This window comes from Rhinoderma darwinii, chromosome 2 (genome assembly GCF_050947455.1).
Source record: "Rhinoderma darwinii isolate aRhiDar2 chromosome 2, aRhiDar2.hap1, whole genome shotgun sequence".
Taxonomy (NCBI): Eukaryota; Metazoa; Chordata; class Amphibia; order Anura; family Rhinodermatidae; genus Rhinoderma; species Rhinoderma darwinii.
Window position 1 is genome coordinate 90,346,414 of NC_134688.1, and position 144,179 is coordinate 90,490,592.

General features: G+C 42.2%; 2 protein-coding genes across 3 annotated transcripts; both read left to right on the forward strand.

The window, feature by feature from the left end:
- The first annotated feature begins 32,564 nt into the window (after positions 1-32,564).
- Positions 32,565-110,913, forward strand: ENDOU (endonuclease, poly(U) specific). The gene is made up of 12 exons (XM_075851065.1): positions 32,565-32,640; positions 44,579-44,698; positions 51,697-51,741; positions 51,825-51,856; positions 54,013-54,029; positions 58,945-59,099; positions 73,230-73,374; positions 80,044-80,243; positions 81,788-81,901; positions 102,170-102,276; positions 110,000-110,142; positions 110,771-110,913. The coding sequence occupies exons 1-12, from the start codon at positions 32,565-32,567 to the stop codon at positions 110,880-110,882; spliced, it is 1,266 nt and encodes a 421-aa protein (XP_075707180.1). The 3' UTR covers positions 110,883-110,913.
- Positions 110,914-132,933: 22,020 nt separating this feature from the next.
- Positions 132,934-139,098, forward strand: NEUROD4 (neuronal differentiation 4). Of its 2 annotated transcripts, none has more exons than XM_075850120.1 (2): positions 132,934-133,060; positions 135,846-139,098. In XM_075850120.1, the coding sequence occupies exon 2, from the start codon at positions 135,867-135,869 to the stop codon at positions 136,815-136,817; it is 951 nt and encodes a 316-aa protein (XP_075706235.1). In that variant the 5' UTR covers positions 132,934-133,060; positions 135,846-135,866; the 3' UTR covers positions 136,818-139,098. The 2 variants fall into 2 exon arrangements, with proteins under 2 accessions (XP_075706235.1, XP_075706234.1); XM_075850119.1 differs by having other exon boundaries at positions 132,981-133,065.
- The last annotated feature ends 5,081 nt before the right edge of the window (positions 139,099-144,179 follow it).

Below are 144,179 nucleotides of genomic sequence, written 5' to 3' on the forward strand. Positions count from 1 at the left end.
ATGTCCTTTTTTTTTTTTTTTTTCTGGTTCGTGCTCCTATACTTTATGATAGGAGCATGGCCTGCAAATGCGGACGACTGTCCGCGGGCGCTGCCCGTAGCCGTAATCACAGACCGGGATTACGGCTACGGCCATGTGCAGGGGGCCTTACTGTCCCCTAAATAATCCATAAATCTTAAAGGTGGCACATTGCCTAGGGTAAGTCAATTATAAAAACAGTAAAGCTCTCAAGATGAAGCAAACATGAGTCTAGTTTGGGTGTAATCTAGTTAACCTGGCAACCATCATGGGTTCGCTTCAGTATATTACTGAGCTCATAAACAATTATAAGTTGCCCTGGTTTCTATAAGAAGAGTACAATATATGTAGATCAGGTATGTCCATCATACGTCACTATAACTTCATTTGACACCAGTGATGTAGCAGCAGAAACTTTTGAGTAAGACTCTGCAAATTCGCAGGTCAGGTAAAATGTAGAATACAATTGAACAGTTCATTAGTGTAATACAGCAGTAAAGGGATTTTCATAATTAAGGACATGTATCACCTATCCACAGATGTTGTTTAAAATGCTTTAATGTACAATGAAACCACTCCAGAAGACCACCTCCTTGAGAAGACCACCCCTTTATTTAGACCAGATTTTGAGTTCCATCACATACTATGTAAACTGGCCAACTTCTTTGAGAGGACCACTCCTCTAGAAGATCATTTTACAATGCAATTTTGGGTAGTCGCCTCAAAGAAGTTTCACTGTATATACATTGGTGCAAATTATTTAAGAAAATATTCCATGATTGAACTTACCGCATGTTTTTGTGTCCTGCTTACAGATATATGACAGGCACATCAGTTGAAGAACACATACAGGAAGCTCAGTATGACAATCTTGATATCTTGCTACAAAGTTAAGTTTTTAGTAACCACATGTTATGGCACTCCCAGAGCACATTCTTTATTTATATCACTTGTAGCTTAGCAGACAGTATCGAAGCAAATTAGTATATCTGCATGTGCAGCAAGCATCATGGTTACCATAGGAGACTCAGCAAAAATTGTATTTGTGGGTTTTGTTTATTTTAAACGTTAGTTTTTTATTTAACCCATTCCCGACATCCGCTGTATATATACTGCACTGTCAGGCAGGGCTTCCCGCAAAGCGCAGTACCATTACATTGCGGTGATAGTTCGGGCTCAGGAGCTGAGCCCACACCATCACCGCTGGGTGCCAGCTGTATGTTACAGCTGGCACCCTGAGATAATGGCCAGGACCAGAGCTAGCCTCCGATCTGGCCGATTAACCCCTCAGATGCTGTGTTCAATAAAGATCACAGCAAGTGAGGAGTTTTTAGCCACCGGCACCCCAGCAACATGATCGCTGGGTTTCCGGTGGCTGCAATGGCAACCGGAGGGCTAATACTGGCCTCCCGGTCAGCCAGCAACAGAAGCCTTGCCGACGGGGCCTAAAAGGCTTCCAGTACAATCTTCAAGATGGCGCCGGCTCAGCTTCCGGCTCAGAAGCTGAGCCGGCGTCATCAGCAGAGGGTGTCCGTTGTATATTACAACATACACCCCCGCTATAGCAGCAGGAACCGGAGCTAGCTCCAATTCCTGCCATTAACCCCTTAGATGCAGCAATCCACAGCGATCACTGCATCTTATTGGTTTGTAGCAAATCGGCAGCCTGCCATGCGATGGCAAGGATGCCGAGTGCTACTATGGCAGCAGGAGACCTAACAATGGCCTCCTGTCTGCCATTATGGAAGCCGATTAGGCCCCAACCGGAGCCGGAGCCTGATCGGCTTGCTGCCAGTGAACAACTGACAGTTCTAATACATTGCACTACATAGGTAGTGCAATGTATTAGAACATCAATCAAACAGTTGGATCTTCAAGTCCCCTAGTGGGACTAAAGAAAAGTGTAAAAAAAAAAGTGTAAGAAAAGTAAAAATAAAAGTTGTAAAAAGAAAATATAACTTTCAAGTAATAACATAAAACACTATCGCCATTTTTCCCTTATCAAGTCATTTATTATTGAAAAAAATAATAAAGCCATACATGTTTGGTATCGCCGCAACCGTAACGACCTGAACTATAAAACCACTACATCTATGAAAAAATAAAATAAGTTAAGGCTCCAATAAGTCAGGAAAGGAAAATATGCGGGTGTGAAGGCCCGAGGGGAGCATTTCTTCTGTTCCAAGTTGCGATTTATCAAGGCCCTAAAATTAGCCATTTAGAACCACATGTGGGGTATTGTTTTAATCAGGAGGAATTGCTTTACAAATGTGGTGGTCCTTTTTCTCCTTTAGTCCTTGTGGAAATTAGATAAAATTAGCTAAACCTACATTTTCTTTGAAAGAATGTAGATTTTAATTTTCACGACCTAATTCCAATAATTTCTGCAAAAAAAACCTGTGGGGTGAAAATGTTCACTATACCCCTAGATAATTTCCTTGAGGTCTCTAGTTTCCCAAATGTTGTCACTTTTGGGGGATTTCCACTGTTTAGGCACCGCAGGAGCCCTTCAAACCCGACATGGTGCCTAAAATATTTTCTAATAAAAAGGAGGCCCCAAAATGCACTATGTACTCCTTTGCTTCTGAGGCCGGTGCTTCAGTCCATTAGCACACTAGGGCCACATGTGGGATATTTCTAAAAACTGCAGACTCTGGGAAAAAATATTGAGTTGCATTTGTCTGGTAAAACCTTCTGTGTTACAAAAAAAATGGATTAAAAATGAATTTCTGCAACAAAAAAAGCGAAATATGTAATTTTCACCTCTAATTTGCTTTAATTCCTATGAAACGTCTAAAGGGTTAAGAAACTTACTAAATGCTGTTTTGAATACTTTGAGGGGTGAAGTTTTTTAAATGGGGTTACTTACTGGGGGTTTCTAATATATAAGGCCCTCAAAGCCACTTCACAACTGAACTGGCCCATGTAAAAATAGCCTTCTGAAATTTTCTTAAAACGTGAGAAATTGCAGCTAAAGTTCTAAGCCTTGTACCTTCCTAGAAAAATAAAATGATATTCAAAATACGATGCCAATCTAAAGTAGATCTATGGGGGTTGTTAATTAGCAACTATTTTCGTGTGGTATAACTGCCTGTCTTACAAGCAGATACGTTTACATTTAGAAAAATGAAAATTTTTGCAATTTTTCACAACATTTTGGTGTTTTTCGCAAATAAATACTGAATGTATCGAGCAAATTTTGCCAGTAACATAAAGTCTAATGTGTCACAAGAAAACCATCTCAGAATCGCTTGGATATAATTAAAGCCTTCCGAAGTTATTACCACATAAAGTGAAACATGTCAGATTTGAAAAATGAGGCTCTGTCAGGAAGGTCAAAAGTGGCTAAAGCAGGAAGGGGTTAAGAAAAAACTAATTATAAATGACAACTTTCAAATGAACATAGTAAATAAGAATCAATAACATAGTAAATAAAACAAAACAGTACAGTTTGTTGAGGTAAATTGTCATATTCTCACCGAAACGTTACATTATTGTGGATTGTGAAATAAAAAAAATATTGCAAACAGAAAAAGGAGTGCTGTGTCTTACTTTTAGGTTGTTTGAGGTAGTTCTAAAATCAGAAGTTGATTATACATATGTGTAGGAATAGAATTATATTTATAATTAATATATACTTTCCATTTAAGAACACTCTGTTGCAAGAATTAAGAGCTCTGCTAAACACATATTCTTACCAATTGCTGTCATTTACCCTTCATGATTTCAGTGATAGAAAAACAATGTGTATCACTACAAAATTAGGCTACCTTCCTTCTGGTGACAATCAATGTATGAAGGACCCAAGTTTGGTGGACCTTTGGAAAACGCTCGAGGTCAATAAAAAGTAATTCTGGTTTAGAGTTGATTCGGAAACCACATATAGCGTATAAAATTTGGAATACCTGTTTCCAAAGAATAAGGTCTACACTGGTGAAAAAAAAGGAGCATTCTGAAGATTTGCATCTCCAACGTTGGGAAGTGTGGGGAAAGATTTTGCTTAATTGTGAAGAAGGTAAATACTATTTGTAAAGAATCTTACGAGCATTTTTCCAAATGGATTATATTTTTACAATGTTTTAACACACACAAAAATACTAAATACCATTGTTCTACAGTAAAAGATATGTCTAAAAAAAAATTCCAGCAAGATTTGATATTTTCTTTGGGGTCAAGGTTAGGCTTTTTAAGAAGTGTGTAGCACTTATATACCCCGCTATTTACAATTTGTGAAAAGGAAAATACGTCAAATTTGGATGGAGTATGGGAAATATTAGAACGAGAAAATGTTCTCAGAAGATTTCTAATTTGCAGTTACTTGAAGAAATAGTATTGAGGGTTGTTGAATTTTTCTCTTAATTCAGAGAATAAGATAAATATATTTTTGCACCAGAATTGTTAAAGCTTAATTACACCAAATTTTTTCCAGTTGGAGATTGAAAAGTTTTGAATAGCCACGTCAAGCATACTAACAAAGGAATTGACTTGGTTTAAGTGAATTTGTTTTTCTTATTAGACACAGTAGACTAAATTCGAGCAATAGCTTGCAGGGTAAGTAGTTTGGGTGAGAAGTTGGTTTTAAAATAAAAAACGGATGCTTTAAGTTGATCCACTATTGAATGGTTGCCTAAAAAGCATTTTTAAATGTTGACCCAGAATTTGGAGGTGTCATTGATCCACAATGATCTTAGTTGTTCTAATATTGTAGCGGGGTAGTACTGAAGAATAGAGGGAGGATTAAAGGGGTTGTCCGGGCATGGGGCGGTTTTTCATACTGATGACCTATCGACAGGATAAGTCATCAGTATATGATCAGTGGGGTTCGACATCCGGACCCTGCACCGATTAGCTGTTTTGGCTGCGTCCGGGCACCAGATGTCTGTGCCGGAAGCACATGGCTTCGGTCACAGTATTGCAGCCATGCTGCAGCTCTGCTCTTATTCAAGAGAATAGGAGCAGAGCTGCAGTACTGCAGCACGGCCGCTATACAGTGTAAGGAGCCATCTTCTTCCGACACTGACCACTGCATAACATACACTGCCTGGAGGCAGCCAGAACAGCTGATCGGTGCGTTGTCCGTGTGTTGGACCCCCACGATCATATACTGATGACCTATCCTCTGGATAGGTCTTCAGTATGAAAAAACCGCCGCGTGGCCCGACAAGCCCTCTAAAAGGGGTTTAATTAACAACCTTTCGACACCAGTTTTGTGTGCGTAGAAAATTCGCAAAAGGGCCCATACGTCACAATTTTCACCAGGCAGTGTCTAAACGTTGTATGCTATGCTGCACTAATGACGTTGAAGTGCTGTGTCGCATATAAAAGCCCTGAAGCTGCTCGCAATCAGGTCCTTGTACGAGCGGCGCTGAGTGATGAGCGAGCTGAAGGAGAGAAGAGGAGCAGGGAAGGTGAGCATTTGTTGCTTTTTTTAAATTTGGCCGAAGGGGGGAATATATAGCGCATGACCGAGGTCGTTGCCTGGCCGAAAGATGCAAAACATTTATTAAGAGGCTTCTGGCTTTTGCCTCTGAATAAATTTGTCCTAGTTTACTCCAAATTTTCAGTCTATTAAGACTGGTGTATGAAACACCAATGATTTTCTTACTCCATAAAATGGTGCAGAATTGTTTGGGTTTTCTTAAGGTAAGAAACGAGAATAAAATAATATTCCAAAAACAATATAGAAATTTAGTTGAAATAATAATTTTACCCACCCAGTAGATGCATTAAGTTTCTAGCTTTATAATATCAGATTTGATAGTGTATAGTAAAGGGGTGAAGGTAATTTTGAATAACTTGGAGAGGGTTTTTGTGAGCTTTATTCCTAAGTAGAAAAGAGCATCCTGTATACACCTGGAGTTATAAAATATAGATGATTGCATCTCTATAGAGGGTTTAAGGCCAAGAATAAGTATTTGTGTTTTAGTGGTGTTAACTTTATAGTAAGAAGCTTATCCAAATGTTTTAATTTCTGTGGCCGTGGGGAGAGATATCATGGGATTAGACATAGCAATTATAACATTTGCAAATAACTCAATGCAATGGTCTTGATCTCTTAGTTTAACATGGGGCAAAGGGAACTCTTGCCTTGTGCCATTGCTTATTGAAAATGGACTATACAGTTTCAATATAAATATATAAAATAACTGGTTTCAACAATTGGATATACCCTGTAATCAGGACTAGCTGTGTAAAAAAAATATATCGGGCACTAGGCAACAAGCAAACTAAGTCCCCCCTCTCACCATTTTACAACAGTTGTTCTTGTAATTTTAAGACACACATGCCCAAAGCTCAAAAAAAAAAACGGCATTTAGTGTACAAATAATATAATGTCTACATAGTGAAAGTATTAATAATGAAGTCCCTGGTGGTCAAGGGCAATGAAGGGTTATATGCTCTAGTCTCAGGGTGCTCTTGGGGGGTCTATTCCTTGGGTGCCCCCTAGTAAACAGAGGTCCTATGCAATTGCCCAGTTTGCCACCCCCCTCGCTGTAATTAATAATTACTGCATACTTCTTGCCCAAAAAAAATGTAATTCCATTTTATTTTTTAACATATGTGGACATATTTTAATATTTAGTATTATGATTATTGTTTTATTTTATTTTATAGAACCATTAGATTCCAGGGCACTGTTTATATAAAATACAGAAGGATTTAAATACATAACATATGACCACACAATAAAAACAAGCAAGCACAATATATAACATGAGTAACAGGCTGGCACAGAAGGGGGGAGCACTGCCCACGAGAGATTACCGTACTATTTATATCAGTTATATACTTATAGATAGATAAATATTATATATTGTGCTTTTTTTATAGTCCAAAAAAGCATCATCCATGTCTTGAAAAGTTAATTATAATATTAACATAGTAGTGAGTCCTCTACTTCCACTTGTTGAGTTGTCCTGGCGTGGGCAAGTTTGTTTTTGTTATAAAATGGCTATTTTATTTTATTTATTTTTTTGGCTCAAAAGAATGTATTGCCTTTTTTCTGAAAGGCTGAGAGAGCTCTTTGAACAAGAAATGCATTTCTACTAGAAAGATTAAACCAAACCTCGCTAAGGGCTATTGCACACAGCCATATTACGGCTCCATCTTGTACAGATCCATAATAGGGTTTCCCTAGAGGTGCATGAGCTCACTACTGTACCTCCGTATACCACAGATTTCATACGGAGGCATATAGAGCCATTGTTTGTCGGACTATGTACGAATCCGACAGAAAAAAAAACATGACATGATCCTTTGGCTGCTTTGTGTATGGAGGTATTCTTTCCTAGAAGCACTGGTTCTAAAGCTGGAATATCTCCATACAAACAGAGTCCAACAGAGCTTGTATACGGATCTGTGCACTACCATACATGCTTCGTGCATAGGGATCTGCCATGTGCATGAGCCATAAATGTCTGAGGTGTAATCAAGTCAAGTTCCTCCAAGACTCACTCTAAGAGTTCCTGTACACATATCCGTAGTGTGCCAGTAACATACCACATGGACAGGAATCGACTTGTACTGGTGATGCTCATGCATTGCAAAAAATTGGCTATTTCTGCCCATATGGCACTCTACCAGCAGACAGTTGATACGTATATAGGCTCAACCTGAGGGTGTTCTAATCATGTGTACCTGATCTGGGGCACCTTATTCTAATTTTAGAACTTTAAGATTATTTATAAATGTGTACTTACTTATTCCACGGAAATGGGAATGGCATATCTGTAAAGTTTTTGTTTAAATAATTGCAAAGCAGATTTATCTCTATATTGTAAAGGATCTGCCAGACACAGCTTCTGTGTCGACGCCCGTGGTTAGTCAGTCTGCACCTGCTCCTAAGTCTGATCGAGTGACCCCTCCTTCTACCAATCAGGCTGGGAGGCTGAGGAGTGGGAGAGCCTATCACAGCCTGGCCAGACGGAGCTAGCTCCCGCCCTCTGTCTATTTAGACCTTCACTTCCTGCTCCTCCTTTGCCTGTGATTCTGTCTGTTTCCTGGCTCTGCTGCTGCTGCTTGTACTTTGTCCTCTGCTCCATATAGACCCTGGCTTACTGACTACTCTCCTGCTCTGCGTTTGGTACCTCGTACACTCCTGGTTTGACTCGGCTCGTTCACTACTCTCCTGCTCTGCGTTTGGTACCTCGTACACTCCTGGTTTGACTCGGCTCGTTCACTACACTTGTTGCTCACGGTGTTGCCGTGGGCAACTGCCTCGTTCCCCTAGCTTCTGTGTACCCTTGTCTGTTTGTTGGTCGTGCACTTAGTGAGCGTAGGGACCGTCGCCCAGTTGTACGCCGTCGCCTAGGACGGGCCGTTGCAAGTAGGCAGGGACTGAGTGGCAGGTAGATTAGGGCTCACCTGTCTGTCTCCCTACCCCGGCATTACATATATACTGTGTGAAGGAAGATCAAATATCGATATGTCCACATATGTTAAAAAATAAAAGGCCGGAACTGGAGTGTCTTACTTTTTCAAATGACTGTAATTGTAAGTAGTTTTTCTCTTATAAGCTTAACCATGTGTGCGCCAGATTTCTTCAGGCTTCAGTTTCTGGGGCAAGAAGCATCAGACAACTACCTCTGCAACCATATTTGATTTTATAAGAGCTAATTTCTTTGTCACCAGGTCACTCAGATCTTGTTAGCAGTGTTATTTTTAGCTTTAACCCGTTAGTGACCGGCCCATAGTCTTTTTACGTCGGTCACTAACGGGCCTTATTCCGATGCCATAGACTTTTTACGTTGCGGCATCGGAATAAATAAACAGAGCAGGGAGCTGTCAAATCCCCCTGCTCTCAGCTGCCAGAGGCAGCTGAGGGCTGGGAGCGTCCCTGCTCTGCCGGGTGAGATCGATATTAGTATCGATCTCACCCGTTTAACCCCTCAGATGCGGTTCTCAATAGCGAGCACCGCATCTGAGTGGTTTTGGAGAGTGTCTGTGTCTCCCATGGCAGCCGGGGGCCTAATAAAGGCCCCCAGGTCTGCCTCTAATAAATGCCTGCTAGATCATACCACAGGCATGACCTAGCAGATGCCTGTCCGTTTTAAACGGACAGGCAGTAATACACTGCAATACAAAAGTATTGCAGTGTATTATAATAGCGATCGGAGGATCGCATAGTGAAGTCCCCTAGTGGGACTAGTAAAAAAGTTTTAAAAAAAAAGTGTAATAAAGTTAATTTTAAAAAAATGTGAAAAAAAAAAGAAAAACCCACTTTTACCCCTTACAAACTGCTTTACTATTAAAAAAACAAAATAAAGTTAAAAAATTACACATATTTGTTATCGCCGCGTCCGTAACTACCCCGACTATAAAGCTATTACATTACTTAACCCGCACGGTGAACGTTATATCTCTTGGAATGCGACGATGGAAAAACGTAAAAAATAGCTTGGTCATTAAGGTCTAAAATAGGCTGGTCATTAAGGGGTAAAAGCTGTAAGATTACAAATTGACTATGTTAATTGTTGTAGATGTTGCTAAGTATAAGTAAAGTGAGAAAACCTTTTCTGCCTATGTTCCCACAATAACACTCCCTGTCCTCCTCTTCTTTCATTTTCTTACAGTATTCTATTTCTATTCAATCTGTATTCTGATTTGCTGCTCTAAGGCACCGTGTCACAATGATAACAATGCCAGTGCACAGGGACAGGAAGTTTTGACATATGGTCCACAGGCATCTTTTTTCACAGGAGGCTTATAACTAAAAAATCTGATAACTTGGCACAGCGATAAGTACGGTAATTTAAATACATTTTTATCATCATGTCTTGTCATATTTGAAGTTTGAGCCACAATATCAGTCATGTAAGTAAACCTAGACAAATGTGGTTACAATCATCGTAAGTTATTTAATCTAGTTGATGTAATAAAAAAAATAAAAGCAAAGTTAATATCTAAATAATAGAACCTTATACATAATAATTGGCTTATCTCCAAAGATAGTTACAGCAGCATGCATGCTGTTATTTGACAATCTATCAACCATGTTACATACTCGCCCTATGTGACGCAGTCATTCTTCTGTCATTTGTTCACAGTTTCAAAATGTAATTGAAGGGATTGGCTTTACGTACTCTGACAATAAAACCTATAGAGGAAAAAGTGGGTGGAATGTCTTAGTAGGAAGTTGATTTACTTCAATTATAATTATGTTTCTATGTAGTTGTTAATACAAACAGATTTTTGGCTGTCATTTTCACATATCAGGTAAAACGTGAAAAACAATTTGTGGTTGCCAAAATTAAATACCCAGAAGCTGATTCTCTATAGACCTGTCATATACTGTATAATCTATGATCTAAATACATCTAATTACTACCTACTTCTGTTAGTCACATCTTATGACTTGATATGTAAATATTAGTGTTCACATTAGTCCTGCACAGTTCTGCACTGGAACGCGAAGACGAAAAATCTCAGATTCCATAGAGCACTGTGACCTCTGAATATTTAAGAACAAAAACATACAAATAGGTTTTGTTGCAATTCTATGAAATTGGCCCTAGTTGACAACCCCCATATGTTGTACAAATAACGAAATACATTTTTTGAAATTCACTCCTCTCTTCTTATTAACAATGCTTCACTGTAGCACTACTAACATACACTGCAAAAATAATATACTGAAACCCTCGTATGTTGTACTGTCATATGTTGTACAAATAACTATACCAAATAGTGATAATTATAAGCATCATACGGTATGGTGCCTAACAGCGCCTTACATTGGCCAAATAAAAATTCCATACGGTTGCCTTTTTAAGAGTAATGAGCGAATTGATTCTGCGCAAATCGAATTCGGTCTGAATTTCCCAACAGTTTTGGATGCGGCAAATTCCGAATCTTTTGGGGTTCGAGAAATGTCGGCTGCCATTTTACAAATAAGAAAAAGCATCACATGACTTTTGGTGAGCTTCCCTATAATGCCTTGAAAGCAGCCTTCCCAAAATACACTGCGGTTATCCCTTCCTCTACCCATATTTCTTGCTCTCACTTTCACATTATTAATGCTGGCTTGGCGTTAGAAAAGAGTTGGATTTAACTTGTATACAGTCTTAGAAGAAATCAAAGAGTCAGACATGAGTTTTCAGAGCAATTGGAATACTTTGTATCTGCTGCAATTTTTTTCAGACCAAGTCACATCGTATGACCAATTTGAGCAAATCAGACCTGTAACAAATTTTGGGATATTCACTCATCTCTTCTTATTAACAATACTTCACAGTAGCACTACTAAAAAAAACACTTCAAAAATAATATACTGTACAGTGTCTAAGTAACAGTGTCACACAATGCCAAGTATATAACACCAAACACTGCTAAAATAATACCAACATACAGTGAATGAATAGCCCTGTACATAAAGCAATCTGATGATAGTGCTATACAATCTCTAAATATGACTACTATATAATTAATGTTAGCAAGCTTTAGGTGTCGGCCATCTAGACCGTCCTCTTCAGTAGGGAAAGCTGATGTGTCCTGTGCGACCACACAGGTCGCACACTTTTGAGGCTGGCCTAATTGTGTATGTGATTGAGACAGGGAATTTAGATTGTGGACAAGGACTGGCGTGAGTGATAACAATCTCAGTGCAGAATAGTTGGAGCTATATAAGAAATCATGAATAAATAAATAAAATTACATATTGATAGATTTAAACGGTGTGCTCTAATTGTTACATTTTAAGGTAATTTTCTGAAAGTTTTTACTTATAATGTGTGTTTGAAAATTGAAACAAGATGTTAAGGCCTCGTTCACATCTGCGTTGGAGGCCTCCGTAGAAGATCTGGCTCAGAATACCATAAACAATGGCGCAACATGGGCACCTCGAAGGAAACCCAGACAGAACTCATTAAAGTCAATTGATTCTGTCGGCCACTGGTGGTGCCACGAAACCAGTGATTCCGGTTATTTCCTTGTTCTGATTGGGAGTGTAGATTGTGAGTGTAGATGTGAACGAGGCTATCACTTTTTGGTTTGTCCATAAATATGTATGAGCTCTAGATGTCTGTCATGCTTGTTCGAGATATGTTTCATAGTCACTTTTTTTTCAGTGTTTCTAGTCACTTTTTTTTACAAGGGTTTTAGGTAGCATTTTTTATTATGAAACATTTTTAAACATACATTTTTTCAGGCTTTTTTCAAGTCCTATGGAGAAGCCTATGGGAAAAACGGCAGAATAAAAAACACCATAACCACAGCATGGTACGTTTAAAAAAAAATACCAATTACCCCAGAAATGGCAGAAACAAAATTGTTTGTATGTAGCCTTTTCGATAATTCCCTTTATACTTTATGGTAACATCTGGCTGCAGCATTTATTACATAAAAAAAGTTTGTCTGTTTGTGAATCCAGTCATATGTATATATCCAGCCATATTTTTCTATAATATACCTTTAATTTTAAGATTTAACAAACCTGCTGGCATAACAACTGCTTTAATAGCACCAATAGGCATCAATAAATCACTGTGTTCAATGATTAGTTGGTCAGTAAGTAGGCATGAATCCTCTGCCCACATGACCACAGAGCATTCCAGAGATATTCACTGACATGTGCAAGGTGAAGCAGCAGATTACTTTGGGAATCTGATTGAGCAACCCAAGAAGAAATGCTTTGAGTATTCTGACCGCACATGCCCAGCAGGTTCCACCAGATTATCTGGTCGTTTCCACTGGCAATAACATTTGAGAGACATGGAGGGAGAGAAGTGGGGAAAAAATGTACACTTCTCTCAAGACTTTTATAGAATGTAATTTGCACATGTGCTAAAAGGGGTATCCTAGTCATAAGAAAAAATATCCTGAGGATAGCCAATCAATATCTGATCGGAGGGGGTCTGACGCACCCACGCCCTTCAGCTGTTTTGAATAGGCCGCTGCGCTCATGCTTGTACTGTGAATCGCCGACATACTTCAATGGGAGAAGGCTGTAAGGCTTTATTCAGACGAACGTAAAATACGCGCGTGCAACGCGCGTGATTTTCACGTGCGTTGCCCGTAGCTATATTTGTCAATGGGGCCGTGCAGACATGGCAGCGTTTTTTGCGCAGCATTGCTCCGTTGCCAAAAACTCACGACATGTCCGTTGATTCAGCGTTTTCAACGCATCACGCACCCATTGAAGTCAATGGGTGCGTGAAAACCACGCATGTCGCACGGAAGCACTTCCGTGCGAACTGCATGTTTGCGCAACAGCTGTCAAAAGGATGAATGTAAACAGAAAAGCACCACGTGCTTTTCTGTTTCCGAACATCCAAACGGAGTGTCTTTGCGATTAGCGAACCCCGACAACCGAAGCTAACTTCACCGGGTTCGGCCAAACTCGTTTTGGCCGAACCCGGCAAAAAAAATTCCGGTCCGCGACGTCGGGAGACATTCACTGTGCATGGTGCTGAAAGAGTTAAACTGTTTCAGCACCATGGACAGTGACTTGCGATCCCAAAATACATGAACCTGTAAATAAAACGAAGTTCTAACTTACCGATTACTCCTGTCTCCTTCCTGCAGTCCGACCTCCCGGGATGACACTTCAGTTCAAGTGACAGCTCCAGCCAATCACAGGCCAAGCACAGGCTGCAGCCAATCACAGGCTGCAGCGGTCACTTGGACTGCCGCGTCATCCAGGGAGGTGGGGCCCGATGTCAAGAGAGGCGCGTCACCAAGGACGCGTCACCAAGGCAACGGCCGGGAAGTTCTCGGTAAGTAGGAACTTTATCTTTTTTTTTACAGGTTTTTCGCTGTTGTGTTCGGCATTCACTGTCGAGGGTGCTGAAAGATTTAGCTCTTTCAGCACCTTGGACAGTGACGGGCGTCGACAAGCCTCATCTCTATGATGCCGGCTGCGCGAAAATCACGCAGCCGCGCATCAGACACGGATGACACACGCAGCTGTCAAATGGTTTTTGCGCGCGCAAAACGCCGCGTTGTTTGCGCGCGCAAAAACGCAACGCTCGTGTGAATCCAGCCTAATAGTGTGAACCGCTGCTACAACTGTTTCGGCGATACACAGTACGAGCAGCGACAATAATAAAGGGGAAGCAGCTCTCTTATGAGCGCCGCAACCCCTATGAAAAGGCAAAATAGTGGGGGAACTGGGAGTCTGACCCCCACCAATTAGAAATTAATAGTCTACTCTGAGAATAGGCTATTCATTTCTTAAAACTGGACAACCCCTTTAATTTCCCATTAGGATTCAATACATATACAATTTATGTTGGTGGAATCATCCTGAAGTAGTTATCTCCTTAACACTGTATAATGTAGTGGGGGCCACATACAGTATGCAGACCTCAGTCCCCCTAAACACAGACCCCAGACCCCTTAAACTAACACAGACCCCTAAATATACAGACCCTAAACCCCTAAAACTGATACAAACTCCAGACCCCTTAAACTAATACAAACACCAAATTCCCTAAATACAGACCAGACCCTCTACATACAGTCCCCAAACCAGACCAGACCACACATGATCGCACGGCCCCCCTCATGCCGGGTGTGGCGTCGCTAGCACCGGAGGGGGCCCCGATGCTAGTGGCAGCCACATTCACACATCAATAAAAAGTTACTATAGTAACTGGGGCCTATGTAATAAACTACACGGGCCACTGTTACTATAGTAACGGACAGTACTTACCCCTCCTCTTCCTGGAGCGCATCACAGGTCCTGACGTCACAGCGCTGTGTGCAGCGCATTACGTCACGATGCTATGTGCCACGCACAGCATCCCGACACTTCATGGAGTGAGGACCTGCGGCCAAAGAGGAGGTACGTTTATTGTTGGTGTCTTGCTGATGGGTTGTGGTCAGACACCCGGGACCCCCGCCAATCAGCTTTTTTGAAGGGGTTGCAGCCGCTCATACGAGCGCTACTTCCCCTTCATTCCGGTCACTTTCTCACACTGAATCGCCGACACGGACATGTCAGCGATTCACAGTGTCAGCAAGTGAGAGAAATGGAGGGGAAGCAGCACTATTACGAGTGGCTGCAACTCCTTCAAAACAGCTGATTGGCGGGGGTACCGGGTGTCTTACCCCATCCCATCAGCTATTGATGGCCTATACTGTGGATAGGCCATCAATGTTTAGGGACTGGACAGCCTTTAAAGCCTACCGTGTGTTAGGCTTAGATACAGGGCCCCAGCTTATACTGCATAAGAATACTGTCTGCTGGACCCTGTATCTAAGCCTATATTAGGCTTAGATGCAGGGTCCAACAAACAGTATCACACATGCAAATGGGCCCTGTATCTAGGGCCCTGTATCTAAGGCCCTGTTCACATCACCACTGCCCTTCCGTTGAGGGGTTCTGTCTGGTTAACCCCTCAACGGAAAGGCAAATGGAAACCTTAGCTTCCGTTTGCATCACCATTGATCTCAATGGTGATGGAAACTTTGCTAAAGATTTCCGTTTTGGGGGATATTCATTTGTATCTATAGGAGACTGTGTGTAACCCTCTCTACGGGGGGGGGGGGGGGTGATATCTACAGGGGGCTGTGTGTGGCACTATCTATGCGTGGGGGTTTAATATCCACAGGGGCCGTGTGTGGCACTATGTACAGGGGGCTGTGTGTGGCACTATCTATGGGGGTGTGTAATATCTACAGGGGCTGTGTGGCACTATGTACAGGGGACTGTGTGTGGTGCTATCTATGGGGGGTGTAATATCTACATGGGGCTGTGTGTGGCACTATGTACAGGGGGCTGTGTGTGGCGCTATCTATGGGGGGGTGTAATATGTACAAGGGGCTGTGTGTGGTACTATGTACAGGGGGCTGTGAGTGGCACTATGTACAGGGGGCTGTGTGTGGCTCTATATACAGGGGGCTGTGTGTGGCACTATGTACAGGGGGCTGTGTGTGGCGCTATCTATAGGGGGTGTGTAATATCTACAGGGGCTGTGTGTGGCACTATGTACAGGGGGCTGTGTGTGGCACTATGTACAGGGGGCTGTGTGTGGCATTATGTACAGGGGCTGTGTGTGGCACTATGTACAGGGGGCTGTGTGTATGTGGTGTTTTACAGTGTGTGGTATTATTATATTCAGGTGCACAGTGTTTGGTGCTATTATATTTAGGGGCACAGTATGTGGCACCATGATAACTTTATTTTCATTTATAGGGGTGGAAATGTTGGAAAAGTGAGGAGTCGAAGACATCTGAGTGGCAAATTCTGCAGAAATGGGTCATGACCGGGAGAAGTCGTCATGAGCTCTGGACTGGATGGAGAAGAAAAGAGGAAAAAAACTACTAGAATCTGAGACGTCGTCACATGTGAGTCACTAGATTTATAGAGAATCTGTCACCTCTCCTGACATGTTTATTATAGGAAATCCTTGTATTTTGTATACAAAAAGTATTTCTGCAGTCCAGGACTGATAGACAATTCCCCTTGTCAGGAGGATGTGTCCCTGCACAGTGTGATACTGTCAGTTGTAGGGACACAGCCTTGTGACAAGGGGAATCGTAACACCCATTTGTTAATGCTTGCCGAAAAAGGTAGTGTTAAAAATATTTACGGCGCGGCGGGGCGTCGGTGCAGCAAGGGGGGCCCAAGTTTGGGTAACAGCCCAGGGCCCATCATCTACTTAATCCGCCACTGCATGTCTGTTGTAGGAAATCCTTGTATTCTACATAACTTTGTGTACCCAGGACTAATAGACAAATGTGTGTTACCATTCCCATTGTCAAGATGAAGTGTGATACTGTCAGCGATGGTTGGAGACTGTCAGTATGTAGGTACACAGCCCTTTGACAAAAGGAATCGTAACACCCATTTGTCAATGCTCGCACAAAAAGGTGGTGTTCACTATAGACAGCGGCGGTGGGGAAGGGGGGCCCAAGTTTGGGGAACAACCCAGGGCCTATGGTCTACTTAATCCGCCACTGCTGCCATAGCTGTAATTTCTCTTTATGAACGTAAGCTATGATGTTAGTTTTATCCTGTTCTATGGCCTGAAATGCCTCCTAAAATAAATAAGTAAAATTCAGCTTTATGTTGACTACATTATGTTAGCATATTCTCAGAGTTATGCTTAGAGCTGCAGCCATACAATACATATTTTGTAATATTCCTAAATAATTTGCTGCCAGATGTCATTTGGTCATCCGTAAATATCACAGCCTCTTTATTGAATTAGCATTATGCATCCCACTGCAAATTTACAAGGGAAATTAAGGATTAAGATACAGGCCGTGCACCACACACAGAAGTTGTCATAATCCCCTGTCACATAAATTGGGTTCATTAAACACTGTTATATAATTGCGCCCAGGTGACAGAGACGTGTATGTAAACTGCAGAGCAGAGCGACATATGCCAAGGAGAGATGGGAAAAGATAACATAGCACATTTGGCTGTACAACCTGAGCCAGTACATAAAAGACAATTGGTACCCCACAAACCCTTTTAAACAACATAGCTGCTGTTTTTTTTTCCCAATCAAAGCCAACAATTTATTGAAGGATAATTGGACTTATGAGTAGAGTAAGACGGGTCATATAGACAAATTTTAATAACTCTCCTCCATGCACCAGACAATGCACCAGACACCTAATTCACTTACTATAGCATTATACGGGCATATTCCATCGAAATATACATAGGACATGAAAGAAACAATTTAATGACGCTATGACATAGCATATAAAAACATCCGGCTGTGACAACAGCAACAGCAATGCAGAAATTATTTTATTTCTGGAGATGGCTGTATCCTGTTCTGTATGTGAAAACTTGTCATGAGCACTGTGTAATATTTTTATTCTGGAAATAACACTAGTGGTATTCCTCGAGCAGTGTTCGATCGGAGACTAACATTCTTTATGCCAGCTCTTGAATACACGCTTTTAGGCACCATGCACATGGTAGAGCGATACGCTGCATTGAGCCTTGTATAACAGAGGTATTATCTCCTAGAAGCAATGCTCGAAGATGAAAATTTGCTTACCTGAAATGTTCTTTTTCTTGAGTCCGAGGCAGCACCCATGGGTTATGTGTGCCAAGTTGAAATAAAGGACAGAATCTACTAAAAAGCAGCAACAAAGAGTTAATCCCAAACCCCTGCCTTAGACAATAAGGGCTTCAGTTACCCTTAGGTGTGTGAAATAATGACAAGCAAACTAAGTGCAATTACATTTATTGGGTGGGCTACTGCTGCCTCAGACTCAAGGAAAAGAAAATTTCAGCTAAGCAAATTTTCATCTTCCTAATCGTCCTCGGCAGCACCCATGGGACTTAGATAACTTAGGACAATATGGGTGGGTTTTTAATAGCTTTACTTATTACTCTGGTGCCAAAGGCTGAACACTCAGAGGAAGGGATGTCCAGCAAGTAGTGCTTTAGGAAATTATAAGCTGACGTCCAGGATGCTGTTTTGCAGATGAACTGAAGAGGAACTTCTCAAATTTCTGCCCAGGAGGCTGCGGTGGATCTAGTTGAATAGGCATGAAAACCTTCAGGCACTGAAATGCCTTCCAGGGAATAACACAAGGAGATGGTAGACTTTAGCCACCAAGCAAGAGAAGCCTTACTGGCTGCTTGACCTTTTCTTGCACCAAAGAATTGCAGAAAAAACTTCTCTGATTGTCTGAAGTCAGAGGTTCTCTGGAGGTAAATGGAAACTGCTCTCTTAACATCAAGGACTAGTAATGGCTGATCTGCAACCTCACTGTTAGACAGGCAGAAAGCAGGTAAGTAAATCTCATGGTTAGATTAGCTTCAGAATAGACCTTTGGGAGAAAGGACGGCACAGTTCTTAGATTAATACTGTCCGGGAGGATCTTCAGATAGGGTTCACGAGCGGAGAGTGCTTGTAACTCGCCCACTCTCTTGGCAGATGTGACTGCCACTAACAACATTACTTTCCAGGATATAAACTTTAGGTTCATCCTAAGGGGTCACTCTGAAGGTTAAGCGCCAAAAAGTTCCTTTTGAAATTTCCAATAAGGCCTGAAACCATGCCCTCCTGGGCCAAAATGGGATAAATCAGAAGAACTTTGGCCTTGTCCTACCCAATCTTCACTAGACACGTCTGGATTAGTGGAATAGGGGGAAATAGGCAGAGGAATCTCTCCTCGCAGGACAGGGAAAATAAGTCCAGAACCACTGGATTTTCAAGCCTGCTCAAGGCGCAGAACTGTGGGAGTTTCTTGTTGGCAGGTGTGGCCATCAGATCTAGTTGTTGCAATCCGCACTTTTGCACCAATAGTTTAAAGACTTCTGGGTTCAACTCCCGCTCCTTGGGTTTGAGCTTTTGTCTGCTCTTGACATGTGACAATGCCACCCTCACTGCCTTCATCTTCCTGAAGTTGGAGGATTTTCTCATGTCTTGGAAACTTGGAATGCCCTGAGTCCAGTGCTCCCGGAGGTGGGCCCCACAACCTTTGATGGATGCATGCATAGTTATCAGGACTTGGTCCTGTGTTACAAGGGACTTCCCCTTCTGAAGATTCTTCCTGCCTATCCACAACTTTAGAAGAAGCTTTGTCTGTGGAGTGATGGAGAATCTGCGGGCTAAGCCTGCCGGGTGTTTGTCCCAACTCCTCAGGGTAGCTGACTATAAAGGTCTCAAGTGGGCTTTGGCCCATGGATCTGCTTCTATATCTGCTGTTAAAAGGCCCATTATTCTCATGACATCTCTCTGATGAAAATAGTCCGGCTGCTGAGAACAGACAGGATTCTTTCTGTGATAGCCTTTAACTTCTCCCAATTTATGTCAAACCCATTGTCTTCTAGACAACTTATGGCTAGCTGAATCTGGCTTTGAAGAAGTTCCAGGGATGACACCTTTAACTATCAATCGTCCAGGTACAGAACTATACATACAACACCACCGAGGTCTTGGTGGGGACAGGAAACACAAGAGAGTAGAAACCCTTTGAAAACTCGGCAGGAGGAACAGGTTCTAAGGTTTTGTTTTTTTTTTACAAATTCCTTCAACAAGGAGGTGACCTGAGGACGATTTCCTGGGTTGAGGAGAAATATGGTTGGTGGAGGACAGGCAAGTTCTAGAGAATAACCTTCCTTTATTATTTTTGCCACCCCGGTGTCTGTGGTGGTAGCTTGCCAGATGTAGTAGCAATGTTTCAGCCTGCCACCTACCAGGGGTGGCAGACTTCTAGCATCAAAAATCAGTCTTGCAGGGAGGAGCTGAAGGATTCTTACAGTTTTTGTCAGAATCCGTTCTTTTTTGTCCTGACTGTTGCCTATTAAGGGGCTGAAAGGGTCTTCCTGCCCTAGAAGGGGATGATCTATAGGTTTGGATTGGACAAAATCTCCTTCTTGCTGAGGAACCTGGGAAAAAATTACCTTTTTCTTCATTAAGATTCTTTAAAATCTTATTGAGTTGGAAAGGCAATGAGCAAAAATTATTCTTTGAGGCCATATCACCAGACCAGGGTTTAAGCCAAACCGCACATGTGGCAGTATTAGAATGCGCCATCTCCGTGGATGACAGGCACAAAACATCTAGGGGAAAATCACAGAGGAAGTCTGAGGAGGCTTTCATCATAGGGATCATATGCAGAATCTGGCCACCAGGTTTTCCTGCTTCTATATCATTAAACAGCTGGATTATCCAGACCCTGAGTGCTTAGTTTTCACTTCGTAATTATGAGGTATTGAGTGCAGAATGATGGGGGAAAACTTGATGTTTTTTTTATTTTAGCACAAGGCCTCAACATAACAAGATGTGAAACAACTGAAAGGGTCTGGAGACTTTCCGAATGCATTGTATACAAACTCAATTAAATACTGTACATACATTACAATATATATATATATATATATATATATATATATATATATATATATATATATGTATTGTAAGCCGGCGTCCCGCTTGGGCTGCTGTCTGCTGTATTGGGCAGTACCGCACACGAAAATGGAGTAAACATAAGCAGTGGGTACTTTTTATTTGCACCAAATAAACAGATCCTTCAGCACAAGACTTGTTTCCACCGGGCAAAGCAAAACAAAAACGAAACAATATAACTTAAGGAAAAACAATATGGAAAGTCACACCCTGTAGCAGCCACCACCTGACCGTGCAAGTGTCCTTTGTTAGGAGTTCATTGGAAGCAGAATCTCCCTGGAGTAAAACCACTCTCCTTCCTCCTTAGGCCCTGTTCACACAAAGTTTTATGACACGTTTTTTTTACCACATAAAACGGCTAAAAATGTCTCCCATCGATTTCCATGGGAGGCGGACGCGTTTTTTTACCACATTTTTTTTCGAGAAAAAAGACAGGGCGCTCCCCTAAGGTGATAACGTCAATCCACAAACAGATAGCATACGCATAGGTGAACAAAGAGGTTTTTTTTTTATATACTCACCTTCTACAGTTGTGCATAATAGTCGGCACAACACAAACTTGTGGAGTACGTAGACTCCATGGGTTGGCAGACTTCTGGCCTTCGGAGTGGGCACCGGTAGCTGAGGGAGATCAGCGTGATCAGATGAAAGAGACAGCTCCAAAGATACTAGAAAAAGGATTCACTTCTTGCTGAAAGCGCTCCTGCGCAGGATAAGGTTATCAGCTAGGATCACAATTAAGGAACACCCTCTCAGTAGGTGACATTAAAAAACTTATTTTATTTCTAAAAACAACATGTAGTCTATTTTATTCTATAAGCTACGCGTTTCGACCCAGTACTTGGGTCTACATCATTAAATTATTTAAACACAACACATGTAACTATATTGACAAAAACGCCAATATATAAACAATTTAACAATAGATCTATTCAACCTGAATGCCAGCCTGTCTTCCGAATGGGCATATGGGTAAGACTGAATTAAATTTAACACCCGCCACTAGGAGGTGTGTACTTCTTATTACATGATCCACCGCGACCCAGTTAACAGAAACAAAGACTTTTCCACCACATCTGTAATTCCAGACAGGATTATATCCAAACCAATGTCCGTGAGATGAACACCATCAGACAAAAGCAAACAGCGAGTCATTCTCCAACTGGCTGCGTCTCACCACTAACCCCCCCACAGAACCTGACAAAGTAGGATATTAGTATTCAGGAGCCTCCGCTGCCGCTGCTCTATAGCATTAATGTCCTGTGCTCCCTGCCAAACCACACGGGGAATGAACGATCAGACCAAAACTAATTTGGGAAAGAATGAAGCAAACCTTTCGAAGTAAGATTTAATCAATGCAATCAGTTCCCCAAGGCGCATCTTGCTTAAATCATTGCCCCCCAACGTGAATAACTAACACCGTAGGCACCAGCCAGTGCCTACTAATATCAACCACTTCGGGCGAAGCTTGAACCAGCGCAGTTTCCGGAGTCCACACCAGTAAATTTCTGCATCCAAGAAACTCAAAGTTTAACCTCCTGGCCTGATGGCAGCCCTGTTTTTAGCCCAAAACACATAAGAATGTCCAAGTATCCAGACCAAAGGGCGCAAACTTGAAACAAACAGAAGTTGGTGCAGGAGTGGATAAGTTCAAATATTACAAGCAAAACATTGGGACCATCAGACTGTCGGAGGCACAAATTTCCAGAAATCGTCTCTACTCGATAACCCCAGTATTGGGGCGGAGTGAAACCGAGCAACTTTTGTCAAAATCGTTTGTCTTTGAGTGACAAATTCTAGACAACAACACATCAGTATAAAGAAGCCTGCCAGGATGAGCTGCGCTCATGGGGACAAGTTAAATAAAAAACGCAGAGTGCTGCAACGTCATTGAATAGCTCAAGGAGGGTCAAATTACTGCATCAACTGTGAGAATGCCAGGAATCAGGCCAGGGGCCAGCGCACCAAGAAGGCCCTCACAAAGCTCCAAACCCCAGGGAACCAACAACATCAGTAAATAACTCAACCTCATGACTGGAAACAGTGGAGCTTCTCCAGCTGGTATGCCGATTATAATCATCTAAAAATGTTTTCCAAAAGCATAAATCTCTCTAAAAGACCCATGTAATCTGCACATAATGGGAAAGGACAATTACACCCGCAGTGGTCAATGATAAATGCCTGTATAATACATTCCCCATCGGAATAACGCCACATGCAAAAACTAGCAGACCAACCAACGACTGCACCTAATGACACTGCATTATTTTTGAGGACAAGGCAGAATCCAAAATGCACCTTAATTTGATTATCTTATCTTCTGATAAACGGAAATCCATGGCTAACAAATTCATTTCAATACAAAGAAGAAAGAGAACTGGCGCCTGCCAGGTACCGAAAGGAGTCCAACAAATATTGACATTGGGAGGATGCCCAACGTCCAACAAGCAAAAAAATCAATCATATAATGAGTGACAGCTCGTCTCTTCACGAAATACCCAATCAAGAAAGGAGCTAAACACTTCAATATAAAAGCAGGAAATAGAATAACTCATCAGCAAAAACATATCATAATATAATTTGCTATCTATTTGACAACCTAACAAATGAAAGCAATCAGAATGAACAGGTACCAAAAGAAATGTGTATTATATGTCTCATTGTGCCATAAGGGCACCAGGACAAGCCTAACAAACCAACTCAACAGCTACTCCAACGATACGTATGATACTGCTGCCAAATCTTTGCTGATACTGTCATTAACTGAGTTTCCTTTAGGATGGGAAATGTTATGGATAAGTTGGAATTTCTCTGGGTTCTTCTTAGGACAAGGGGAGATACCCAGAGTTTGTGGAATGGTAATTCCCAGAATGGCTCAGCCACGTGGAATAAAACCACCGGTTTTTTTTACTTTTTCCTGGACTATCATAGGGAATTATGATTTTTAATTCCTAGAGAAACTTGAGTCAGGTCTGTACACGAACGGGATGAAAAAACTATATCTAAAACCCGTACTAAGTAAGGCGCCCTCCCCAAACTTGGGCATCGGTCTAGCCATGTTAACATCTCTGGTACGTGTGCTGGTGTCCTCTGAGAGACAAGTATTCTGAGAGCAGGAGGGTCGCATGACAAGAGCACCTGAGAGTGGAATAAGCCCCTCTGAAAGAAGCATTCACACTAGAATTTACAGGTGCTGTAACACTTGCAATGGCCGTCGTTGAAGTGCCAGCAACTCATCATCGCATCGTCACAAGGCGGTGCCACCATGAATCTTGAATGCACTGATAATAGTATACAAATACATAAACAACTGATGAGAGCGCTATGGAAATTTTTGCCACAAGTCACACCGCAAAAGGCTGAATCCAGTTATTAAAAATCTTTGCAACTTTAAGCTTTCTTTGCACCCCTCTGTCAAACGCTGCTCCTTATCGATGATCACTGAATCCGAGGATACCAGGGAACAGATGTCAAGATGATTTTTCTTAAAAATGTTTTTCTGAATATCCTCCGACAGATGAGCACTGAGAAATGTGATTCCACAAAAATAAGTATCCCTGAAGGTGGGGGCATTGACGTGGAAGCTTTGACAAAGGATTTCCTAACCACAGATGGTGCCTAACCTGACAGCAGAGAACTGCTATTAAATCTGCAATACTAGTGGCTTTCCATGCCCGAAGGCAATCAGACTCACCCAAATAGGATGACTTCACTAGAACCGCTGAAGGTGGTTGGGATGGAGGAACATTTGCTATGGGTGGTGCATCTGGAGACTTGATAGGCGAAGCCCTCCGGGACCTTTAGCTGGACCGTCCATGATGACGACTCTGGCCGTGACCCCACAGTGGACTGCCATGACTGAAGGTGCCAGTGCAGGAACTCCACAACGACGAGATTGACGAACCAGAGGATAATGATGAACCGTGGGTGAGGTGGGACTTCTTTCTCTTTGAACGCCTTGACGTTGTCCATCTGTGCAAAAAGCAGGATCAACGTCTGCTAGTGCTTGCTCGTGAGTTTAGGGATGGAGAGTGACTGGTGGTCGGTTAGAACATTGCCCTGTCACATGGCTACAGGTATTACTGCGGGCCTTAAAAGGGCAGGCTGGGCCGGGGGCCTGCTGAGGGATACCCTCTGTTCACAGGGTATTAATACGTCCTCACTGTCCCCAGTTGAAAACATCCCATCATCCATGGGTGGGCCTAACTCATGCCAGGCGCCACTCAGTGAGGCCTGCTGGCTCTTAAGCCCAACAGCTGTCAACTGGTCCCCATTGCCCTGCACGAACACTTGGCGGGGCCGGGCACGACCCAGAACGTAGGGGGCAGCCATAATTGGAGATGGAGAATTGAGGGGAGAACTGAGCGACTACGGCTTCTGGCGCCGCAGATGCAGAGGATGCCGGAGTCGGTGCTGTACTGCAGGCCAGTGTAGGAAGGCTCACCTGGGATGAGATCTTAGGCCTGGATGTTGATGATCTCAGGCCCATGGATTGAGAATTTAAGAGGCTGGGGGTCGGGATTGCTGTGCGGAGCCCAATTCAGTCAAGCTGGGTGCAGAGGAAGGACACGGCACTGAAGTCTCGTGAATCAGAGACTATAACCAGGCAGTGCCTTACTTTTGCATCAGCAGTTATATCTCATGTATGACCTCTTGCCGCTCCATGGTGTGCAGGGAAAATTTGCCATAAAAAAAAAAGTACTTCTCCTGTCCCACCCCCTTAGAGAGAGCCTGGACTTTCAGACCGTATGCATGAGCCCAGGCATGGTGTACAAACCTCCCTAGCCTCCTAAACCCTCCCCCTACTTAAACCCCTAATTCTACATTCCCAGGTCCTGTGGCTATACACCTATGGGCCTACAAGACACATTTTTTTTTCTGTGGAATTTATAAGAATATGACAGAAATATCCTCCATACACCTTTCTTTGCAATGGAAGGCATACAGAGGTACAATAGAGCCCTAATTAACCTCTATTGAAGCATCTGTAATACGGCCATGTGCATGAGCCCTTAAGAAGGGATTATAGCACCTGTGCATTAAGGGGTTGTTCAGTGACATAAAATGGATGGCCTATCCTCAGGATAGGCCATCAAGATCTGAACGTGGGGGTCCAATCAGATATTTAAAGGGGCTGCGGCACTTGAATGGGAGGAAGTGGTAATATTGTGCACCGCCACTACAAATGTGATGACATTGTGAAGTATAGAGCTTTGTAAAAAAAGAAAGGGGAAGCAGCACTCGCTGGAGCGCCATGGCACCTTCAAATATTTGATTGGTGGAGGTGGCGATAATCAGAACCCACAAGTTAGATATTCATGGTCTATCCAGAGGATAGGCCATACATTTTATTTTGCTGGACTCGCCATTATTAAGAGTGGATTTATATGTGGGGTTTATGGTGTGTTCTGGAAAATTAGCTGAAAATCTAAGCAAAATCGCAACATTTCTGGTAAGATTTTTACCACATGTAATTATACTATAGCTGTCCAGTTGTAGTAAACTTAACGTACTGCGTCATAGGGAAGTGCTGTAGGTCGCTGTAAATTCAGTTCTAACAGAACTGTCAAGGTTTAGGCCCCCTGCATACGGTCGAAGCCGTGTGCACAGCCCTTGATTCCGGGCATGGACAGCCACAGACAGTCACCCGCATTTGCAGGCCGTGCTCCCATTATAAAGGATGGGAGTACTTTCCGTAATATAAAAAAATAGGACATCCTATTTTTTACGGATGCATTTTACGGCCCGGACACTTCCCGTAGATATACGGGAAGTTGTCTGTTGGCCATAGAAATGAATGGATCAGTATTTTAATCCGCAATTATGGTCTGTAATTGCGGATCAAAAGTATAGTTGTGTGCATGGGGCCTTAGTTGTTACATTTGGAATATAAACAGTTAAAAATGGATACAGTATGCCGCCTGAATGAGGCCATACTTTAAAAAAGTTACAATGTATAAATAGAACAGTCACTCATATACATTCATTAGGTAGTGTTGTAAAATATTGTATGTGGTAAGTAAGCTAGTATTATATGGATCAATGCTTCAGAACTTCAAACAATATCTTTAGGATGTGACTATTTCATGTATCAGGATTATGACAACTGTCCATAAGTATCTGGTAAGATCAACAGTGTCACAGACAAACCTCAAGAGAATGGAAGCTTTTTATTGGCATTTTCATTTTAGTGCTGTGGGGGAGATAAAACAATGTATATGTCAGACACACTGTTAAACGCTATGTACACCTTTGAAATCATTTTTTTATTTTTATTTTTTAATCAGTGTGATTGGTGCATCTTTCCAAATACTTTTTATTAAAAAATAGTTTTACTTTTTGAGATACAGCTGCTCTGTATCCTGTATACAGAGCAGTTGTGTCTAGCTCTCAAACCTGTATCTGTCAGGTCTGCGGCACTGACAGGATTAGTGTCAGCCGGTCTCTGACACAGAGGATCGAGCTGCTATCGATCACATCTAAGTTCATAACTACAACAGGTGGATCCTGCGTGGACCCGCTTTCACTGAACCCATCAGTCCCGCAGACCTGATGGATTCAGGTCTTAGCACACGATACACAATACAAAGCAGCTGTATCTCAAAAAGCTACATTTTTCAATAAAAAGTATTTTGAAAGTTGCCCCAATCACACTAATTCACATTTGTGTTTAAAAAATAAATAAATAATGATTTCAATGGTGTACATAGCCTTTAAGTAGTTGATAATAGATGAGTGCAGTAAAGGGACTCAGGAATTTGTGAATAAGCAGGAGTGTCTGACAGAGGTGCAATACTTGTGGCATCAATACAATAAATAAGTCATGTTTTGGGTGTGGATAAAACTGACTATGTCAACATCATTAACCAGGGCTAAGGCAATAATAGTTCCATGCATTAAAAGGGTTAAACTCAAGACTCATGTTTAATGCAAAGCATTGCAGATAGAACCCAGCGGAAAAAAAATGCAACACAAGCTGGGCAATGTGGGGCATGAGGAAACTTACAATGGTGACACAAGTAATAGCAGCATGGTTTTTATTACATTTTACTGCTGCTATCATTTATTGAGATTATCGTAAAAATTACAGTGAAGTATTTTACTGCATTTTAAAGAGGACCTGTCAGCTCTTCTGACCGGTCAGCTCTCCTGACGTGTCTGTTTTACTGGTTGAGGGTATGTTCACACGAGGGCGTCCGTAACGGCTGAAATTACGGGGATGTTTCAGCCTGAAAACATCCCCGTAATTTCAGCCATAACAGCATGTGCAGGCGCTTGAACGCCGCGTCCATTACGGACGTAATTGGCGCTGCTATTCATTGGAGTCAATGAATAAGGCTCCAATTACGGCCAAAGAAGTGACAGGTCACTTCTTTGACGCGTGCGTCTATCTACGCGCCGTCATTTGACAGCGGCGCGTAAATTACGCCGCGTGTGAACAGACAAACGTCTGCCCATTGCTTTCAATGGGCAGATGTTTGTCAGCGCTATTGAGGCGCTATTTTCGGACGTAATTCGGGGCAAAAACACCCGAATTACGTCCGTAAATAGGCCGTGTGAACATACCCTAATTGTAGTACCGAGTTCTGGAGCGTCTTTTCTTAGAACTCTGCATTGTGCCGTTCCTCTTTTATTCCTCCTAGAAATGTAAGAAAACAATGACAACTGGGTGTTATCAGTTGGAGGTATCCCTACACAGACTGACACAACAATGTAGCAATGCAAAATCTCTGAAGCGGCACCTCAACTAACCTGTGCAATTTATAATACTGGTGGCAGAAGGCCACATAATAACTAGGGTCCGGGTCAATGGAACAACGGTACAGGTGAGACTGCTACCTCTGCACCCACTATAGCTACGAACCCTGCTCATGCTGTGAGAGCAGAGGGGAAGCAGCAGGGGGAGACGTCTGATTGGCTCAGGGCACATTGCAAAGTTATTACATCACCCCAAGAAGTGCCCACAAGTAATGAAGCATGAAGAGAGGAAATATACATCTGCAATAAGCAGCAGAGGAAAAGAAAAATTGTCAAATTAGCACGGCACTTGTAATACTCAAGGGCATTGACATCTGCAAATAGAATTCATTTATGTTTCCATATGATGATCGTACTAACAATGGTAAACCTACTACCACCATAACCACAGGCATTGCACAGAAGTTAAAAGCTATGTACACCTTTAAAAGGATTTTTAAAAAAAAAGTTATGTTTTATGTGTTTTAAAAAAAACGTTCAAATTGTTGTTTGTTTTTTTCCGTTTTTACGCTACAGCTTCTTTGTATCCTGTATACATAGAAGCTATATCGTTCACTCTCAGCCGATTCCGTCAGTTCAGCTGAACTGACGGCTTGGATGAAAGCGGTTCCTGCGTGTCTCTGATAAATAGGATACAGCTAATATCGATTAAATCTAAGTTCATAACTTAGATGTGATCAATATTAGCTGGATCCTGTGTGTCAGAGACACGCAGGACTCGATCTCAGCCAAGCCATCAGCTTAGCTGAACTGACGGAATTGGCTGATATAGCTTCTATGTATACAGGATACAAAGAAGCTGTAGCGTAAAAAGTAAAAAAAAAATAACAACAATTTGAAAGTTATTTTAACCCCTTAATGACCAGCCTATTTTAAACCTTAATGACCAAGCCATTTTTTAAGTTTTTCCATCGTCGCATTCCAAGAGCTATAACCTTTTTATTTTTGCGTCGACATAGCTGTATAAGGTCTTGTTTTTTGCGGGACAATTTGTATTTTTTAATAGCACCATTTTGGGGGACATATTATTTATTGATTAACTTTTATTAACTTTTATTTGGGGGGAAATAGAAAAAAACCTGAAATTTCGCCACTCTTTTTCACGTCTTAAATCTACGCCGTTTACCGTGTGATATAAATAACACAATAACTTTATTCAGCGGGTTGTTACGATTGCAACGATACCAAATTTGTATAGTTTTTGTATGTTTTACTACTTTTACACAGTAAAAACGCTTTTTTTTCAAAATTATTTGTTTTTGTGTCTCCATATTTGAAGAGCCGTAACGTTTTTAATTTTTCGCCGATGCGGTTGTGTGAGGGCTTTTTTTTTGCGGGAAGACTTGTAGTTTTTATTGGTACCATTTTGGAGTAGAGGCGACTTTTTGATCACTTTTTATTACATTTTTTTAAAGTCAGTATTCACAGAAAGCAGCAATTTTTCCATAGTTTTTTATTAACTTTTTTACGGCGTTCACCGTGCGGGTTAAATAATGTCATAGATTTATAGTCGGGGTCGTTACGGATGCGGCGATACCAAATATATGTAACTTTTTAACTTTATTTTATTTTTTTAATAGTAAAGCATTTTGTAAGGGGAAAAGCTGGGTTTTTCATTTTTTCTCACATTTTTTTTTTAATTAACTTTATTAAACTTTTTTTTCACTTTTTTACTAGTCCCACTAGGGGACTATAATATGCGATTCTGCGATCGCATTTATAATACACTGCAATGCTTTTGTATTGCAGTGTATTACTGCCTGTCCGTTTAACACGGACAGGCATCTGCTGGGTCATGCCTGCGGCATTATCTAGCAGGCATTCACTCCAGGCAGACCTGGGGGCCTTTATTAGACCCCCGGCTGCCATTAGAGACACAGACACTCGGCGATCTTATCGCCGGGTGTCGGTGGGAGAGAGAGGGAGCTCCCTCCCTCTCTCCAAAACCACTCAGATGCGGTGCTCGCTATTGTGCACCGCATCTGAGGGGTTAAACAGGTGAGATCGATACTAATATCGATCTCACCCGGCAGAGCAGGGATGCTCCCAGCCCTCAGCTGCCTCTAGCAGCTGAGAGCAGGGAGATTTGCCAGCTCCCTGCTCTGTTTACTTATTCCGATGCCGCGACGTAAAAAGTCTATGGCATCGGAATAAGGCCCGTTAGTGACCGACGTAGAAACACGATGGGCCGGTCACTAACGGGTTAAAACACATAAAACAATATTTAAAAAAAAATAATTACTTTCAAATTTGTAAATAGCTTTTAAGTAAAAAACAATCAATTTATTCATCACATTACCTGTATTATAAAGTTATTCTTAGGGGGATCTAATAGTGCAAAAGATAAATTTATATACTTTCTTTAATTTTTTCCCCCAATCAAACTGATGTTTTGTGCATTATTGGTGTGATCATTTAAATTGTTCTTTTTGCATACAGATATATTCAAAGAGAGAAACCCAAACACTATTATTCTCCATGACAAGGGACTTCTCTGTGATCACCATTTACATGTGTTCTACAATTGTAGCAATACCTTTTACACAGCATTAAAGTGTAGCTAAACGTTTGGCAAACTTCTAACATGTCATAGTGACATGTCAGAAGTTTTGATTGGTGGGGGTCCGAGCACTGAGACACCCACCAATCGCTAGAACGAAGCAGCTGAAGCGCTCAGCCGCTTCGTGTCTATTTGGCTCTTTCCGGAAAGCCGATGTATCGGAGTACGGGCTCATAGACTTTCTATTGTGTCCGTACATCTATACATTATTTCCGGAAAAAGCCGAACAGATACGAAGCGGCTGAGCGCTCACACGAGCGCTTCAGCTGCTTCATTCTAGCGATTGGCACCAATCCGAACTTCTGACATGTCACTATGACATGTCAGAAGTTTGTCAAACGTTTAGCTACACTTTATGTAATTCTATAGAGCATTCTGCACAAAAATAATGAAGCGGTGTTCGCAAAGCTGAAAAACTGTTAGTGAAGTCGGTTACCAGGGGAATGTTTTCCTGTTAGGCTTTGTTCACATCTGCGTTGGGACTCCGTTCATGGGGTCCGTCAAAGCTTTCCGTCAGGGGAAGACCTGAATGGAATCCAAACTGAAACAAACGGAAATCATAGGTTTCCATTTGCATCACCATTAATTTTAACTTTAACAGATCGGGTGCAAATTATTTCCGTTTGTCACCGTTGTGTAAGGGTTCCGTTGTTATGACAGAGTCAATACCGTAGTCGACTGCGTTACTGATTCCGTCAAAACAATGTAACCCTTAAACAACGGTGACAAACGGAAATAATTTGCGCCGGATCCGTCACCATTGAAATCAATAGTGATGCACCTATGGTTTCCATTTGTTTCAGTTTGGATTCCGTTCATGGGTTTCCCTGACTGAAAGGTCCAACGGAACCCATGAACGGAACCCCGACACAGATGTGAACGAAGACTTACTGCTTTGTTACTACAAGGTAAAAAAAAAAAAACAACTACTAACTTATAGATTGCTCTGTACAATCACAAAAACTTATCTATAAGGTGAACCTACATTTACATTTACCATTATATATATAACATTTAACCAGAGTACCCAGAGGAAAATATGGAGGAACATATGATTGCTACAACTAGTCATTTTTGGTCAGATTATAGATAAAATCACTGTTAACACATAATGGTATACACTGGGCACAGCGATCAGCCATCTGAAATCTTTAGGATTATGGAGAAAAATTACACCATACTTGTTCTTAGTAATAATTTAAGGAAACTATATTCTCAATATAGAAGAAGAAATGCAGAGAGGAAGAAATCCTATCAGGTACAGGTCGCATCTTGATTATTACCTTTAGAGCGTCTACTCCTTAATAAATTAGCATAGAAGAAGACACACCTTACTTTATAATGAGCATTTCACTATAACGTGGAATCAAAAGAGGACTGGTACAGTCTTGTCATCCACTATGAAGACGCTGCTTGTTATTCTTTTGTTGTCTGGCAATGCAGTCATTTGGGCCTTTGAGACCTGCTCTAATGATGGTAAGTTGATGGGTTTCCATCATTTCTACCCATAACAAGCGGAGACTGATGATATAACAAGTAGATCGGCGCTTGTTAACAGTTTATTTTACTCGGGGTGATTCTTTCTGTATGGGGATGAACAATCATTAATATGATCATTCGCTCCCCATCAATTGGCATTATTGTCGGCAGCTACCAACAGCAATGATTTTATAGGCTGCATAAATGATTTCATCAGTTGCCGAATGAGCGTTTGCTTGTTTGTTGGCTGATCGCTGCCCTGTTTACACAGGCCAATAATCGGAAAGGAGTGTTTATAAGAATGCTCTTTCGGCCGATTATTGGCATGTGTAAATTGGCAATAAGATTAGGGCTAGACCTAGACTTTTTGTAGTGCTACTGATTGATTTTAACTATTGAGCTACAACTGCAGTCCAAATGAATACATTGAGTTGCCTGCAATCTTTTGGACTGCAGCTGTCACTAGAGAGTTACAAATCAATCAGTACAAAGAGACTAAGGCCAGAGTTACAAAAAGTCTAGATGTAGCCCTGGCCCTATTTTGTAATGTATTGTGGTTGCTTCGTATTGCAAACTATTGTGTCCAGGTGTAAACACTAAGTTTGTATGTAAGCTATGTTGTATGATAAACGCTATGTGCATTTGATGCATCATACAAAGAATAACTTTTGACTATTGAAAATAAAATTCATTTTTTTTACAGAAATAAAAGTCTCAAGAGAAATCAATATTATTATTATTATTATTATTATTATTATTATTATTATTATTGTTATTATTATTATATTCATCAATGGCTGGACTTATTATGATTAATTTTTATTACTACTACATTTTGTATAAACTTTTTACCATTTGCCACATTTCATAAGAATGATTCGGTTAGCTGACTAGACAGAGGCTTAGCTATACAGGGTACAGAGGTAGCAGTCACATCTGCGTCCTGGTGCAAATATTATTAGTGGCAAATGGTACGTAGATTCTCAGATTTTGCAATGGGGCACAGGAGCTTCAACATACGCCTCTGTGAGTGGGAATGTTTGTCCTTTTAATTTCAAAACAATATTAAAAATATTCTCTTTTATATATCACCAACATGTTACTTATTACATGAGAGATTTAGCCCCTTAGTCTCATGGGCTGGATTGCCCTTTCCAACTTTCAATTTGTACTGTCCATGGTTATCACATATGTGTATATATGTACCAATATTTTGTATTAAAAAAAATACAAATTTGGTGCTTTCTTCTCATAGCCAAACTTTCTGAACTGTGGAGATAGGCATGTTATGTGCCATGTACTCTATTTTACTGAATGTCTTCTATAATATAATGATCCTTTCAATCTTTGTTGGAAGTATTCTCTCTAGTATCAGTGTTCTTGGTTAGTACATAAATAATAATCAAATCATATTCAGCAAAGTATGTTGCCTAAAAACTCAAAAATCCTGGTCATTATCTGATCTGAATCATCTGATAAGTGCATTTTATATATGACATAAACTATATTTTACTAAATAAGCCAAGCGTATATGTTTATTTCAATAAAGGGAGGTGGTGGGGATGTGGGGGAGAGGGGAATGAGAAGTGTCTGGCAGCTGCTTATCTCCCACAGCAACAAAGGATCAGCCATGTTGAAATCCAACATGCCCAATCATCATTTCCTCCAACATATGCCATAGGGGGAAGAGTCGGTAAGGGCCCATAGACATTCGATTGTTGACTTTAGACCGTACTATCAGATTTGGCCGACACTGATCTAATATGAATGGTCATAAGCAAATAATTATTATTTTTTGTATAATAACTTTTAAAATAATTTTCCAATGTACTTTCTGTATTCATTTCTTATGGTTTTCTAGATCTCTGCTTGTTATTATTTAGTAGGAACATTCATTGTTTACTTCCGGTGAATACAATTCTGTCCATGGTCATGTGATGGACACACAGGTGCACAGCTCGTTACAGTTACAGTACGTGTGTCAGAGCCTTGTCTTCTAACGATCCCAGCACCTGTGGGTCCATCACATGACCATGTAACGATCCCAGCACCTGTGTGTACATCACATGATCATGTAATAATCCAGTACCTGTGGGTCCATCACATGACCATGTAACGATCCCAGCACCTGTGTGTACATCACATGATCATGTAATAATCCAGTACCTGTGTGTCCATCACTTGACCATGTAATGACCCCAGCACCTGTGTGACCATCACATGACCATATAATGACCCCAGCACCTAACAACAAGCAGAGATCTTGAATACCATGAGGAATTAATACAGAAAGTATATTGAGAGAATTGTATAACTTTTAATTTGACAAAAAACAACATTTATTTTTTTAAAAACCGGACAAACCCTTTAATCAAGGATTGTCAACTTTCAAGGAGTTGTATTTACTAAGTGGCGCTGTACACAATATAATTTACAGTGTAGCAATATTGGAAGACCGGACAATGAAATATACTTTGCTGCTCATTTTTAAAACTAGGGGGAGATGTATTAAGACTGTACCAGTCTTAATAAAAAACAAGCTAGATTAAGATGCGACAAATTTATTTAGAGGCATCTCTTAATAGATTTGTCGCATTTTTGGCTGTAAGTGCGACATAAAATAAAATCTATACCAGGCGCTAGAATTTACACCAGTTTCTGCTTTAAATTATAGTAAATGCCGCTGGTAGCCAGGCCCCCTTCTGCTAAGCTCCACCCACTTTTTTAAAGTGCCAAGATTGAGGAAAATTAAATTTTTTGCAACGTTTTTATGCCAGAAAACTGGCGTAGAAACATTGATAACTTCCCCCAAAGAATTTGTACTATCTAGACAACCAGCCCTGATAATGTTGATTGCTTAATCTCTTAATATATTAGGGGTTTTCAACAATATAACTTGTCAAACTATATTATATCAACAATAGGGATTTAAAGGGTGTTGTCATTGACCTTTGATTGTCAAATCTGTCTCAATAGTAAAACATTTTGGCTCATGTTTTAACAAAGCTACAAGTGGGAAGATAAAAGGATTACGTGACATATATATATTATAAATTCTACATATTTATGGCTAGATTCATCCTTATGCAGTTAGCTGACATGTAAGAGAAGGATTATATTACTCAGTTTCCAAGACTGAGTCAGAGGATATAAACTATAAATTCATTATGTTATCAGATAGCATCAAAACTATGATGTATATACTCACAGACTAGTCAAAAGAATACATTTCTTAAAGATTGTTACCCAGAAACTCTGATTGACCAGTCCTTGTTTCCAGCACACAAGTGGAGAAGGAAAATATTTTCTTTTAAAATGTTAATAGAATAATTTATGATACTATTTTGTTTGGAGTTGTTTATTTTTTTATTTATATTTATTAGTAAGCTTAAGCTACGTAACAACTTTAAAGTGCAATTAATATGAAAAAAAACCTGCCCCATACTTACTAAATAACCAATTATTCATGATGATTAGACTTCCTCTTGTCTTCAATAGTTGCGATTTTTGCAGCGTAATCACTGCGAATACGCTGCAAAAGTCGCAACACTTGGCTTTCTGTTGCAGGATTTGCATCTCCATTGAATTCAATGGGGAAAACCCGCAACGGAAAATCGACTAAAACGCAGTGTAAATTGACATGCTGCTGAATTAAATTCCGCACCGCAGGTCAATTTATTAACGTTTACGCTCCGTTTTATTCCGTAGCGTGGGCATGAGATTTTCTAAATCTCATCCACTTTGTTGCTACTGTAAATGCTGCAGAATTTCCGCACAGAATTCCATTGCGTAAATTCTGCAGCGTTTACACTACGTGGGAACCCGGATTTAGTAATCTTAACATGGCACCTTAAAGGCATAAAGCAAGAGTTTTTTCTCAGTTGTTCTGATCTATACTTGTTTATGGCCTGAATACAAAAAGAACACAGGAACTATAATTATATCTGTAATATGGCAAAGAGCAATAGGGGAATGTAGCTGCATGTTCATGAACTAATTGTGTTTCCTTAGAGAAAATGTACTGGGAAACAGAAATCTGTAGCGCACGCAGGCTCCGCTGCCAATCCCAGGTAGAGATTCAGAATGTCTTATGTAAGGGCTCACAGCCAAATACTGAGCTGTGCCCTGAGAGGACTCACTTACTCCGCTCTGCCCTACATTGCCTCACAGCACAGATCCCCAGAAGTGTCCGTCCAGCTGTTCCAGCAGATGGGGCCTGAGGTCTCAAAGAAGACTATTTTCCCCTTGGTTTATGCAGCAGTGGCAGCAGTCTGTACCATCCCCCGTCTACACTGAGGATTATATACTTGGTGATCTTCACTGTCATAATAGACTGCACTGGGCATTGCCCTGACTTTTCTAAGTATATTAAAACGTCTTATCATCTGTCCTGATACTATAATGGCTTTAAAATCAGATTAAATGTATAGTCTATAAACTAAACTATATAAGCTTTTTAAGTTCACACCTGTGTTGGTTCTTTTACATTAGGTTTCCATTGCCTTTTTCCATTCAAAAAAGGGTAGCATGATGCGCTATTCTGTAAAATAAACTGATATCTGTCGGTAAACTGACAAACCAATTACAATTATAAGGTAATGTGGGTAAAAAACAGATGGATCATAATGGATCATGAGCGATAAGCGGAGTGGGGGGAACCTTAAATTGGTTCCTTATTGTCCAAGAAGTGGGACAGTAAAGGTGAATATATATAGCCAAGATTTAGGTTTTTATCATGTATCCAGGATTTTTATGATGTAATGGTTTGTTTTGCCACAATTTTAGCCTTATTTTGTTTCCTTAGGAAAAAAAAAGTAAGTTTGCCAGAAACACCCAATTATTATGTTTCCTATACTAGAAATGTAAATATTAGAGGAAATTTATAAGGCTTGGGTGAACCTCAGTTTACATTTTATTTTTTGTAGAATTTCCCTGTAAATCATTATTGTCTGTTTAGGGTGGATCATCTTTGGGTGAATAACATCTTAATCAGCCAATTTAGTAAAGAAAGTGATATCTCACAGATGCTGAATTTCTTAATATTGTTGACATGGTAAAACAACCCGTAATAACCCTGAGATTCCCTTAGGCCACGTTCAGACGTGGCAGAATTTTTCAGCTGCAAATGTTGGTGCAGATTTTGGGCAATTACGCAACAAATCTACATCAACATTTGCATATCTGACAGGTAATTCAGACGTTGCAGATATCACAGCGGACTTGCCACAGATTTCAGTTTTTGCATTGCAAAGGCTGAAATCCTCAGTGAAATTCCGCTGCTTCTCCGCAACATAATGAGCATGCTGCGGAGGGAAAATTCTGCACCGCAGCCTAAATTCCACACAGTTATTTTCTGAAAAACATGTATAGAAACAAAAGTAAAAAACATCTGCTGCAGAATTCCACTGCGGACTGTCTGCAGCGGAATTCAACAGCAATTCCACCATGTCTGAGGTTGCCTTATTGAGGGACCCTAGGTAAGGAATTGGTGTGTGAGCGTTTGGCCCATCTTGGTAGAGATGGTCGTTATCAGTATTATCAGTATAGTATTTACTATAGTAACTCAGTAGAACAAACTAGCAAGATTAAGTTTTATATAATAATATACATATTAATTCTAGGTAGAAAACACGGTAATCCGAGCTCATGGAAAGCAGAATGGTTAAGGCAAATTTTCCGTCCGGATTTGTGGGTGGAAAATACATAGCGGAAGACTGTTGTAGACTTAAAAATTCTCATCCACATGCTGCTGAAAATTGTATGCACGCAAAACAGAGCATGCTCATTCTATTCTGGATGTTCACTGCAGACTTTTACTCTTTTCAATGTAGAAGGGGTGTGTTAGGAACAGCGGGTTGTGGATCGACTGTGCTACTAAACATATATATATAAAATTAATTTCTGTGTGTCTGTTCTTTATGCATGGCCAAACGACTGGACCAATGTGCACCAAATTTGGCACATAAGTAAATCACGCACTTTCGAAGGTTTAGACCGGGTTTCAGCTCTCTAGGACCTACCGTTCCTGACACTACTGGTTTCCTCATCAAGGACCTTCCTCCATATCACATCAGATGACCTGTATTAGCCAATAGAAGTTCGCAGGTTCATTCTTAGCCTCACTCACATACACACAGTTTTAGACCAGGTTTCCATAACAACAAAGCCATTTTTCTTTACTCAACGTGTTACTGTAAGTGAACTGTACCTATACTGGATTTGAGCATTCTCATGAATTGAAACCCTTTCATACCAGTCATGCCTCCAAAAAGAAACCAGCGCTTAGACGAAAGACTCCTGTGGCAAAGCGCATGGCTACTGCCCAAGCTGCTGAAATCTCTCAACAGAACCAAGCCCGTGGATATTGGCATTCTCATAAATTTAACCCCTTTCAGACCAGTCATGCCTCCAAAAAGGAACCTGCACTTGGACTTTATTGGAGATGTCTGCTTCATATCAGTAGGAAATGAAGTTTTTAACCACATACACAAACATCAAACAAATGGACCAATGTGGAGCCGGCTAACTCTGCTATTCTATATTATAAAAGTCAACCTGTCTGTCCTCTATAGGCATCCAAACGCCTGAACTATTTGACGCCAAATTAGGCACATAGGTACATCGGGTGTCCAGGAAAGTTTTAGTAAATGTCCCAACCTAGCCATTGTTCTCTGTTATCAGCCATCATAGCGAATGTCTGTTTGTCATCCTCTATAGGCATCCAAACACCTGAACTATTTGACCCCACATATGGCACATAGGTACATCGGGTGTCCAGGAAAGTTTTAGTAAATGTCCCAACCTAGCCATTGTTCTCTGTTATCAGCCATCATAGCGAATGTCTGTTTGTCATCCTCTATAGGCATCCAAACACCTGAACTATTTGACCCCACATATGGCACATAGGTACGTCAGGTGTTCAGGAAGGTTTTTGTAAAGGTCCCGACATTGCTGTTGTTCTCTGTTATCAGCCATTATCACATGATCACGATCCAATACTATAAATGCGAATACAGACATTCGCTTTTATAGTAAAGATGTTTTTATCTGGCAGTAGCAGGTAGTGCACTTTACAAGATAATCCTAGATGGGAAGGTACAGGGGAGCTTTTACCGATAGCAACCAATCAACTTGCCGATGGCCAAGAGGAAAGCTGCATTACTAGCTGCAGAGACTCCTCTTGACCAACTGCAAGCTGATCAAATGTATCATACTGCTGCTCGAGCTGCTGAAACTCCTCAGCAAACTCGGACTTTCTTAGCAGCAGATCAGACAGGTGGCTCTCAGAAGTGCTAATGAGTGAGTTTTCATGCATGATGCTGTTTTCAGTTATGATCCAACCATAGTCTATGATGACCAACTGGTAATAAAACTGCCAATGTTGTTAATCAACAGGCTCTGTCACAATCTTATGACTCCATTTCCTACCAGTTTAGCTGTTAGGTATTTAGGAAGTTAAAATTGAAATAGTGTGTAACTCTTGAGGTATATAGGACTCCTAGCGATTTCCCCGTAAACAAACAAAAAACGAGGGCATGGATTGGAATCCTAGGCACCCTTTGAACAAATCCAATGAACACACAAACAGACAGACCGACATGTTATACCCGGGCAGCGCCGGGTACTTTTTCTAGTACTATATATATTATATATATATATATATATATATGTACGTGTGTGTGTATATATATACACACATATATATATATATATATATATATATATATGTGTGTGTGTGTGTGTGTGTACATGCACACACATTCAATCTCATGAGATTGATTCTTATGTATTTCTATATGGATTGGTGTATTTATTATTTATATATATATATATATATATATATATATATATATATATATATATATATATATATATATAGTTCCAGTCTATACTACACTAGGTTGTTTGATGCTTTAGTGGTAACTGCCCATTATGGCAGGCAGTGAGTTAGTCACTCTTTCCACCCTACTCAGGACTGTGAATGTCGGCTGGCAGGGCAGCACCAAGTGAGTTCTCTCAACTCTCCACATAGATCGGCACAGTACCCCCCATGCATATTCACAGCCACAGGACGTCTATAACTTGATGTTGAATCGCTGGGTCGCTTAAGTGACCCATCGATGTCTTGATAGCATCCCAGCATCAGAGAGGTGAAGTGGTACTGTGGTCCCGTAATGCTTTGTGGCCTGGTCGCAATTGCGACCGCTGTGACCCATATAGCTACGCCACTGCTCCCTAATCTTTACCCTTTAACCCCCATACAGGAATCTGGACTTCAAAAGTTTACACAGTAAAGTCCCCCAGTGGGACTAAAAATAAAGTAATTTTTTTTAAATAAAGTTTGATATAAATAAATGTCCTAAGTAAAAAAAACAAAATACTTTATTATGAAAAAAAGTTAAAAGTTACTCATATTTGGTATCGCCGCGTCCGTAACGAATCCAACTATAAAGCTATTATATTATTTAACCCGCACAGTGAACGGCGTAAAAAATATAATAAAAAAGAACGCCAGAATTGCTGATTTCTGTTCATCCTGCCTTCAAAAGAATTTGATAAAAAGTGATCAAACAGTCGCATCTACTCCAAAATGGTACCAATAAAAACGAAAAGTCGTCCTGCAAAAAAAAAGCTCTCATACAGCAGCATCGGTCAAAAAATAAAAAAGTTATGGCTCTTAAAATATGGCGACACAAAAGCAAATAATTTTGAAAAAAAATTGGTTTTAGTGTGTAAAAGTAGGAAAACATAAACAAATCCATATAAATTTGGTATCGCCGCAATCGTAACGACCCGCTGAATAAAGTTATTATGTTATTTATACCAATTTCAGGTTTTTTTCCAGTACCCCACTAAAAAGTTAATCAATAAATGATATGCACCCCAAAATGGTGCTATTAGAAAATACAACTTGTCCCGCAAAAAAAAGTCCTTATACAGCTATGTCGACGCAAAAATAAAAAAGTTATAGATCTTTGTATGCGACGATGGAAAAACTTAAAAAATAGCTTGGTCATTAAGGTTTAGTGAATGGCCAGACGTGGCGGAATTGCTGTGGAATTCTGCTGCGGACAGTCGGCAGTGGAATTCTCCTGCGGCCATTTTTACAGTTGTTTCAATACATTTTGAGGCGTTAGTTCAGATGTTGCGGAAAACTCTGCTGCGGACAATAGGCTGCGGTGCAGAATTTTCCCTCCGCAGCATGCACTGACTGTTGCGGAGAAGCTGAATTTCACTGAAATCTATGGCAAGTCCGCTGTCTTTTCTGCAATGTCTGAATTACCTGTCAAATTTGCAAATGCTGGTGCAGATTTGTTGTGTAAATGCCCCAAATCTGCACCAACATTTGCAGAGGAAAATCTCTGCCACGTCTGGCCGTGCCCTATAAATACCTTCGGTATTAAGGGGTTAATAAAAGCTAGTTGACAGTTCTGTTGTTGAACTGGAGTACATTGGTCCCAGCCAAGTAAATTCTAAGTATTCTCAGAGACCTTCCCCAGTTAAACAGATATGGGGTACTTTTAGTTGTATTGTATTCTTTAGTGTTTTAATTGCTGTATGAAAGAAGTTAATCTTTGTTGGTTCTACCACTTCGAGCTAATGTTGTTGATAAGATGTACTGGGGTAGTACCACAGCACGAGGACGTTATCAATTCATAAGAGTAGGAGCTGAGCATGCGCAAGAATGTAAATTAAGTCTTGAAACTTCTGGAATCTGAGGATTTGCCATGGGTTGTGTATGGGGAAACTATAAACTGTCAGGGTAATAAGAAACATTGGATAAACAACTAAAGCAAAGCTCACTTCGAACTGTAGTGTCCAGGCCCCCCTGCGCTACTCTCATTGCAGTGCTGGGGTCCTGGGTTCAAATCCAACCAAGGACGACATCTGCATGTTGTTTGTATTTTCTTCACGGGTTTCCTCCCACACCCCAAAAACATAACGATAGGGAATTTAGATTGTGAGCCCCAATGTGGACAGTAAGTGAGGACCTCTGTACAGCGCTGTGGAATATATTGGCGCTATATATATGTAACAGAAATAAATAAATAATTCTGGGTGTTAAAATAAGCAGCAGGCTCTCGCCAGATGAATGCTGTTTTTATATGTTTTGTTACTTGTTTCTTTCTTTTAATTTGTACCTTTTGCATTTTTGTAAACTATCTCTATTCACTTAGCGATTGTGTGTGGACCTATTTAGGCTTCGTTCACATCTGCTCTAGGGTACTGTTCCGACGTTTTTATTCAGGAACGTCTGAACGGGACCCTAGCACAGATGTGAATGAAGCCTTATTCACACATTATTTGAATTTGTTGTAAAACAATTGCAAACACAGATCATATCAAGTGTTGTGGTCTACGATACAGGTCATACATAATCTCTTGTGGCTTGGATTGTGTCCAAAGCTAGACCCACCATAGGATCAGTTTGACCTTGAATGATATGAATGTTAGGGTATGTGCACACGCTAGCTGGCTTTTACGTCTGAAATTACAGACTGTTTTCAAGAGAAAACAGCTGTGTCGTTTCAGACGTAAAAGCTCCTCCTCGCATTTTGCGAGGCGTCTTTGACGCCCGTAATCTTGAGCTGTTCTTCATTGACTTCAATGAAAAACGGTTCAAATTACGTTTCAAAGAAGTGTCCTGCACTTCTTTGACGAGGCAGTCATTTTACGCTTCGTCGTTTGACAGCTGTCAAACGACAACGCGTAAATTACTGGTCGTCGGCATGGTACGTTGGCAAACCCATTCAAATGAATGGGCAGATGTTTGCCGACGTATTGTAGCCGTATTTTCAGGCGTATATCGAGGCATAATACGCCTCGTTTACGCCTGAAAATAGGTCGTGTGAACCCAGCCTGAAAGGGGTTGCCTGGGCACGTGGCAGTTTTTCTTACTGATGACCTATCAGTAAGGCTGGGTTCACACGAGCATGTTACGTCCGTAATGGACGGAACGTATTTCGGCCGCAAGTCCCGGACCAAACACACTGTAGAGAGCCAGGCTCCTAGCATCATAGTTATGTACGACGCTAGGAGTCCCTGCCTCGCTGCAGGACAACTGTCCCGTACTGTAATCATGTTTTCAGTACGGGACAGTAGTTCCACGGAGAGGCAGGGACTCCTAGCGTCGTACATAACTATGATGCTAGGACTGAAAAGAAAAAAGTGGATCCAGCGTGGATGCGTTTAAAATGGAAACTTGTTCCAAGTTTAATTGGTCAAATTTTTTTTCAAAAGTCAGGACTTGGTTGAAAGTGTAGAATCCTGAGGTGTAAGGAGAGATATCCGATGTTGGAGAAGCCTACGTGTTTCTGACGCTTTTTTCTTCTTGTCAATATGATGCTAGGAGCCCGGCTCCCTGCAGTGTGTTCGGTCCGGGACTTGCGGCCGAAATACGTTCCGTCCATTACGGACGTAACATGCTCGTGTGAACCCAACCTTAGAAAGCTCACCTGGAAATGATCAGTGGTGGTCCGATACCCGGATACTGCACCGATCAGCTATTTCAGCTACCTCCGAGCATCGGATATCCGTGCCGGAAAATGATGGCTCCAGTCACAGTATAGCTCCGTACACAGTATAGCTCCGTACATTGCAGTACTGCATCTCTGCTTCTATTCAAGTGAATAGGAGCAGAGTTGTAGAACTGCAGCACAGCCGCTATACAATGTACGGAGCCATCTGCTTCTGACACCGGCCACTGCACAACATCCGGTGCTCGGAAGCAGACAGAAAAGCAGATCGGTGCGGGTGTCGGAAACCCCACGATCATATACTGATGAGCTATCTTTTCTGTAAAAAAAACCTGCCCTGTGCCCGGACCACCCCTGTAGCAGTCAGAACAAGTTCTTTCCCACTGCTCTTTATAGAAAAGGTAATATGTGATTCTGAACTGCAAACCAAACGTTTTTCTTTTATTTCCCTTTTGTAGATTGTAAGAATTCGTGTAATAATCGCTGTGGAGACAAGCTAGACAAGTCATACAGCTGTCAGTGCAATGTTCACTGTGAAAGGTTTGGAGATTGCTGCAACGATTATTCCATCTGCTCCTGTAAGAGAATTTTTTTTTATAATAAATATTGTAATAATTGTAATACATAGAATAACTCATGTAATATCTATATCTGCAATTATATTGAAGCTTTGAATATACTACTTTATAAACTACTCTGGTTTCATCTATATCTATCACTGAGACATGGGAGAAGAAAGCATTTGTAGGATGAACCTTCTTAAAGGCTATGCACGCCTTTGAAATCATTGTTTTTTGGGGTTTATTTGTATGACAGACAAACCTCATGAGAATGGAAGCTTTATTGGCATTTCAAGTTAAAGAGGCTCTGTCACCAGATTTGGCAACCCCTATCTGCTATTGCAGCAGATCGGCGCTGCAATGTAGATTACAGTAACGTTTTTATTTTTAAAAAACGAGCATTTTTGGCCAAGTTATGGCCATTTTTGTATTTATGCAAATGAGGCTTGCAAAAGTACAACTGGGCGTGTTTAAAAGTAAAAGTACAACTGGGCGTGTATTATGTGCGTACATCGGGGCGTTTTTACTACTTTTACTAGCTGGGCGTTCTGATGAGAAGTATCATCCACTTCTCTTCATAACGCCCAGCTTCTGGCAGTGCAGATCTGTGACGTCACTCACAGGTCCTGCATCGTGTCGGCACCAGAGGCTACAGTTGATTCTGCAGCAGCATCAGCGTTTGCAGGTAAGTAGCTACATCGATTTACCTGCAAACGCCGATGCTGCTGCAGAATCAACTGTAGCCTCTGGTGCCGATGTGTCCTCGCTCGTCTGACACGATGCAGGACCTGTGAGTGACGACACAGCGTGATCTCTCGAGAACACGGCTGTGTCTGCACTGCCAGAAGCTGGGCGTTCTGAAAGAGAAGTGGATGATACTTCTATACACAACGCCCAGCTAGTAAAAGTAGTAAACACGCCCCAATGTACGCACATAATACATGCCCAGTTGTACTTTTACTTTTCAACACGCCCAGTTGTACTTTTGCAAGCCTCATTTGCATAAATACAAAAATGGTCATAACTTGGCCAAAAATGCTCGTTTTTTTAAAAATAAAAATGTTACTGTAATCAACATTGCAGCGCCGATCTGCTGCAATAGCAGATAGGGGTTGCAAAATCTGGTGACAGAGCCTCTTTAAGTGCTGTGGGTGAAATAAAACAATATATATGTCAGACACACTGTTAAACGCTATGTACACATTTGAATTTTTTTATTTTTTTAAGGCCTTATTCACACGAACGTGTTATACGTCCGTGCGACGCGTGTGATTTTCACGCGCGTCGCACAGACCCATGTTAATGAATGGGGCCATTCAGACTGCCAGTGAATTTCACGCAGCGTATGTGCTCTGCGTAAAACTCACGACATGTCCTATATTTGGCCATGTTTCGCACAGCACACACCCATTGAAGTCAATGGGTGTGTGCAAATCGAGCACGGCACACGGAAGCACTTCCGGGTGCCGCACGTGATGCGCGCTACAGTAGTAAAATAAATAAATTAGAACAGAAAAGAACCACGTGCTTTTCTGTTTGTCAACATAAAACCAGAGTGTCATAATGATGCTGGCTGCGCGAAAATCACGCAGCCACGCACCATATGCTGATGCCAGACGGACCTTTTGCGCGTGCAAAACACGATGTTTTTTTGCATGCGCAAAACGGACACGTCCATGTGAATAAGGCCTAATAAAGATGTTTATCAGTGTGAACTTAGATGTGATCAATAACAGCTCGATCCTGTGTGTCAGATACACGCAGGACCAGCTGACACTGAACCCGTCAGTCCCACTGACGTGGTGGATTCAGGTCTTAGCACTAGATACAGCTGCTCTGTATACAGAATACAAAGCAGCTGTACCTCAAAAAGTTAAAATAATTTTTAATAAAAAGTATTTTGAAAAGTAATTTCACACTAATGGACATATAAATAAAAACTATTTCAAAGGTGTACATAGGCTTTAAGGATGCAGACACATGCGGCAGATTTTGTTGCACAAATTTTCTGCAACTGAAAATTAGTTACATTCATCTGAATAAGGTTGTTTCTGCAGCAGGTGCATGGATTTCTGCAAGTTCCATTCAGATGATGACAGATAACAAAATGTGCAGCATGTGAATCTACCCTAGGCTCTAGGACTCCACTAAGGCCGGGTTCCCACGGGTCAGATATGCTGCATAAAAACCGCGCAGCGTATCCGACCTTGAATCCGCAGCCCATTCTGTCTGAAAAACCGCACCACATTGTGGTGCAGTTTTTCAAACTGAATTTCCGCTGTGGAATGCAGAAAAAAAGTCCATACTTACCCCCTCCCTCTATTCTGCACGTTGTCCGGCCTTATAAGATGACGTTGCAGGCCATGTGACGGTGAGGTGCGGTTTTTCGGCCGTAATTTCCGCTGCGGTAAGCAGTGTAGGAATAATAGAAATACAAAAACACCCTTACTTACCTAGCCCGATGTCATGGTGACACGTTCCTCAGTGGCTGTCCAGTCCCCCTGGATGACGCTAAAGCCCATGTGACCACTGTAGCCTGTGATTTGCTGCAGCAGTCACATGGGATGAAACGTCATCTCTGGAGGCCGGACTGGAGGAAGAAGCAGGGAGTTCTGGGTATGTATGATTTTTTTTTTTCTCGATTGCAATTTTAGCAGCGATTTTGCAACACCATTAAATTCAATGGGGAAAACCCGCAACAGTAAAAGCAACGAAAACGTAACATAAATTTACATGCTGCAGAATTAAATTCCGCACCACAGGTCAATTTATTAACGTTTCCGCTGCAGTTCTTTTCCACAGCGTGGGCATTAGATTTTCTAAATCTCATCCACTTTGCTGCTACTGTAAATGATGCTGAATTTCCGCACAGAATTCCATTGAGGAAATTTGACAGCGTTTACGCTACGTGGGAACCCGGCCTTAGGGTAGGAACACACACAGCATGTTCAGGGTGGATGCACTGCATCAAGCTGAACACAGCATGAAATTCTGTGAGAAAATCCGCACGTTTATTTGGGTGGAATCGCCGCTGTGGAAAGCAGCTCAGGAAAAAAAAATAAAAAATGTTCATACTTACCTCTCCCTCTCTTCTGTGTGTGGTCCGGCCTCCTGGGATGACTTTGCAGGCCACGTGACCGCTGCAGCCTGTGTTTGGCTGCAGCGTTCACATGGAACGTCATCCTAGGAGGCCGGAATGGAGAAGAAACAGGGAACTCTGGGTAAGTATAACACTTTTTTTTCTTACTTGCGATTTTTGCGTCAGAATCGCTGCGATTACAACGCAGAAGTCGCAACACACACACACTACTTTTTTGTGGGTTTAAGCACCCCATTGAAAACCCGCAACAGAAGAGCAGCGATTCCACAGCATTAACTGACATGCTGCGGATGAAGAAACCGTAATTCAGGAGGCCGGCCTGGAGGAAGAAACATAGAATTATGAGTAAATATTAGATTATTTTTTTTTCTGAGTTGCGTTTTTTGCGGCGGAAAAAATTCTGCTATTTGTTGCAGTTTTTACCTCCTCAATTGAATTCAATGGGGAAAACGTCCAACAATTAGGCCGGTCTTTGAAAAAAACGCACCGCAGGTCAATTTGAGCGTTTTTTTTTCGCTCAGCATTTACGCAGCGTGTGGATGAGATTTGTTCAAATCTCATCCACTCTTCTACTACTGTATTATGCTGTGTATTTTCCGCAATAAATTCCGTTGCGGAAAATCCCCAGCATTTATTGCTATTTGCCAACTTACCCTTATAATTATCTTCACTGTACTATCCAGATAATACTATCCACCCATCACCAAATATCTTATAACTGACTCTCTTATGGATATGATTCTACAAAACGTCACTTTTATTGAGTGTACGTTATAAAAATAATTGCTTACGCTTGGCAAAATATTCGTCCATCCAAAGCAATTGGTATGTGACTGGGACAAGAACTAAACCAGACCGACAATCAGTATACCCTGGTACGATGACATGAGCGTAGTATAGACGTTTATGCCACACACGTCATCGTGGGTGTAGGAAGCAGATTGATAGAATCGCTGCTGCCAGGACATAGGGTTATACACCGGTTACATACCAGGGTATACTGATTGTCGGTCTGGTTTGCTTCAGCAATTCTTGTCCCCGTCACATACCAATTGCTTTGGATGGTTCGAATATTTTGCCAAGCGTAAGCAATTATTTTTATAACGTACACTCAATAAAAGTGAGGTTTATAGAATCATATCCATAAGAGAGTCAGTGATACGATACCCTTATAATTATTATTAACTTATGTATCGATTTATTTTAAAACAGCATTAATTATAGGGCGCTGTACATATAAAAAAAGGGTTGAAGTACATAACATGAGACAATATAACCTTATTCTCCGATCACGCCAAGTTGTAAGGGAGCGTTTCTGATATTAAGTCTTAATAAAAAAAATGTTACCACTAAGATCACTTTTGTATTAATATATATAAGTGTAGAAATCAAGGAGAAAATCAAAGGTGAAATCAAGAAAGAACATAACAGAGTGGCTGCAAAAATCGTATGCCCACGTGCCCACTAGCATACAGACTCCCAAGCCTATTGGGCAAATACTAATAGTCAGCCATGACTAAGAAAAGCCACCTTAGTTGTAACTAATATAATAAATGTTATACAGCTCACATTATGAATAACGTCTATAGACTGTATAGCTAATTCATAAAGTAAAGGATGCTTATAAATATATAGCAAATTTAAGCACGCAATATTCTGCTTTTATCCATTTGAAGAGGTTGTGTCAGTCACTATAGTGCACTGAACCGAAAATGTTTTCTACATCCACATTCTCTTTTATTTCAGTGAAATTATCAGATACAATATTTTTGTGCAGTAGAATAGATTAGAGGATATTCAAGGATCCTTCCTCCCTCTAGTGGATTTCAGGAGTATCTACAGCACCTGCATTTTTTTAAATCTTAAAAACTCTGGTAATCATTCAGGGTACTTTTACACGGCTCGTTTGCTCCTTTCACAAGGTGCTACTATAGGGACAAGCGCTCGTTACTTAGTTTGCTCGTCTCCGTACATAGGGAGGTGTGCTGCCAACAACGATAATATTTAGCTTTTTTTAAAACGATATCAGCAGATGAACGAGCGTTTGCTCATTCATCTGCTGATCGCCACCCTGTTTACACCGGGCAATTATCGGGAACGAGCATTCTGTAAATAACTGTCCAGTGTTAAAGGGCCTTTACTCTTAGGACTGACAAGGGGCCAAATACCAGATTTTCCAGTCTTGAATGTATAGATATTTGATTTGTAATATTTTTAAATGATGCTTAGGGTAGGAACACACACACAGCGTGTTCAGGGCGGATACGTTGTGTCAAGCTGCATAGCGTATCCGCCCTGAATACCACAGGGTAAACCGTCCGAAAAATCTAATTTTTTTGGGCAAAATTTCCGCTGCGGAATGGAGCTCCGGGAAAAAATAAATAAGTTCATACTTACCCCCTCCTTCTCTTCTGCACGTAGTCCGGCCTCCTGGGATGACATTTCAGGACATGTGACCTCTGCAGCCTGTAATTGGCTGCAGCAATCACATGTTTTTTTTCTTACTTGCGAGTTTTCCAGCGGAATCGCTGCAATTCCGCTGCAAATGTTGCAACGCACACCACTTTGTTGTGGGTTTAAAGAGGCTCTGTCACCAGATTTTGCAACCCCTATCTGCTATTGCAGCAGATAGGCGCTGCAATGTAGATTACAGTAACGTTTTTATTTTAAAAAAACGAGCATTTTTGGCCAAGTTATGACCATTTTTGTAGTTATGCAAATGAGGCTTGCAAAAGTCCAAGTGGGTGTGTTTAAAAGTAAAAGTCCAAGTGGGTGTGTATTATGTGCGTACATCGGGGCGTTTTTAATACTTTCACTAGCTGGGCGCTCTGATGAGAAGTAACATCCTCTTCTCTTCAGAACGCCCAGCTTGTGACAGTGCAGATCTGTGACGTCACTCACAGGTCCTGCATCGTGACGGCCACATCGGCACCAGAGGCTACAGTTGATTCTGCAGCAGCATCAGCGTTTGCAGGTAAGTCGATCTTACCTGCAAACGCTGATGCTGCTGCAGAATCAACTGTAGCCTCTGCTGCCGATGTGGCCGTCACGATGCAGGACCTGTGAGTGACGTCACAGATCTGCACTGTCACAAGCTGGGCGTTCTGAAGAGAAGAGGATGTTACTTCTCATCAGAGCGCCCAGCTAGTAAAAGTATTAAAAACGCCCCGATGTACGCACCTAATACACGCCCACTTGGACTTTTACTTTTAAACACACCCACTTGGACTTTTGCAAGCCTCATTTGCATAATTACAAAAATGGTCATAACTTGGCCAAAAATGCTCGTTTTTTAAAAATAAAAACGTTACTGTAATCTACATTGCAGCGCCTATCTGCTGCAATAGCAGATAGGTGTTGCAAAATCTGGTGACAGAGCCTCTTTAAGCACCCCATTGAATTCAATGAGTAAAACCCGCAACACAGGAGCAGCAATTCCGCAGCATTAACTGACATGCTGTGGCTAAAAAAAACGCACCGCAGTTCAAGTTATGTGTTTTTTTCGGCTGATTTTTTGTTGAAATCTCACCCACCCTGCTGCTACTGTAATACGCTGCAGATTTTCCGCAATTAAATCCTTTGCTGAAAATCTGCAGTGTTTACGCCTAGCGTGTTCCTACCCTTAGCCAGATTTTCATAGGTGATCTTGATGATTATGCTACGCGTACATTTGCTTTTAAATTGGCATCAGTTTCTATTAGTTTTTACATTCTGTTACTCATTGATCTCATGATAAAAAAACAAAACGGATTATGGCAGATCTTATAAAACACTGATCGTGAAGGAAGTGATGAAGACTGATACACTTTGGCATCAGTATAAGTCCCATATCATTGTGGGGTAAGCATTGTTCCCTATATTTACAGCAACAATTATATATATAATAAAGTATTCACTGCTTTTTCATTTTTAACAGATATTGATCCTGGCCTGAATGAGGTTACTCACCATGATATAACAGGTAGTGCTCTCTTCTTAAATCTGATTAGGAATGCATTTGTCTATATGTTTTTGGAAGGCATTTTGCCTTTGCTGCATATTCAGTATTATATGACTGCTGCCAGGTCACAACCAAGGTAATGAGATGAATGGTGAGAGAGATTGAGTGGTGTCTAAACTCTTGTATCACCTAATCCCTGAGCTATAGTGAGAGGTTACATATACCTTATGTATCATTAAAGGGGTATTCCCAGAATCGAAAATGATGAACTATCCACAGGATAGGTGATAATTGTCTGATCACTGGGGGCCCCATTATTTGAATCTTCACCGATTGCGAGAATGAGGGTCCCAAACACCCCATGCCCCCTCACTTCGGACATAAAATAAAGCATTGTTCAAGTATGCGTGCTGCTGCTTCATTCAAAGTCTATGGGAATGATGGAAGCAGCCGAGTACAACGTGTTATCGGGGAGCAGGGGCGTAACTAGGAAAGACTGGTCCTCATAGCAAACACTTGACTGCCACCCCCAGGTGCCACACGCAGCCCCCCTTATAGATAGTGCTATACAGCCCCGCCTGTAGACAGTGTCACATCCCACTCATAGATGGTGCCCCCACCCCTTTGTAGATAGTGCCATACAGCCCCCTCTGTAGATATCGCCATAAAGCCCCCTCTGTATATAGCGCTATACAGCTCCCACTGTATATAGTGCCACACAGCCCCCCTTAGTAGATAGTGCCACACACAGACCCCTATATATTGAGCCACAGCCGTCCACCTTGTAAATAGTGCCATACAGCCCCCCCTAGTAGATAGTGCCACACAGCCCCCCTTAGTAGTGTCACACAGCCTCTTGTATATAGTGCCACACAGCTCCCCATGTGTATAGTGCCACACAGCTCCCCCTTGTGTATAGTGCCACACAGCCCCTCCTTGTGTATAGTGCCACACAGCCCCCCTTGTATATAGTGCCACACAGCCCCCCAAGTAGTACAAGGCAATGGTGCATCGAGAAAGGGGGATGTCAATCAAACATGGAACGTTGGGTTTGGAGGCAGGACTATGTGACTTTTCAGGATAGCGGCACCGCCCCATGACCTTTTAATGAGTAATTAGCATATAGTGTGCGCCGATTTAAAAGTTGATTTTAAAGATTTTACTGCATACATTTGGAAATATTGTCAGGTCATGTATTACCGCATGGTGGCGGTTCAAGGGGTTAATACTACCAGACAGGTTCCCATGAAATATACACTGAATTGAGAACAATTCCATCTGCCCTGCAATTTTGTTATTATAAATATATCCTATATAATTACAGCTCCAGAACAAAGCTCTTACATATATATAGTACCACAAACAAGCTCGGTACATAAATACAATACCAGAACCAAGCTCAGTACATAAATACAGCACTAAAACCAAGCTCATACATATATACGGCACTATAACCAAGCTCAGTACATATACACAGCACCACAACCAAGCTCAGTACATAAATACAGCACTAGAACCATACTCATACATATATACGGCACTAGAACCAAGCTCATACATTTATACGGCATGAGAGCCAAGCTCAATACATATATACAGCACCAGAACCAAGCTTATACATATATATAAACACTTGAAACAAACTGATACATATATATGGCACGAGAGCGAAGCTCAATATATATATACAGCACCAGAACCAAGCTTATACATATATATATAAACACTTGAAACAAACTGATACATATATATGGCACGAGAGCGAAGCTCAATATATATATACAGCACCAGAACCAACCTCAGTACATAAATACAGCACTGGAACCAAGCTCAGTACATATATATATATATATATATATATATATATATATATCACCAGAACCAAGCTCATACATATATACAGCACTAGGAACAAGCTGATACGCATATATACGGCATGAGAGCCAACCTCAGTACATAAATACAGCACTAGAACCAAGCTCAGTACATATATAGAGCACGAGAGCAAAGCTCAATATATATATACAGTACCTGAACCAAGCTCATGCATATATACAGCACTAGAAACAAGCTGATGCATATATACGGCACGAGAGCCAACCTCAATACATAAATACAGCACTAGATCCAAGCTCAGTACATATATACAGCCCCGGAACCAAGCTCTGACATATATACAGTACCACAACCAAGCTCATACATATATACGGCACGAGAGCCAAGCTCAATACAAATATACAGCACCAGAACCAATCTCAGTACATAACTACAGCACTAGAACCAAGCTCTGACATATATACAGCACCAGAATCAACCTCAGTACATAAATACAGCACTAGAACCAAGCTCAGTACATATACACAATACCAGAAGCAAGGTCAGTACATATATACAATACCAGAACCAAGATCAGTACATAAATACAGCCCCAGAACCAAGCTCAGTACATATATACATCCTCAGATCCAAGCTCAGTACACATATATACAGCACCAGAACCAAGCTCAGTACATGAATAAAGTACCAGAACAAAGCTCAATACATAAATACAGCACCAGAACCAAGCTCAGTACATATATACAGTACCAGAACCAAGCTCATACATATATGCAGAACCAGAACAAAGCTCAGTACTTAAATACAGCATCAGAACAAAGATCAGTACATATGTACAGCACCAGTACAAAGCTCAGTACATATATACAGCCCCAGAACCAAGCTCAGTACATATATACAACACCAGAATAAATACAGCTCAATTTAGTAAATTTATTTATTAAACTCCTGCCGTATAGGTTTGTATGGCGTCAAATTACAGCTCCCGGCATGGCCCAAACAATGGTAAGGATATGCTGGGAGATGCTGTTTCACAAAAAAATAATCATACCACCCATTATCTCGCTGCAGTTCATACAGTGACTACAGTACTTATTAGAGGCAGAATAAACATTTACATTAAGTGACTCCCCGGTGACGTCTCAGATTCTAGTTCTTTTCTTCTTCCTCCGGTCCAGACCTGGAGGAGATTTCTCCCGGCCACGACCAATTTTTGAAGTTTTCCGCTCAGATGTCTTCAGCTTCTCACTTTTAAAACATTACTGCACCTATAAACGAAGATAAAATCCTCAACATCTCTAAATATAATAAAGCGCCATACACTGCACCACTAACTATAAAAGCGCCATACACTGTGTCCCTGATTATAATAGCACCACACACTGTGTCCCACACACACCGTGCCCCCTGTAGATAGTGCCCCCATAGCCCCCTGTAGATAGTGACCCCCATAGAGCCTCTGTAGATAGTGCCCTACATAGAAGCCCCTGTAGATAGTGCCACACATACAGCCCTCTGTAGATAGTGCCCACATATTAACTCCAGAGCTGCAAGGCAATAGTGCTAACCACTGAACCACCGTGCTGCCCTACATATAGCTACCCCTATAGATAGTTCTCCACATATAGCCCACCACTGTAGATAGTGCCTCACATATAGCCCACCCCTGTAGACAGTGCCCTACATATAGTCCCCCTGTAGATAGTGCCCCACAGGTAACCCCCCCTGTATATAGTGTCCCACATATAGCCTACCCCTGTAGATAGTGCCCTACAAATAGCTCCCCCTATAGATAGTGCTCCATATATAGCCCACTCCTGTAGATAGTACCTCACATATAGCTCCCCCTGTATATAGTGTCCCACATATAGCCCACCTCTGTAGATAGTATCTCACATATAGCTCCCCCTGTATAAGGTGTCCCATATATAGCCCACCCCTGTAGACAGTGCCCTACATATAGCCCCCCTGTAGATAGTTCCCCACAGGTAACCCACCCCTGTATATAGTGTCCCACATATAGTACACCCCTGTATATAGTGCCCTACAACTAGCTCCCCTATAGATAGTGCTCCACATATAGCCCACCCTGTATATAGTGTCCCACATATAGCCCACCCCTGTAGATAGCGCCCTACATATAGCTCCCCCTGCATAGTGCCCCACATCCCCACATATAGACCCCCCCCCTGTAGATAGAGCCCTCACTGTAGATAATGCCACTCACAGTTTTAGTAGAAAAAAATGCACATTTATATACTCACCCTAATCCCGCTCCCGTGCCGTCCGGTGGCAATGCAGATCTGCTCTCTTCTGAGCAGGTCTGTCGGAGCTGAATGACGCAAGCAGCGCGTCGTTTAAAGGCGATGATTGGCAGGGCAGAATGACTTGCCCCTTCAATCAGCGCCTTTCAAGCACGGAAGCGACGCAATTAATTTTGCCCCACCAATCACCACCATTCAGCGCTAATGTATGTATTTGTACCTGCGTGCTATAGACGCAGGTACAATTACTGCAAAAGGGGGTGACTGTAGCTAGCACCGGGGCCCCCTCCAGTGCTAGCAACGCCCCTGGGCATGAAAGAACCCGTGCCGCCCGGCCCATAAATGTTAGAGGCTCTGCGGCGTGGGCTCCGTAGTAGCGTCGCTACCGCTGTAGCAGCCGTAACGGCTGCTAGCGGTGCCACCGGTCTTATGGGCGGGCGTGTCGGTGGGCGGCTCAGGCCCCCTCAAGCCGCCGGCCCCGTAGCAGCCACTACAGTTATGCCACTGTCGGGGAGGGTCCCTGCAGTGGGATCCCCAGCAATCAGAAAATTATCACCTTTCCTGTTATTGAGTATTTAGAACTTATACTTGTGGTGCATGGTCAACGAGTGATATAGTCACAATATATGGATATATTCACACTGATCTTTAAGAATTTGAAATAATTTTAAAGGCTATGCACACCGTTTGGAGGGCAATTTTTTTATTTTTATAAAAAGGTCAGTCAGTATGATTAGTGCACCTTCTTCTGAGATATAGCTGCTCTGAATTCTCTATACAGAGCAGCTGTATCGTTCGTATGACCTGAATTCGTCAGTCCCGCGGACCTGATGGGTTCAGTATCAGTGTGTCTCTGACACGCAGGGTCCACCTGTAATCTATCACATCTAAGTTATGAACTTAGATATGAGGACTAACAGGTGGATCCTGTGTGTCAGAGACACACAGGACCTGCTGTCTTTGAACCAGTCAGTCCCGCAGGCCTGATGGGAGCAGGATTTAATGCTAGATACAGCTGCTATGTATATAGAATACAGAGCAGCTGTATTTCAGGAAGTAAAAATAATTTTTAATAAACAACTATTTAGAAAGTTGCACTAACCACACTGACTGAGCTTTTTATAAAAAAATAAAAATAAAATAATAATAATAATAAACTTCCCTCCAAAGGTTTACATAGGCTTTAAACCATTCCTCATTACCACCCTGTCTATATTTGTATCTTTCATGGGCATGAAGTGGTACAGTATAGTTAGCATGCACTAAGATATACAAAGCAGCACACATTTTAAATGGAGACCAAAATATCTCTGCACTGTTCAGAAGAAAGAAATCAAAGAGTTTTTATTTTCTTTCTCTTTCCTTGGCAAGTGCAGAGAAGATAAGACGGGACGGCAGGGCTCTTGCAGACGGAGCAGTCCTTGTCTTATCTAAAGTTATTTGGCAGCTCAGCTCTCAAATTTTACAATGTCCTGAAAGTCTTTGCAGAAGCGAAGGGGGAGAATAACCCAGGTACAGAGACCAGTGCCCACAGCAAATTCATCCTAATGACGGGAAAGTAAGGGCACAGCAGCGCATGCGCGTCCACCACTGCTGTCCCGTACTGAAAACATGATTACAGTACGGGACAGTTGTCCCGCAGCGAGGCAGGGACTCCTAGCGTCATACATAACTGTGATGCTAGGAGCCCGGCTCCCTGCAGTGTGTTCGGTCCGGGACTTGCGGCCGAAATACGTTCCGTCCTTTACGGACCGAACATGCTTGGGTGAATCCGGCCTAACACATGGCAATATAGTAGAAAAAACATTGGCCTTCCTGTCCAGGGTGGAGGGATGTAGGTTTGAGCCAACAAAATCATAGGGGGGGGGGGGCATATTGATTGTTACTATGGGAGCCATTTGCGCCACGGAGCATCAGTTTCATATTAATTCAAGTATACCTATGGGTGTATGTAGTAAAACAGAACATGAATATTTGGAGAAAATCTTTTTACATGTAATTTATACAGTACATAATACAATATTTAACCTAAATAAGGTTACTAATCGTGACAAATCAGGCAGTGCAGTATTCTTAGGGCATGTTCAGACGTAGCGAATTTTTCCGCTGAAAATTTTGCAGCAAATTTGCGACAATTACACAACGAATCTGCAGAAACATTTGCATATTTGACAGGTATTTCAGACATTGCGGATATCACAGAGGACTTGCGCAGATTTTCTCCTTTGCATTTAATAAGGCTGAAATCTGCAGTGAAAATCTGCTGCTTCCCTGCAACAGAATGTGCATTCTGCGGAGGGGAAATTCTGCACTGCAGCCTAAATTCCGCACTGTTATTTTCTGTAGCATCTGAACTATGTTACCTAAAAGGGTATAGAAAACAATGGAAAAATACGGCTACTGCGGATTTCCACTGTGGACTTTCCGCAGCTGAATTCAATAGCAATTCCACCACGTCTGAACGTGCCCTTAAGGCCTTGTTCACACAGTGCAGATTTGCTGCAGATTTTGCATGTATTTAAGTCAAAACCAGGAAAGGAACCTAAACAGAAGAAATATTTAAAGTTAGGCCTTATACTATAGGTCTGCTCTCCTGGATCCAGGTTTCGGCTTAAAAACTGCATGCGAAATCTGGAAAAAAATCTGCACTGTGTGAACGAGACATAAATCTGCAGACAAATACAATTTTCTATGTTTATACAATACATTGTACCTTTGCTACATATTCTGTATTATGTGACTACAGAGTGGTGAATGGTGAGAGTGAGTGGTATCTAGGGCATTGTGTCCCTTCATAATGCATAACGTATGTATCATTAACTATTTGCTAATTATTATTATTTTTTTATGTTATTCTAACAGATATCGATTCTAAGTTACAACAAGAGACTCCTTACAAAGATAAATCAGGTATTACTGCATCCTGAATTCTGTATACAGAGAGTGTTTTACGCATTAAAATCTAATAGTATAAACCACTGAGGTTCAATACTTTGCCAGGCCCATGGTATCCAAGCGTATACAGAGCACCAATATATACATAGATGTACATATACTGTATATACTTATGTAGAGTTTTGTGTAGTTGTACTGACTACTTTCTACTCCTTCTATGTGCAGATACCTCTTGTCAAGGACGATGTAAAGAAAAGTTTAACAAAAAAAATCCCTGTCACTGTAACAAAAAATGTGACAAACACAAGAATTGCTGCAGTGACTACTATGAACTGTGTGGCAGAGGAGCCAGTAACAATATAGGAGAAGGCCAAACTGGCAGCAGTGACCATAGAGGTGAGATCCTTCAGAGGCAGGGTATATATATATACTTGGGCCAAAGAAAATGTTGTCTTTGCATCAAACATGTTACATGTCAAAAAGACTGTCAAAATGAATATGGCTTATAAGACAACTAAAAAGGCCAAAAAAAAAAAAGACATTTGTTTAATTAAAGTTAGACGGTATGGTTAAAAATATCCTGCCATTTTGTGTATACAGCTTCTATTCAGACCTATGTCTATTCATAGTTTCGAACCACAGGCAAACTTGCATACATACGGAAGATAAGTAAGAAGCAGGCTATGGAAGGAAGGTACTTGGGGGAATTTATTGAGACTGGCACAAAAGAAAGGAGATGCGTCAGTCTTTTCTTTATACCTTTCCTTCCTTTTGGATTCAATTCTGGGTTTTGGCTCAAAAAGCTAAGATACAAACTTCATTAAAATAGCATCAAAACTGTGGGGCAGATTTACATAATAATGCTTTCTAATAGTTAGGGGCCATTCACATATATACGATGTCCCTGTCAGTTTCCCTCCGGCATGTTGCAGAAAAGCCAGAGGGAAACTGATGCTAGAATGGATCAAATAGCATTGCATGGAATCTGTCAGGGGCGGATTAAGGGTACCATGGGCCCCGAGCATTTTTTCAAGTCTGGTCCCCTCCCACCCCTGCCCCCCCCCCCCCAAGAACTCTGATGACGCTGTACTGCATATATTTGCAGATTTCTGTTTAGGTGGACACAGATCTGGCACGGTTTTGAATTAGCTGTAAAAGCAGAATGATCCATACAGAAGAGAAAAAGCAGAATACTTTGAGACACTAAAGTGGTCAGGAGCTTTATAACTTTTTCATGTCAATGGAGTGGTGTGTGAAGGATTATTTTTTGCGGGAGGAGTTGTAGTTTTTATTGGCACCATTTAAAGTACCATATAATGGGTGAATTGGAAAAAAATGGATATTCCTCCATGGTTTTTTTTGTTTCGTTTTTACTGTATATATTTACCTTTTCTTAAGGTAAAAGTTGATTTTAACATCTACTTTTACCTTAAGAGTAGGTAAACATATACAGCCCCAGAACCAAGCTCAGTGCAAATATACAGACCCATTCTCAGTACATATATACAGCACCAGAACCAAGCTTAGTACATATATACAGCACCAGAACATAGCTTAGTACATAAATACAGTGCCACAACCAAGCTCAGTTCATATATGCAGCAACAGAACCAAGCTTAGTACATAAATACAGTGCCAGAACAAAGCTCAGTACATATATATAAATCCAGAACCAAGCTCAGTATATATACAGCACCAGAACCGAGCTCAGTACATATATACAGCACCAGAAAAAATACAGTTCAGTACAGAGATCATTTGCAAATTCAGTTTAACCCCTGCTGTATAAATTTGTATGACATAAAACGACAGCTCCCAGTATAGCCTAAACAATGGTTAGGTTATGCTGGGAGTTGCTATTTAACAAAAAAGAATGCTACCATCCATCATCTCGCTGCAGAACATACAGTAACTACAGTACTGATCAATGGTTGTGTTCAGACAGCACCGGTGTCCTTGCGTGCTCGAGATAGGGTCCCAACCTAGATGTAGGTCAAGAATTGTAGTCTGCACACCTTGATTGCGTTCAAAATTATCTTTATTTGTTTCTCAGGATAAATGCCAGAGGCTATACGTGCAACGTCAAAGTTTCGGTCGTGAGACCTTCGTCGGGCACTGAGCCATACTGGGGACTCGATCTGCGTGTATATTGCATAGTATATTGCGTAGTAGCGCTGCTATAAATTATATATGGCGGCTTACCGCTCTTAATGGGCGCCCATTAAGAGCGGTAAGCCGCCATATATAATTTATAGCAGCGCTACTACGCAATATACTACGCAATATACACGCAGATCGAGTCCCCAGTACGGCTCAGTGCCCGACGAAGGTCTCATGACCGAAACGTTGACGTTGCACGTATAGCCTCTGGCATTTATCCTGAGAAACAAATAAAGATAATTTTGAACGCAATCAAGGTGTGCAGACTACAATTCTTGACCTACAGTACTGATCAGTCACAGGGAGAATAAACATTTACATTGAGTGACTCACAGGTGACATCTCAGATTCTTTTTCGTTCTTTTTCTCTTTTCTTCTCCATCCGGTCCAGACCTCTATGATGACTTCTCCCAGGGGGCACCGCCCATTTCTGCCTTTTGCAGCTCAGATTTCTTCAGCTCCTCACTTATCCAACATTTCCACACGTATAAACAAATATAAAATTCTCATGATTCCACACTCTATGCTTCTAAATATAATAGTACTATACACTGTGCTTCTAAATATAATAGTATCATACACTGCATCCCTAAATATAATAGTACTATATACTTTTCCCCTGAATATAATGGTACTATACACTGTGCCCCTGAATATACTACCATACACTTTGCCCCTGTATATAATAGTACTATACACTGTGTCCCTGAATATAGTAGTACTATACACTGTGCTCCCGAATATAATAGTACTATACACTGTGCCCCTGAATATAATAGTACTATACACTGTACTCCTGAATATAATAGTATCATACACTGTGCCCCTGAATATAATAATACTATACACTGCGCTCCTGAATATAATACTACTATACACTTCGCTCCTGCGCTCCTGAATAGAATAGTATTATACACTGCGCTCCTGAATATTATAGTACTATACACTTTACTCCTGAATATAATAGTACTATAAACTGCGCCCCTGAATATAATAGTACTATACACTGTTCTCCTGAATATAATAGTATCATACACTGTACTCCTAAAAATAATAGTACTATACACTGTACTCCAGAATATAATAGTACTATACACTTTACACCTGAATATAATAGTACTATACACTGTGCCCCTATATATAATGGTACTATACACTGTGCCCCTGTATATAATGGTACTATACACTGTGCCCCTGTATATAAGGGTATTATACACTGTGCCCATGAATTCAATTGTGTCATACACTGTAAAGTAAAACACCACACACTGACATTGCCCCCTGTAGATAGCGCCAGTCACAATGCCCCCAGTAGATAGTGCCACTGTAGATAGCGCCAGTCACAAGCCCAATGTAGATAATGTCCCCCGTAGATAGCGCTAGTTACAATGCCCTATGTAAATAATGTCCACTGTAGATAGCGCCAGTTTCAATGCCCTCTGTAGATAATGACCCCTGTGGATAGTGCCAGTCACAATTCCCCTTGTAGATAATGACCACTGTAGATGGTCCAGTTACAATGCCCTCTGTAGATAATGTCCCCTGTAGATAGCGCCAGTTACAATGCCCTCTGTAGATAATGTCCCCTGTAGATAGCACCATTTACAATGCCTTCTGTAGATAATGTCCCCTGTAGATAGCGCCAGTTACAATGCCCTCTGTAGATAATGACCCCTGTGGATAGTGCCAGTCACAATACCCTCTGTAGATAATGTCCCCTGTAGATAGAGCCAGTTACAATGCCCTCTGTAGATAATGCCCCCTGTAGCTATTGTCCCCAACGCTGCCCAGAAAGAAAAAAAACATTCTCACCTGTCCCCGTTCCCGCGCCTTCCTCCAGCGATGCAGGAGTGATCAGAGACTAGACGGAGTCATCCAGCGTAATCGCGCAGTCGGCGTAATGACATCATCGCGCCGACAATGTCATTAGTAAAGCACCGAATGGGAGGAAGGGAACAGATAGCGCAACAGTAAGCAATTGTATCATCAACCTAAGGATGAGGGGTCCCGCTTCACTCTGGTTCTCTGAACTGGCTGTAAATTTAACAGCCGGTACAGGAGAACTGGGGCGAACTGAGCCCCCTTCCAGTATCTTGCCCCGGACACTTGCCCATATTGCCCTCATTATAATCCGCCCCTGGGATCTGTTCTGGCATATGGGACATAAGTTGTGGCGCCTGACCTTTGCAGGAACCAGATCCAAGAATGTTACCTGCAGTGTTTTTGTGTCTGGCTCACTGGGAAGCCTGGCGCCATATCCCATTTAATGTACTGTTACCTAGATCAAGGCCGGATGTTGCTGCATCAACCTTCAGCACACGGCGTGGTAATCCCCGACCAGAGCATTGCCGAAGCTTTGGCTGCAGAGCAGGAGCGGAATCCCCAGCCAGATCGTTTATAGCACTCTTGCCGGGGATTCCACTACAGGAGGGAGCACCTGAAGCCCCTGTCCCTATATGGACAGTAATGTTAGGGGTCCTCCTGGACCGGAATCCCTGGCCAGAGCATTGCCAACACTCTGGCAGGGATTCTGCTCCTGGAGAAGGTAGTGCCACCCATGCCCATCTGTAGATAGTGCCACCCACGCCCCCTGAAGATAGCACCACCGACGTCCCATGTAGATAGTGCCACCCCCTGTAGATAGTGCCATTGAGCGGAATCCCCAGCCAGTGCATCGGCCCGCTGTGGCCGAAGATTCTGCTCATGGAGGTGCCCCTGATGTCACTGTCCATATATGGACAGGGACATAAGGGGTTCCCTCTAGGAGCGATATCCCCGGCCAGAGCGTCGGCAATTCTCTGGCCAGGGATTCTGCTCCTTGAGGGGGCCCCTGACGTCCCTATCGATTACTGGACTGTGATGTCAGAGGCTCCTATCTACTGTGGGCACAGTGGGTGGCACTATCTGCAGAGGGTGTGTGGCACTATCCACAGGGGGCTGTGTGGCTCTACCTACAGGGTGTGTGTGGTGCTATCTACTGGGGGCTGTGTGGCACTACAGGGGGCTGTGTGGCACTATCTACAGGGGATGTGTGTGGCGCTATCTACAGTGAGCACTGTGGCATTATCTACAGAGGGCACTGTTCCATTATCTACAGAGGGCAGTGCAGCATTATCTACAGGGGGTGTGTGGCACTATCTACAGAGGGCACTGTGGCATTATCTACAGGGGGTATGTGGCACTATCTACAGAGGGCGCTGTGGCATTCTCTACAGAGGGTACTGTGGCATTATCTACAAATGAAATTTATCCAATTTTAAAACGGACAATGAAAGACGGATGCAAAACATGTCACAATCGGCTGTCAACAACGGAAACACGGACACGGAATGGATGCAAAACAGATGCAAAACGGCCGTCAAATATGGACCAAGACGGACATTTTTAATGGCCAACACCTGGACCCTGTGGTGTGAATAGAAATAACAGCAATCCCGGCGTGGTATGGGGTGGGTAGGAGATGTGGGGTGGGATTGGGTAGCTGTAAAGGCACCAAAAACGAGCTACTCCCTGAAGTTAGGGCTAGTGTTTGGCACTATTGTAATGATGGGGGTATGGAAACGGACAAGTGAGCCCTAATCTACCCGCCAATCTGTCCCTGCCTACTTGCAACGACCCGCCCTAGGCGACGGGGTACAACTGGGCGGCGGTCCCTACGCTCAGTAAGTGCACGAGACAAACAGACAAGGGTACACAAGGCTAAGGGAAATGGGGCAGTTGCCCACGGCAACACCGTGAGCAACAAGAGTGGTAAACGAGCCGAGTCAAACCAGGAGTGAACGAGGTACCAAACGCAGAGCAGGAGAGTAGTCAGTAAGCCAGGCTCAGTATGGAGCACGATCAAATAGTTAGAAGCTGTAGCTGGGCCAGGAAACCACACTTGAAGAATCACAAGCAAAGGAGGAACAGGAAAGGCAGGTATAAATAGACAGAGGCCGGGAGCTAGCTCCGTCTGGCCAGGCTGCGATAGGCTCTCCCGCTCCTAAGCCTGCCATCCTGAGTGGTGGAAGATGGAGTCAGTCTCAGAGACATAGACTCAGGTCCAGACTGATTACCTATGGGCGTATACACAGAAGTTGTGCCTGGCAGATCCTTTACAGTACCCCCCTTTTATGAGGGGCCACCGGACCCTTTCTAAGTGGACCTGGTATATTGGGGAAACGAAGGTGGAACTTCCTGACCAATACCCCAGCGTGAACATCCCGGGCGGGTACCCAAGTCCTCTCCTCAGGCCCGTATCCTCTCCAATGGACCAGGTACTGGAGGGAGCCTTGGACCATCTTGCTGTCCACAATCTTGGCCACCTCGAATTTCACCCCCTCAGGGGTGAGAACGGTAACAGGAGGTTTCCTCGAGGGAGCCAAGGACGGGGAGCAGCGTTTAAGGAGGGAGGCATGAAACACGTTGTGTATTCGAAAAGATGGGGGCAACTCCAGTCGGAAGGAGACAGGATTGAGGACTTCAATGACCTTATACGGCCCAATAAACCGGGGAGCAAACTTCTTGGACGGGACCTTAAGGCGCAAGTTCCTAGATGATAACCACACCAGATCCCCGACCATAAACAAGGGGTTAGCAGAACGTCTTCTATCAGCCTGAGTTTTTTGTACGCTCTTGGACGCCTCTAGGTTCTTCTGAACCTGGGCCCAGACTGTGCACAGTTCCCGATGAACGACCTCTACCTCGGGATTGTTGTAACTACCAGGTGAAACGGAGGAGAACCGTGGATTAAACCCAAAATTACAGAAAAAGGGGGAGACCCCTGACGAGTTACTGACCCGGTTATTAAGGGAAAATTCGGCGAGGGGAATGAATGAGACCCAATCATATTGACAGTCAGAGATAAAACACCTTAAATATTGTTCTAGAGATTGATTAGTCCTCTCAGTTTGGCCATTAGTTTCAGGATGGAAGGCCGAGGAGAAGGACAGATCAATCTCCAACTTTTTACAGAAGGCTCTCCAAAACAATGAAACAAATTGTACCCCTCTGTCCGAAACAATATTGACAGGGACCCCATGGAGACGCAGGATGTGTTTGACAAACAAGGTGGCTAACGTCTTGGCATTGGGTAGTTTCTTGAGGGGCACAAAGTGGCACATTTTACTGAAGCGGTCTACTACAACCCACACCACCGACTTGCCTTGAGATGGAGGCAAATCGGTGATAAAATCCATGGAGATATGGGTCCAAGGTCTCTGGGGAATGGGCAAAGAACGTAGTAAGCCCGCTGGTCGGGACCTGGGAGTCTTGGACCTAGCACAAACCTCACAAGCGGCGACGTAGGCCTTAACGTCTTTAGGCAACCCAGGCCACCAATAGTTTCTGGCAATGAGGTGCTTGGTACCCAGGATGCCTGGATGACCAGATAGTGCGGAGTCATGATTTTCCCTAAGTACCCTTAGCCGGAATTGCAGGGGAATAAACAGCTTGTCTTCAGGAAGGTTCCCGGGAGCTGAACCTTGATCAGCAGCAATTTCAGAGACTAAATCAGAATCAGTAGAAGAAATGATTATACCAGGAGGCAAAATACAAGCAGGATCTTCCTCCGAAGGAGGGCTGGCCATGAAGCTACGTGACAGGGCATCGGCCTTAATATTTTTAGACCCAGCCCTATAGGTAACCAAAAAGTTGAATCTGGTAAAAAATAGCGCCCATCGAGCTTGTCTCGGGTTTAGCCTCTGGGCAGATTCTAGGAAAACCAGATTCTTGTGGTCGGTAAGGACCGTTACCTGGTGCCTAGCCCCCTCCAGGAAGTGGCGCCACTCTTCAAATGCCCATTTAATGGCTAAGAGTTCACGGTTGCCAATATCATAGTTACTCTCAGTTGGCGAAAACTTCCTGGAGAAGTAGGCACAGGGACGGAGATGGGTGAGGGACCTGGTAGCATTACACAACCCAAAGGGCATGACGAGGTATTCGAAATGACCTTCGGGCGTGTTAAACGCAGTCTTCCACTCAACCCCTTCTTTGATTCGGATAAGGTTATACGCCCCCCGTAGATCAAACTTAGAGAACCATTGGGCCCCCTGAACCTGATTAAAGAGATCAGGAATCAAAGGAAGGGGATACTGGTTCCTTACAGTGACCTTATTCAAGTTACGGTAGTCAATGCATGGCCTAAGACCACCATCCTTCTTCCCTACGAAGAAGAAGCCAGCACCTACCGGAGAAGTAGAGGGGCGAATGTAACCCTTGGCCAGGCATTCCTGGATATACTCTCTCATGGCTTCATGTTTGGGACAAGAAAGATTAAATATCCTACCCTTAGGGAGCTTAGCTCCTGGTACCAATTCGATAGCGCAATCGTATTCTCTATGAGGAGGTAACACTTCGGAGGCCTCCTTAGAGAAAACATCAGCGAAGTCCTGAACAAACTCAGGTAGCGTGTTCACCTCCTCAGGGGGAGAAATAGAATTAACAGAAAAACATGACGTCAAGCATTCATTACCCCATTTGGTAAGCTCCCCAGTATTCCAGTCAAACGTGGGATTATGCAACTGCAACCAGGGAAGACCTAAAACTAAATCGGATGATAATCCCTGCATCAACAGTACAGAGCACTGCTCCAAATGCATGGAGCCAACAAGGAGTTCAAAAACAGGGGTATGCTGTGTAAAATAACCATTAGCAAGAGGAGTGGAGTCGATACCCACTACAGGGACAGGATTAGGCAAATCAATCAAAGGCATAGCTAGAGACATAGCAAATTCCACAGACATTATATTAGCAGAAGACCCTGAATCCACGAAGGCACTGCCGGTAGCAGACCTACCACCAAAAGAGACCTGAAAGGGAAGCAAGATTTTATTACGTTTCATATTTACGGGAAATACGTGTGCGCCCAAGTGACCTCCCCGATGATCACTTAGGCGCGGAAGTTTTCCGGCTGCTTATTCTTGCGCCTAGGACAGGTGTTCACTTGATGCTTGTCATCCCCACAATAGAAGCAGAGACCATTCTTCCTGCGGAACTCTCTACGTTGTCGGGGGGGGGCACGGAGGCCCCGAGTTGCATAGGAACCTCTGAGTCTTCCGTGGAAGAGCGAAGCAACGGGACCTCGGGAGGCATCATGGGGGAGTTAGAGGGGAAAACACAAAAACGTTCAAGTTGTCGTTCCCTGAGACATCGGTCACATCGTACCGCTAAAGCCATAACCTGGTCAAGGGAGTCAGAAGAGGGATAGCTAACTAGCAGGTCTTTCAGGGCGTTCGACAGACCCAACCTAAACTGGCACCTTAAGGCAGGGTCATTCCACCGGGAAGCTACGCACCACTTCCTAAAGTCAGCACAATACTCCTCAACAGGTCTCTTACCCTAACGTAAGGTCACCAGCTGACTCTCGACAAAGGCAGTCCTGTCAGTCTCGTCATAAATGAGTCCGAGAGCAGAAAAGAAACGATCTACGGAGGAAAGTTCAGGGGCGTCAGGAGCCAAGGAGAAGGCCCACTCTTGGGGCCCTTCCTTGAGGCGGGACATAATTATACCCACCCGCTGGCTCTCAGAACCTGAGGAGTGAGGCTTTAAGCGAAAGTAGAGCCTACAACTCTCCCGAAAGGAGAGAAAAGTCCTCCGGTCCCCTGTGAACCGGTCAGGCAACTTGAGGTGGGGTTCAAGAGGTGAGGTGAGGGGTACTACCATGGTAGCGTCAGGCTGGTTGACTCTCTGAGCCAGGGCCTGGACCTGTAGCGAGAGACCCTGCATTTGCTGGGCCAGGGTCTCAAGGGGGTCCATAGTAGTGTCAGGGACCAGGGTAGACTAGGTATTTGGCTTGTGATTATGTAATGATGGGGGTAGGGAAACGGACAAGTGAGCCCTAATCTACCCGCCACTCTGTCCCTGCCTACTTGCAATGACCCGCCCTAGGCGACGGGGTACAACTGGGCGGCGGTCCTTACGCTCAGTAAGTGCACGAGACAAACAGACAAGGGTACACAAGGCTAAGGGAAATGGGGCAGTTGCCCATGGCAACACCGTGAGCAACAAGAGTGGTGAACGAGCCGAGTCAAACCAGGAGTGAACGAGGTACCAAACGCAGAGCAGGAGAGTAGTCAGTAAGACAGGGTCAGTATGGAGCAGGATCAAATAGTTAGAAGCTGTAGCTGGGCCAGGAAACCACACGAAAAGAATCACAAGCAAAGGAGGAACAGGAAAGGCAGGTATAAATAGACAGAGGGCGGGAGCTAGCTCCGTCTGGCCAGGCTGCGATAGGCTCTCCCGCTCCTAAGCCTGCCATCCTGAGTGGTGGAAGATGGAGTCAGTCTCAGAGACATAGACAAAGGTGCAGACTGATTACCTATGGGCGTATACACAGAAGTTGTGCCTGGCAGATCCTTTACAACTATGCAGGTTCACAAGGCTGCTTCGAAGATCTGATCTGAGGTGAGTGGACAGCTGCTGCCTTCTGGGCTCTCCCTCTCGACGCCGGCCTCGGAGCTGCACAGAATATGGCGCACGTGACATTACAATGTGTGTGTCAGACTTCAGTATAGTGCCAAGGCCGGCGCAGAGAAGGAAAGTCCTGACATGCCAGGATCACGTCGGAAGTTTTGGGAAATGACAAATACACAACATGTATCTAATTCATCATATATCTAATCTATCACAAAGTATGCACCTCTCTGATAAAATAGGCACATTTTCAAACCCTAGACTACCTCTTTGGTGGACCACTGTGGTACAAACTGATGTTAAAAACGGATGGTAAAAACTGTTGTCAACAAACGACAACCGATGACAACTGATGATTTTGTAGTAAAAATCTTGAAAAAGCCTGAAGGCTACTGATACATTTTTGCATCAATTTTTTCTTCAGTTATAATCACTTGAGAGAAAAAAAAAACGATGCTGATGCTACTGATATATGTGAACGCACCCTGAGGCCCCATGCACACGACCGTATTTTCATCTATCCTGAAATACTGTCCGTAAATACGGTTCCGTAGGCATTGGTATTTCATCCGTATATATGGAAGGGTGTCCGTAAAATGCGATCCGTTTTGCATCCGTATTCCATCTGTATATACGGATCCGTAAAAAAAAGAGAGAGGATCCAAATGATGTCATCAGCATGTTGCATAGCAACGCTTGCATAAATATGGACGGTTTACGGATACACATCCTTAGCCGTCCGTATTTACAGAAGCTCCCATAAACTTCTATGGGAGAGTCCTTGCCATAATTACTGACAAGAATAGGACAGGTTCTATAATTTTTTCAGCACAGACACCTATCAGTAAAAATACTGAAAGGTGTCCGTAGCCAATAGAAATGAATGGGTCCGTAATTATTGTCAGTAATTACTGTTCGTAATTACTGATGAAAAATACTGTTGTGTGCATGGGGCCTTAGACAGCGTAATATTATCACAGTGGCTCACATTGTGTGAAAAATATGGTGGATCTTTAGACACTTCTGTCTAACTCAGTGGTTCCCAACCGGGGTGCCACGAGAACCGTTTTGTTTTTTTGCTACAATCTCCGCCCCCGACGCTTACTTCAACTATGCTTGTAGCAGACGTGACGCAAGCATCACTGCTACAAGTACCGCCCACCACTTCCCACTAACGGAGGGAGAGGAGCCATTAATGCTGGGCAGGGTAAGTATATTTTCTATAGTTTGTTAGCAATTGTGTGAGAACTGGAGCCAGGGGAATGCTGGGAGTTGTAATCCTCTCCTCTTATACCTCTTCCCTGTAATGTCCTCTGATATCCCATAATAATGGCCTGGACATGCTGGGAGTTGTAGTTCTCTCCCCTTTACCTCCTCCCTGTAATGTCCTCTGATAACCCATAATAATGGCCTGGACATGCTGGGAGTTATAGTTCTCTCCTCTTATACCTCTGAGTATAATGGCCGCGTAAAAGATGCCCCGTGGGAATGGAACACCGTTTTTCCTATTGAAATCAATGGGCAGATGTTTGGGTACATTAAACCCCCGCATCTTTGGAATTTTTTTAGGGCGTTTATGGTCCCCGAATAGCAGCTGAAAATAGCCTGTGTGAACATACCTTTAGAGTGTAGTGCTTTTTTTTAGCAGTTTTTGGACGTTTTGTAAACAATTTTTTTTCAGGGGTGCCTTGAGCCTCAAAAGGTTGGGAAACTCTGGTCTAACTAAACAACCTTGGAGCTAGCTTAGTTTGCGACAAATATTTGAGCCAGAAAATGTCTAAAAAAATTTGCTAAAACAAGCTAAAATCATGCCCATTTTTTACAAATAAGAACTATAGTGTTGAGCGAAGCACAAAACATCCTGTTCTTGCTGGCACACACAAATAATGAATTTCTTGCAAGTAACATGCAAAACAGAAACAGTTACAAACTAGACAGAACCAAGGGGCAGTAAACATAATAAATCTGCCCGTGGGCGTGAGCTTGGCCTAATGGTGAATGTGTATCTTGTTGAGAAGTGTTATAATAGGGTATAATGGTATATTCATTTGGAACAACAGTGGTACGCTGCCTGCTGCATCAGTAATATATCTGAAAAGAGAAGGTCAGTAAAACTGCATAGTAAGTACACTTGGTTTAACTACTATTGTTTCTAGAACAGTTTCTTTGGAAAACCGCATACTGTAGCAGCTAGAAAATATTGGGGCAACCACATGACAATACCACTACAAATTGGACAGTATGCCGTAAAAAATGTTGTTTTTGTCTGCATTGTGAGATGGCACATATAGCCTTAAATAGACCTGCCACTAGGTCATATAAATTGAACTGTTTTTACAGACCTGAATAGCGCTGTCTCCCTGATTCCAGCGCTGTTTTTTTTAATTGACCCCCTTTCCAGAGATATGGCCCACTATTGTGCAGGCTTCCAATATGCTAATTTGATGTAGTTAGCCAACAGGGTGGAGCTAGCTTACCTGCCTCTGATGCTGACCAGTCAGCGCGAGGCAGCTTGAGGGTAGTTCGCTCCCAGCTGGCTAACTACAATAAATTAGCATATTGGCAGCCTACACAATAGTGGGCCATATCTCTTTAAAGAGGCTCTGTCACCACATTATAAGAGGCCTATATTGTACATAATGTGATCGGCGCTGTAATGTAGATTACAGCAGTGTTTTTTTATTTAGAAAAACAATCATTTTTTACTGAGTTATGACCTATATTAGCTTTATGCTAATGACTTTCTCAACACAGCACAGCACAGCGAGATCTTGCTGTGAATGACAGCTTACAGCGTAATCTCGTGAGACTACGCCTGCTATGCTGTAAATCACAGAGACGCTACAGAAGTGGTCAGGATTCTGAATACACATCCCGTCCTGGCTGGAGGTAATGTATATTCATTATCCGGAACTGCAGTAATGTTAGTGTGTGTGTATGAGGCTGCAGATAGCGATATATCTATATCGCTATCTGCAGAGTAAATGAATGGAAAGAAGTGTATGATGCTAATTGGTCACTGATTGGTCAGCGTCATATATTTCTCTCCACAACGCCCACTTGGTCATATAGTCAAACACGCCCAGTTGTCCATTGAGAAACTAATTAGCATAAAGCTAATATAGGTCATAACTCCGTAAAAATGGTCGTTTTTCTAAATAAAAAACTGCTGTAATCTACATTACAGCGCAGATCACATCATGTACAATATAGGCCACTTATAATGTGGTGACAGAGCCTCTTTAAGGTGTAAACACAACAGTGGGCCAGCGGGCCATATATGACCTAGGGTCAGGTCGTCTTTGGGGCCTGAATCACACACATAGTTTTTGATGTCGTTTTTGGTTCAGTCTTTTTTAGCCAAAGCCACAAGTGGATGCAAAAGAAAGGCAAGGTATAAAAAAAAAAAGACTAATGCATTTCCTTTCTTTTGAGTCCACTTCTGTGTTTGGCTCGAAAAACTGATCCAAAAACACAGCACAATATGCATGTTTTGCTGTGGATTCACTGCGGATTTCACCCCTTTTACAATGAAAAGTCTGAAATCTGCTGTAAGCATCCCTAAGGCTGGGTTCACACTGTGTTTTTGTTGCGTTTTTACCATGCATTTGTTTTTTGTTTGATAAATGCCCATTGAGAGACCTGGGAGCTTGTCTACCAAAATAAAAAAAAACATATGTTAAAAATGCACAGTGTGTACCAAGCCTAACAGAATAAGCATTCTGCACATTTGAAAATTCTCAGCATGCTCTGATATTCGTGCAGAAAATGTTCCATAGCATGTGAATGTGATTTGTTCAAATGTCATCTAAATGGCTGGGACTGAAATCTGCATGGTAAATCCGCAGTATTTCCGTCTCGTGTGCAGGGGGCATTATAAGTTGAGTCACTGTCAAATAAAACGTTTTACAAAATGATCAGGATGCTTACAGATAATATAAATTGGTTATTTTCTATTTCTAGGAACTGATATCAGCAAAGATGAAATAAAAGCTGTGTCTGAGATCTTGTATCAGTCAGACTTGAACAAAGCAGCAGAATCAGATATTAAGTTGAACAAACAGGAAATGTCACAAAACACCAAAAAAGAAGATCTGTGTGCTGAGCCGTAAGTTCTGACACATTACAGGCTTTCCTATCATCAGTGGAGTTGGGGAGTAGGGTGGGAGTTATCAAAACTAATGTAAGTGCAACCACTGATGCCTATAAAGGGATAAAAACAGTATTCTTCACCTTTGACGTAAAAAAAAAATAATAATCATCATATAATTAGATTGCTATGAGTCAAGGGATTATTAGCCTGCAGCGTCCACATTCAAATGAATCACTGTCTATGTAACACATAAATGGGCCAGGTCACCAGAGCAATTGCCAATCTGGCTCATAGAATGGCGAGGGGCACCCAATAGGGAGCCCCTATATGAAGTCTGTATGTCTTAAAAGGGCATATGTAAAAAAGGAATGTCGGGATGAGTATATTTGTATTTAAAGAACAATTCAAAAATTACCTTCCCATGTCTCTTTCCCGAATCTTCCTCCAAAAACACTAAATAAACAATAATCCCAATAAAACAATCTATGATCCAGCATCAACCTCCTCTCACTGACCCCAACCTACTGACACTGACAGATTTCGACAAGACTGTGGGAATCCGGCAGTATCATCTCCCATCGTCATCTTTTGTTAGTAAGCAATAGCTTCTCAAGAAATATTGATTAGTGAATTAGAATGGAAAACTCTATTCTTACTGGACATTCCCCTTAGTTTACCCCCATAGACCCACATTTTCTTTTTCCTTGCTGCAGATGAATGATATTTTACTGTACTGTTGTTTGTCAAGTATTTCAGCAGATTTGGAGTCCAGTGGCTGAAACGAGCAGGCAGGAGGATACTAATAGCAAGAGTAGTCAAGTAGCTGTCCAGGTTCGATACACACTTATTATTATTATTTTTATAATTTACAATGTGATCTTAAGGCAGAGATGTGGTCACACAGATAAGCTGCAAGAGGTTATAGGGTGAGGCAGAGATGTGGTCAGGAAACAGTCCAAGTTCTGTACACAGATAAGCGAAACCGGTTGTAGCGTGAGGCAGAGACATGGTCAGTAAATAGTCCAAGTTCGGTACAGAGATAAGCGGCAACAGGTTGCAGCGTGAGTCAGAGACGTGGTCAGGAAACAACTCAGGTTCGGTACACAGATAAGTGGCAACAGGTTGTAGCGTGAGGCAGAGACGTGGCTGGGAACCAGTCCAGATAGTCTTTCTTTATCTACTTCATTACGCTCCTCTTTATCACTGTCAATGGTCGAACGTTAAGTCCCCTAGTGGGACTTGAAAAAACGTGTAAAAAAATTGTAAAACATATAATAAAAGTTTCAAGTAATAAAATAAAATACAATCGCCCTTTTCCCTTATCAAGTCCTTTATTATTGAAAAAAAAAAATAAACCATACATATTTGTACGCGGTGAACAGCGTAAAAAAAAACCCATAAAAAACGATACCATAATTTCTGTTTTATGGTCACTTTGCCCTACAAATATCTGAATAAAAAGTGATCAAAAAGTCGCATGTATCCAAAAATGGTACCTATATAAACTATAGCTCGTCTCGCAAAAAACAAGCCCTCATACAGCTGCGTCAACGAAAAATTACAACTTTATGGTTCTCACAACTTGGCAACAGAAAAAAATACATTCTTTTTACAAAAGTAATTTTATTGTGCAAAAAGTTGTAAAACATAAAAAAGTGCTATAAATTAGGCATCGCCGGAATCAGATTGACTCACAGAATAAAGTTAACATGTAGTTTATAACGCATGGTGAACGCTGTATAAGAAAAACTAAAAAACTATGCCAGAATTGCAGTTTTTTCGGTCAACTGGCCTCACAAAAAATAGGATAAAAAAAGTGATCAAAAAGTCACATGTACCTCAAAATGGTACCAATAAAAACTGTAGCTCGTCCCGGAAAAAAAACAGCCCTCATACCACTACGTCTATGATAAAATTAAATTAATGAGGGCTTCCATATGTCAGGAAATAAAAAAAAAATACGCGGTTGTGCAGCCCAAGGGGAACATTTTTGTTCTGTTTCAAGAGGTAAATTTCCACGGACCTAAAATTAGGGAACCAGGAAGGGGAGGGCCCAAACATATCTGCTGGAAGCGAGGGTACCCGTATTATACCAGGACAACACTTTCCAGCAAAATTCCCAGAACTGCAAAAGTGCAGTGTGGAGAAAAGTGGGATAAGAAATGACATCATTTACCAGTGCTACACTGGCCTGTGCATAAAGGATTGTGTCACAGTGTAACACACATCTATGGATTATTTTACTGTTTTTTTTAACCCAATTATTATACCACCTGACAATGCACCTTATGTACTCTGCCGGCTTACATGTGCCCCCACATTATAAACTGAAATACAAGTAAGACTCCAAACAAAACTACTACCAAGCAAAATCCACGCTCCAAAAGCCAAATGGTGCTCTCCCCTCTGAACCCTATAGTGTGCCCAAACAGCAGTTTACTTCCACATATATGGCATTGCCATACCCGGGAGTACACTTTTAACAATTTTTTGGATGTGGGTCTGCAGTGGCACAAGCTGGGCATGACATATTTGCCACTGAAATGGCATATCTAGGGAAAAATTGAAATGTTTACTTTGCACCATTCGCAGCACAATAATTTATGGAAAAGTCTTGTAGGGTGAAAATGCTCACTACACCCCTTAATAAATGCCTTGAGGGGTGCAGTTTCCAAAATGGGGTCACTTCTCAGGGTTTTCTTTTGTTATTTAACATCAGAGCCTCTGCAATTGTGAACCAATACTTAGTAAATCACCAAATTAGGCCTCAATTTTACATGGTACTCTTTCACTCCTGAGCCTGGTTGAATGTCCAGGCAAACAATTAGGGCCACATATAGGGTTTCTAAAACCAGGAGACACAGCATAATAATTAGAGAGCTGTCTTGTTATGGTGGCACAAGCTGGGCATCACATATTGGCATATCTATGGAAAAAAAATCCCATTTTCACTCTGCAACATCGAGTGCACACTAATTTCTACAAAACACCTGCAGGGTTAAAATGCTCAGTATAACCCTACGTGAATACCTTGGGGGGTATAGTTTCCAAAATGGGTTCACTTCTGGGGGGCTTCGACTGTTTTGGTCCCACAGTGGCTTTTCAAATGTGACATAGCGACTAGAAACCAATCCAGCAAAATCTGCACTCCAAAAGCCAAATGGCGCTCCCTCCCTTCTGAGCCCTTTTGACCAAACAGCAGTTTATTACCACATATGGGGTATTGCCATACTCGGGAGAAATTGCTTTACAAATGTTGGTGTTCTTTTTTTTCCTTTATTTGTTCAGAAAATTGAACATTTTGAGTTAAAGCTATGTCTTATTGAAGAAAAGGGATTGTTTTTATTTTCACTGGCCAATTCTAATAAATTATATGAAACACCTGTGGGGTCAAAATGCTCACTACACCCCTAGATAAATTCCTCAATGGGTGTAGTTTCCAAAATGGGGTCACTTGTGGGGGGTTTCCACTGTTTTGCTCCCTCAGTGGCTTTGCAAATGTGGCTTGGCCTCCGCAAACAATTCCTGCTAAATTTGAGCATCAAAAGCCAAATGGCACTCTTTCCCTTCTAAGCCCTGCCGTGTGTCCAAACTGCCGTTTATGACCACATCTGGGATATTGTTTAATTCGGGAGAAATTGCTTTACAAATGTTGCAGTGCTTTTTCCCCTTTAGGGCATGGCCCCACGTGGCATATTTCTTCAGCAACTGTCCGCATCTGTTGCGGATCAGCCCAAAATGTGCAGTGAATTGATGCGGACTGGCCGTTGCGTATTGAGGTGAAAGTACTTCCCTTCTCTCTATCAGTGCAGGATAGAGAGAAGGGACAGCACTTTCCCTAGTGAAAGTAAAAGAATTTCATACTTACCGGCCGTTGTCTTGGTGACGCGTCCCTCTTTCCGCATCCAGCCCGACCTCCCTGGATGACGCGGCAGTCCATGTGACCACTGCAGCCTGTGATTGGCTGCAGCCTGTGATTGGCTGCAGCCGTCACTTGGACTGAATCGTCATCCCGGGAGGTCGGACTGGAGGAAGAAGCAGGGAGTTCTCATAAGTATGAAATTCTTTTTTTTTTACAGGTTGATGTATATTGTGATCGGAAGTCACTGTCCAGGGTGCTGTAACAGTTACTGCCGATCGCGTAATTCTTTCAGCACCCTGGACAGTGACGTCGCCTAGCAACGTTCCCGTACTTACGGGAGCCCCATTGACTTTCTCAGTCTGGCTTTAGGCCTAGAAATACATAGGTCCAGCCAGAATGAAGAAATGTCATGTTAAAAAACCAATACGCTCCGCAGCACACATAACATGTACATGACATCTGCGGACTTCATTGCGGAATTTAGAATCTCCATTGAAGTCAATAGAGAACTTCCGCAATGAGTCCGCAACCAGTCCGCCACACGTCCGCAACATCCATTGTATGCTGCGGACACCAAATTCCGCACCGCAGCCTATGCTCCACAGCGGAAGTTTCCGCATCGTCTAAACGAACACTACTAAGCAGTGGAAGGCAATGGAGAAACGGGTCCGCTGGAGATTAACGCTGCGGAGTGTCCACAGCGGAATTCCAGAGCAATTCCGCCACGTGGGGCTTTGCCCTTAGTCCTTGTGGAAATGAAAAAACATTAGCTAAACCTACATTTTCTAAGAAAAAATGTAGATTTTAATTTTTACGTCCCACTTCCAATAATTTCTGCAATAAACCTGTGCGATCAAAATGCTCACTATACCCCTAGATAATTTCCTTGAGGTGTTTAGTTTCCCAAATGGGGTCACTTTTGGGATATTTCTACTGTTTTGGCTCCGCAAGAGCCCTTCAAACCTGATATGGTGCCTAAAATATATTCTAATAAAAATAAGGCCCCAAAATCCTCTATGTGCCACTTTGATTCTGAGGCCTGTGCTTCAGCCCATTACCACACTAGGGCTGAATGGGGGATATTTCCTAAATCTGCAGACCCTGGGCAATAAATATTCAGTTTCATTTCTATGTTAAACCTTTCTTTGTTACAAAAAAATGGGTAAAAAATGTATTTCTGCAACAAAAAAAAAGAAGAAATTTGTAATTCTCACCTCTACTTTGCTTTAATTTTTGTGAAACGTCTAAAGGGTTAAGAAACTTTCTCAATGCTGTTTTGAATACTTTGAGGGGTGAAGTTTTTAAAATGGGGTGACTTATTGGGGGTTTCTAATATATAAGGCCCTCAAAGCCACTTCACAACTGAACTGGACCCTGTAAAAATAGCCTTTTGACATTTTCTTGAAAGAGTGTGAAATTGCTACTAAAGTTCTAAGCCTTGTAACATCCAAGAAATACTTAAGGCTGTTCAAAAAACAATGCTAAACTAAAGTAGACATATGGGGGATGTTAATTAGACAACAATTTTGTGTGGTATAACTGCCTGTCTTACAAGCAGATACATTGAAATTTATAAAAATGCTAATTTTCTCAATTTTTCGCTAAATTTTTGTGTTTTTCACAATTAAATACTGAATGTATCGAGCAAATTTTGCCAGTAACATAAAGTCCAATGTGTTACAAGAAAACAGTCTCAGAACCGCTTGGATAGGTGAAAGCATTTCGAAGTTATTACCACATAAAGTGAAACATGTCAGATTTGAAAGATGAGGCTCGGTCAGGAACGTCAAAAGTGGCCAAAGAGGGAAGGGGTTAAAATTGTTTGTGTTGCAAAGTTGGAGCACCTTATATTTTCACACTGTTTAACCATTCAGTTACATGACATTTATGCTTAGCTAAACTCAGATTTATAGCACTAGTCTGATGAGTGCAGAATAAGGGTATGTGCACACGCTAGCTGGCTTTTACGGCTGAAATGACAGACTGTTTTCAGGAGAAAACAGCTGCCTCGTTTCAGCCGTAATTGCTCCTCCTCGCATTTTGCGAGGCTTCTCTGACAGCCGTAAATTTTGAGCTGTGCTTCATTGAGTTCAATGTATAACGGCTCAAATTTTGTCTGAAAGAAGTGTCCTGCACTTGATAGCTGTCAAACGACGACGCGTAAATGACAGGTTGTCTGCACAGTACGTCGGCAAACCCATTCAAATGAATGGGCAGATGTTTGCCGACGTATTGTAGCCCTATTTTCAGACGTAAAACGAGACATAATACGCCTCGTTTACGTCTGAAAATAGGTCGTGTGAACCCAGCCTTAGGCTTCATTCAGACGGACATGTTAACGGTCAGTATTCCTGCTGTAATTCCCCTTGTGTTTTTTTTTTATTGAATACACAGCCCTATAAAACCTGGTATGATATGCCCATCTGATTTAGGTCTCAGTTTGACCTTCTGAGAAATTTATAATAAGGGTTCAGTTTGTGTCTTTATGTTTTCATTACATACCTTAGATAGAGAAGTTATTTGTGAGTATTTGCGGAGAGAATCATGTCTCATTTATAATACCGGTGTCTTCTGTGGCAGAGGGACTACTGTGTCCCCTCAGTCACCAGGGCCTTTGTGTGTCTGTTACCTTGGCTCGCCATATTTTGCCCCTGCTGGTGATATCCAAGATGCGGATGGTTCCTGCATTGTAATTTTGGCAGTGCCATCGGGAACATGGAGAAACCAATTCCTCTGTGGCCGATGATGATGATTTTTGAGGCAGTGGTGATAGTGGTGTTGATGATGAGGAGCATTGTAACACAAACTCTTGTTTTTATCAGGTTGTACCACCATGTGAATGAAGAGATATTTAAAAGGCCAACGTTTAAAGCATTTATCGCTCTATTGAATAATTATGACAGAAAGACTGGAACAGATGAAGCATGCACACATGAGCACATTGAGGAGCAGAAGATATTCTTACAGCAAATTATGAAAACAAAAGTTATGAAGGAACTTTTTAAATTTTTTCACAAAAAAGGTAAATTGATATGTTATGTTCTATAAAATATTAATATATTTTCTGCAAAATTATTATATTTATGTTAAAAAATTCATCCCAGAAAATCATCTTTCTCAAATATTGAAGGCTGCTAAGAAAAAATTACACATTCTGGGGATTCACATAATAAACAAAAGAACAAATAAAGATTAAGACATCTTTGTGGGTAAAAAAAGGGGGTCAGACACAGTTTTTTTTTTTTAATTATGGATAACCATGTCTGGTAAAGATTACTATCCTGCCTTCTGTAGGCCTCTAGCAGTACAATAGAGGTGTCATTATCTAGCATACTTTCTAGTGTAAATGAGATGACTCTGCTCATTCTCCCCCAATCTATACATCAAAAGTAAACTATGAAAAAACAGGAAGTCAGCCTAATGTAACTGCTCTAGTGGCCAATGTGTATACTGTAATATGTCAGGCTTTTTCTTTTTTTGTCTGAATAGTCACACAAAAAAAACACCACCAAAAATATAAGACAAAAACATATTTATAATAAAAATCTGATTGGAATAATATGTAATTTCTGATGATACGTTTCCATTTAAACTGTTGGTACATATAGGCATCTCACATTTTATTTTAAATGCTCGCGACCTAAGGTATATAAGAGTGGTCACATCATCCGACTTTTCATCTTTGTACTGTATATTTGGGAGATGAAATATTAGAAAATATCTAATTCTATACAGAGTTAAATTATTTGAATCTGGTATCTAATAACCCATACATTCTGCTCTGAATGCTAGTCTTGAATTTCGTGACTGAGTAGAGAGAACTAATAAGACTTCATTGGTTAAATAAATAAAGTGATAGTGTAATGATGGGGGTAGGGAAACAGACAAGTGAGCCCTAATCTACCCGCCACTCAGTCCCTGCCTACTTGCAACGACCCGCCCTAGGCGACGGGGTACAACTGGGCGACGGTCCCTATGCTCAGTATGTGCACGACAGACAAACAGACAAGGGTACACAACAGAAGCAAGGGAAAAGGGGCAGTTGCCCACGGCAACACCGTGAGCAACAAGAGTGGTGAACGAGCCGATTCAAACTAGGAGTGTACGAGGTACCAAACGCAGAGCAGGAGAGTAGTGAACAAGCCGAGTCAAACCAGGAGTGTACGAGGTACCAAACGCAGAGCAGGAGAGTAGTCAGTAAGCCAGGGTCAATAGGAAGAAGGGTCAAATAGTTCAGAAGCTGCAGCAGGGCCAGGAAACCAAAGGAGAAGAATCACAAGCAAGGAGGAACAGGAAAGGCAGGTATAAATAGACAGAGGGCGGGAGTTAGCTCCGTCTGGTCAGGCTGTGATAGGCTCTCCCACTCCTAAGCCTGCCATCCTGAGTGGTGGAAGATGGAGTCAGTCTCACAGACATAGAAGCAGGTGCAGACTGATTACCTATGGGCGTTGACACAGAAGCTGTGCCTGGCAGATCCTTTACAGATAGTGTCATGTTTTGTGATACCATTTTATTTTTAGCTGTCTGCCTTGAGGCTTTTTACAATATACATTTTAATATCCGTAGGCCTGTACAAAACAGAACAAGAGTTTGTTGATGACCTAAATAAGATGTGGTTTGGACTTTACTCTCGGTCCTCTGGAGAACAGGACTCAAGTGGCTTTGAACACGTCTTTGTGGGTATGTCACTCAGTTGCCATGTCTGTCTTTAAAGGAAAGGTACATGTATATAAATGTCCATCTATTATACATATATACTAGTCCTTCTCAATAAATTAGAATATCATCAAAAAGTTAATTTATTTCAGTAATTCAATTCAAAAAGTGAAACTCATATGTTCTATAGATTCATTACACACAGAGTGATCTATTTCCAGCATGTTTTTCTTTAATGTTGATGATTATGGCTTACAGTTAATGAAAACCCAACATTTAGTGTCTCAGAAAATTAGAATATTATATAAGTCCAATTTAGCCCAATATCAAGTTCAGAGTCAATGCAGCCGTCTACCACGAAATTTTAGGGCACTTCATGCTTCCCTCTGCTGACAAGCTTTATGGAAACGCTGATTACATTTTGTAGCAGGACTTGGCACCTGCCCACACTGCCAAAAGTACCAATACCTGGTTTAACCCCTTCCCGCTTTTGGGCGTAACTGTACGTCCGAAAACCAAGTGACTTACCGCAGACGGGCGTACAGTTACGCCCGGCAGATAAAGCGAGCACAGGAGCTGTGCGCGCTTTATCTTCAGCGGCTGTCAGCTGTTATACACAGCTGACATGCTGCTGCAATGGCTGCGATGGCTGTTACCGCCGATCGCAGCCATTTAACCCCTTCAATGCGGCTGTCAATGACATCTGCCGCATTGAAGTGGTTTACAGAGGGCGATTGTTGCTATGGCAACCAGGAAGCCGTTACTAGGCTTCCTGGTTGCCAAGGTACGGTAGCCTATTAGGTTCTGCCCGAGGCAGGACCTAATACGCTAACTGTCAAATGAAGAATGACAGTTGCGATGCACTGCACTACATAAGTAGTGCAAGTGCATCGTACCGGGGATCAGAAGACCAGATCTTCAAGTCCCCAAGTCAGTGTAAAAGAAAAAGTGAAAAAAGTAAAAAAAAAATGTGAAAGAAAAATAAATAAATAAAAGTTAATAAATAATAAATAAATAATAAAAACAACACTTGCCCTGTTTCCCTGATCAACTCCTTTATTATTAGAAAAAAAATGAAAATATGAAAAAAAACTATACATAATAGGTATCGCCGCGTTCGGCCTGTTCTACAAAAATATCACATTATTTTTACCGCACGGTGAACACCGTAAAAATTTTTAATAAAAAACACTGACAGCATTTTATTTTTTGGTCATCTTGTCTCAAAAAAAATGTAAGAAAAAGTGATCAAAAAGTTGCAAGTAACGCAAAATGGTACCAATAGAAACTACAGTTCGTCACGCATAAAACAAGCCGTCCCACAGCGATATCAACGAAAAAATAAAAAAGTTATGGCTGTCAGAAGATGGCGACACTAAAACATGATTTTTTTAGAAAAGAGTATTTTTATTGTGGGAACGCAGTGAAACGTAAAAAAAACATATAAATTTGGTGTCGCTGTAATCGTATCGCCCCACAGAATAAAGTTAACATGTTGTTTATACTGCACGGTGAACACTGTAAAAAAAACAAAAAAGAAACGTGCTGGAATGGCTGTTTTTTGGTTTCCTCATCTCCCCAAAAATTGTATAAATAGTGATAAAAAAAAATTGCATGTACCCCAAAATGGAGCCAATAAAAATTACAGCACGTTTCACAAAAAACGCACCCTCACACACGCCCTAACGGAAAAATAACACGTTATGACTCTCAAAATGCAATGATGCAAAATGATTCTAAAGGCCCAGACTCATTTTACGGTCCAGTAGAATTTCACTAAATATCCCACATCGTCCTTTGCTGGACCCCACAGGTGGACCATGTAGATGCAGCGGAGATGAGGAAACTTTAGGGCCTTGTGCGGCTTATAGGGCTAGTGAAGAAGTCAAATATAAGGCAATACTGGAGCGCAGATATTTTGTATAATACCCAATAAACCCGGCCTGTGTATAAAGGATTGGTTCAAAGCGACCACACCAATCTATGGATTATTCATTCTCCCCATTATTACATCATCCTGTTATGACCTGATGCACTCCGCCAAGCTTACATATACCCTGATGTACTCCGCACAGCTTACATATACCCTGATGTACTCCGCCCAGCTTACATATACCCTGATGTACTCCGCACAGCTTACATATACCCTGATGTACTCCGCACAGCTTACATATACCCTGATGTACTCCGCACAGCTTACATATACCCTGATGTACTCCGCACAGCTTACATATACCCTGATGTACTCCGCACAGTTTACATATACCCTGATGTACTCCGCCCAGCTTACATATACCCTGATGTACTCCGCCCAGTTTACATATACGCTGATGTACTCCGCCCAGCTTACATATACCCTGATGTACTCCACAACAGCTTACATATACCCTGATGTACTCCGCCCAGTTTACATATACCCTGATGTACTCCTCCCAGCTTACATATACCCTGATGTACTCTGCCCAGCTTACATATACCCTGATGTACTCTTCACATATTACATATACCCTGATGTACTCCGCCCAGCTTACATATACCCTGATGTACTCCGCACAGCTTACATATACCCTGTTGCACTCCGCCCATCTTACATATAGCCTGATGTACACGCACATATTACATATACCCTGATGTACTCCTCACATATTACATATACCCTGATGTACTCCTCACATATTACATATACCCTGATGTACTCCTCACATATTACATATACCCTTATATACTCCTCACATATTACATATACCCTGATGTACTCCTCACATATTACATATACCCTGATGTACTCCTCACATATTACATATACCCTGATGTACTCCTCACATATTACATATACCCTGATGTACTCCGCCCAGCTTACATATACCCTGATATACCCGCACATATTACATATATCCTAATGTACTCCTCACAGCTTACATATACCCTGATGTACTCCGCACAGCTTACATATAGCCTGATGTACCCGCACATATTACATATACCCTGATGTACTCCTCACATATTACATATACCCTGATGTACTCCGCACAGCTTACATATACCCTGATGTACTCCGCCCAGCTTACATATACCCTGATGTACCCGCACATATTACATATATCCTGATGTACTCCTCACAGCTTACATATAGCCTGATGTACACGCACATATTACATATACCCTGATGTACTCCGCCCAGCTTACATATAGCCTGATGTACCCGCGCATATTACATATACCCTGATGTACTCCGCCCAGCTTACATATATACCCTTGATGTACTCCACCCAGCTCACATATGCCCCCACATTATAAGCTGAAATACCACTAATACACCAAAACAAAATCTGCGCTTCAAAAGCCAAATGGTGGTCCAACTGAGCCTGGCAGTGAGCCCAAACGGCAATTTATGACCACATATGGGGTATTTTGGAGAACCCGCTTAACAATTTATGGGATGTGTGTCTATAGTGGTACAAGCTGGGCACAACACATTGGCCACTGAAATGGCATATTTGTGGAAAACAGCCATTTTCAATCTGCAATATCTATTGTTTACTCATTTTTGCAAAACACTTGTGCGGTCAAAATGCTCACTACACCCCTAGATCAATTCTTTGAGGGATCTAGTTTCCAAAATGGGGTAATTTTTTGGGGGTTCCACTGTACTGGTACTATAGCTCAATGCAACATGGTGTCAAAAAACAAATCTTATAAAATCTCCACTCCAAATACTAAATGGCGCTCCTTCCATTTAGACCCTTGCTGTGTGTCCAAATAGCAGTTTATGACCACGTGTGGGGTATTTCCGTACTCTGCAGATGTTGCTTTACAAATGTTATGGTGCTTTTTCTCCTTTATTTGTTGAGAAAATGAAAATTTTTTAACTAATGCTACGTCTTATTGGAAAATAATGTCATTTTTCATTTTCACTGCCCATTTCTAATGAAATCTTTGAGACACCTGTGGGGTCAAAATGCTCACTACACCCCTAGATGAATTCCTCAATGGGTGTAGTTTGCCAAATGGAGTCACTTTTGGGGAGTTTCCACTGTACTGGTACCTAAGGGGCTTTGCAAAAGCGACATGGCGCAGAAAAACCAATCCAGCAAAATCTGCTCTCCAAAAGCCAAATGGCGCTCCTTCCCTTCTGAGCCCTGATGTGTATTCATACAGTACTTTATTACCACATATGGGGTATTTCCGTACTCTGGAGAAGTTGCTTTACAAATGTTGGGGTGCTTTTTATCTTTTATTTGTTGAAAAAAATAAAAATGTTGAGGTAAAGCTACATCTTATTGGAAAATAATGTAATTTTTAAATTTCACTGCCTAATTCTAGTGAAATCTATGAAACACCTGTGGGGTCAAAATGCTCATTACACCCCTAGATGAATTCCTCAAGGGGTGTAGTTTCCTAAATGGAGTCACTTTTGGGGGGTTTCCACTGTACTGGTACCTTAGGAGCTTTACAAATGCGACATGGTGCAGAGAAATAAATCCAGCAAAATCAGCGCTCCAAAAGCTAAATGGCATGCCTTCCCTTCTGAGTCCTGCCGCTTCCCCAAACAGCCGTTTATGACCACATGTTGGGTATTTCCGTACTCTGGAGAAGTTGCTTTACAAATGGTGGGGTGCTTTTTATCATTTATTTGTTGAAAAAATTAAAACTTTTGAGGTAAATTTACATGGTATTGGAAAATAATGTAATTTTTCATTTTCACTGCCCAATTCTAATGAAATCTATGAAACACCTGTAGGGTCAAAATGCTCACTACACCCCTAGATGAATTCCTCAAGGCGTGTAGTTTCCAAAATGGGGTATTGTTTGGGGTGTTTCCTTTGTTTCGGCACCACAAGACCTCTTCTAACCTGACATGGTGCCTGAAATATAATCTAAGAAAAGGAAGGCCCTAAAATCCTCTAGGTGCTCCTTTGCTTCTGAGGCCGGTATTTCAGTCCAGTAGCGCACTAGGGCCACATGTGGAATATTTCTAAAAACTGCAGAATCAGGGCAATAAATATTCAGTTGTGCTTCTCTGGTAAAAACCTTCAGTATTACAGGAAAAATGGATTAAAATGGAATTTCTGCAAAAAAAATGAAATTTGTAAATTTCCCCGCTACTTTGCTTTAATTCCTGTGAAACGCCTATAGGGTTAAAAAACTTTCTGAATGCTGTTTTGAATACTTTGAGGGGTGCAGTTTTTAAAGTGGGCTGATTTGTGGGGGTTTCTAATATATAAGGCCCTCAAAGCCACTTGACAACTGAACTGTTCCCTAACAAAATGGGTTTTTGAAATTTTCTTGAAAATGTGAGAAATTGCTGCTAACTTATAAGCCTTGTAACGTCCTAGAAAAATAAAAGCATGTTCAAAAAATGATGCCAATCTAAAGTAGACATGTGGGAAATGTTAGCTAGTGACTATTTTGTGTGCTATAACTATCTGTCTTACAAGCAGATACATTTGAATTTAGAAAATGCTAATTTTTTGCACATTTTCACTAAATTTTGGTGTTTTTCACACAAAAATATTGAATACATCGATCAAATTTTTTCACTAACATAAAGTACAATATGTCACGAGAAAACAATCGCAGAATTGCTTGGATAGTTAAAAGCATTCCCGAGTTATTACCACATAAAGTAACACACGTCAGATTTAAAAAATGAGGCTCTGTCATTTGGTCCAAAAGTGGCTCAGTCCTGAAGGGGTTAATAACCACAGTATCACTGTGCCTGATTGGCCAGAAAACTACCCTGACCGAAACCCCACAGAGAATCTATGGGATATTGTTAAGAGGAAAATGAGAGACCAGACGCAACAATGCAGACGAGCTGAAGGCCGCTATCAAAGCAACCTGGGCTTCCACAACACCTCAGCAGTGCTACAGGCTCGTCGCCCCCATGCCACGCCGCATTAATGCAGTAATTCATGCAAAAGGAGCCCCGACCAAGAATTGAGGGCATATACTGTACATACTTTTCAGTAGGCCAACATTTCGGTATTAAAAATCATTTTTGAAATTGTGCTTATATAATATTCTCATTTTCTGAGACACTACATTTTTGAATTTTATTAACTGTTAGCCATAATCTTCAACATTATAAGAAAATGCTGGAAATAGGTCACTCTGTGTGTAAGGAATCTATATAATATATGAGATTCACTTTTTGAATTGAATTACTGAAATAAATTAACTTTTTGATGATATTCTAATTCATTGAGAAGAACTACTATATGATAAGGAGATGTTCATTTCTGTAGTGATATGGATGCAAAGAAATAGCAAAATAATATTGGTGTCTAAGATTTGAGTTTTAAAGGCTATGTACACCTTTTAACCGGAAAAATCTATTTTTGCATATGTTAGTGGTAGAGATGAACGAATGTCCCTAAATTCATTTCGGATCCGATTTGGTCGAATTGGCAATCCAATTAGTTTAGTCCAAATGAATTTGCCGCAAATCGCAAGTGCCCCGATTGCCCTGAAAACTTGTGTCTGACGCTCTGATGTCTTCTAGAACTGTATCCAACCCCTTCTAATCACTTAGGCCTCATGCACACGACCGAAGTGTTTTTATGGTCCGCAAATTCCAGGACCGTGTTCCGTGAAATGTCATCCGCAGTTCATCCGTATGTAATCCGCAGTTCATCCGTATGTAATCCGTAAAATGCGGATGAAAAAAAAAAACCTAGCTAAAACAGGATGACGACAGAACTCATTCCCGGTTGTCGCCTAGCAACATTTCCGCAAATCCGCAAACTGCGGATGACACACGGAGGTGTATCCGCAATTTCCACGGGCCCATTGACTTCTATTGGCATGTCCGCATCGAATTTGCGGCCCGTAATAAGACATGTCCTGAGTTTCTGCGGCACGGATTTGCGGACATGCGGAGACCCGTGAAAACACGGATAGTGTGTATGGGCCCATAGAAATGAATGGGTCTGCAATTCTCCCGTGGATTTGCGGGGGAATTGCGGACGCAAAAACACGGTCGTGTGCATGGGGCCTTAGTGACCAGCTATTATAGGCTCTAATGACAAAGCAATTGTTTTCATTTTTCCATTGTCGCATTCAAAGAGCTACAACTTTTTTCTTTTTCCGTCGACATAGCTGTATGAGGACTTGATTTTTTTAAGACAAATTGTATTTTTTTAATGGCACAAATTTTGGGTACAAATAATGTATTGATTAACTTAAGTTAATTTTGTTGGGGGTGATGGAAAAAAAACGGAAATTTTGCCATTCTTTTTTGCATCTTAAAGTTACGCAGTTTACCATGTGGTATGAAAAACATAAACATTTAATTCAGTGAGTCTGTACAACTACGGCGATACCAAACTTATATTGTTTTTTTCTTTTTTACTAATTTTGTACAAAAAAAAACAAAAAGTATTGGCTTTTGTGTCGCCATATTCTAACAGCCATAACTGTTTTATTTTTTCCGCTGATTTACCTGTAAGAGATGTTTTGCGGGATGGCTTGTAGTTTTTATTGACATTTTGATTGTTTTTTATCACATTTTTTGGAAGGCAGGTTGAACAGAAAATAGCAATTCTAGCATTGTTTTTTAATTTTTTTAGGGTGTTTACTATGCGGGTTAAATAACATAATAGTTTTATAGTTATACAGACATGACAATACCAATTATGTGTAGTGTTCTAAAAAAATGAAACCATTTTTTTTCCAAATAAAGCATTTTGTAGGAAGAAAAAGTAGGTTTTCTAATTTTTTTTTGCATGGGATTTTTAATTATTTATTATAAACTTTATTTAACATTTTAATTTACTTTTTTTAAATCCCACTAGAAGACTTTACTATGTATTATGCCTGTCAGTGTAAAACTGACAGGCATCTATTAGGCCATGCAGGGCCGCCATGAGGTATTTCTGGGCCCCATACAGCCAAGAAGTCTGGGCCCCCCCCCTCCAATACCGGGGTTGGGCAATGGAAAGTGTGGCGCTCACGTTTGTACATTATATGCATTAACTGATTTTGGTGCTGACCTGCGGTGCGTATTTTAAAATCTGGAGCATGTCAATTTATTTTGCGTTTCCGCTTGAAAATTGTATCTGACCAGTTAAAAAAAAATATCAAATCCGCAGCATAAAACCTGCACCCAAGGGTATGTTCACACGCAAACGCAAAATACGTCTGCAAATACGGAGCTGTTTTCAGGCGAAAACAGCTCCTCAATTTCAGACGTTTTTGCAAGTACTCACATTTTTGGCGGCGTCCATTACGGACATAATAGGAGCTGTTTTTCAATGGAGTCATGGAAAAACGGCTCCAAAAACGTCCAAAGAAGTGACATGCACTTCTTTTACGCGGGCGCACGCAAAAAACGTGGCGTTTTGCCTGCGCAAATGGCACTTAACAGCTCCGTGTGTCATCAGCGTATGATGCGTGGCTGCGTGATTTTCGCGCAGCCGCCATCATTATGACACTCCATTTGGATGTTTGTAAACAGAAAAGCACGTGGTGCTTTTCTGTTTTCATTCATCCTTTTCACAGCTGTTACGCGAATCACGTTGTTCGCACGGAAGTGCTTCCGTGTGACATGCGTGGTTTTCACGCACCTATTGACTTCAATGGGTGCGTGATGTGCGAAAAACGCCCAAAGAACGGACATGTCGTGACTTTTACGCAGCGGACCAACACTGCGTAAAAATCACGCACATGTCTGCACGGCCCCATAGACTAATATAGGTCCGTGTGACGCGCGTGAAAATCACGCGCGTTGCACGGACGTTTATCCCGTTTGTGTGAATAAGCCCTAAGAATGCACTATTAGGGCTTGTCCACACGTTGCGGAAGTGCTGTGTTTTTTCCGTCCGGAATTTCGGACAGAAAATACGTAGCAGAATTCAGTAGCAGCAAAGTGGGTGTGATGTAACAAATCTCATCAGAAATTCCGACCAGAAATTGACCAGTGTTGCGTATTTTTCAGACCTCAGCTTTTCAATTCCTGCTGCGGAAAGTGGACTGAGTTGCTGCGTTTTTCAAAGGAGATGTCACCATTCCCCAACATTGTGAAAAATGCAGCAAAATATGCACCATTTTCTGCAGTAAAAAAATTCAGGAAATGGTGCGTTTTTTTCTGCAGTGGAACGTCTTCTACTTTCAATGGAATTGCTGCACAAATTTTCTGCAGCAATTCCGTTCTGTGTGGACAAGTCCTTAGGTGCGGATTTTACCTGCAGCTTTACCTGCGGTTTTGATGCAGATTTTCTGCACCAAATTCCTCAACGTGTGCGTGTAGCCTTACAGATTTTGCATTGTAAGGATATGTTCACACGGCCTATTTTCAGCCGTAAACGACCTGAAAAACGGCTAAAAATACGGAGGCTGGACGCCTCCAAACATCTGCCGATTTATTTAAATGGGAAAAACATTGTTTCGTTCCCACAGGGCGTTTTTTTATGCGGCCGTTTGTAAAAACAGCGCGTAAAAAAACACCTCGTAAAAATGAAGTGCATATCCCGTCTTGAACCGTTTTTGGGGCTGTTTTTCATTGTCTCAATAGAAAAACAGCTTCAAAAACAGCTGTAAAGAACGCAACAAAAAATGCTTGATGCATAAAAAACGGCTGAAAATCATTGCCTGTTTTCCCTTGAAAAGCTCCGTATTTTACGGACGTTTTTTGCTTGCTGTGTGAACATACCCTAATGGGTAAAATATATTCAAATTCTGCAACATAATAGGCATGCTGCTGATTTAATAATCAGCAGCAGGTCCTAAATTCCATGAAGATTTTTTTCTGCTGCATGTGCATGGTGTTTGAAAAGGAGTTAGGGCTTATTCAGACGAACGTGTTAAATGTCAGTGTGACGGCCATTGTTTTAACGGCCGTCACATGGTTGCATGTATTTATATGGGGCTATTTACACAGCCGTTGTTTTAATGGACCGTGTAAAGGGCCCTGAAAAAATAGTACATGTCCCATTTATGTCCGTTTTTACAGATCTCTCAATAGACTCAAGTCTATGAGGGATCCGCGAGAACGGGTCCCACACGGGTGCAAATTGGCAGTGAAAAACAGCCATTTCGCACACGTTCGTGAACATTTGTAGTGAATTTTCAGTGCGCAATCCGCACAAGAAATAGGAGACAAATCCGCCACTTCTGTCTGAAGTGTCCTTGTTGAAACGTCCGTGTTCGTTCCTTTTTATATGGACCGCATGTCGGCAGTATTTCCCGGAACGAGCCGGGCTCCTAGCGTCATAGTTATCAATGACGCTAGGCGTCCCTGTCTCCCGGCGGGAATACTGTTCCCGTACTTAAAACATGATTACAGTACGGGACAGTTTTCACGCGGAGAGACAGGGACACCTAGCGTCATATATAACTATGTTGCCCGGCTCCCTGAATTGTGGTCGGTCCGGGAAATATGGCCGATACACGGTCCATATAAAACGGACCGAGCACGTCCGTCTGAATAAGGCACATCACATTTTTTGGCAAAATGGCAACAAAAACGTGATTTTACTGCACTTTGACTATAGCCTAACAGCACAGTTTTACCATGTTTTGTACCCTTTTTTTAATGCAATTTTCGTAATCGCAGCACAAATCAGGCAGTTTTGCAGTGATTTTTAAAAAACGGAACAAAACTGCGCCATTTTTGCCGCGATTACGAAAATCGTAGCAAAAAACGCTAGGGAAACAATTTTAAGATACTTTATATAATCAAGTTATATATAATCAAGTGGGGTCAGGAGGAATGTGAAGCTGGATGGAGAGAGGGGGACACTCACCAGCCTGCAGGTCTAGTCGGCGGTGTAGAGAAGGAGCTTGTTGGGGGGGCGGGATCTCTCCACACGGAGCTTCTACATGTTGCATCTTCCCCTACTGCAAGTCCTCTCAGGGCCCCAGCGTTAGTTACTTCAGAGTAAGGAATGGGCCCTATTACATTGCAGGGTCCGTTCCTTTCTCCAAGTGACTAACGCTGGAGCCCTCAATGAAAAGTGTAACGTAGCTGAGAAGCGACGGGCCGCTATTTTTCATCATTCTGGCCGGGCCCCTGACGGCAGTACCAGCTGTACTGCCGTGATAGCAGCCCTCAGGCCATGCCTCTGGCAGGGCCTAAAAGGCAGACCTGGGGGCCATTGTGCCGATGGGGTGAGAGATGGAGGTTTCTACCTGTAAAACTACTTTAATGCCGCGGACGCTATTGACTACGGCATCTAAGGGGTTAAACGGGCAGGATTCTAACTTTTATCCCGCCTGCTAGGGTAGGTGTCCAGCTGTCTTTAGACAGCCTGACACTCGCTCTAGCCGTCACGGGACTCCCGTGTCGGCTTATGTCACAGCGCTTTTTAAAAGGTGACGCTGTGTCTTAAGTGCCCTTAATGACAGTCGTGAAAACACGTATTGGCGGTAATTAAGGGGTTAAGCTCTTTGATGTCAAGTCATCATTAATAATGTCAAAGAGCCATTGCTCACCTTATGGATCTCCATCGTTCCAGCACCGCCGTTCTGTTCTTCCCCACCGCTGTGTATTGATGTAGCTGCAGCGATTATGTGTTTTTATACCTACATGATCGCTGCAAAAAACAAAGCAGTTCGGAGAAAATTGGGTTTTTCAGGTATGTTCCTGTACGCAATCTTAGCCATTTATACGTCACCAAGTGCAAGAGTTTATTACAACGGCTTTGCCTCCAATATATTTGGGATATCTAATGGTAATAGACAAGAGTGCCCTATCTCCCCATTAATATATGATCTGATGGTTGAACCTCTAGTGCAGTCCTTAAAAGATGAAAAACACACATTATAGGGGTGAAAGTATGAGAGGATAGCCATCTAACAACCCTTTACGCAGACGATATTATTATTATTCGTGAGGACCCGGAGATCTCATTGAGACATATTAACCCCTTCAGGACCCAGCCTGTTTTGGCCTTCAGGACAGAGCCAATTTTTTCAAATCGGACATGTGTTACTTTATGTGGTAATAAATCGCAATGCCTATCCTAGCGATTCTGAGAATATTTTCTCGTGACGTGTTGTACTTTATGTTAGTGAAAAAATTTGGTCGATAATTTTGGTATTTATTTCTGAAAAACACCACAATTTAGAAAAAAATTGCAAAAATTTGCATTTTTCTAAATTTAAACGTATCTGCTTGTAAAACAGATAGTAATACCACGCAAAATAGTTACTAGTTAACATTTCCCATATGTCTACTTTATGTTTGCATCGTTTTTGAACGTTCTTTTATTTTTCTAGGACGTTACAAGGCTTAGAACTTTAGCAGCAATTTCTCATATTTTAAAGAAAATTTCAAAAGGCCATTTTTTCAGGCATCAGTTCAGTTCTGAAGTGGCTTTGAGGGTCTTATATATTATAAAATGCCCAGAAGTCACCCTATTTTGAAAACTGCACCCCTCAAGGAATTCAAATCAGCATTCACAAAGTGTTTTAAAGGGGTTGTCCCAAGTTGATAAATGGAGCTATAAAGCTCCCCCATGTAAAAATAAGAAGAATTCTAATTAACTGTCCGTCGTCCAGCGATGTCGTTTTCATGATATCGTTGATTGAAGTTGGTGTCGGTCCCTCTTTGTATCCTGCTCGTTGCCTAGGTTCCCGGCCACCGCTATTTACCTTTAGCGGTGGCCGCGCATGCGTAATGACATCCTCTGCGTCCGGAGCAGAGGATGTCATTTGCTCGTGAACGCGCATCTCGGCGCTTCTCGGCGCATGCGCAGAAGATGCAGTGGAAAGGCACCCGTCGCAAGGAGAAGTCTGCGCTCCGCTAAAGGTAAGTGTGTATATGTTTGTGTGTGTGTGTGTGTGTCTGTGTATATATGGGTGTGTTTGTGTATATGTGTTTGTGTATATGTGTGTGTGTGTTTATGTGTGAGTGTATATATGCGTGTATGTGTATATGTTTGTGTATATTTTTGTGTTTGTGTGTGTATATGTTTGTGTGTGTGTGTGTGTGTGTGTGTGTTTTTGTATATGTGTGGGTTTGTGTATGTGTTTGTGTATATATGGGTGTGTTTGTGTACATATGTTTGTGTGTATATGTGTATATGTTTGTGTGTATATGTGTGTGTTTGTGTATATATGGGTGTGTTTCTGTATATGTTTGTGTGTGTGTTTGTGTATGTGTGTATATTTGGGTGTGTTTGTGTACATGTGTTTGTGTATATGTGTGTGTGTTTGTGTATATATGGGTGTGTTTGTGTGTGTCTGTGTTTGTGTATATATGGGTGTGTTTGTGTATATGTGTTTGTGCATATGTGTGTGTGTGTTTATGTGTGAGTGTATATATGGGTGTATTTGTGTGTATGTGTATATGTTTGTGTATATTTTTGTGTATGTGTGTGTGTGTATATGGGTGTGTTTGTGTATATGTTTGTGTGTATATGTTTGTGTGTGTGTGTGTGTTTTTGTATATGTGTGTTTGTGTATGTGTATATATGGGTGTGTTTGTGTACATATGTTTGTGTATATGTGTGTGTGTTTGTGTATATATGGGTGTGTTTGTGTGTGTCTGTGTTTGTGTATATATGGGTGTGTTTGTGTATATGTGTTTGTGCATATGTGTGTGTGTGTGTTTATGTGTGAGTGTATATATGGGTGTATTTGTGTGTATGTGTATATGTTTGTGTATATTTTTGTGTATGTGTGTGTGTGTGTGTATATGGGTGTGTTTGTGCATATGTTTGTGTGTATATGTTTGTGTGTGTGTGTTTTTGTATATGTGTGTTTGTGTATGTGTATATATGGGTGTGTTTGTGTACATATGTTTGTGTATATGTTTGTGTGTATATGTGTGTTTGTGTATATATGGGTGTGTTTGTGTATATGTTTGTGTGTGTGTGTGTTTGTGTATATTTGGGTGTGTTTGTGTACATGTGTTTGTGTGTGTGTATATGTGTGTGTGTGTGTGTGTGTGTGTTTGTGTATATATGGGTGTGTTTGTGCATATGTTTGTGTGTATGTGTGTGTATTTTTGTATATGTATATTTGTGTGTTTGTTTATATGTGTGTTTGTGTATATATGGGTGTGTTTGTGTACATGTGTTTGTTTATATGTTTGTGTGTATGTGTGTGTTTGTGTGTGTGTTTGTGTGTATATGTTTGTGTTTATGTGTGTGTTTGTGTAATATATGGGTGTGTGTTTATGTGTTTGTGTATATGTTTGTGTGTGGTTGTTTGTGTGTGTGTGTGTAGGAGAGTATAAGTATCGGTATTGTTCACATTGATAACTTTTTTTTTATGTTGTTGCAGATTTTGATGTACCAATTGGACTACGTCTTCGATTCGTTGGACTACTGCGCAGATCTACGTTTTTTGAAAATTTTAATAAAATGGTTAACGAGGGTTTTGTTGGGGATTTCTTATTTCAATAAAAAAAAAATTGTCTTTGTCTTTTTTTTTCAAACTTTATTAGTGCCTAGATAATGGCAGTTGGCTGATTGACAGCGTCCATTATAAAGGCGGTACTTAGTGTTAGCCGGTGCAGAGGCTAGCACTAACCACCCATTATTACCCCGGTACCCACCACCACCAGGGGTGCCGGGAAGAGCTTGGTACGATCCAGTACCCGACCATCTGTTGTGATGGTCGGGTACTGGGGCGGCCGTAGGCTGGTATTGAGGCTGGGAAGGGCCAAAAACAGTGGACCTTCCCACCCTTGTAATGCTAGGCTGCTGCTGCTGTGTTGTATCGGGCTGGTTATAAAAATGTGGGGGATCCCCACGTCGTTTTTTTTTTAAATGTAACAATAGACGTTGGGTCCCCCACATTTTTAATAACCAGCCATATACAAGGCCGCAGCAGCCTGGCATTACACGGGTGGGAGGGGCCACTGGCTTAGTACATTCCCAGGCTAATAACACTGTGTTGTATGTGGCTGGTTATGATAAATTGGGTGGAACCCCATGTCTTTTGAATAAAAATAATAAATAAATAATAAAAAAAAAATGACGTGGGGTCCCCCCCATTTTTATAACCAGCCAGATACAACACAGCAGCAGCAGCCTAGCATTACAAGGGTGGGAAGGTCCACTGTTTTTGGCCCTTCCCAGCCTCATAATACCAGCCTGCGGCCGCCCCGGAGCCCGACCATCACAATAGATGGTCGGGTACTGGATCGTACCCAGCTCTTCCCGGCACCCCTGGTGGTGGTGGGTACCGGGGTAATAATGGTGTTTAGTGTTAGCCTCTGTACCGGCTAACACTAAGCCTCCCCTTAGTAATGGACCTTGTCACTCAGACAGCGGCCCTTACTAAAGTGATAGTAATAAAACTTGAAAATAAAACACAAAGATATAGATAAAATATTTTATTGAAATAAAGCACCCCCAACACAACCCTCATTAACCATTTTATTGATGAAATAAAAAAGCGTCATCTAAGTAGTCCTCGAAACCGACGTAGTCCAAACACCAAACCTGTAAAAAAAAAAAAAATAAAAAAAAAAAATGAAATAAAACATGTCGTAGGCTTAGTTTCACTTTCATGTGTGATACTGACTGTTATACCATGTATAGAAGCCTGCAGCAAAGTTGGCTTAGATACAGGGCAGACAGTATCATACATGGCCATACAGACATTTATACAAACAAACATACATACATGCAAACATACATGCACATAGACATACATACAAGCAATCATACATACAAGCAAACATACATACAAGCAAGCAAACATACAAGCAAGCAAACATACATACATGCAAGCAAACATACATACATGCAAACATACATACATACAAGCAAACATACATACATACAAGCAAACATACATACAAGCAAACATACATGCAAACATACATACATGCAAACATACATGCACATATACACATACATGCACATATACACATACAAACATGACAACATACATACAAGAAAACATACATACAAACATACATACATGAAAACATACATACATGCAAACATACATGCACATATACACATACAAACATGACAACATACATACAAGAAAACATACATACATACATGAAAACATACATACATGCAAACATACATGCACATATACACATACAAATATGACAACATACATACAAGCAAACATACATACATACATACAAGCAAACATACATACATACATACACATATACACATACAAACATGACAACATACATACAAGAAAACATACATACAAACATACATGCAAGCAAACATACATACATGCAAGCAAACATACATACATACAAGCAAACATACATGCATACAAGCAAACATACATGCATACAAGCAAACATACATACATGCAAACATACATTCACATATACACATACAAACATGACAACATACATACAAGAAAACATACATGCAAACATACATGCACATATACACATACAAATATGAGAACATACATACAAGCAAACATACATACATACAAGCATACATACATACATACAAGCAAACATACATACAAGCAAACATACATACATACACATACATGCACATATACACATACAAACATGACAACATACATACAAGAAAACATACATGCAAGCAAACATACATACATGCAAGCAAACATACATACATGCAAGCAAACATACATGCATACAAGCAAACATACATACAAGCAAACAAACATACATGCAAACATACATACAAGCAAACATACATACATGCAAACATACATACATGAAAACATACATACATGCAAACATACATGCACATATACACATACATGCACATATACACATACAAACATGACAACATACATACAAGAAAACATACATACATACAAACATACATGCAAACATACATACATGCAAACATACATACATGCAAACATACACATATACATACTTGCATTCAACCATACATACAAACATGTACATATATACATACATGCAAACATACATACATGAAAACTTACATACATGCAAACATACATGCACATATACACATACAAACATGACAACATACATACATGCAAACATACCTACATGAAAACATACATACATGAAAACATACACACATACAAACATGACAACATACATACATGAAAACATACATACATGGAAACATACATGCACATATACACATACAAACATGACAACATACATACATGAAAACATACATACAAGCAAACATACATACAAGCAAACATACATGCACATATACACATACAAACAGGACAACATACATACAAGAAAACATACATGCACATATACACATACATGACAACATACATACAAAAATAAACTCACTAAGACGTTCCCACGAAGAGCTGAAAGGTCCCGTCACTTTTCTTCTCCCATTCACAATAACAGAGCGGTGGGCGCAGATGAAGTAATCACGTGGGCCTGATATGATTACGTCATCTGCGCCACAACGCATTGTTACTATGAATGCGAGCGGCGCCAAGAAGAGGGAAGATGGCAAGTGACGGGACCGTTCAGAGCGCCGTTAGAACGTCTTAGGTGAGTTTATTTTTTTTATATATTTTTAGTTGTTCGCCGGGTGCTGATGCAGCACCGGTACGGCGGCTACAAACATTGCATGTAGTGACAGGGTGGGGGAGAAGTTGTTTGCCGAAACGGGGTAAATGTAGTGTAGTGTAGTGTAGTGTAGTGTAGTGTAGTGTAGTGTAGTGTAGGGTAGTTGACATTCACGGTAAGTTCGTCTCAATCGGGCTTACCATGCCCGCTTGAGACGAACATTCTCCCGATGTTGCTAGAACTACAGTATCTAGCAACATCGGGAGCGCGCACACTGCAGAGCGGAGCGGCTTGATTGACATCGAGCCGCTCACGCCCCTTTTTAGAAAAGATAACCAGCACTTGCTGAGTTATCAAGTGTAAAAAAAAGGCACTTAGGAAATGAATTTTAATTTTTTTTTAACAGCAAATGTTTTAAAATTCATTTCCTGCTTAGAATGTTTAAAAAAAAAAATTTGAGTCAACTTGGGACAACCCCTTTAAGGCTCCCTCCCAAACCATTAGATATATGAGAGAAACAAGCAACAAGAAGAAAGGTTTGTCCTTGATTTATAGAGATCTTATCTCTTCAAGGGACAGAGGTAAATTAAAATATATACAAGTGTGGGAAAAATATCTTGAATCCAAATTTTCGATGGCTCAGTGGGAAAAGGCAATAAAATGGCCTTTGGAACACTCATCCTGTATAAATCAGGTGGAGATTTCTAAGAAAATACAGATGAGGCTACAATTGCATCCAGCAAAGATAGCAAAATTTGATCCCCAGAACATAAATCAGTATTGGAGAGGATGTGGTGAGGTGGGAGAGGTCTTTGATCTGATACAGATGGCTACATCACAGTTGATAACTCCGAGCCCTGAAACTGCCTTGTTGAATTTAAATTTGGAAAAGGTGAATAAGGAGGCCAGATGGGTGATCTCGCGAATCTTAGATGCTGCTCGAAGCTTAATTTAATATGGTTGGAAATCCCCTAATATCCCCAAAAATTATGGAAGTCAGAGATAAAGTGAATATATACCTGAGATATGAGTATGAATTTGGGATAGAAAACGAAACTAAAAAGGGCACATGGGGGACAGACCCAAATCTATTTAGGGGATATGCTCTATGGTAGTGCATGGGATCGGCTGAGAGGAGGTTTTTAAGGGTTGTGAGAGGGAGGAATATCTACTCTTTATTCTTTCTGTATTTTTATTTTTTTAATTTATTTACTTTCTCTCTCCTTGTTTTTTTTCTTTACCCTATATATATATATATTTTTTTTTGTTTTGTTTTATTTGATTTATTTATTTTTTTATTTTTGTTTGAGTTGTATGAGTGTGAGGCGCGCCAACGAAGCGTGGGTCTCTGTGTGGATGCCTACTACAGATATGTTGATGTCCTCGGGTGTTGCCTTTTTGGATTGTTTGTTTTTGTAAAATAATTTTCAAAAGAAATTTGAAAAAAACTGTGATCCCTTCATTGTTTTTTTGGGTTAAGTTTTTACTGCTTCCACCATGCAAAAATGACAACTTAACTTTATTTCTATAATCTTTTAATGATGTACTACCTTTACAAAGAAAAAGCTATTTGTTAAAAAAACATTTTTTTTGTGTCACTATATTCTGAAAGACATTCCTTTTTTATCCTTCCGTCGATGGCTTATTTTTTGCAGGGTGAGGTGTAGTTTGTATCGGTTTTTGGTACATACAACTTCTTTTAATCCTGTAATTCTATTTTTTTGGGAAGATAAGGGGATTAAAAATAGAAATTCTGGAATTTTTTTTACAGCGTTCATGCTGCTGGTTCAATAATGCTATATTGTAAAAGTTCAGACCCTTACGGATATGGCGATACTATTTGTTTGTATTTTTTCCGCACTTCAAAGGAAAATAAGAATAGTTTTTTTTCTTTACTTTTCATTTTTTTACATTACGAAAAACTTTATTTAACTGTTTTTAACATTTTTTTCCCTTCCTCTAGGGGACTTGAACAAGCAATCGTTTGATTGCTGATACAATACACTGTAAGGCCATGTTCAGATGTGGCAGAATTTTTCCGCTGCAAATGTTGGTGCAGATTTGGGGCAATTATGCAACGAATCTGCACCAACATTTGCATATTTTACAGGCAATTCAGACGTTGCAGATATCACAGCGGACTTGCCACAGATTTCAATTTTTGCATTGCAAAGGCTGAAATCTGCAGTGAAATTCCGCCGCTTCTCCGCAACGTCATGAGCATGCTGAGGAGGGAAAATTCTGCACCGCAGCCTTATTTCCGCACAGTTATTTTCTGCAACGTCTGAACTAACTTTCCTAAAAATGTATAGAAACAAATGAAAAAAACGGCTGCTGCAGAATTCCACTGCGGACTGTCCACAGCAGAATTCAACAGCAATTCCGCCACGTCTGAATGTGCCCTAATACTTATGTATTGCAGTATAATGTGTATACAGGGCTTAATAGGAGCAGAAAGATGGCAGACCTGGGGGCCTTCATTAGACTCCCAGGTTGCCATGAAAACCATTAAGACCCCACAATCATGTCGCGTGGGGCGATGGAGTGGCAGGAGGGACCTTCCCACTCTTTCTAAGGGCTTAGATGCTGTGTTTGCTATTGCTCGCAGCATCTAAATGGTTAAACGTCCTGGATCAGCATTATCTCCGATCCCTGTCGTTAAAACAAGGTATCAGCTGCATACACAGCAAGCAAGGTAGCAATTGAAAAAGTTTAATGCAACTACACTGTAAATGTATAGGTGGTTTGTTACAAGAAGCATACTTTATTTAAATTAGATTAGTTTATATAGAGAGTGTATTTTTATTTTGATATGCAGGTGTTAAAATCAAGCAAATCCCATTTTGTCTTTTAAATGTTTTCAGGTGAAGTAAAGAAAGGCAAAGTATCTGGTTTCCACAGTTGGATCCGTTTCTACCTCTTAGAGAAGGAAGGGATGATCAATTATTACAGTCATAATTATGATGGGCCGGTGAGTTCTTTCAATACCACTACATTATGTAAATGTGATCCAGGAAAGAGTATAATAATTGTAAGGTGCAGGGGTGTAACAAGGAACCATGAGGCCCTCATAGCAAAACTTGGAATGGGGCCCCACTCATGGCTACCTCCAGCAGCATGGTTAGAAAATGAAAAGTGTATGATTATTGCGGCCTCACCACTGCACAGGAATAATCAACAAAGTGATGTAACAATGGAGAGATAATGCACACAGTGATGTCACAGTACAGGGATAGTGCAGTAATGTCACAGTGCAAGGATAATTACATACAATTACATACATCTTGCCTACCATGGGTGTGCACACTTTTCTTTGGAGTCGCTTATTGTATGTAATTATAGTCTATTTGACGTTGGCGTTGCACCCCAACAATTATGCTTTTTGTTAGCGGTACCTGTCATTGTCTTGTGGTCTAAAACAGTACACGGATAATGCGCACAGCGAGGTAACAGAATAAAGATAATACACACAGTGATGTCATAGTACAAGGGCTAATGAACTCAATGAAGTTACAGCATAGAAATCATGCATGAAGTGCTGCTACAATAGTTGGGTAATACACACAGTGATGTCACAGTACAGAAATAATACACACAGTGGTCACAGTACAGGAATAATACAAACAGTAATCTCACAGTACAGGGATAATGCACCCCATGAGATCAGGGTGCAGAAATAATGCATAAAAAAGGTGTCACACTGTAGACTGTGACCAGTGGCGTAACTACCGCCGTAGCAGCCGTAGCGCCTGCTACGGGGCCCGCGGCATGAGGGGGCCCGTGTCGCCCGCCGGCACGGACCCCCACCATGGCCGGAGGCTCCGCTAGCAGCCGCTATGGCTGCTACAGCGTGACACCACTGAACACTACGGCAGAGCAGGGAGGTATCTCCCCGCTCTGCCATTAAACAAAAGACATGTATCCCCTATCCACAGGATAGGGGATACATGTGTGATCGCTGGCAGCGATAAGGAGAACGGGGGACTGAAAGTCCCCTGAAGTTCTCCATCACAAACCTCGGACTTCCGGGGTCTGTGTCGGCAGCTCCGTAGAAATGAATGGAGCGCCGGTCACGCTTGTGCGCATGCGTGACCAGCGCTCCTTTCATTTTTATTGAGCTGCGCAGACGCCGGAAGTCAGAGGTTAGTCATGGAGAACTTTGGGGGACTTTCAGTCCCCCGTTCTCCTTATCGCTGCCAGCGATCACACATGTATCCCCTATCCTGTGGATAGGGGATGCATGGCGTTACCTACAGGGGGACGACGACTCTGCATGGCGTTACCTACAGGGGGCGGGACTCTGCATGTCGTTGCCTACAGGGGGGACTATTCTGCATGGCCTTACCTACAGGGGGGGGGACTCTGCATGGCCTTACCTACAGGGAGGGGGGACTCTGCATGGCATTACCTACAGGGGGGGGACTCTGCATGGTGTTACCTACAGGGGGGGACTCTGCATGGCGTTACCTACAGGGGGGGGACTCTGCATGGCCTTACCTACAGGGGGGGACGACTCTGCATGGCGTTACCTACAGGGGGCGGGACTCTGCATGCCGTTACCTACAGGGGGGGACTCTGCATGCCGTTACCTACAGGGGGGGACTCTGCATGCCGTTACCTACAGGGGGGGACTCTGCATGCCGTTACCTACAGGGGGGACTCTGCATGGCGTTACCTACAGGGGGGGGACTCTGCATGGCCTTACCTACAGGGGGGGACTCTGCATGGCGTTACCTACAGGGGGGGAATCTGCATGCCGTTACCTACAGGGGGGACTCTGCATGGCGTTACCTGCAGGGGGGGACTCTGCATGCCGTTACCTACAGTGGGGGACTCTGCATGGCGTTACCTACAGGGGGGGGACTCTGCATGGCGTTACTTACAGGGGGGGACTCTGCATGCCGTTACCTACAGGGGGGGACCCTGCATGCCGTTACCTACAGGCAGGGCCGCCATCAGGAATTTCAGGGCCCCATACAGCTACATTTTCTGGGCCCCCCTACCGTGGCACCGCCTGTTAACGGTACTCCGTCCAGCACTATATCATGCTACCCAGGGCCGCCATCAGGGGGGTGTTAGGGGTACTGATGTGAGGGGCCCGGCCAAACCTAATTGAAAGGGGGGCCCGGCAACTGCCGCGACTTGCCTTTGGTAGAAAAAAAAACAGGCCCCTGCAATGGGGCCCGTTTTTTTCACCAAGAGAATGTCATGAGCTGCGGGGCCCCCCCTCTCGTCATGGGGGCCGTCAAACACCGCCTGCGCGACCGATCGCGCGCACCCGCAAACTCCCACAGCGCATGCGTCCGCGAGAGCGCACCCGCGACCGCCCGCACGCACACCGGCAAACCGCCTGGAACCACGCACCGAATTTTGAGGCAGATTTTGACCTGCCCACACTATCTTGCCGCATTTTTTGCCCGCGGCGATTGAGGACAGCAGACAAAAAATGCAGCGAAAAATGCATTTTCTGCCTCCCATTGATTTCGATGGGAGGTCAGAGGCAGAACCGCGGCAAGAAAGGACGTGCTGCTTTTTCTTTTTTCCGCGACTGGCTCCTATTGATTTCAGATTAAATCAATGGGAGGCGGTTTTGGAAGTTGTTTGGTGCTGATTCTGACGCAGTGTCCGAGTCAATATCAAGGCCCAAAAACTCTGTGAACTGGGCCTTATTGTTAGGGCTTATTCAGACGAACGTGTAATACATCCGTGCAACGTGTGTGATTTTCACGCGCCTCGCACGGACCTATGTTACACTATGGGGCCGTTCAGACTGTCAGTGATTTTCATGCAGCGTTTGTCCGTGTGTCCGCTGCGTAAAACTCACGACATGTCCGATATTTGTGCGTTGTTGGCGCATCATGCACCCATTGAAGTCAATGGGTGCGTGAAAATCACGCCCAGCACTTCCGCAGCAGTATAAACTATGAATGAAAACAGAAAAGCACCACGTGCTACAAACATACAAACAGAGTGTCATAATGATGGCGGCTGCGCGAAAATCACGCAGCCACGCATCATACGCTGCTGACACACGGAGCTGTTATGGACCTTTTGCATGCGCAAAATACCACGTTTTTTGTGCGCGCAAAAAGCACACGCTTGTGTAAATCCGGCCTTAGGGTAGGAACACACTAGGCATGAACGCTGCGGATTTTATGCAACACATTTTATTGTGGAAAATCCGCAGCGTATTACAGTCGCAGCAGAGGGGATGAGATTTGAACAAATCTCATCCACACGCTGCAAAAAAAATGGACCTGCAGTGTGGCTTTTTAAGCCGCAGCATGTCAATGTATTCTGTGGAATCGCCGCTCCTTGCGGAAATGCTGTGGTTCTGCCGCAAAAATCACAAATGAGAAAAAAAAAGGTACTTTTTTTAATTGATAAAAACGTTTAGACTTTCCCCGGCCGTAGTCCTGGTGACGCGATCCTCTATTCTTAGCGCAGCCCTCCCTCCTGTCATGACGTTTCATCCCATGTGACTGCTGCAGCGGTCACATGGTCTACAGCGACATCCCAGGAGGCGGGGCTACGTTCAGAAGAGAGAGATGCGTCACCAGGACTACGGCCGGGGCAAGTCTAAACTTTTTTTTTCCCTGCAGGATTCCCGCAGCGCACATGCCTCACCAAACCTGCACCACTATTTGGTGCGGTTTTGCTGTCGGAATTCCCTGCGGCTACTGGGGCGGATAAGCTGTGTAGTTTTACTCAGCATATCCGCCTAGTGTGTTCCTACCCTTATGATGTCGCTCCTGGAGCTGCTGCCTGTCTCTAAATAGGCAGTTGGTCCAGTAGAATTTGGAATTATTTTTTTTTGTGAACCAGCTTAAAAAAAATACAACACTTTTGTGTTAGGGCCTGTTCACATCACCGTTCGCTTCCGTTCCGGGGTTCCATCTGAGGTTTCCGTCGGGTGAACCCCGCAACGGAAAGTGAAAGTGACAGCACAGCTTCCGTTTCCGTCACCATTAGCGCAGTCGACTACGCTATTGATTCCGTCCGAAAACCAGCCGGAATGGTGACGAACGGAAGCCATTAGCGATGTTTCCGTCACCATTGAGATCAATGGTGACTGAAACGGAAGCTGTGCTGTCACTTTCACTTTCCGTTGCGGGGTTCACCCGACGGAAACCTCAGACGGAACCCCGGAACGGAAGCGAACGGTGATGTGAACAGGCCCTAACACAAAAGTTTTGTATTTTTTTAAGCTGCTTCACAAAAAAAAATAATTCAAAATTCTACTGGACCAACTGCCTATTTAGAGACCGGCAGCAGCTCCAGGAGCGACATCATAAGGAACACACTAGGCGGATATGCTGAGTAAAACTACACAGCTTATCCGCCCCGATAGCCGCAGGAAATTCTGCCAGCAAAACCGCACCAAATAGTGGCGCAGGTTTCGTGAGGCATGTCCACTGCGGGAATCCTGCAGGGAAAAAAAAGTTTAGACTTACCCCGGCCGTAGTCCTGGTGACGCGTCTCTCTCTTCTGAACGTAGCCCCGCCTCCTGGGATGACGCTGTAGACCATGTGACCGCTGCAGCAGTCACATGGAATGAAACGTCATGACAGGAGGCCGGGCTGCGCTAAGAATAGAGGATCGCGTCACCAGGACTACGGCCGGGGTAAGTATAAACTTTTTTATCAATTTAAAAAAGTGCCTTTTTTTTTTCTCATTTGTGATTTTTGCGGCAGAACCGCAGCATTTCCGCAACAGAGGAGCAGCGACTCCACAGAATACATTGACATGCTGCGGCTTAAAAAGCCAAAAAGCCACACTGCAGGTCAATTTTTTTTGCAGCGTGTGGATGAGATTTGTTCAAATCTCATCCACTCTGCTGTGACTGTAATACGCTGCGGATTTTCCACAATAAAATGTGTTGCATAAAATCCGCAGTGTTCATGCCTAGTGTGTTCCTACCCTAAGGCCGGATTCACACAAGCGTGTGCTTTTTGCGCGCGCAAAATACGTGGCGCTTTGTGCATGCAAAAGGTCCATAACAGCTCCGTGTGTCTGCAGCGTATGATGCGTGGCTGCGTGGTTTTCGCGCAGCCGCCATCATGGTGACACTCTGTTTGTATGTTTGTAGCACGTGGTGCTTTTCTGTTTTCATTAATAGTTTATACGGCTGCGGAAGTGCTGGGCGTGATTTTCACGCACCCATTGACTTCAATGGGTGCGTGATGCGCGAACAATGCACAAATATTGGACATGTCGTGAGTTTTACGCAGCGGACACACGCTGCGTGAAAATCACTGACAGTCTGCACGACCCCATAGAGTAACATAGGTCCGTGCGAGGCGCGTGAAAATCACGCGCGTTGCACGGACGTATTACACGTTCGTCTGAATAAGCCCTAACAATAAGGCCCAGTTCACAGAGTTTTTGGGCCTTGATATTGACTCGGACACTGCGTCAGAATCGGCACCAAACAACTTCCAAAACCGCCTCCCATTGATTTAATCTGAAATCAATGGGAGCCAGTCGCGGAAAAAAGAAAAAGCAGCACGTCCTTTCTTGCCGCGGTTCCGCCTCTGACCTCCCATCGAAATCAATGGGAGGCAGAAAATCAATTTTTCGCTGCGTTTTCTGTCTGCTGTCCTCAATCGCCGCGGGCAAAAAACGTCGCAAAAAAACGCGGCAAGATAGTGAGGGCAGGTCAAAATCTGCCTCAAAATTCTGTAAGGAATTTTGAGGCAAATTTTTTTCTGCCTGCAAAATACTCTGTGTGAACAGGGCATACATAAACAGCACTTTCAGACACTTTACTCACTGTGTCTGAAGAGCTGCTAGCTCCCACTCCAGTCCTCTTCAGGCGATGTCTTCGGTCCAGACGTCCAGTCCTTCACCTCCAGCCAGGCTCCAGGTAAGTTGTGTCCATGTGTGTGTCCGCGGCTGCGCGCGCTTCGTTCACGGGTGCGCGCGCTGGCGATCGCGGGTGCATGCTTCCGTTGGTGCGCGCTTCCAGGCTTTTAGCGGGTGCGCGCGCGGGCGGTCTCAAATGCGGGCTTTCGTGGGTGCGTGCTCGCCGACGCTCGCGAGTGCGCACGCGCGGGAGTTTCCTTGTGCGCGCGAGCGGTTCGACGGCCCCCATGACGAGAGGGGGGCCCGCAGCTCACGACATTCTGTGGTGAAAAAAACGGGCCCCATTGCAGGGGCCCGTTTTTTTCTACCAATGGCAAGTCGCGGCAGTTGCCGGGCCCCCCTTTCAATTAGGTTTGGCCGGGCCCCTCACACCAGTACCCCTAATACTCCCTGATGGTGGCCCTGCCTTCAGGGGGGGGACTCTGCATGGCGTTACCTACAGGGGGGGACTCTGTATGGCATTACCTACAGGGGGGACTCTGCATGGCGTTACCTACAGGGGGAGACTCTGCATGGCGTTACCTACAGGGGGTGACTCTGTATGGCGTTACCTACAGAGGGGGACTCTGTATGGCGTTACCTACAGGGGGGGGACTCTGTATGGCGTTACCTACAGGGGGACTCTGTATGGCGTTACCTACAGGGGGGGACTCTGTATGGCGTTATCTACAGAGGGGGCTGTATGGAGTTATCTACAGAGGGGGCTGTATGCCGTTATCTACAGGGGGGCTGTATGGCGTTATCTACAGGGGGGTTGTAAAAAAGGCACTATCTACAAGGGGGGGGGGGGTTGTGTGACACCCAGGGGAGGGGGGGCCCCAGTCAAAAGTTTGCTATGGGGCCCAGTCTTTCCTAGTTACGCCCCTGACTGTGACATCACAGCACATGAAAAAAAAACTTGTAATGATGTCACATGCAGGTATAATGCACACATGATGCCACAGTACCGGGAAAATACAAAAGGGATGCCTATAATAAAACATAAAATGAGACAACATTAAATTTCCCACACCCCCGTCCATCATTCAAAGTAATCACTAACTGCACCTTTCCTCTGTGTAGAGATGGGCCCTATAGTTGTTGGACTTGGTAAAGTGTTAGTAAGATAAACACGAAACAAGGGATACAATCATTCATCCCGGGAGGACATGTAAATGGCACTTCGACTGACATTAGAAAGGGACTGACAATGATCTCTATTATTTCATCAAAAATCAGTTCTGTTTGCTACTAAAATTACAATACATCTCACCCTGTGCAACCAGTCCCACCATGTGGATGTATTATTCAGATGAAGGTTTTATCCTGTTCATAGGTCACATAAAAAGAACTCACAGCCTTTTCTACTATATATAATGACATTAATTATTACGAATTCCTGGTCCTGCAAACTATTCTTGTATCCCAGAGAATGGCAGCAGAGCAAACAGGACAATTGAATTTAGTCTGAAATGGTGGAAACACAATTTGATTATGAACCACCAGCGTCTTGCCTTGTTGACACCTCAGATATGGTTGTTTAGAAGGACAAATTCGGTTAAGTTGACTAAGTTCATTGTCATAAGACAACGTGCCAGGCCAGCTGCAGGGGGCTGAACGGGGTCATCAAAGAAATCCTCCCCCTCCCTCTCCCCCAACCCCTCCAAGCTCACCCACCAGTCTTTTATCCATTTTATATTTTTATTTGATCCAAGAAGTATCACGTTCGATTGATTGGCTTCTAGCTTTTATAATGTGTAGGGCAGGACACACGTTCTAGATAAATGGTCACAATGTAATATAACAGCTAATACAGCATTTTAACAATCTTTTTTATCTTCTTTTATCAGTGGGAAAACTATCCTGATGTGTTGGGGAAGCAGTTTGAGTGGGATTATTTCCATAAAGAAGTTGGCACCCAGTTAATTGGCTCAAGTCCTGAGTTTGACTTTGCTCTTTATAGCTTGTGCTTTATCAGTCGCCCTGGTAAAAAGTAAGTCTCGTCTGAACCATACCTATTCCATGTACATGTTCAACCTCTGAGTTCTACAGCGTCGTAATAGGGCAGGCCACGTCACTTCCCATAGAAACCATTTATTCGTGCAGTTTCTTTAAACAATATCCACCCTCTGAAAAGGATGCATGTCAAATATTTTTTTGCGATACTTTTTTGTGTATTGGGGCTTATGCAGAAGTTAATTAAAAATAATATTTGGCCTCATGTCCATAGCATAGCCATGTGCAAAGAGGTGTCCAGGAATACACAAAGTCCCTGCCGTCATATTACACATACATTCTCCCCTAGAAGTAGCGCTACTACAGAAAAGTAGCTCCGGAATACAGTGGCACAATTTCTTTCCTGCCGGATTCACACTATGATATCAGAGGCATATGGAGGTACACTAGAGCCCCATAGACTTCTATGGGTGCCGTATTACGACTTTGAACAACTCAGAGGTTTTATGGAGCCATAATATTCCTGTGTGCGTGATGTCCGACAGTCATATTATTATAATATTCTTGTTATTAGATTCATACAGTAATAAACAATATAACATTATGCACCGAAAGTAATTCCTGACATGCCTGAAACAACTAACTTCTCTTCATTTCATCTGCAGATGTACTGTCAGCATGGGAGGACATGACATCTGTATTCAAACTTATGAATGGACCAAGACCTCCTATAACAAGGGCAAGAAGTTCATCGCTACAGCTTATCCTACATTCTAGAATAGTCAATGACAATCTTACAAACCCTCCATTTATTAGGATTTCCATTTTACCAAGTAGTATTCTTTTATTTAACTATTCTTTATTAGACAAGAAGGCATAAAATATACACAGAAGATAGCTCTCCACACTCGTTTGGCTATCTTCCCCGCCCTCTCCATAAACATGCATGCAGGGCTCAGCTTAACATGCATGTGTATTTCAATGGGGAGAGGGAGACAAGCTGCTGCAACCACCTCTGGCAGTGGCTTATCTCTAATGAATCAGACATGCCCTTTACTCATTTCCCCTGGTTGGAAGGCTCCCATATACATTAGATTGGTAGCAGATCCGCATGATTATGGTGGGAGTCACTTGCTGACATTCAGGGGTGTAATTAGGAAATACTGGGCCCCATAGCAAACTTTTGACTGGGGCGCCCTTCCCTGGGTGCCAAAAAATACAATGGAGCGGACCTCAATAGTTGGTGGGCGTGCAACAGTTAAATTCAAAAAAGGCTGCCTGCCGGCAGAAATAAGCCCTGTTTTCCAACCATTATTAAAGAGTAAAAATAAAATAAAAAAGTCTTTATTCAATTTGCAACAAGGACAGACTACATGAAATGTAAAAGTTAATGTCCATTTCTGACAGCAATTAGCACAGTGCCAGACGTAAGAGCTCTGTCTAGAAAGGGTTAAGTACCACAACCACAGAGCGCTAGTTATTAGTTAGATTCAAAGGTGTCAATAGGACAATTATTAAAATAAAGGTAGAAGCCCCCCCGACATGTTTCGCTACGATGTAGCGTATCAGGGGTATTACTCTTTAATAATGGTTGGAAAACAGGGCTTATTTCTGCCGGCAGGCAGCCTTTTTTGAACTTCCCTGGGTGCCACACACAGCCCGCCCTTGTAGATAGTGCCCCCCTGCAAATAGTGCCATACAGCCCCCCTGTAGACAGTGCTTTACAGCCCCCCTGTAGACAGTGCTATACAGTGCCCCCTGTAGACAGGACTATACAGCCTCCCCATACAGTGCTCTACAGCCCCCCCCCTGTAGACAGTGCTATACAGCGCCCCCTTTAGGCAAGGCTTTACAGTCTCTCCATACAGTGCTATACAGCCCTCCCTATTGACAGTTCTATACTTTCAAGTTTTACAAAGAGGGACAATCGATGCGGCGCACACCAGCAATTTTTTTTCTTTTAAGCGACGCCTATAATCCCACCCAATCCCCGCCCATACATACCCGGTTCAGCCACCATACAGTATAATGCCCCAATACAGTATAATGCCCACACAGATGCCCCATACAGTATAATGCCCACACAGAAGCCTCCATACAGTATAATGCCCACATAGATGCCCCATACAGTATAATGCCCACTCAAATGCCCCATACAGTATAATGTCCACACAGATGCCCCCATGCAGTACAATGCCCAAACAAATTCCCCCATACAGCATAATGCCCCATAGCTGCCCACGTGCAGCATAACACCCCAATAGCTGCCCCCATACAGTATAGTTCTTCCCATCGCTGCCCCACACAGTATAATGCCCCCATAGCTGCCTCCATACAGTATAATGCTCCCCATAGCTGTCCCCACACAGTATAATGCCTCACATAGCTGACCCCACAATATATTGCCCCCCATAGCAGCCCCCGCAGTATAATGCCACATGCAGTATAATGCCTCCATAGCTGCCCCCACAGTATTATGCCCCACACAGTATAATGCCCCCTCATAGCTGCCCCCACAGTATAATGCCACCCAGAGCTGTCCCAACAGTATAATGCCCCCACACAGTATAATGCCCCGATAGCTGCCCCCACACAGTATAATGCCCCCATAGCTGCCCCACAATATAATGCCCCCCATAGCTGCACCCACACAGTATAATGCCCCCCATAGCTGCCCCCACAATATAATGCCCCCCATAGCTGCATCCACAATATATTGCCCCCCATAGCTGCCCCCACAGTATAATGCCATCCATAGCTGTCCCCACAATATAATGCCCACATACAGTAAAATGCCACCCATAAAGTATAATGCCCCTCATATAGTAAAATGCTCATATAGTAGGCACCATATCAGCCCCCCTTAGCTACCCAGTATAATGCCCCATAGTGCCTAATAGAAAAATAATAACATAATTACTTACCAATCCCTGTTTCCACGATGGGTGGCAGATCCTTCTCCTCCAGTCTGTGCCGTGAGTGTCTTGGCGCAGACAGGCGCGATGACGTAACTACATCACGCATGCCTGCGCCGAGCCGCTCCTGGCAGAGTGAATGCTGGAGCAAGGAGCCGTCAACTCCTTGCTCCAGTATTCAGGAAATGGTCATCGCTGTGTGGCTACAGGGGCCCTGTGGGCCCCCCAGTCTTAGTCTTAATTGCCCCCTAGGGCTACACCACTTTTACAATAGCCTATGGCAGAGCAGGGAGATACCTCCCTGCTCTTTCATAGTGTTCAATAGCATCTGGTTCCGGGCCCACTCATGCCACGGGCCCCACAGCAGCCGCTATGGCTGCTACAGCGGTAGTTATGCCACCGCTGACATTAATATAATTTAAAAAAATGATAAAGTGATTAAAAACACAAAATACATTCATTTAATTAAAAAAGGGCTTAAATAGGTGAACAAAGTTTTTAAGTATGAAAAATTGCTGCATGTTATTAAATGAATGTATTTCGTGTTTTTAATAATTTTTATTAAAAAAAATTACTTTCTAAGATACAGATTCTATGTATCATGTATACATAGAGGCTGTATCGTTCTCTCTCAGCTGATTCCATCAGTTTAGCTGAACTGACGGCTCGGTTGAGAGCGGGTCCTGCGTGTCTCTGACACACAGGATCCAGAAAATATCTATAACATAAACTAAAATCGAACATGAGATATATTTTCATTCCTGAAAAAAATGCACTGAACATTACAGCTTCAAAGAAATCCTAGCATGTATAGCCAGCATTCAGTAATCAAACTGCGTTTGTTTTTCTCATAGGCATCTCTATAGGACGCCATAAAAAATGCATATTCAATATGTTTCAAAATAAAAAAACTTAACTAAAAACACTTGTTAAAAATGTAGATAGATGTGTATGAAATTATTGCTGCACTACTAACCAAGAACACTTTTGAAGCAGGATGGATCAGATAAACGGACTAAACTTCGGTAAGAATCGATGGTCTGTTAAATGCAATGATTATCATTAACAATCCAAAGATTGGTCGGATTGTTAAGGTTTATCTATATGTCTATGGTCAGCATTAGGATGGATTCACCAACAGGTTTTCGCCCCATAAACCTCTATAGGTGTTTTTTTTAACTCTTTGAAAAAACGCAAGTGTCCGTCCATGTGTGCTGTATTTTTTTGTGGTGTTTTTGGAATCTTTGCATCACATTATCTTTGAATCACATGATGTTCAATGTGAAAAAGAGAGGCTAAAATAAACACAGGTAGTAAAACAGACTAAAACAAACAACAAAACACCAAAACAGCTATAAAAATCGCATGTATCACTTTTTAAAAAACAACGTACGTTTTTTGTGATGCTTTTTTGGCCACAAAACTACACATAAAAAGTATGTGTGAAGGAGGTCTACATGTAGCATTTCTTCAAACTTTTCCTCAATGAACGAATAGTGCTAGGAAAGATCATTTCAAGTATCTGATGGAACATGTTGGAAAAATAATCTGCCTCCTGAATAAATTTGTAGGCAAATGATTTTGCTAAAATATTTGCTTGTAAATATTTTAAATAGCTTTTCTACCCCCAGCAAAGAAAAAAAAAATTGAACTAATTGGTACTATTGACATATTGTAGGGAAGCTACAGAGAAGGCCTCTTGCCAATCATACCACCAAAAAAATATGGTTAGATAGATGGAATTCTAGACCACTAGAGGTCGCCACATACACAAAAGTTCAACTGGTAAACCAGAGACTTAGAATAAAATATCTACATTATAATGAAGTATAAGCAGCAAATCTAAATTCTAAATTCTAAATTCTAAGCCGTTTGTAATATATACACACTGATATGTTTCCTACGACAACTTGAAGGGGATCAAAGGTATACTAAAGGTTAGAGTTTGACTAAAGTGGTCTTACCAGAATTGACCATTATCACCTGCAGCACAGGATAGGTGATAAATGTCTGATTGCTGGGGCCCCCACTGCTGGGACCCCCACCAATCATTAGAATTGGCGCTTCGAACCACCTGTTTCTCCTCACTGCTTTAACGCAGTGAGGAGGACACTGAATGAAGCGGCGGTCCAGCATGCACTCTGCTGCTCCATTTAAAGTCTATAGGAATGACGGAAACAGCCTAGTACAGCACTCGGCTATCTCCAGAAGTCCCATAGACAGTGAATATAGCAATGCTGCACATGCTCTGCCTCTGCTCCATTCACATAGGGGACTCAGGAATGCTTGTTATCGTGATCAATTTGGGGCCCAGCGGTCGGACCTCCAACGATCTGACATTTATAACCTGTGGATAGGGGACAAATATTGCTTATGACAAAAATGCTTTAAACCGTTCCCGATGCAACCATTTTTCTGATTTTCACTTTAGTCTATTGTCTCCCCACTTTCCAAAAGCCATAATTTGTTTATTTTTCCGTCGATTTGTTTTTTCTTAACGACTTGCTGTTTTTTACGGCATCATTCATTGTACAATTTAATGTAGCGGAAAACTGAAAAAAAATTCTTTGCGTGTTGGAATGGAAAAAAAAAACAATTTCTCAATTGTTTGCGGGTTTTGTTTTTATGGTGCTCACCCTGTGGGAAAAACGACATGTTCATTTTTTTCTGCGTGCCAATACGATTACGGCGGTATCAAATTAATATAGTTTTTATTGTTTTACTACTTTTACAAGGAAAAAAACAGATTGTTAAAAAATGTTTTGTCGCCATATTCTGAGAGCCATAACTTTTTTTCCCCTTGATTGATCGATGTGGGGGGCTACATTTTTGTAGAGCGAGCTGTAGTTTCCATTGATACCACTTTGGGGTGCATGAGACTTTTTGATAAATTTTTATTCAATTTTTTGTGGGAGATGAAGTAACAAAAAAACAGCAGTTTACCATGCGGGTTAAATAATGTTATATTGTAATAAATCAGGCTTTTACGGACATGGCGATACGAGTTATGTTAATTTTTTTACATTGGGGGTGGGGGTGGAATGGGAATGGGAAAAGGTTTTTTTTTTTAACATTTCATATTTTTTTTTAAATATTACAATAATATTAATACTAATACTAATGTATTGCAGTATGTCGCTATACTAACAGTCTCCTATGAAGCCTTGGCAGACAAAGGAGTGCAAACATGGCAGACCTGAGGGCGTTCATCAAAGCCCCATGCTGCCATACCAACCATCGGCACCTCGCGATCACGTCACCCCTGCGGTTCAACATCACAGGGGGCCACCCCCTCCTGCTTCTAACCGCTTAGATGGGGGGGTTAAACGAGCAGGATCCCACTCGTTACACTGAAGTGTCGGCTGTTACACACAGCCGACATGCTCAGTCTATGGAGGGGGCTCAGCCCGAGAGCCTGCTCCATACTCCCTCATCCGACCTCCTCCATGTATATATATATATACACAGGGGCGTAACTAGGAAAGACTGGGCCCCATAGCAAACCTTTGACTGGGGCCCCCCCTCCCCTGGGTGTCACACAACCTCCCCCTTGTAGATAGTGCCTTTTTTACAGCCCCCCTGTAGATAATGCCATACAGCCCCCTTTGTAGATATCTACAGAGGGGGCTGTATGGCGTTATCTACAGGGGGGTTAGGGCTGTATGGCGTTATCTACAGTGGGGGGCTGTAGAGAATGCCATACAGCCCCCTTGTAGAGAACGCCATACAGCCCCCCCTGTAGAGAACGCCGTACAGCCCCCCCTGTAGAGAACGCCATACAGCCCCCCTGTGAAGAACGCCATATAGCCCCCCCTGTAGAGAACGCCGTACAGCCCCCCTGTAGAGAACACCATACAGCCCCCCCTGTAGAGAACGCCATACAGCCTCCCCTGTAGAGAACGCCGTACAGCCCCCCCTGTAGAGAACAGCATACAGCCCCCCCCCTGTAGAGCACGCCATACAGCCCCCCCTGTAGGGAACGCCATACAGCCCCCCTGTAGGGAACGCCATACAGCCCCCCCATGTAGGGAACGCCATACAGCCCCCCCTGTAGGGAACACCATACAACCCCCCCTGTAGGGAACGCCATACAGCCCCCCTGTAGGGAACGCCATACAGCCCCCCTGTAGGGAACGCCATACAGCCCCCCTGTAGGGAACGCCATACAGCCACCTGTAGGGAACGCCATACAGCCCCCCCTGTAGAGAACGCCATACAGCCCCCTGTAGAGAACGCCGTACAGCCCCCCCTGTAGAGAACGCCATACAGCCCCCCCTGTAGAAAACGCCATACAGCCCCCCCTGTAGGGAACGCCATACAGCCCCCCCTGTAGGGAACGCCATACAGCCCCCCTGTAGGGAACGCCATACAGCCCCCCCTGTAGGAAACGCCATACAGCCCCCCCTGTAGAGAACGCCATACATCCCCCCCTGTAGGGAACGCCATACAGCCCCCTGTAGGGAACGCCATACAGCCCCCTGTAGGGAACGCCATACAGCCCCCCTGTAGGGAACGCCATACAGCCCCCCCATGTAGGGAACGCCATACAGCCCCCCCTGTAGGGAACACCATACAACCCCCCCTGTAGGGAACGCCATACAGCCCCCCTGTAGGGAACGCCATACAGCCCCCCTGTAGGGAACGCCATACAGCCCCCCCTGTAGGGAACGCCATACAGCCACCTGTAGGGAACGCCATACAGCCCCCCCTGTAGAGAACGCCATACAGCCCCCTGTAGAGAACGCCGTACAGCCCCCCCTGTAGAGAACGCCATACAGCCCCCCCTGTAGAAAACGCCATACAGCCCCCCCTGTAGGGAACGCCATACAGCCCCCCCTGTAGGGAACGTCATACAGCCCCCCTGTAGGGAACGCCATACAGCCCCCCCCTGTAGGAAACGCCATACAGCCCCCCCTGTAGAGAACGCCATACATCCCCCCCTGTAGGGAACGCCATACAGCCCCCTGTAGGGAACGCCATACAGCCCCCCCGTAGGGAACGCCATACAGCCCCCTGTAGGGAACGCCATACAGCCCCCCTGTAGAGAACGCCATACAGCCCCCTGTAGAGAACGCCGTACAGCCCCCCCTGTAGAGAACGCCATACAGCCCCCCTGTAGAAAACGCCATACAGCCCCCCCTGTAGGGAACGCCATACAGCCCCCCCTGTAGGGAACGCCATAAAGCCCCCCTGTAGGGAACGCCATACAGCCCCCCCCCTGTAGGGAATGCCATACAGCCCCCCTGTAGAGAATGCCATACATCACCCCCTGTAGGAAACGCCATACAGCCCCCCCTGTAGGGAACGCCATACAGCCCCCCCTGTAGGGAACGCCATACAGCGTCCCCCCTCCCAAAAAAATGCAACCTGCAGTGTGTCCTACAAAAGACATGTATCCCCTATCCACAGGATAGGGGATACATGTGTGATCGCTGGCATTAATAGAGAGAACGCGGGACTGAAAGTCCCCCGAAGTTCTCCATGACTAACCTCTGACTTCCGTCATCTGCGCAGCTCAGTAAAAATGAAAGGAGCACTGGTCACGCATGCGCACAAGCGCGACCGGCGCTCCATTCATTTCTACGGAGCTGCCGACACAGACCCCGGAAGTCCGAGGTTTGTGATGGAGAACTTCAGGGGACTTTCAGTCACCCGTTCTCCCTATCAATGCCAGCGAACACACATGTATCCCCTATCCTGTGGATAGGGGATACATGTCTTTTGTTTAATGGCAGAGCGGGGAGATACCTCCCTGCTCTGCCGTAGTGTTTAGTGGCGTCGCGCTGTAGCAGCCATAGCGGCTGCTAGCGGAGCCTCCGGCCATGGTGGGGGCCCGTGCCAGCAGGCGACACGGGCCCCCTCATGCTGCGGGCCCCGTAGCAGCTGCTACAGCGGTAGTTACGCCACTGTATATACAGCAGATGTTGGGAAGGGGTTAAAGGATCTGCTGCTAATGTCTTGGTGCCAGATACCACAGAACACCTTCAGAGGTCTTGTGGAGTCCATGCCTCAATGGGTCAGAGCTATTTTGGTGGCACGAGTGGGATCTACAAAGTATTAGGCAGGTGTTTTTAATGTTATGGCTGATTGGTGTATATGAGTGTATATATGTGTAAAAAAAGACTCCCAATTAAAAAAATTGTATATAATAATAATAATAATAAAAATCGATATGGAACAGGAAAATTATAGATTTGATTCTGGTGGCAAAGTAGTCACTCTGAATCTACTGGTCGACCACCAAGTAGACTGTGAAGAATGATGGGAGAGGGGGACAATTCCCAATTAATTTTTTTTTACTGCGATTTTTATTGCTGCAGGGTCTCCTTAAGAACTACTAGCTGGGTGTCGGACCTCAGCGGAAGTATGACGGGATGTCAATATGTCACAATGTCCCTTTCCCATGTACCTGGGGTCCAACTACTACTTCTTACATCCCTGCCCTCTGAAAGTGGGATAACAAAAGTCTTAACAGTAGACACAGGACTAACTACGCTAAGATTGGTATCTGTTAGGCTATGTTCACACGCAGAGTCAAAAACGTCTCAAAATACGGAGCTGTTTTCAAGGGAAAACAACCCCTGATTTTCAGACTTTTTTTGAGCAACTCGCATTTTTCGCAGCGTTTTTTACGGCCGTTTTTGGAGCTGTTTTCAATAAAGTCTATGAGAAAACGGCTCCAAAAACGTCCCAAGAAGTGTCCTGCACTTCTTTTGCTGAGCCGTCATTTTACGCGCCGTATTTTGACAGCGACGCGTAAAATGACAGGTCGTCCGCACAGTACATCGTAAAGCCCATTGAAAGTAATGGGCAGATGTTTGCCGACGTATTGGAGCCGTTTTTTCAGACGTAAGTCGAGGCGTAAAACGCCTCCATTACGTCTGAAAAGAGGTTGTGTGTACCCAGCCTAAGGGTATGTGCACACACACTAATTACGTCCGTAATTGACGGACGTATTTCGGCTGCAAGTCCCGGACCGAACACAGTGCAGGGAGCCGGGCTCCTAGCATCATACTTATGTACGATGCTAGGAGTCTCTGCCTCGCTGCAGGACAACTGTCCCGTACTGTAAACATGATTACACTACGGGACAGTTGTCCTGCAGCAAGGTAGGGACTCCTAGCGTCGTACATAAGTATGATGCTTGGAGCCCGGCTCCCTGCACTGTGTTCGGTCCGGGACTTGCGGCCGAAATACGTCCGTCAAATACGGACGTAATTAGTGTGTGTGCACATACCCTAACAGGCAATCTGAAGAGCATCTGTGGCTGACATAATGTTATGAGGGCTACTGTAGCTGGATTGGAATCTAAGGCTGACAATTTAGGGGGCATCTGTGGCAAGCACTCTGTGGTGCATCTGCTGGCCTACTGCTCTCAGTCGCTTACTCTCAGAGGTCTATTAAAAGGCAATACAAAAAAAAAAATATTGGGTCTTGAATTTCCAATGCCATCTTTTTTATTTTCACATTTTTTTGATTTGCTGTAGAATGTATAGATAAATGCCAGTACATTATATTCAAAAAAATTTAATCCCCCTTTGGGATTAAAAAAAAAAGTTACATTTATACAAAAAAAAGTAACAAATGCACATTTTCTTCCAATAAATAAATAAACCTTATTAAATAAAATCCCCAAAACATAAAATAATATCGATAATACGAATGTTCGTCCCCATACACCTTGCATATTGTCGACAGCACATCGCCTGTTTAGATTTTTTAGCAGCATAAGTGATACAATCTGCCGACAAATCTGGAGAAAAATACAGAAGTTTTTCTGACATCCTATTCTAAATCCATAGGCATTAATATGGAGTTTGTCTCCCCCTTTGCAGCTAAAACACCTTCCACTCTTCTGGGAAGACTTTCTACAAGATTTTGGAGTGTGTCTGTTGGAAATTTTTGCACATTCTTCAGAAGAGCATTTGTGAGGGCAGACATTGATATTGGACGAGACGGCCTGGCTCACAATCTCCATTCTAGTTCATCTCAAAGGTGTTCGATGGGGTTGAGTCAGAAGCGTAACAATAGGCGTCGGAGCGGTCGCAATTGCGACCGGGCCCCGAAGTCAGGTTGGCCCTACAGCCCCCCGCACCACAACAATGAAAAATTAATATAGTAACTGGGGCCTATGTAATAAACTACACGGGCCCCCGTTACTATAGTAACAGATAGTATTTACCTACCTCGTCCCGGAGCACAGCGGAGGTCCTGACGTCACAACGCTATGTGCTGCGCACAACATCCCGACCCTGGATGGAGTCAGGACCTCCGCTGTGACCGAAGAGGAGGGTAAATTTAATACCACTATCTGCTGGAGCTGATAGGTCGGGGTCCGACTTCACCGACACGAGCCAATCAGCTGTTTTGAAGGGGGTGCAGCCGCTCGTACGAGTGCTACTTCCCCTTCATTCTGGTCACTTTCTGGACGTGTCAGAGATTCACGGTGTGAGCAAGTAAGGTAAATGAAGGGGAATCAGCACTTGTATGAGCACTGCACCCCCTTCAAAACAGCTGATTGGCGGGGGTCTCGGGAGTCGGAACCTGACCCATCAGCTATTGATGGCCTATCCTGAGGATAGGCCATCAATGTTTAGGAACGGGACAACCTCTTTAAGCCTACCATGTGGTAGGCTTAGATACAGGGCCCCATCAGACAGTAATCTTATACTGTATAAGATTACTGTCTGCTGGACCCTGTATCTAAGCCTACCATATGTCTTAGGCTGTGGTCACATCACCGCTGCCCTTCCGTTGAGGCGTTTCGTCTGAGGTTTCCAACAGGTAACCCCTCAAGGGAAATGCAAACTGAAACCTCAGCTTCCGTTTCCCTCACCATTGATCTCAATGGTGATGGAAAGGATTCTAAAGGTTTCCGTTTGTCACCGTTGTGACAGGGTTCCGTTGTTCTTGACGCAACCAATAGCACAGTCAACTGCGCTATTGATTCCGTCAAAACAACGGAACCCTATCACAACGGTGACAAATGGAAACCTTTAGCAACCTGTGATCAATGGTGAGGGAAACGGAAGCTGAGGTTTCAGGTTGCCTTTCCGTTGATGGGTTACCTGATGGTAACCTCCGACGGAACCCCTCAACGGAAGGGCAGCGGTGATGTGAACAGGCCCCTACTAATGCTTTTTTTTGTGTTTGTGTTTTTTTTACATGTTCAGTCATTGGACTTCAGATTCAAAGACTACTTCGATGATGGGTTTTTTTTCTCAATAAAATGGTTAACGAGGGCTGTGTGGGGGTTTTTATTTCAATAAACCTATTTTGTCTATGTCTGTATTTTTTTTAAACTTTATTAATACCACCTTAGTAATGGCCGCTAACTGATTGACAGCGTCCATTACTAAGGCGGGACTTAGTGTTAGCAGATGAAAAGGCTAAAAAAAAAACATTATTACCCCAGTACCCACCGCCACCAGGGATACCGGGAAGAGTCGGGTACGATCCAGTACCTGACAATCTGCAGTGATGGTCGGCAAGGGACAGCCGCAGGCTTGTATTATTAGGCTGGGAAAGGCCAATCACAGTGGCCCTTCCCACCCTGGTAAAGCTAGGCTGCTGCTGCTGCTGTGTTGTATCTGGCTGGTTAAGAAAAATGGGGGGGACCACACGTCATTTTTTTAAATAAACAAATAATTGGAAAGAACGATGTGGGTGGGTATCGGGGTAATAATGGGGGTTAGTGTTAGCCTCTTCATGTATAACATTAAGCCCCGCCTTGGTAATAGACGTTGTCAATCAGCCAGTGCCATTACTATGGTGGTAGTAATAAAGATTAGAAAAATACAAAGACATAGAAAAAATATTTTATTGAAATAAAAATCCCACACGCAACTCTCGTTATCCTTTTTATTGAGAATAAAAAAAACGCTGTTATCGAATAGTCCTCGAATCCGATGTAGTCCAACAACCGAACATGTAAAAAAACACAAACACACAAAAATAATGAGTAACACATAAAAAATAAAAACAATTCTTATACTTACCTTTCCTGGGTGCAGCTCTGGAGCCGCAATGTCAGCGAGCTGGGCCCTATATCTAATCCTGTCATGTGTGATACTGTCTGCTGAGCCGCTGTATCTAATCCAATCATATGTGATTAATTATGCTAATCCACTGTATCTAATCTTATCCATAGCTATAGGGTCGTAGTGCTATAGATATGCTGTCTCCTATATACACGCACACAAATTTTTTCGGAAAGTATATGTATTGGGGCTATTTCCCCTGACATTTCAAGACTTTAGTGACGCCCCTTGCTGCTAGTGCTGCATCGTTGGTCACTTAGGAGACCCAGCGATGCAGCTGAAAGCTGCGGGCTGTCGGCCATGAGAAGTTAGGGGGGGGGGGCAAGAAGAACCTTGCATCGGGGGCCCAAAAGCTTTAGCTACGCCCCTTGGTTGAGTTCAGGGTGTGGTGCGGGCCAGTCAAGTTCTTCCACACCAAACTCACCACCCATGCCTTTATGGACCGTGCTTTGTGCACTGGGGCACTGTCATGCTGGAAAAGAAAAGGGCCAAACCCCAAACTGTTCCCAAAAATTTGGAAGCACACGATTGTCCAAAATGTCTTGGTACACTGAAGCATTAAGATTTCCCTTCACTGGAACTAACGTGCCTAGACCAACCCTTGAAAAACAACCCCATTATCCATCCTCCACCAAAATTTACAGTTAGCACAATGCAGTCAGGAAGATAACGTTCTCCTGGCATTCGCCAAACCCAGACTCGTCCATCAGACTGCCAGATAGAGGAGGGTGATTCATCACTCTACAGAACACGTTTCCACTGCTCCAGAGTCCAGTGGCGGCGGCTTTACACCACTCCATCTGACGCTTGGCATGGTCCTTAGTGATGTAAGTCTTGCACGCAGCTGCTCAGCCATGGAAACACATGCCATAAAGCTCCCGGCACACAGTTTTTGTGCTGATGTTAATGCCAGAGGAGATTTGGAACTCTGCAGTTATTCAGTCAGTAGAGCGTTGGCGACTTTTATGCACTATGCGTCACTCAGCGTTCCCGCTTTGTAACTTTATGTGGTCTGCTACTTCATGGCTGAGTTGCTGTGGTTCCTAAACGCTTCTACTTTGCAATAATATCACTCACAGTGTCACGGACACAGGGTAAGTGGACCCACTAGGCCGCTCCGCCGTAGCGGGGAGGCAGCTGACCAGGTCACAGTCTATGCGAAAGTCAATGGCAGACAGTAATGCTTGAGTACCTGAAATAGTCCGGACGGTGGCTGTGGCTACAGCACGGATGGAGGCTGGTGCGGCAGGTGGCGCCAGACGTGGCGGGCAGTATGTGATGAAGCAGAAGACACTGGACATGGCAGACGACACTGGACATGGCAGAAGACACTGGACGTGGCAGAAGACACTGGACGTGGCAGAAGACACGACGTGGCAGGAGACACTGGACGTGGCAGAAGACACTGGACGTGGCAGAAGACACAACTCCAACGCTGGTAGGCACAGGAACTGGAACAATACGGAATACAGGAACAGGTAACAGGGCACGGGTAACCGCTGGAACGGGAAACACTAAGGGACCATTTGCGAGACAGACTGGGATAGACTAACAACGCTCAGGCAGGGATTAGAAGGCCTGGGCCTTCTTATAGACCAGGAAATCGTGGCAGTTGATGATGATGACGACTTACTATTTGCGTGCGCTGGCCCTTTAAGGCCGGGCGCGAGCGTGCGCGCGCACCCTACGGGACACAGCCGAACGGAGCGGAAGTGAGCGCTGCCATCTCCTAGGAGGGAGACGGGGACCAGCGCTCACGGATCCATGGCTGCGGGCGTCGGGCGGTGAGTAAACCCGACGGCCCGCAGCCATGGACGCTACACACAGTTTATCGTGGAATATTTAGGAGGGAAGAAATTTCACAACCTGACTTGTGGTAATGGTGACATCCTATTACAAGACCACGCTGGAATTCAGTGATCTCTTTAGAATGACCCATTCTTTCACAAATGTTTGTAAAGGCGACTGCATGGCGACGTGTTGGATTTTATACACCTGTGGCAATGGGACTGAATGAAATACCTGACTGAATTCAATTATTAAAAGTACTATTGACCATATAGTGTATCTCACCATACCTGCAAAACTAGCCCAAGCCCTGTGATCTCTTTGAATGTGAAAAAAACAAGTAATTTGTTAGAGCTTTTCACACACACATTTCTGATCAATTTCTAAAGGCCTACTTACATGAGCCAGTAATTGGCCAAGTGTTTGTACGAATGCTCCTACCCGACTATTGCCCTGTCTAAACATGTCAGCGATCAGCCGAAAAACAATCAAATGCTCGTTTGCCGGCTGATCGTGTGTTTTCTGCAGCATGTAAATTTATTGTTGTTGGCAACACATCTCCCTATGTAATTACGGGATGTGCTGCTGACAATATGCAAACTGTACTGGGACAGAATGATCTTATTAAAGATTGTCCCAATAGAGATTGCATCGACCCATATAGAAGGTCCTGTCAACAAAAGCCAATCGACTTTTTCATCATCGGCGCTCATTATGAAAAATCGACACCTGTTAACCCAGATTGACCAATTAGACAAATATCAGTGTATATAGAGGTTCATAAAGCTGGCCTTATATTTGGCATTGATAATATAAACTTCCTAACTATTTTTAAAATAGGAACACACAAAATATTTACCATGATATGCATGACTTTTTCTATAGAAAATCATTCATATGTTGGGAAATATTGCTTGCTTAATAAATTTGGTGTGATAATTACCATTAGTAGCGTGTAAACGTCCATCTGAAAACTATCTGAAGAATATTCCCATTATAGGGAATAAGAGGGTTTTATTTTATAACATAAGAAAAGATGAGAATAATGTTTTTCCTGTAGAAATTGGTTCTATTCTAACAACGTATCTGTATCTGTAAATGGCCATCTGAATTGTTCAGATATTAATATTAGTCTGATTGACCTGAAATCTGCCTGTAAATATCCATTTATAATATACATATATAACATGGGGCAATGTAACCAGCACAGCACCAAATATTCCATTTGTTATCGTGTTCCTCAAGTCTCATTGAAATCTAGCACTTCAGTGAATAAGCTGGTTCCCTATAGAACTCCTCCTTTTATTATCTAATTCAAGTCTCTAGTGGTGATCAGATCGTAAGCCAACAACCCCAGATCCCTCCTTTTGTTGGGAACACATAACTGGAAAGGTTAATGAGAAGAACATAGCAATTGAGAAGTGGGAGGCAGGAGAAGGAGGGAGGGAGTGTGGAGATGATGCAGGGACGGTTGAAATCCTAAAAGCTGACAGATGGGCCGCTTTCAATTTGCATTCCCCTGAGAAGCCTTTAGCAAAGCAATACCTTCTGATCAGACTAGGGGTAAGGGGCATTGACAAAGCAACAGGGGCACCACACATGAGTTTCCACTAATAATGACACAGATTCACAAAGCACTAACACGCAATTACCTAATATAGTATATAGACTAAAAGACAAATTATACGTCTGCATATGCCCCTTGTCTCAGTGTTTGCAGGAGTTTTACCTATGTAGTCGACTTTTACTATGTTTTCATTGGACTAATTATTGGTTTACCTGTGGTGAAGCGAAGATAAACAGAAATGTATATATGCATATATAGCAATTCTATAACGTGCCTCTTAGTTCAGTACAATAGCTCCCTTTATGGGTGGGGATTGATGCAATAACAACAGGTACCCTGTCACAATGCAGGCTGCCATTTCTGGCAGCCTATATTCAGTCTATGGAGTGACAGATATGGGCTGGGCTGCTCATAAAAGGGTACATTTGGGAAGTGTTGTACTGTACATATATGATTCCCAAATATATAAGTGTAGGTTCACCTCGTAGTCATTACAATAAGGGTTAATTGTTCATACATTCATTCATTATGCAGTCACACGTGGAGTATATATGTCTTGTAGCAAACTGTACATTGTACAATAAGGAAAATATTCCGCAAATCAGACTGATTTCTCCATTTCTTGCATTGCAGAATATTTTTCCCATAGGCTTATGATCAGAAGATGGATTACACTGAATCTACTGATTGTATTAATATAACAAAAACTGTTTGTCTTTCTCCCTAACTTGATGTAAGGGCCCACCATACATAATATTTTATATGGCTGGTTTGTTGAGGCTACACAATAGCGTCTGACATGAGGATCTGTAATGATAATGTCAGGCAAAATTTCTGCACTTTAACTTGCTTTCTTCTCTTTATTTTTATGGAATTCCCTAATTTCCTCTTTTAAAGTGTCTCCACACTATAGTTTATCTTTAACACATTTTTCTAGGAGCTGCTCTATAAATATATATTTCTTCTCCATCCACTTATAACTTCCATTATTATCAGAGCCATGACGGTTATGACCGTTCCCTTTTGTGACGGATCCTGACACATTCTATTGACTTATAAGGGCACATTCAGACATGGCGGAATTGCAGTGGAATTCTCCAGCGGCCGTTTTTTACATTTGCTTCTATAAATTATTTGGAAAGTTAGTTCAGATGTTGCGGAAAACTCTGCTGCGGACCATAGGCTGCGGTACATAATTTTCCCTCTGCAGCATGCACTGTCTGTGGCGGAGAAGAAGTGGAATTTCACTGCGGATTTCAGCCTTTGCAATGCAAAAACTGAAATCTTTGGCAAGTCCGCTGTGATATCTGCAACGTCTGAATTACCTGTCAAATATGCAAATGTTGGTGCAGATTCGTTGCGTAATTGCCCCAGATCTGCACCAACATTTGCAGCTGAAAAACTCTGCCACGTCTGAACGTGCCCTAATTAGTCCAGCAGGTAAATGTCACTTCTTCAGTTCTTATGGCAAGCTGTGAATTTGAAGTTTGAGCCGTTTTCTAGTTATATATTTTCCTCAGAAAGCAGAGTGATAACCAATAAGGCCACAATTCCAGATACCACATGGCTTGATAAACTGCTCAACAGCAAGTCTATCTAGACAATAAAAGGAATATAGAGAAGCGCATGTCTTAGCACATTACTAGGCAGATTTGCCATTGAGGAGTCTGGGAAAGCTGGGTGACAACTCCTGTGAGACCTGCATGGTTGTCAACTTGCTGAAATACAGCGGAACAGAATTTTCAACATCATAACAGAAGAGTCCAACTTAAAGGACCTATGTACTATTTTATTTATTTTAGTGAAATATGTTCCTGATCTGAAAGAGAGTTGACATTTTGATTTATATCACAGCCAACGTAAACCCTGAGAGTCCTGACGTCTTTAACAAGTGTCTACAGTATCATAATTCAAACTAGCAACAGAGTAATAGAACTGCACTAAGGAACTGTCGTGAATTCTACCGAGAGGAAAGAGAGTTGGCAATGGGCCGTATTGGGAGTTCAGATGCAAATAGTGTCACATGCCTGCATTTAGAGTTGGGGAAGTGGCAGATAAAGGACTTGTAAAGACTGGGCACTTAATTCAGAAATGTTGCGGCAGACACAGCCATGGAACAGATGTGACTGCCTTAGGACAATAGGACTTAGATGAGAGGCACGAGCAGAAACACAGGCAAGTGAGACAAAGGGAAGACAGGCTGACTTGTTAGACAGAACGCACGAGTAATAGCAGTTCCATATGTTCTCTTCCACCAGTTGGGTGAAAAAGCCTCTGTCGTAACACTGCAGGCTGTTTTCTTGCAGACCCCTCTTCTCCATAGTCACCTCCATTGCCCCATTGTTGCCGTCATGTGAAGCTGGAAAAATGAACCTGTTGCAACCATCTGCTCAAAGTTTAAAGTAGAGAGAGAGATTTATGGAGCTAAACATGTTTTTTTCCAAATGCTTATTACATGGGGTCATGCTCAGTGACTTGATTTAATCAATTGTAATTTCTAATGAATTTATTGCTATTCTCCATCCACAATTAAAAAACTAGTAATTCCAATGTATTTGTGGTAATATAAAAAAGGACAGCAGATCTCAAGAGGTGATGATTTAGAAAGATTTGTAGCATTATGCATTAATAACACCTGGAAACAGCGTAAAAACACTCTAAGGCTAGGTTCACACCATGTTTGAAAATTACGTTTGGTGGGAACATGTGACTTATGCAACGGTTTTCCTATACAGCTGCATATGTCTGCTATTGACTCCCATTAATACTGTGTGTTGTGCGTTATTTCTTTGCATATAGTTGAATTAGAAATTGACTGTGCTCTTCAGTACAGCTGAGAAACCGATGCACACCAGCCAAATGTCTACTAAGAAGACAACCTTGGCATATGTCTGGCTAATGAAAGTCTATCGGGAGATTTGTGAGCCAAGCCTTAATCATTCTTATCTGTAATATTACTCCTATTTGTAATTATACAATTTGATACGGCTTATCTATAAGTTTGGATGAAAATCTCAGTTCCTTATGTTCTACTTCTACTATATTTGGCTTGCGATCACATATTTTAGTTATAAGTAAAACGAAAGTATTAGGAAGGGCAGGTATAATAGTTTGGAATCACTTTAATATTGATATTAGGAAATAGCATAAATATAGAATTCTCTATCATGATGTTATTATTGGAATCACACTCTTTACAAACTGGAGAATTTTCAAGAATATCCCTGCTGGGCTTTGGGTAAGGTGCTGTTTGTAGCAGCCTGTGTTCTCCCACAGCACTGTTCACACTACAAGTCATTCTGTACTGATAGACATTGTGGCAGTCTGTGAGTACATTGATAGGTATTCTACTGGTGACTCCCATGGGGCAATGGCAGGGAATTTAAAATTTAGGGTTATTAAAAAGTGTCTCCAATCCGGCCCTCATGTCTCCTATATTCTCTGTGATTTTAGGTAATCCTGCTTCAACCCCTCTTCTCCTCAATAGGAAAGATGGAAGCTAACAATGAATATCAAATGGAGTTCTCTGGTTCTTCACTATGATTCCCAATCTCCACTCTGTCTCATACTCAACAGGTAGAGTCAGACATCAATTACCCATAATGGCCCTCTAATGGATCCTCAGTAGCTTTACTGAACTGCCCAAACCAAATACTAGACGTACCAAGAGGGCTGGGTGCAACTACCAGTGCAAACAAAATAGTCACTTTCCTAAGAAAGACAAAAAATAAAAGCAAGGCAGGCATCTAATTGGTTACCAATGACAACACCACTATTTTTCCTGTCTTGCAACCGTCTATATTTGACCACATATGTCCCAGATATTTGTCAATGGCTAATTCCTATGTAATGTTATTTATAGACCAAATAAATTATACGCAAAAGACGTGAAGAGAGGACAGGGCAGAGGAAATATAGGCAGGGTGCTTACTTGAACAGGATATTTTGAGATTGGCATAGGGTTTTGACATCTGCCTTGTGTGCAATGGCCAACTAATGGATGGTCTGACACAAAGGGGTGAGAAACTCTTTAGGCCAAGTTTACACACTGCAAAAATGGCTTGCAGTCCTTTCTTTTAATCGTCCCCTATCTTTTGGATTTATCCACAAGATGATGGCTGATAAACTTACCTTCCCTGCTCTCGGGCTTCTCTTCAGCTTTGGGAGCTGCTGCACTGGGTCCTGACACCGACCAGCGTATAAAGTAGCACAAACAATGACCTGACGCTGCCGGTTTGTAGCGGTGCCTGGCGCTGTAGAGAAGACCAGGAGCAAGGACAGTACGTATATACAGAGGGGTCTAGTATGGAGTCTTAATTTCGGGGTCTGGTCTGGAATCTAAATTCATTTCTAGATCTGATCTGGGGTCTGAATTAATTTGTGTTGCTATAGAGGCTAAGGATGGCTGCAGAAACGAGGGGAAAAAAGATGTCTGGGCTGCAAACTCTGCAGTGGTCAGGAGAAGCCGTCATAACGGTTATGGACCAGTTTTTGCGACTCTGTTGGCTCTCATGACATGCCTGTTTTAGTAAACAATTGTATTCCCCATGAAATAACAATTATGGAGCATCTTAACTTAGAACTTTGGGTTGGAGTGTTCCTCTGTTATTCCTCCTGGAAATGTATGAATACAGCTTGACCTACATGCTGACATTTTGTAACACTACAAATTAATTCCTCTTTAATTGTTATGTACTCTGCCTATAACTGCATCTGTTCAGTACTGTATTCTCGTATATGCTCTGCAGCGTGATCATACTCTGTTGGCCCACCAATGTGAAAATAGTATCTGACCACTACATGGTCATTGTAGAGCGATATTATTGGTTATACTGGTGCTTGTATAGTGGTAGTATAAACCTGTCCCTGAATTAAAAAGTGACCGTGTGATTAGGTGTTTCTATGTTTTATTTTCCTTCTTGTATTGATGATTTTGTTTACATATTTAAAGTGTAACTAAACTTTCAACAAACTTCTGACATGTTATAGTGACATGTCAGAAGTTTTTATCGGTGGGGCTCTGAGCACTGAGACCCCCACTGATTGTGTTTTGTTTTTTTCGGAAAGCCGAGACCCCCACTGATTTGGCTTGTTTTTTTTCGGAAAGCCGGCGTAGCGGTGTACGGGCCCATAGACTTTCTGTTGCGCGCCTACACTGCTACATCGGCTTTCTGAGAAAAGCCATACAGAAACCAAGCGGCTCAGCACTCACCCGAGTGCTTCTGCAGCTTCATTTTAGCGATCGGAGGGTCTCTAAGTGTTTGGACCCCCATCGATCAGAACTTCTGACATGTCACTATGACATGTCAGAAGTTTGTTGAAAGTTTAGTTACCCTTTAAGAAAGTAGTGAGAGGTGTGGCCAAATAAAACTGAATTTGCTGTTTTTCTGCCCTCCCCTAGATTTTAATCCCGGATCTGCCGGTTCAAGAGGTGGGACCGACTGATTTCAGATATTAATGACATATCCTGTAAATACTGTACATAATAATTGTCTTTATTGGAAATACCCATTTAAGTGCATGTAATTTTGAATTTTTTAACTACAGTCATTGGATAATAACATTTTTAGAGTCTCTAAACTATAAAAATAGTAGAATTAATTCACTAGGATCAACATTTGCAGTAGATTCAAATTGATGAACATTTTGTTTATTTCAGTAAATTGCATATATAGTAATTCTCTAACATATTAGAGAATTATTATCAGCAAAACTCCCTTTATAAGCAGAACATTTTAATAATAAGCTCATAGGACAGGAGAAATTCCCAGAGGCTTCATGCTAAACTCATCAAGAGATATAGGCTCATAATAGAGAAAAGTGGGGTTACAGGTTAATGATGAAGATAAGTTCAGACCAATAAAAAAAATACTACCAACAAGTTTACCGTTTCTACGAGGAGGTCCTAAGACGCAAACGATATAATGATATATAATAGAATTCTATATTCATATCAATCCTATTCTATTTATCTGCTTGTTTTTTTATTATAATAGAAGAAACACTATCTCTATTGTAACTATATTATAATTACATCAAGTTTATCAGAAGAAAGCATCTTACGCAACCAATGTAAATCACAGTTATCATTATCTTTAATGACACATGTCCCGATGAAATGATTATAATTAACAATTAACCAACATTTTGTCCGTTACATTTTCTTATTGATTTATTGTACTCATATAAAGACCTTCTATATGTGATCCCCGACAATACAGACTTATGATGATCATGTATACAAATAATTTTTGCCTTTTTTCAATCACATAATAATGAGTTAAACTTTGACAAATCTATAATGTTTGTTTGGTGCTAACATTTACAGCAATAGAACTACATCTGAACTGTCCTTCAGCACAGATGTTACTAAAGGTAGTAGCAAGGCAAGGGTTAAGAGCTGCAGTGGAAAAGACAGGACCACCAAAACCTGGAGCTCAGCCTCCTGAGAGGGGCTGGGCTTAGATACAACCTTAGTAAAGGGGAAGGGGATGTGAGGCTACAGTGGTCCCACACTCTGGAGCAGCAGCCAGTCAGAAGGGAGCTGTCCAGCTTTCCCTGAGCCTGAACTCACTCAGGAGAAAGCATCTTCCTAAGCCAAGCACTTCTAGAGAAAGCTGCAAGTCTTCAACTTTCTACAAAAGGGTAAGGTAAAATATAATTATTGTCCTTAAAGGTTGTTGTTTTTTATACTGCATACAATGCTGTATATTATTATTATTATTATTATTATTATTAATATTATTATTATTATTATTATCATCATTATTATTTACCATCCAATCGACTTTGGTGACTATGAAGATGTTTCTCCAGAATACTCTATTGTCTACCTGCTGCATATATATATATATATATATATATATATATATATATATATATATATATATATATATATATATATATATATATATATATATATATATATATATATGTATATATATATATATATATATATATATATATATATATACATACATACATATATATGCGCTTATACACTTAAAGTGTGGCATTAGAGAACTTCAGTATGCCATAGATTTCATTGATTAATATACTAATGGTTGTTCATCAAAGAATATCTTTAACATGTATAATTAGGTAAAGTAGAATTCATATACATTTTTTATTTATAGTAATATATTAAATCAATAATGAAGGAGAACAAAAAATGTTTTGAGCTATACATCAATTTAAGCAAGTTCCACTGTAAACTGTGCAGTACTTGATGCAGTTAGCTATGACCATAGAGTGCAGTGACATATCAAACAGACACTTAAGGGGTTTTCAAGTTATTGTAGTATTTTTTCTTCAACACTATATAAGGCAGTTTTAGAATCCAATTCTATTAGTTTGTCCCTACAGATTTTAGAAATTGCACAGAATTTGGCTCTAAGGTAGACCTGATGATTACCAATACGTCAAGGTGATATTGCTATTGGATTAAGAGTTAACTCCAAGTGTTACTACAGTCCATAAGGATATGACACAAAACACTGATAAGAAACAGAAAGTCTTTAGAACATCGGAGAAGCTAGCCGAGAGAAGGCACATCAGAAGGGTAGCTAAGAGGGGTGTTAGGCGCTAATGGGGTGTCAACCAGCCACTCTACCTTGGTCAGGGTATTTAAATGCAGGTCTAGGGCAGCAACCTGAATCTTTGCCCCAGGAAAAGGAACTTAATATGTAGTTTCATTTAGGTGAGCGTACACTAATATATTTGGGAATTGCATAAATAACAATTGCCTCACTTTAGACGTGGGAGCAGTAATAGAATAAACCCCACCATAGAATAAAGAAAGGAAGACCTGCATATAAGCAGGTAGGGCAATTTGATTTATCTGCAGTCCTGACAGTTTATTACCTGAATTCTACCTCTTGTATAAGAAGTCATTCTGATGATTAGCATACATTATGGCCATTCTATGTATGCCATTCTCTAATATGTTAGTGTCGGTTCGGAACTGTTAACTTTTCATATAAGGTTGATGACAAAGGTTAGAAGCTTTTAAAATAGAATTAACAGAGACAACACTGAGGTAGCATGCAGACCATAGATGGGATAAGCCAGTAATTAAAATTTCTACTGCACCCCATTTCATAACATAAAAAGTAATCTACTACTTGGTTATTGTCCCGTGCGTGACACAGAGATGCTAGTTATCTAACAGTACCACTATTTATCCTTTTCTGACATATATCAGAATTTAGGTGAATAACTAACAATCACCTAGCTATAACTTTTACTCTATAGCAGAATTGAACTTTTTCAATAATATAAGTAGGTTTGTGGGCATAGTAAAAAAAAGAAAAAATGTATCACTGCTTATATGAACAATCTGATAGTTATCCAATATTATCCTTGTCCAATAGCAGCATACATTATAACAGGGGTATTTTTGCATTGATCCATATGGTAAATTATTTGATGACTGCTGGTAGATACAACTGTTGTAGAAATAACATGTAAAAACTATTTTAAAGTTGTCAGACCTATGGAACAGATTGTCACCATACAGATGTAGCCATCTGTATCTTGACTTTTAACTCATTAAATATACAGTGTCAAGTCATTTTAAATTGACTTTTTAATGGATTTCCAATGGCTTTTGTTGTGTGATATCAGTCAAGATAAACTTGGCTAGATCCATAGATACATAATTTATTGTTAGAAATATCTATAATGAATGAACAGAGGCTTTATGTATATATACAGAGGTTATATATATATATATATATATATATATATTCCTCAATAAATCCCATCATATTTTGTGGCCCATGTTAAACACTTTCAATAAGTTGTAAAAATCTAGATAAAGCATGTGCTCTGTCTTCTAGGCTCCCCCATACTCTGTTGGGGCAGCCTTGTTGATATGATCCTTTCATTGGAGCTTTACAGCAAGCCTGCCCAAATTGAATGCAGCAACCAAAGAGACAAGACATGCTCCGCTTACGTAGAGCACGCAGCATGAACCATAAGTGACACTTCTGAAGAAATAATTCACTAACAGAATATGTTGGAAAAAAAAAACCAAAAAAACCTCTTTAGGATGCATAGAGAAGGAATAACTTTAAGCATGGTGTTATAGTAAAAGTGTTTCATTGGGTAGCAATAATATTACATAACATTATAGCAAGTACATTATATATTTTTAATATTCACTCTTATGGAATGGAATATTTCTTTATTAGTGTGTATGGGAAGCATCATTATACTAATACACTAACATATATTGGCATATTTTATAAAAGGGATCTGTTGATAAGAATAGAGATAAAGAAAGGGAGACAGATTAAAAAATGTTTACCTAGTATATTAGAATATGCAAATGTCATTTTTTTTATATATGGTATACAAATGCTTCATTATACACCAATGAGTTTTACTAGATTATAATAAAGTTATATTGGTTTGTCATTTATTGCAGGAGTCATATCAGACTGCTGACATGTCAGAGATGGTTAGTGTTCATGGGTGGATGGATGAGGCTCTTAGTTCTCAGGATGAGATGAATGAAACCAGTCAAGGACAGTCTGCATATGACATGTTATCAGGTCTCAGTCATGAGGAACATGGGAGCATTGATGGAGAAGACGATGAAGAAGAAGAGGAGGATGGAGAAAAGCCAAAGAAAAGAGGTCCAAAGAAAAAGAAGATGACCAAGGCGAGGCTTGAGAGGTTCCGTGTGCGGAGGGTAAAAGCTAATGCCAGGGAGCGCTCAAGAATGCATGGACTAAATGATGCACTGGATAGCCTGAGACGGGTAATGCCTTGCTACTCAAAAACACAAAAGTTGTCCAAGATTGAGACCCTCAGACTCGCTAGAAATTACATTTGGGCATTATCTGAGGTCCTGGATCAAGGACAAACTGCAGAAGGGAAAGGGTTTCTGGAAATGCTCTGTAAAGGACTCTCACAGCCCACCAGCAATCTGGTAGCTGGCTGTCTACAATTAGGACCACAGCCCATGTTCTTGGAAAAACATGAAGATAAATCAAGTATGTGTGACTCATCACTTACTTCTCATGCTTACAGTTACCAGTCTCCTGGCCTGCCAAGTCCTCCATATGGTAATATTGAAGCCCACCACTTGCACTTGAAACCCCCAACCTTTAAAACTGTTGTGGACCCAATGGTGAACCATACCTTAAATTGTACCACTCCTCCTTATGATGGTGCCCTTACTCCTCCACTAAGCATTACTGGCAACTTTACCTTGAAACAAAACGGATCGCCAGATTTGGACAAATCCTATCCTTTTCGATCACATTATCCTTCTCTTGGGCTTAGTGGTTCTCATGGTCATGGCTCACACTTTCAAACTGCTGTTCCCAGATATGAAATACCCATTGAAATGGCCTATGAAGCATATCCACACCATACCATTTTTACTGAGTAAATTTTCTCAGTAGAATGAAACCTGTAACTTGACTTTATATAAGTACGAAAAAGCCAGAACTTTTATCTTCAACTTTCAGACATAATAGAAAGCCACCATCACCTCAAACTGCCTCTGACTCTTTACTATACTTAGAAGTTATTGCTACTGTATCCATAAATCTGGGTATCTTTTGTATTTTTGTTTAACATATTTGCTATCTCTGTATGGCCTATAGCCAATATGAAATTGAAGACATTGTATGGCATCCTTGTACAGGGATTACAATACTTAGCTATTCTGATGTCATACATCTGCACAAAATTCAACAATTAAGGTACATTTAATAAATTCTAATGTCCCTTTTCATTCCTAGTTAGCAGAGAATATTTAGGCTTAAGCTAATGATAAAACAGTCCTAAATGAGGACCAGACAACATTGTAACATTGATTTTACTATTGCAATTAATTTGTGATGAAATCATAGGACATAACACTCAGTCTTTGCACAAAATAACTGAATTGCACTTTGTTGTGTGGAAAAATTACAATTTATAAATCCATTCCATTGGCACCTTTTGACATCTAAGGCTCTGTTCACATAGGCATTGTTTACTTCTCTCTGGACTCCAGTGTTTTAGACAGCCAAAATAGCACAGCCAGCAACACTATTCTGTCCATTACAAACACAGCAACCCTAATGGAAACCTGACAGACCCCATTATAAGTGAATACAATTCATTTAAAAATGGATCTTCCATATTGGTCATGACTTTGTTAAGAATGGACGATGGCAGCGTGAACAGAGCCTAATCATTTACATAAATGCTGTATATTCACTGTACCAGCAACCACGTAGCATAATGATAAAAAACAGAAAACAACAAACCAATGGTTCAACCCAACACAACTTAAAAGTTAAGCACATCTATTTATTTTTTTATTTATTTTGGTACAATGTTTGGTTAAATGATGTCTAAAATTAGAAGCGAAACCCATTTGTTGATTTAAATATGCCTTCTTTGATATTATTGTTTTGTATGTTTTGTATGTATTCTGTTCCATTTTTATTTATGAATTTTATGTTTAATTTATATTATTTATTTTAATTTATTTTTGCATGGTGTGTGATTTCCTTCTAACCTATTCATCCAATACAATCTAGAGATTAAAATATTGAATGAAGGTTTTATAGTATATTAAGGATTCATAAATTACTTTCTAAGTCCAGTCATATATGTTCTATGTTTTACTATTAACGTAAGTAAAATTTGCAGGAGTGAAACACAACTTGAGCACAGTATTGGGAACTGGGTATTGATGTTTCTTTCTAAAATCGTCATACAAAATATGGACAGAACATGTAACAAATGCCTCTAGGGACGGTTTCAGATGGCTGTAATGCAGCCACGTTTTAGCATCTGTATTATGGCTGCAATACCTGGACCTTCCACAGTTCTAGTAAACCGAACTAAGATCACCATACCGTTCTACGTTCTCATTTTGGTTCAATAGAAACCGCAGGAGGTCCAAGTACAACAGCAGTAATGCGGACGCTTAAATGTGGCCTAAATGGTCTTCGTCTAGGTTGCATAGTTATTTTATTATTGTAGTTAAAAAATGATGTAATTCAGCAATTGCTGGGTGAATATTAAGAATTTGTCTTGCAGTTTGGGAGAAATCACTTGTACTGTATGAAAATCCAATAATTATTCAAGAAAAAAACTGAAATAAATCTATATAAATTATAATAAGGTAAAAAATAACAAACATTGTCTACTGCACTTGGGATATTGAACTGATCATTTGATTGTAATCACAATCGCGTGATCGTCATTCCCCAATGTAACAAGTCCCAGAGCCAAAAACAGGTTTCAAAACTATTTTAGTAGAAAGACAACATTTTTAAAAACTGGCCTTTGTAGCTTAGACCTTAAAAAGAATAGATGTGAACACATATTACTGACACTATGCAATTTGTATTATTGTTTCCTCTATTCCTTGTACATTTTTCTATCTACAGTGCAACATTATGTTCCCACTCGTCATCTTCTCTCTGTTCTTGCAAGCTGTGCCATTTTATAACCTTCTGCTCCTACCCAATTAGAATAATGCATTATATTTTGTCTAAATTACATTAGATATACATGCGAATATTGTTATTCTTAGGGATGAAACTAGTCACAAAGACTATTCCTGAGACTTATGTTTTATACTGGATATTGGAAAAGTTTTATTCTTTTGTAAAGAACTTAAAAAGCATTTTTGACACCAATAAAGTCGTGAAACTTGTTTAACGTGGTTATATGCTATTATTTTTGTGCTATTTTTGCTATGTGAACATAGGGTATTTGTTCCAGTGCCATCAGTGCTGCTATTAAGCTAGCTTGGGTAACTGCCAGGTGCCAGCTGATTGTCTCCCACACAGATCTGTCATCATGATATGCTACTATCACAATTAAAATAACATGTAATATCAGGAAAATACAGCAAGCATTGGACTTAATTCAAATCCTCTGCAAAAATCTGGCACAATATGCCCCATATAGAGCATGCAGCGAACTCGAAAATCCACAGCATGCCCTAAAAAACATGCAGAGTTTTTCTGATGTGTGTGAATAGGGTTTCCTCTCTGAAAACAATAGGGGCAATTTAGACTGGCATTTTATATGTCAGCCTAAGGGCTTATTCAGACGAACGTTGCGTTTTTGCGCGTGCAAAAAAACGCTGAGTTTTGCGCGCGCAAAAACCACTTGACAGCTCCGTGTGTCATCCGTGTATGATGCGCGGCTGCGTGATTTTCGCGCAGCCGCCATCATAGAGATGAGTCTACTCGACGTCAGTCACTGTCCAGGGTGCTGAAAGAGTTAACTGATCTGCAGTTAACTCTTTCAGCACCCTCGACAGTGAATGCCCATCACAATATCGAGAAACCTGTTAAAATAAAAGAAAAAGTTCATACTTACCGAGAACTTCCCTCGTTGCCTTGGTGACGCGTACTTGGTGACGCGCCTCTCTTGACATCCGGCCCCACCTCCCTGGATGATGCCGCAGTCCATGTGACCGCTGCAGCCTGTGCTTGGCCTGTGATTGGCTGGAGCTGTCACTTGGACTGAATTGTCATCCCGGGAGGTCAGACTGGAGGAAGAAGCCGGGAGTTCTCGGTAAGTCAGAACTTCTTTTTTTTTTTACACGTTCATGTATATTGGGATCGGAAGTCACTGTCCAGGGTGCTGAAACAGTTTAACTCTTTCAGCACCCTGGACAGTGACTATCTCCTGACTTCGCGTACCGGAAATTTTTTTGCCGGGTTCGGCCAAAACGAGTTCGGCCGAACCCGGTGAAGTTCGGTTCGGTTGTCCGGGTTCACTCATCTCAAAGACACTCCGTTTGGATGTTTGTAAACAGAAAAGCACGTGGTGCTTTTCTGTTTACATTCATCCTTTTGACAGCTGGTGCGCGAAACAGGCAGTTCGCACGGAAGTGCTTCCGTGCGACCTGCGTGGTTTTCACGCACCCATTGACTTCAATGGGTGCGTGATGTGCGAAATACGCGGAGATATTGACCATGTCGCGCTTTTTGCGCAGCGGACAAACGCTGCGCAAAAAGCACAGACTCTCTGTACTGCCCCATAGCGTTGGAAAGGTCTGTGCGTGGCGCGTGAAAACCACGCGGCCCGCACGGACCCAATACACGTTCGTGTGAATCCACCCTTAAATGAATGAAATTGCCATCCATTCCCCTCCACATACTCACCTCACCACTCCTCTTCCCACCCTCGACTCCCTCATCACTCCAGCGCGGCTTATACAAAAGCAGCATCCGGCCCTTATATGCGACGCTTTCAAAAGTCACGCCCTCTTTCCTTAACATTGGCGGGGGCGGCGCAAAAAGATCAAAAGTCGTAATGTGCACTGAAATTTGAGACTTTTTGGTTCTTTTGTGATTTTTCTACGCCAGAAAACTGTTGTAGAAAGGTTGATAGATTTTACCCATTGTGTCTGTCATGTAAAGTGGATGGACTAAATCTATGTTTCATATAATATGGGAATTTAGTCATTTACAATGGGTATCTACAGCAAATTACTTGTTTTCAATAATTTAAGAAAGATATGTGATTTGAGAAATAAATTGCATGCCTAGGAACATGTCTGATATGTATTCGTATTTGCTGTGAAGCAACGGGAAAAAGATATTACAGATAAACACCTGCAATGTCTATAGAACAGAGCACATTTATAACTAGGGGTCCCCCTAAATGAAGAGGTCCCAGTTCTTAGTATACGGCTAGGCACTGAATATGAGCAAATTGCCTTCTCCATTGATTCTCCAAAAAAGCAAATCACTCAGACTTGCTGCAAATCTTGGAGAATCTTTCTACCATCTCTACTGGACACCTTTCACACTTATGAGCCTCGTAATCGTAGTGGAGTTTCCATAGGTAAGATTGGATGGGCACAGAAGCTTATTAATCTCAATGGAGCCATAACCAGTGATGTGACACTTACTGTCATTATTTGCAGGATCTATAGAAACACATATGTAGTGCTTAATCTCTTCACAATTGTGCAATCCCAACATATGGCAAGACAACATAACATAAGGCAAGTGTTTACGGGATTATTTGCCTGTACCAAATAAACCAATGTACAATAGGCAATAAATACATTTTTGGTGCATTTTATTCTCTTGTTACATTAAAATCTAACTTCAAGATAACTTTCACTGATCCACTTAAGGGTATATCCTCACAAATCTAAACACAACTAATAAAGCGTGCGCTAGCTGCTTTAGCTGCACTCATATTTTGCTTATTGAATTGACGTTAGGATTAACCAACGTAGCTGCTAAAAAGGCAGCAGTGAAAAATACCAATTTAAATGGGTGCATCGGGTTCAAAGAGAGGGATAGAGCTAGAAAATAGCTTAGGAGAGGAGCTAGCCCTGACTCCTGAGGAGAATGACTTTTGAAACGTGCAAGGTCTACTGTATGTGTGTTATGCTTTCAGGCAATGAGGAAATAAGTTGTGGATAGGAAGCTAGCCTTTTTTCTGTTGTAAAAAAATATTCTCCTTCAGAAGGACAAACTAGGCTATTTTGTAACTGTGTTTAACTGAATGCAGGATGTAGACAATCTTCGTAACATACTGTCAGCTTCAGCTCGGCAACCAAGAATGTCCACAAAGAATGAGTAAATAGGGATCTAGGCATGTATTATGTGTTCACCATGTTAACAAACACTGTCGCCCTTGTATCTGTACCAGTGCTTGGAAACTGAATTGAGTCATATCGCATGGTACAAAGCTTGGGAACATTATGTGCCCAGGTAAATAAACTTTCTCTACATAAGATAATCCCATTAGAAAATCTTCATAGACTGTAAGGCCCCATGCACACGACCGTGCCCTCAATCAAGGCCCGCGATCGCGGGCACGGCCGGCCGCTGACAGCCGCATTTTCGGGCCGTGCTCCCATACAAAGTATTGGAGCACGGCCCGCAAAATGCGAAAGAACGGACATGTTCCATAATTCCCGGAACATTTCCACGGCACTGACACCCTTCCGTAGTGCTACGGAAAGGTGTCAGTGTTCAATGAAAGTGAATGGCTCCGTTTTTGCGGACCGCAATTGCGGTCCGCAAAAACGGAGGTTTTTTACGGTCGTGTGCATGGGGCCTAAGGGAGATGTATCAAATCTGGTGCAAAGGAAAAGTGAAGTAGTTGCCCATTGCTGCCTTCATTTTCAAAAGGGTCCATGAAAAATCTGGAGTCTGAATGGTTGCCATGAGCAACTTCCCCATACCTCCTCTGCACCAGTTTTCGAAAATATACATTATAAACTATAGGGACAAAAGTATTGAGACACATCTGTTAATCATTGCATTTAGGTGTTTCATTCGGCCCCATTGCCTCAGGTGTATAAAACCCAGCACCTCTCCATGCAGTCTGTCTATACAAACATTTGTGAAAGAATGGGTCATTCTAAGGAGCTCACTGAATTCCAGCGTGATCCTGTAATAGGATGTCACCGTTACAACAAATCAGTTAGTGAAATTTCTTCCCTCCTAGATATTACGCGATCAACTGTGAGTGATATTATTACAAAGTGGAAGTGTTTCGGAACCACAGCAACTCAGCCACGAAGTGGTGACCACTTAAAATTACAGAATGGGGTCGCTGAGTGCTGAGGCGCACAATGCATAAAAGTCGACAATGCTCTGCTGACTCAATAACTGCAGTTATAAACATCCTCTGGCATTGAAGGGGTATTCCGGTTACAACAAGTCACCCCTTATCCATAGGGTAAGGTGTAACCTGCTGATTGGTGGGTGTCCAACAGCTCGGACCCCCACAGTTTACGAGAATCCGCCAGAGATAGCCAAGTACAGCGTTTAGCTATTTCCAGCACTGCCGTAGAGAAAGAATGGAGCGGCAGTGCGTATGAGCAACCTGCCGCTTGGTTCAAATGAGGGATATGGGCTCGCCGTTCTCGTAAACGATGGGGGTCCCAGCAGTCGGACAATCAACGATCAGCAAGTTACCCCCTACCCTACGGATAGGGGGTAACTTGTTATAACCGGAATACCCCTTTAACATCCGCACAAAAACGGTGCACTGATAGCTTTATGGCATGGCTTTCAATATTCTAGCAGCTGCACGCAAGCCTTACATCACCAAGCACAATGCCAAGTGTCAGATGTAGTGGTGTAAAGCCGCCGCCACTGGAGTCAGGAGCAGTGGAAACGTGTTCTGTGGAGTGCATCACCTTTCTCTATCCAGCAGTCTGATGGACGAGTCTGGGTTGGTGAATGCCAGGATTGACTGCATTGTGCCAACTGTAAAGTTTGGTGGAGGAGGGATAATGTTCTGGGGTTGTTATTTAGAGGTTGACCTAGGCCCCTTAGGTCCAGTGATGGGAAATCTTAATGCTCCGGCATACCAAGACATTTTGGACAATTGTATGCTGCAAAGTTTGTGGGAATAGTTTGGGGAGGGCCCTTTTTTGTTCCCCAGTCCACAAAGCAAGGTCCATAAAGTTATGGTTTGGGTGAGCATGGTGGGAAATACCTTGACTAGTCTTCACAGAGTCCTGACTTCAACCCCATCGTACACCTTTGGGATGAACTAGAACAGAGATTGCGAGCCAGGCCCTCTCATCTAACATCAGTGTCTGACCTCACAAATTCCCTACTGCATGAATGGGCAAAAATTCCCACAGACACCCTTCAAATCAGTGGCGGACACAGACTGCAAAAGGCCCCTGTGCAGATAATGTGCCAGGGCCCCCCCGCCCCCCCCCCAATACCGACAAAGTTACCTAAACATATATATGCATATAAAAATAAACCTTACTAATAAAAATTATGAAGGAAGATTTATATTG

Excerpts from the sequence above, each read along its gene's own strand:
- ENDOU (XM_075851065.1), top strand. The coding sequence starts at position 32,565 with ATGAAGACGCTGCTTGTTATTCTTTTGTTGTCTGGCAATGCAGTCATT. Across the intron at positions 73,375-80,043 it reads GAAGATCTGTGTGCTGAGCC|GTTGTACCACCATGTGAATG; the intron begins GTAAGTTCTGAC and ends TGTTTTTATCAG. Across the intron at positions 110,143-110,770 it reads ATCAGTCGCCCTGGTAAAAA|ATGTACTGTCAGCATGGGAG; the intron begins GTAAGTCTCGTC and ends TTTCATCTGCAG.
- NEUROD4 (XM_075850120.1), top strand. The coding sequence starts at position 135,867 with ATGTCAGAGATGGTTAGTGTTCATGGGTGGATGGATGAGGCTCTTAGT.